Genomic DNA, 144,064 nt, shown 5'->3' on the forward strand with positions numbered 1-144,064 from the left:
ATCAGTACCAGTGCTGTAAAGTGGAACAACCATAAAGAATACAGAGATTAATTCTTGGATGTATTGAAGTATGAGACTCAAACCAGCAGTGAACTTAAGTGCCTCCTTTTGTCAGGAGTCATTCCAGTGGGCAATTATGGGTGCCAAAATTAATGGAATTATTCAAATGGTAAATTTAAAGCATCTGCTTTGGAAGACTCATGCTAGAAGACCAGCATGCTCCAGGGTAGCATCATTTCAGAGTAAAGAACTAAAGTTTTACTTTAGAAACCTTGGAGATAAAACTAGAAAGCAGCTTTTAGTTCAGGAATCTCATATCACAGTTACTACAGACAACATGATGATAAAAAACAACACAACACGTAGCTAATGTCCCATCTTAACACTGGCAAGGCATTTTACACCCTTTGCTTCATTGCTCCACTTTGACACTTGTTCTGATTTTCAGCCTCAGTGTTTTTATAACTTCTCTTCTCTGTGACCTAATAATATCCTGAGTTACAAAGACCCTGCAGATTCTCTGAATTTTGAAGAAATGTGCAAGAATAGCATGTCTGCATGGTTTACTGAGAAATGAAGAGCCTTTAATGGAAAGGATATAGCAATGTGAAAAAATCTGTAGGACTGAGGGATGACAAGTATCACTGAACTGGGTATTACAGTGCTGATGTATGAATATAGTGCAAAAAAAGGGTAAGGCTGGCTTCTGCAGTAAAATGATATTGACACAATTAGTTTGATGCTGTTTTTAGAGTTTGTAGAATATGACCTCTGGATTTTTCATCTTCAAAGGTTACTTCTAATTAGCATCCAGTGATAACATGTTGGAGATGCTTCTTTAAAAGATATCACAGCTCTAGCAGTGAGAACTGACACGGTATCTATCAAAGTCTCGTGGTGCCTGCAATTCTGACAAAAGGCACTCTAAAGGACTGGCACGTACCACCTTATTTGCATTTTTGCATTTCATTACGCTCATAATTGCATACCACCACAGCAATTCTTCCACACTATCTCAGAAAACATTATCAGCAATGTCTGAAATAAATGCTTAAATGTCAACAATTGATGAGCAAGAAAAGCTGACCTTTGAAGGATCTCATTCTTTTGATAATTGCCCTCCTATGACTCACTCCTTAACTTTTTGTCTGTGCTTGGTAACACCAAAGGAACACAGTTTCTGTGTGGACTGTTTTTGTGTATTGGAAATAGAGAGGAAGTCAAAGAGCTGTAAAAATACAATCAATTTATACCCACAGTCAGATGGGATTGACGGAACATTTGCGATGACAATTCTTAAAGTCCCTGAAACATTAAAGTAAGTGGACATTAACATGAGGCTACAATAGAATTTCTATGGAATTATATGTTACATTCGCATTAGAATTAAAGTTAATTTATCCATGATTAATGTTATGACAATGAACAAAACAACTTTCCTTCCGCAAACAAGTTAAGCATTTTATACGTTGTGATATGTGTTCGACGACTGTAAACAGCTGCTCCAAGACCAAAGAAAACTATTCACAGTCATCTTACATTTTCTGCAATACTGACCAGCCTTCCTTAGTTTGAATTGACATTTTACCCTAGTTTGTGTTTCTACCACCATTTCATGGCTCCATTTACCTTGATTTGCATAGCAATTTTGGTCCACATTTTTCAAAAAAAAAAAACACTGATCAATTTTAGCTTAAAATAAATTACACCACCACAGAAATTGCTCCCACTGTCCAAAAATGCTAATCAATTTTGAAAATCTACATCATGGCTTGCATCCCAGATTTTTTCCATCCAATCCACATCAAAAAGAAATGATAGAAAATTATGTTAACATGTTCGACTGCTTGTTTGCTTGTTTTAGCTGAGGCATTGGTTATGCTTCAATGGCAAACTAATCGCCTGTTTGGAATCTCATCCAGTTTGTGTTACTTTTTTTAATGGCAGTATGGAGATGCTGCAGATTTCAGCACGGTCCTTAGTGAAAGTTTCAGATTCTCTAACAGGAGAATTTTTTTCATCACTTTCAGAAGTATCAGTAATAGGAAAATTGAACTGTTAATTTTGACTGGTAGTACAGTCTTCTGTGGCACCATTTCATTTCTCTATATTCGATTTATTTTTTTTTTAATTCACTGAAAAATTACAACAGACCAACCTAAAACAACTCACTGAGAAGTACCTCTTTTCAGGCCTATAAAATACCATTCGTGTGAGGATTTCAGTATTTTGAATGAAACGTGATTTTAAGCCAGTATTTTAATCCATTTCAGCTCTTTGGTTGACTCGTATCTGAGGGGGTTCCTTTTCACACAGTTTCACACAGGTTCACACCTATTCCTAATTACTATCTGTTATGGCAACAAGGCTACCTGCACCTCTGTCCCCAGACTGCTTCTGTGTTCCGTCTGCACCTTTTGTGAATATATAGGGACCCTTTTTTTATCCTTAGGATATTACTATATAGTTCAGTACCTTGCAGAAACAGGTGAGCTACTTCAATTTTAATTAACCTTAGTGAATATATGCTAAAAGAGCTTCTGGTGCTGCAGCTAATACCCATTTCATGGCTGCATTACTTCTAAACGTAACACTGTACAGCTAAAGTAAACACCAAAGGAAAGATGAGCCCATGCATACACAAGTCTGGAAAGAAACGGAGTTACCTTTTGTTCTCTGCAATTAATGGTTCACCTTCATGGCCAGTACTGTAGTTAGGGCTATTGTTTGGTCAATCCCCAGTTTAAACTCATTCAACAGCAGTAAGATTTCTGGGTTCATACAGAGGTGTATGATGCCCTGCCTCTAAGGGGCAGGATTTAACCAAGGTGACCACTGGCTTGAACAGATTAGGCTTATAGACAGTTCACTTTCAGAGTTGTTTCTGAATGTTACGTGGCAGACAAAATGACCTTCAGAAATAACTGGAAAAGGCACTTAGGGGGAAAATAATAATAATATGCAATAAAATTTCATTTAAGACTCCAATTTTGCACAGTCCATTAGATGTGAGAGTGGATTATTCTTCCAAAACAAAGCATTTCATTGCTTTAAATCTGAGGAGCTTCCCTATTCACTGTATCACTTTGTTGGAACCACACATCTCTGCTGCAGTTGTGATAAATTGCACAATGACCGCATCTCTTTTAAGATGGCAGATGTGAAATAAGGATGCACAAGCACTCTGTTTCCTATTGCCCCTTCCTTTTTGAAACAGGCATAAAAGTAAGTGGGAGGGCAGTAGCAATGGACCTGGATCCTCCAAGTATATCCATCACTCTTATGCATTATGAAATACATGGCATATTATAGACCTTGATGGATTTCAGTACAACTGACCAGAATTTTCTAAAAAAATATTATATGTATGAATTTCCCCAGTTAAACACGTGAAACATCACTTTTACAAAGCACTTCAACATGACTTCCATTTCAAAATCTTCTAGACCTCATTAAGAGTGCATTCTTTGTTTCTGGCTATTGAAAGAGCTCAGCTAAAGCTGAGACACCTCATTATAAAATATTCTGCAACACAATTTAAAACAACTATAAAATAACTTCCTACATGGGTATGATTAACAACCAAAATTGAACTGTTTCTTGTTGCCAGTAACAACCTCCAGTAATGATTAAGACGGGCCATTATAAAATATAAGTATATATAGAAAACCTCCATATGAAAAAGTCAACATCTTATATGAAAAACAGTGCTGGAATTATTTAAAGCAATTTTTGAGTTTATGTTCTTTTTGTCTGAAGATGGAAAATGGATCTTTTTTTAGTTAAGGTGTGTTCACAATAAAAACATTTGTCACTGTTCTTCATTGAGAGATAAAATGCTGGAATTGCACAGTGCACTTATTGGACAATTCAACATGCCAGGGTCAGGCACTCTAAGACTTCACAGTAGCACAACAAGAACAGATACTGAAGATGCTCGAAATCCAGATTATGGCTTTCAGAAGACATGGAGTATTGTTCACCCAGGTTGAAAGCAAATGTATGTTTATATACTTTAATCTTCGCTCAGATGTGAGCTACTGTGTTAACAATTTTGTTACCCAGGCTGCCCTGGCTTGGGATTTAAATAAAAACAAATTACAGGTCTTAACAGTGATAGATGGACTTCTTTTACATTTGTGTAGAGTATTTTTGCCTTAAGATTAAAGGCTTATGCATTTATCTGCATAAACTAACCCCTGGAGTAGGGTACTGCTGACATTTTCCAAGAAAAATGAATATCCTAACTTATTCCAAAGAGAAGACTTGGTATTTGTATGGCCAGAGTGACCTTTGCAAGTGCCCTTTCAGATTAGGTGCACTACATGGAAAATTGTGCTCTTACAGTACTCCATAAATCATACCTACCAATTTTCTTTAAAGGGGTATGTAAATATCAGTGTACCAGGTGGGTAAACAACACTAACCTCGTACAAATGGCTTGAAAATTGAAGAAAAGCACCTTATTTTGCTGCTGAAATTGCTTTTGAAGCCCAGCATCGTGGCTTGGGTTGTAGAATGCATGAAATGATTTGTGCACTGGGAATAGAAAATGGGTTGATGATAACCACACTCGACACAGTTCCTATGTTTCTGAGTTCTTTCGATGATCAAAGATATCATTGCTGTATATTACTTTTCTTAGCAGATCCCAAATGCATGTGAATTTCAAGTGACATACACATTATCTGCATGTTTCCAAAACGGACAGACAGCTTTTTAGTTTGTATTTCTCATTTGAGCTGGTTAATGCTTCTAGTCCAGTTTCCGTCTCAGCCTCCTTACAATAGTTATGTAGCATTTCCATTCAATAAAAGCAAGGCAGAGAAGTTTATGTGCTAAAGAAGGGAAAAAAAAGAGAAGTTACAGCCTTTTAAAAGTCAAAAGTATTATTTGAATACATACTGACTATGAAAGTGGGAGGTCTGTAATTGTTGCTAAGTTCCAATAGGCTGCAGAAAAGACCCTGAAAGAAGAAGAGCTCTGGTTTTGGAGATATCAGTAGGGTAACATAAACAGTATGGGTAGCACAAACACTTTGGTGGAACCAAGAACCATCAAAGGTGGGAAATGAGAACATCAAGAACGTACATGTAGCACTTCCAGAAATTTCCTTTTGTTTTGGTTTAATTTTTACAATAGAGGCAGAGCGACTTCAGAAGTCCTGCATTCCCTCAGCTTCACTTACATTTAATGATGCTCAAACTCTCTGACATATCAATCTGGGCAGCAAAACCCAGACGAATTCTTGGATAGTTCTGAAATACAGACCTTAGTACTGCGAGTGGAACCACATTATAACCAGTAGAAGCTGGGAGCAGAAACAGGATCCACATTTCTTCCTCTTGCCTACATGATACTGGAATAAACAGGTGAAAATTGTAATCAGCCATTTAGAAAGATGAAGTGTGAATAAAGAATAAAAGGCATAATCCATTTTTAGCATATGTTTATGAAGGTGCCTTAGAGTTAAATTATATATCCACATCTCCAATGTCCTCCTTCAATACACTTAAATCAGCTCAGCTCAGAGTGCCTTTGGGCATAAGAAAAAAGACAGAAGAGCTTGCAGGAAAGTGAAGCATTTCTGAAAGCAGATTTATTTTTCACAAGAGGGAATAAACCCAGCAACAGAAAGATATCATCTACCTCCCAAAGAAAAACAACACTGGAGGGAGAAAAGAGCTGCAAATGCTGTAAAACCAAACTTGGAGCATTTCTGGTGAAATTGTTCTCATTGAGAAGGGAAAAACAATCATGAAGGAGATGATGGTAGTGTCTGAGGACATCCCCAGCTTGCATACCTGTGAAAAATGAGGTCCTCCCTCCCAAAGATACTTCCATACCGGCAGCAGATCACTCAGCCATGTTACCATCGGTCTACCTTACAACTTCTTCAAGAGGACAAGGTTGGACAACAGCAAAACCAACAGCAAAACCATGTTTAAAGCAAGATACAGACTTGAAAGACTTGTAACATTTCAAGTCACAAGAAGGCACACAAACACTCCGCAGATGCAAAATACCTTGTTGGGAACATGTCACATGTTTAGCAGCTGTTCTCATTTCCTTCCAGTCTGACTTGGTGGGCTCAGCAGCACACTGAACTTCCAAGAGCTTGCAGTTACCTTGGAAAAATCACAGTGCTGAATTTCTGCTCTCTATAGATTATCTAAAGGCATTTGCTTGGCAGTATTTTCTTATGATAAAAGAGTATGGTAGTATTTAATCTCCAGAACCTCTTGTTAATGGAAGTCTCAGTTCTTTTCTACCTTCTATGTTTTGTACTGGTACTGATTTAAGGACAGTAAAAATTAAATTCAATACAAAGACTCTCATAAGTATCTGGAAATCTGCATTGTTTCATCTGGCTCCAAAAGGCCTCATTACAGCAGGGAAGGGAATTACCCCTGACTTTAGGAGTCATGAGGAAACTGAGAAAACCTTTGCACAGTGGTGAGAGGAATAGTTTGTGGGTTGGTTCGGTTTGTTTTTTCCAGAAGTGCCTATAAGAGTTAGGTAGCATAGGAGCCCAATAAAAACCATGGTTATTTGTATGCTTGAGCAGCTTGGTTGCTTCTTGGTTGCTTGAAAATTCCCACCCCTCACAAACACACGAAGGGAGTGATGTTCAAAGGAGCTTGTGGATTTTACAGAGATGTATTCACTTACTGGTACATTTAGTTTTCCCTCAAGTTGTTGAGCTCAATGTGATTACTCATAGGTATAAAAAGTAAGCAAGTACATAACATTTGTAGGCTCATGGCTGAAAACAGCCTAGAACTGGGAGGCAGGCAGAACACAAATATTTTCCAAGGTCACTTTTTCATGTTAGCTGCATACTCTTGGGGAGGCTACAGAACATGTGTTATTATCTCCAGTGGGGACTGGAAATAAATATAATGTTATTATTAGTTAGCCTTTTAATGCATCTTTTGAGCTCTGAAGGAGCAGCATTGTGCCAAGCTTTATAAACTTGTTTCTTCAGCCTCCCTGACTCCCAGTATGTAACACTTTATTCATTATCCTAAGGTCTAATCTGGTTTCCAGATAACTCAGTGGTTCCAACAGACCATAAAGACGCAACCAAAGCCTCTGCTATGCATAGCTTTGAAAAAAATCACCAGCTAAAAAAGAATGCCCACTTGCAACAATGCCATCTGAAAATGTCTATTCTGCACGTGCCTCAGTAAGATCTGTCTCTTATTCTGTTTACTGAAACCTCAAAAAATCACATAACCTTGCATCTATATGAATGGAAAAAAAAAAAAAGAATTGAATTTGACAGGCACTGCTAACAATGAAAATGTTTTTAAAAGTGAGCTCTAGCTGTGTACCAATCACTGCCTAATCAGGGTTATGGTTTTCAAATTATATTGTGTCTTATTTCACCTCCTAACTATTATGTGAAATAAAAAGAGAAGTGCTTAGGCAAATCCTCGATCTGTTCACATATATTTTTAATATTAATATGTCAGAGCAGTGGCAATAATGATATTAGGCAAATGACGGAATTCTCCTCCCAGCTGGACATGTTAATTGAGAAGCCAAATTTTAGAGGCAAAGTTCATGTCTGTGCAGATGGCAGGACAATGCTGGATGGCAGGCCTAGGTCAGTGTCAATCCCAAACCGTACTTTAATGGCTCACTTCTCTGCTTTTTCAACGTCAGCTGGTCCCTGTGGGCTGTATAAGTTGAGGAAGTCTGTCTGTCTCTGTTTTTTTCCTGCCCTTGACTCTGGCTCACTAATTTCATGCAGAGAAGATGCCCCTGTGTGTGATAATAAAAAAAAAGAAGAAATTGGAATCAGAAGATCAAATGAAAGAGAAGGTTTCAATGCTTCCTTAAGAGGTGATGTAGCTGCTTAAAACCAATACCATCCTCTTCCTCTCGGAGGACTGCATCCAAACTTGCTCACATCAAGGGGAACACATTCCCTATTAAATCCAGTCACCCAACATTTCCTTGCTGCATTTTAAAATAATAACAATAATTATTTCTTTATAATTTTTTGAGGGGAGGGTTTCCTACAGTCTTTAATTGCATCTATAGCGAGATCACTTCATGTTTTGGCCTGGCTGGTCAGAGTTTAAGATGCTTTATTGTGCTGCAAGTACATAAAGGTATTTTACCCTTTGTTAAAAAGCCCTGAATATTGCTCATATTTATATAGCTTTTATATTATCTACTTTAATATGATGTGTGAATCAAAAGCTGAATGTATAGACCTATATATTTAGAGAGATTTATAGCTATACAGCATCACAAAAAGACTTTAATAGCTTCAGTTTCCTAAGTGATATAATTATTTATTATCTCTAATTAAAATGCAGAGCTTGGCTTTCTGCGTGAGACTAGATGAAAAGCCTTTTTAATGAAAAGAGCAACTATGAGCTCTAAATTTCTTTATGGAAGAGATAACTTATGTAATCACTGGTAACCTTTTTCAAGAATATTATCTCACTATTTATAAAACAATACCTTCTTTACTTTATAAATTCCCATTTACATATGAAAAAGAGCTTTATTTATTGATGCCTTTGACTGATGTGCATTCTTCTTTCAGGAATACCCTCTTGTTCTTTTTTTCCATCTTACATATGCCAGAGCACCTTCTTTGCCTTTGACGTTACCTGAAATGATATTTTAAAATAATTCTCTCCTTGAATAATCAATAAACACAACTTAGTTCATTCATCAAATAAAATCACATCATATTTCCTTGCTCTATAATGCTACATTTAAAATGTTTTCTAATCTTACAGTTAAAAGAATGCAAATTTTAACCACTAGGAGCAGCTATAAACAAAGGGAAAACCAAATTTGTTTTCTTTTGTTATTGTAAAAAAACCTTTCTTTAACACCACCCCAACATACATACATACACCAAAAGGCATTATTATTTAACTGCTCGGTGAATCAGTAGGATATAAGCAGCCAGGAATTGGAACTGCATGGCAGTAAACTTTGTCCACATCTATATTAAAAATGAGTCATGATCTCATATATTGTCATGACTTAATTGATATTTATAGTGTTAAATTACCCCTTATTCCTAAACAAGGAGAGGTTGCCACCAATTATGGAAAAAATGCTATAATATGATAAAGCTTCATATAATTACATTTTCTTCATATTTGTATGACTTCCAACACAACTGTGACCCAAACCTGATCCATCTGTAGCACTTTTAACATCATTTTCTGCTAAACATACAACAAAAAATGTGAACTTGTATTATATTAATAAAATATGAATATATCACAGTATAGATTGATGTGATCCATACCTTATGGATATTTCACAACTACACAAGCTTTGATTAAAAGCTCACTGTAGTCAAAGGTAAGACTTTCACTGCTTCTAATGGGCTTTCAATCAAGGTCTCGGCTATCTGTATTTTTTCATGAAACAGAAAAATTCATTATCTTTGGAATTGCCTGATATGAGTCAGGGCAGCAAATGAGTTCACTGATGATGCATTTGTGTAAATCTGGGCAAAAATTGACCTTGTATACTGACAGATAGGAAAAGAGGTAGGAAATGCATTTAACTGAACATCTCTGTTGCATTGTAATCATCTAGACTTGTGTTTCACTAATTAATGGCTGTGTAAAGCGAGAGCATTCAAATAGACATCATTTTAAAATCCATTTACTGTTTACAGTCTTTGCTTTGTAACTTTTATTGTTATTGATTATCTTTTAACTTACCTCCTCTCTCAAATTCCTCACCACGTCATTCCGTCTCTTAATTCAGAAAAGAAGCCACCAATTTGCCATAAGGACGCAGTGCACCGGCCAGTGCAGATTTCATGCAATAGTCTCCCAGTTGTCCAACAAACATTTTTTAGACTCCCTGTAAAGATTTTGGAAGCTTTTTCTGAGTGCAAAAACCCACATACAGGGCAAGGCACGTATGTTTTGAAGTATATAAGCACATAGTTGGTGACATTATCTAGCTAGCTGAACCAGGTTTAAGTTTACAACTAATCAAGTCAGGGAATGGAAAATAATAATCTATGTAAATCAGTTTAAACTTGGAAATTCCATCTGAACAATATTATACATAGGAAACAGTGTGTATTGATCAAATAAACATTTAATATTGTTTTACAGCCATCAGATGGGAACACAGTTTATATTAAGTTGCCCTTAATTTCATTCAGAACATTGTTAGCTAGACTTTATTCTGCTAATGAAAATATAACTATATCTTCAGGAAGGACAGCCAATATCCTGGAAAAGAGATCAAAAGAGCACAGAGCAATGCTGAAAGAACCATTCAAGTGAACAGAAAATAAATACCACTTAATTTATATTGTTACAATATTGTTACCATTTAATTTTGAAAGCATTATTTGTATCAGTAATATTTTCATCTTCATATTGTAAAGACCGTGTATGTGCATATTCAGAATTAATAGAGTGGAATTTTTCTGTATTCATTTTATATACATGAGAAAATATAGACCTGATACAGCTCCACATAAGTCAGTAAAATAAGATAAACTCCAGTGGACTGCAGATTGCTACTAACACCGGCTTTTAAAGTTGGGAACACATAATTGATTTGTGTACTTGGAAATGTATGTATTCAGTGCTTTTTTATCACATGGCATAAACTAAATACAAGCAGTGGCACTTCAGCAGTTCTTAATATTATAGCCAAACCTCATCCAATTTATCTAATTACCCTCTCTTATTAGCAGCAGTGAGGTTGAAAGCTATTCCTTATAACAATAAACTATCTTCGTAACTCTTTTCAGAGGCTACATTTAACAGGAGGATTTTGCATAGCACCATAATACTTAGACTTGCCAGTGCTGCTCTTTCCAGTGTAGACTGCCTCCACAGACATACACATAAAGCTACTGCATGCACACATTGCTAGCTATCATAGAAAATCAGCTGTGAGAAAGCAAGTGTTCATAACTTTGTTCAAATAAATTAAAAATATCTACTTAGTAAACTGTACTGATGTAGTCTGATATTGTATATTATACAACTCAGATTCTAGTTTCTTGTGATTAAAGACTAAAAAAAAATCACAGAATCATATGCTAGAGCAACTCAAGTTTGAGTAGCAGATGATGCAGATTTATAAAATCATACAGCATGGACTGAAAAAAGACCAAGCAATGCACGAAATCTGGGGAAAATCAAACCACTTATTCCACATGTAATTCAGATAAAATTACACAGGCTTAATATTTAAAATCATTTCTGTTACAGTTCCTCTTAGCCACTGTGTTGAACACTAATGCAGTATGTGCATTATTACAAGCGGGAAATCCCTGGCATCAAAGGATTAATTTTAATCTTTGTCTTGCTTTAGTAATAGGAAATAAATTTTACCTAGTCATTGTCCTAGTCAAGTCATATAAAGAAACCATATATGCTGACGAGCCTTTATTATCTCAGTCAAATAGATTAGCATTGATTTACTGTAGGTAAGAGCTGCTGAAGGGTCCGTTCTGCGTGTGCTCTTCAGCAGCATGATTATTTACTGTAAACCTACCCTCTGATTTTCTCCTTAGGCTGGTATTGCTATTATTAAAGCTAATTCACATGAAATTATGGTAGCTCTTCTGGTCTACAGTCCTTGGTCAGAGACCTAAGCAGGTGTTTGCTTAATAATTTGGTCAAAGATCAGTGAGTTAAAGGTTAGGCCATAAAGGGGAAGAATGGAGAGGTCAGAGCACTTGCAGGAGGGGTCTGAGACTTGATCTTCCAGAGTCTGGAATGGTCGAGCCTCAAGGTCAGCCATTAGTGATCTTGCTTTAACGGACTGTGAGATGTCAACCATAAATTCACCATGCCAGCACCTTTAACCCTATTAATACTTTGACTACTGGAAATAAAAGCAAGAATCCAGAAGGAACTAGTCCATGGAGAATTATTCACAAAGTGTCCATGAGATTAAGTTTATGTAGTAAAGCTTATAACTCTTAATAGAGCTTTCCAAAGAAAAATAACACACGATCTTCATTACTCCCTTTTACAGAAAATCATTGCATTCTATATCAAGATGGTAGATGAAGACATTTCACACGTGATGTCTAAATATATATATATATACATAGAACATAAGATTTTTCTCAGATAATATAAGTAGAAATTAATGAAAATAGAAACAAAACTGAAAAATCACCTGTTCTCCAAAACTGTACTAGGTCAGGTACACACAAAGCTGTATAATTGCCACCCATAATTAGACAGCACATACTGAGCAGGCATCTTCTTATCAGAAGCAAATGGTGTAGCAGCCATTTTCTTGTTCAAGACAATAACTATGTTTTGATGATTAGCTATTTTAGCAAGAAGCATGTGACCACCAAATGCCAACTTGGAATAAATGACATTTAGGAATTTCATCCTGGAAGGTGCATCTCACCTTCTGCTCTCCAGCGCCACTTCAACATTCAGTGTTGGCATTTCCTGAAATAGTGCTGAGTTGTACAGATTCAAATAATCTTAAGATCTAAGAACTCTTGCTTTTAGTTTCACATCAAAGATACATGAAACAGCTTAGTATTACCAAACACCACATCCTGCATCTCCAGAGCTTGGGAAACTCATCTTTTGCTGTGTCCACAATCTTCTGTGGAGGGACTGCTCAGCCATTGGAGAAAGCAAGGTATATGGCCAATAAAAGAAGTAACATCACAGACTAAGTTAGGAAAATATTTCCAGCTGTTATAACTAGGATGTCCATGGGACAATGAGACAAAGTGAACTCCTTCCCCAGGGTTTCCAGAGACACCTGACAAGGCACTCTTTCCACTGCAGGATGAGTAGGACATGAAGCTTACAGGGATCAAAGTATCATGAAACAAAGCAAAAGGGTAGGAAGGGTGAGACTTAAAGGAATCATCCGTTGAGGTAAATGAAGACATCACAGCAGAATAAAAAGAGATAACAACAGACAGTTGGGTGCAGAGTGCTAATTGGGAGTCTGAACTGAACCAGTGGCCCCAGCCCAGCATTAATGAAATATTCATAGACAGGCACACAGCACACTGTCAGGAAAGGACAGGTTGGTTTGCCTTTTAGGAAGGAGAATTTTTCTATATCGTTGTTTTGTTCCTTTGATTTCCCTACACTTACAACTCCGAATCTGTGGTAAGTAAAGGTATGCAATTGCTACAAAGTGTGTTTTGTCAATGAAAATTCCAAACGGAGTAACTTGGCTTTAAAAATTAATTACTTCATCCTTAAAGGCCAACTACACAGGAACTTGAGACGTCTGGAAACTTCACACAGACCTTTCTTTAACTTCTAGTCATGCTTTACTTGACTTCTAGCATACTTAGTTTCTGTATATTCCTATCTTATGAAACCTGCACAAAGATCTGAACAGAAAGAGATTTTCGTGTGTGGGCAGGAGGGAGCATGGTGTTTCAAGAGAAAACTAGCTCTCCTATTGATAAAAATTCACAGATATTTCAAACTGAGAAACTAATCCTGTCAAATCTTATAAGGTATAAAGTACCCACAATTCCCACAAAGATCAGCAGGTTCTGGGTTCCCTCCAGAGCCCCTCAGAACTGAGCCCTTCATCCAGAATACTTGGCTTCAGTTCATATCACTTGAACTCACATTGTTCAGTTGGGCTTAAATCTTCACATTAACTGTTTGCTCAATTGCACTGCATACCGTGCGTGCTGCTGTGTGCACCTGTTTGTTTTGATAGCAAGCACAATAGGATATTTTGCGGGTTGAAATCATCCACTGTAACAAAACAGTCTTTTTTTAATTAAAAACAATTCTGGAAATGAAAACACAATAAGAATATGTACAAAAAAAAATCCGTTTATAAAGATTGAAACATAAAATGTGTCAAAATATTTTTGGAACCTCGCAAGTATTTGGTGACACAAAGTCAGTTTTCAGAAAGAAGTTCTGTTTTAAATGGGCATAAGCTTCTGTCTTTTAAATACTCTCTAAAGGATATTCTAAGTAAATCTGTAAAGAATTCCATTTAAAAAATGAAGAGCAAGTATTTATTAAAGAGTTCTGTATACTTATTTTGCTTTATGTTCTGCTTGTTAATTAGGAAGAAAAAGCACAGTTAAAAAAGCTGATATCAGATTTCCAGTCTACTTCATCAGTACAGGTAGATATCCATTCACAGAGAGCCATGCCCCATAATGCTTTTGCATGTTTAACTTTCATTAATTCAATACAATTAATTTCATCAATTGTAAGAGGAACATCAAAAAAGCTTGTGTTTTAAGACAAGGACTGACCACGTTCATCTTGAAGATTATGTCTTGTACTTCAGGGGCTCCTCCCATACCACCTGTGAGTAAACAGTACCATGAGCCCCTAGTCTTGGAGAGAACTCCACAATATACCAGGTGAAAATACAAAGTACTGTGAGCTAATGATAATCAGAAATACTTTCTTGATATTGTTGCATATAGAGAGCTCTTGAAATAGAAAACACCTTTACAGCATTATCTTTTCCCCTCTACATTACAGGACAGACAAGCACAGTGATCTCAGAAATCTTTAAAACAACAGAAAATTTTCTAGTTCTCCTAATGGTCACCACTGAGGCAAAACTAATCCAAGCTTGGAAAAGGACAGCAGAAGATCTTTAACAGTGCAGGACAGCCACAGAGAGATATCAATAGCAGCTGTGTATCAATAGTTAGGTAAATTCCAGCTTTGCAGGGCAGAACTGTTGGTACAAAGGGAAGGTGCATTAGCCTTAAACCAGGAGAGATGTTGTTCCATGGATTTGTTGCTTTCCTTTGAATAAAGAATACTGATATTGTCTTCCAGAAGTCAGTTCACTGCCCAGCACAAAAGCTTTGACCTTTCGCCTCCTGTGCATGCAGAGAGAGGAGATGCTAACATGGTAAAATTCACTCCTGGGCAAGAGGCCAGAACATGGCCTATGTACCATTAAGCCTTTGAAATAGGGTTTAAGTGGGACTTAAGTGGTGCATGAGCCTTTCATTGGCTTTCTGCCCAGAAGTGAACTTCACCCACAGAGAATATTACATGTTGTCCATGCATTGCCTACTATATATGGGTGCAATGTAATTCTCCTTTATCACCCTGACAAAACTTCCATCATTGCTTAACCTGAGTTGTTCTAAATGGTCCAGAGAAAACTATGCCTGCTACACACAATAAAACCAAGCAGAGCATTGCTAACACAGGAGAAAGTATCTCTTCATGGTGAAGGAAGGTTAATTTTCTCAGGACTGATACGCCAACAGGGTGAACTGTATGAGTCTCTGTAACTGTATGAACTTCTGTTATTAGAAAGATGTGGTTTCTGGCACTTATTTCAATGAAGTAGTGTATAGATCTTCTACAAGGCATTATTTCCTGTCTACAATATATTATTTTTATTTTCACTTAAAACATACCAAGAATCTCCCTGCTAGTATGCTCATGTGGTATTCCTCACATTTAAACATAGCTGGAAGTATTCCCACGTATTTTATGCACATGATAGCCTTTCAGATGCAATAGAATTGCAAGGTAAATGAATTAAAACATAGTGTATGTCTTCACACGAGTGCCAAAGTTCTACTTGCACTGCTGAAGTGTGGGTTTTGCCCCTTTATAATTTTGTTTCTATGGGTTTTGTTTTGGCATTAGGGCTGTCTCTTTCCTAACTGTCTCATTTTCCCTTGAGAGTTGTTTAATAGGTTACTAAGTGGGTTAGAAAAGATAAGAAGCAAAAGTTTAATTACTTGCAAAAATATGCACAATACAAGAGAAATGCACACATTCTGGACATTTCGTAGCCTGATACTGTCTTTGCTGGAAAACAGTTGACAGAGAGGGAAGCAGAACTGGGAACAAAAACCTCAGATGTCCTGGAAGAAATAATAAATCATAATTTACTATTGTAAATTCTACTGGCAGCTCTTAAAAGTGACCACAAGTAGTCTCTCTGATATATAGTGAAGAGATCCAGAACTGCTGACAGGTTTGTATATACCAGACTGATTAACACTTTATATTACATTGACAATTATTAGGGGCTTTAAATTTGAGTTCTTACATTGCTCTTACTTCGAAGAAACCAGCTGTATTTTTTTTTTCTGGTACTTTCTGTAAACAACATGTAGAACCTGATGATTATCATTCATTTCTGTATAGTTAGCAGATGGCTTCTGGCAGCAATTCTTTAAAAGTTTCTTCATTTATAAAATATGAAGTGGCCAAACTAAGTTAAACCAATTAGTGACTTTCCTTTATCATTTTTCCAGGTGCTTTCTTCATTATGAGATATCAATCAACTGCAGGGCAGTAAACATGCTAGTTCTGGTATTTATGGAATGCTCAGATCATCAGTTGAATTACACGTAGTTCAAATCTAAAATATTAGCAGTTCAAAAATCCATTAAGGTCAGTATCAGATGAGTTGTTACACTACTCGTATTGGAATGTGTCACAGAGAACCAGCATGTGACACCTTGGAAGTGAAAGAAATATTTCCTGTTACTACAGTACTCAAAACAAACAGGTTGCATAAACCAGATTGCATTCATTGGACTCATTTTTCAGTAATAACATTTACATTAACAATGTTCATATTCTTTTCTTCAGCTATTTGGTATCTCCAGGTCCATAAGGTAGAGAAAATGTTTCAGGGTGAAAGTGTTGGTATGTAATACACCTGAAAACTATTCAGCCGTTTGTTAAAAATGGACAAACATTTCAGCTTGTTCCTACAAGTAGGACCTTTCATGATCAATTTTTGTTTCAGAAAACAGACACGTTACTTGAAATTACATGCATGACTCAAACTTTTGCCCACACAAACCTGGTACCAGTATGTCTCTATAAGCGTATCACATGCCTCTCTATAGGCTGAAAATCTCAAGTACCTTTCCAATTACACTACAGTTGGAACTCGGTTGTTGGATTTTATATCAAGTGGAAAAGCAAATAATCTGTGCTTCTAGGTATATTTTTGGAATTGAAGAATATTAGAAAAGAACAAAATTGCAATTCTGTAAGCGTATAAGGTCAGGTAAAGCTTCTACTCAAATGAGTAGCCTTCTGACAGGATCAGACCAACTACTCACCAGAAATAAGTTTTTGTTTTGGAAAAAGGCAGGTTAAAATGATAAATGTCAAATTGCAGTGGGTCTTTTGAAAAAGTCATCTCTCCTGACACTTCACCCTCATCCCTTGCTCTCCTCTCCACAGATGGCAACAAGGTGCACAGTAAAAGAAATTAAGATGATAGTGTGTAGACAGGAGCAAGGAGACTAGTTTTCATCTCTGCAGACAACAGAAATGACATCACGTCTCCTCAAACTGACACATTAATAAATTTAGTATCACCTGAACTTTTCTGGAAAAGAGAACCTTTTACACCAGCAAGTTATCTGGTGTCAGTAATAATAGGAATCTGTATCATATTCTGCACCATATATGATGGCAGAATTACCTTTTGGGCCCTAACAAGTTGACAGGGGTTCATTTTGCTTCCTCCTTTAATGACATCTTCTTTGCAGGTGAACTGCAGATGTAATGACTTCCTCTTTTGCTACTGAATACTCCTGAAATGTCATCATGACCCAAGACATCTCAATCTAGCTTAATGCAAACGGGAAGCAAAGGGTTTTTAAAGGTGAAACTGATCTTGCTAATGAAGAAGTATCACTCTTCATTTGGACAGGGAGCACAAAGCTTGTTAGATCGAGCTAGGTGAATGTCACAGGTTAGAGTTCAAACATAACACAGAATTGTGACTAAAGATGTTGTCTCCTATTTGTGTAGAGGTACACAGTCAAAACAAAGTAATATAAGTCTAAATTAAGTATTTTGGAATGATCCAGCAAGGTATAAAATAAACATTTCCTGGAGAGGGTTGCATTTTGAGGACCTTAATCATGAACAGTTCAGAAACATTTAAAAGGACAACAGTAAACACGTAAGATATGTTGAAACAGAAAAGAAAAAGAAGAAACAGAGAGAAATAAGCAGCAAGGAGAACACAAGGGATTTTAGCATAGCCCAGTCATTGCCCTAAGCTGGAGATTCACACAAAAGTATCTGATTTGTACGTTGAGCTGCAGCATTTCAGGTTGTAAAAATTAATTTGCCACTAAATCTGAGTTTGAACAGACCATACGTACATATATATACTTTAATGTACAAGAGAGCCAATTAAGAGCCTCAATTAATCCAAGGGCTTTTTTTCAGTATGAGTGAAAAGCACTTTGCCTCTCCAGACTTACATAAAGTTTCCTAAAATCATTGGATGTTCATGGGAAAAAAAATTACCCACAACTACCAAAGACATTCAAGCACCTTTGTCACCTGAAAGGAGATCAGCTCTTCCTGATCATCATCATGTTTGTGGGAGATGGCATCCCTCATGCTGAGAAGTAGCTGTGGAAGGCATTAACTTTCAAAGCCTTTGCTGACCTTATAGAAATAGCACTGACAACAAAATTTAGCTGATCTCATTGCGGATGGGTTTTTTTACATATTTAATTCATTTAATAACGCAATGTTTACAGACCAGGTCCTGGTGACACTCTTCTATTTCAAGCAATTCACTGTTTGCAGGGCTTCAGGATGTCTCAGATGGAGACGCTGTATGAATGGGCCCAGATTGAGGCTAAGCAGAAATTGTTCAATGATTCACCAGAAGAAAATAAAAAACAAAAGCCTACTGGCTTCAAGTGCTTGTCTGATTCAGGGAACATTTTAAAAACACCACATGAGTATTTTAAGTGCCAGAACTAAGATGGAGATTCAAAAATAATTATATGGAGATATCTGAAAGAATGCATCATTCGTGCAATCTTCGTATCTGCTTGAAAAAAAAAAACAAACAATATAAGGCACATTTCAGCTGCTCTAAGTTTTTCAGCAGTTTTTCATAGAAAAACCAGAAATGTGTTTGCAATATATTTTGTTTCAGCAACACTGACTTATAAGAGCTTTCGTTTATTCAGTATTGGTTCTTCCTAAGATTCTTACTGGAATTCACTGATCTGAAATATAAAACCAAATAGGAGAGCATCGATGAATGATAAAAGATGGCTATCTTTTAAAATTAACAATGTCTGTGGCTAAAAATGTTAAACTCAGTCCTTAGTTGAAATGCAAGATTTTACCAAAAGTAATTAAGTTAGTATCAAAAATATAAATTTCTTTATCAAATCTTAATATTAGAAGACTCAGATGAACAAAATGGAACAACTCGAGGTTATGATCCACAGCGCTGGGTCAATTTTGCAAGAACTATTCAGCAGAGTTCCCAAGAGGTCATCAGATTAAAAAAAAAAAAGAAAAAAAAAGACAGATGTGAAAGAAGAGTAGTTTCAAGAACTGAACTTATTTATGGACTCCAGAAAACTGCTGGTTAGCTGCTCTATGCCATCTAGATAAGAAATGGCTTAAAATATACCATAACTTCATACAAGCACTGTGGTTCCTCATTACGCATCTGGAAACAAAGAACAGCTTCTATGCAACAGTGAAAACTTCCAGGCCATATATCATGCAGTGGATTGACGTTAAGATTGTTTTCTGGAGAAGAGCCTTTATTCATTCTAAATCAATAGATGCTACAGAATGGATGATAAACTTACATGCCGAACTCTAAAGTTGCTATTCAACTTGCTCGATGAAAGAAAAGATTGAATACAAGATTTGATTATCTAACATCCAATGCAATATGTAAAATGCTTTACCTTTCTTTTCTTTCATATGAGAGGTACACGGAAATTGGCTAGTGAGTTTAATCCACTTACCTTGAAAGAAAAAGTAAAGTACTTGCAAATAAGTTTAAATGAATTTTAAAATAAAAAATAAAAAAATAAAAATAAATAAAAAAGAGTCATGGCCCCTGTGTTATTTTAGGAAAAACAAGCAATTACACTTAGTTCTAACAGGTGGAATAATGACTTTTTCACCTGTCAACTGGCAGCTTAGAATTCCCACACATGTAGACCATTTCTGTTTCATCTTTTCTTTGAATTTCAGTTGCTTTGCTTTTCAATGCCTGTGCTTTGCTGGTGTCTCCTTTGTGTCTGAAACTCTCACACTGAGTTCCGCCTCTTTGGTGCTGGGCTTTCTTTTCACTGTGACATTTCAACATAAACAGTCAATATTCATTACCTCAAAGGAGACTTCCCTCCTATTGCTGACCAATTAAATACCAGCTGAGTTAGGCAGACAAAGGTAAAGAAGCTGTACTACAGGGCTGGCTTGGAGTATACTTCTTCCCTTAAATGGGGAAAGAATGTATTCAAAATGAAGAATTGACAATATTGGGAAAATCCAAAGCAGAGCAGAACAGTTTCTTAAGAAGTTATGCTCCTGCTCTTTATCTTGCAAGGTCTGTTCCTAGTGTTATTCAGCCCATAGACAAGAATAGGAAAGATGCCTACATATCACAGGGACAAAGACAGATACCAGGTGTTCCTATACAACCTCAATAACTTTGATAAAATAACAAGCACATTGCAAAAATCTCCTGTTTCATAACAGGAGAAAAGGCTTTCCCCTTTTTCTTTTTTCCTTTTTTTTTCTCTGAGATGGGAGTAAGATCCATACGTATTTTGAATGCTGTTGCATTACATACAGTTCAGCAAAGGCTTCTTCCTTTTACACTAAGGTTCAAGAAAAATGCCCTCCTAAACAGATCATGGGCAAGGTGAAGATGTAACCAAGCCTACAACAGATGAGAACAGCCTGCTGACAGCCTGGAGGCTGATGAACCTCCTTCTCTGCCACAGAGTGGGAGGGGAAGGGCATCGATATCATTTACCATCTCCAAAATGCAGGCACGACCCTTAGGGGAAGAAATAGCTCTACCAATGGCAATGCAAATCAAGCATCAGTTTTACCTGGAATGTGGAAGAGCACTGAATCATAAAAAAAAATAAGATGAGAACAACTGCAAGGAACACTCTATACTGCACAGCAGCCTCAAGGCAGGATCAGATACCTGAACTACACCTGACATTTTTGTCCAGCCTCTTCTTGAAAACCTCCAGCAGCACAGCCTCTTTGTCCCAGTCCATGCCAGTGCTTAACTGCTTACAGCCTGCTATGTTCTTCTAATTGCCTAAAGTAGACCCTTTTTACTCTGATTTAACATTACATAAGCCCAAATCTACACATTCATCAATAGAATCCAAGAAGTTCAATGGTGTTTTAGCCCATTCATGTTTTTCAGAGTTTAAGTACAAAAGGTAGATTTCAAGTGTTGAGAATTCTCAGATAATTAAAAAAATAAAGCAATAATTTATAATCTGAAAGAATGCAGAAACTTATTTGTCTTAAGAAAGGTATTAGTAGAATAAGCAAGCAAAGAAAATAAAACAGGTTGGAACATGAGGGTACGCAGATCAGACACCAGTGTGATGTGAACAAGTCTGAAATCAAAAGACTCAATGATTGCTTAGTGCAAGATCAGGCTGAATTGTCACAGTTTGAAACAGCATGTTTAATGATCAGAAGTAGTTCTTATATTTTTACATGAACTCATAAGGATTTTTTTTCCTTCTTGTGAAATAGAATTTTCTATAGCACAAAAGGGCCCAATCCCACAGCCTACCCTCAGTGGGAGGTTTGCTTAACCAAGAAATGCAGTGTCAGGCCTTCTCAGAGGATAAAAACAATACAAAGAATTGGTGTAGATGCTTTATGTAAAGGTAACAGCTTGAATCCCTGAAAGCATCCAAATGATTTTTACTTAAATGGATGTGACACTGCCAAGAAAGAAACTTTATCCTCATGAGAGATCTTTATTAGCCAGGGTACTTAACCCTAAAGATGAGGAGAATTTAATAATCACGGGGTTGTTTTCTCCCTCTTTCTTTCATTTGTGCAGCCAGCAGCTAGAGGGCACAAAAGAATGCTTTTACCTTATGATCTATCATATAAAAGAGCCCTACTCACTGAATAAAGAAAAAATAAAATTCCTAATATCATAGACTACAACACATTTTGTTTAGATTCTTAGTCTCAGTTCTGTTTCTCAAGAAGCAGTAGCAACGCGGAGTTGATTGCATGACAGTGCAGGAAACTAAATATCTTTACTCCACTAAGTGTGTATTTAAACCCCAGAACACACCAGGTATTTCACATCACATACACTCTCTATGCACACGGTCATCATTACTTGCCTTAACTGTTTTGCAGAGCTCTTTGTTTAAAACTAATATAAACACATATTTAACCTCCTTCATTCTTACATCTTAAATATTAATGCTGACTGTGACTCTGCATTAATAACAGCTATTATTTTTGCATTAATAAGGAGCTTACAAGAATAAACATAGAAGTCATAGTGCAGTCTTCCTGTCAATTAAAAAGAGTCAGTTGTAGCTGCGGAGTACTTTATCTTATCATTTCACTCGGGACATTCCCAGGATCTGATCTGAACAGCTCCAGTGATAACAAACATGTAAGTACACAGAAAACCATCATGGCAAGAAAGTCAGAAGGGAGGTTATCAGTGAATTGCCAATTTTGGAATCCCTCACTTTGGAAGGAGCGTTATCACCATAAGTGAGGTCACTGGTGTGGACAGTGTGAGCATAGAGCTTGACATTTTTCCCACCAGAAATCCTAATAACCCCAGAAGAGAGGAATCCTAATAACCCAATCACATCTGTTGCTGCGCTGTAAAATGGGGCGGACCTTAATAGCAACGTGTGTATTTGTATGTGTATACGTACACACATGTAGTTAAAAAGTGAAGCAAAACAAAGACCCTTTCCCTTCACCCCTAATGAACTGCACCAACCCCTTAGGCAGAAATGACTTGGATCCGGATAGAGCGCCATTTGCCAAATTGTAAATTGCCTACATTTATTTTGGGAGTGCACTAAACAGAGTGCTAATTGCCTTGTTTAGCACTTTCCCTTCTTTCATTTGCACTGGTGTAAAATCTTAGTAAATTAACTCAGGATTTTATTATGTAGGTAGCATTTGAACAACTGAATCAGTGAGAAAGCAGCATCAAAGGACTGATAAAAGAGGAGTTGACTCTACCCAGAATGCCATTTATATGTCCCTTGAATTAAAAAGGATGAAATTAACTTTTAATCCTTTTGCTTTTCATATAGCTGATCTTAACATAACATGTATTACTCAGTCATTTTATTTGCATTTACTCATTTCAAAATGTTAATAACTGTGGTTGCAAGCTTACTGTATGGGAATGCAGAGTTGCTTGTATTCATATACATAAGTGTGTAGGATTCCTTAGTAATTTTTTTGAACTGCAGCCAAACATAGACTTGAGGCTTCTGTTTATTGTCAAAGAGAACACCCTGAAGAGCAATTCCCATCTAACTGTTCAGTGGGCTATGCAAAATTAGCTGGTGGTCTCATGCTTGTCCACAGCATTAAGGGTATCTTATTTTTACACAAAGTCCAAGGAGAAAATTGGAAAAAAAATAATCACCATATTTTCACCTCCATAATATTAATTTTTCCAACTGGGAAATTAGAAATGTCCTGGTTATTATGGAAAAAAATGCAATGATATTATATATATAAATGGATGTTTCAGAACAAAGTCTTGCATCAAAAAATGTTTGTTCACAATCCATTGGCAAGGGATTTCAGCATGGTAGCACCACTGTTTGTGAACAGAATTTCATTTAAAGAAAAAGCATACAGAAGACCACTGAGTCAGCACTTTGTAGATCTGAGCTCTGCTCTGAACGCACCTGCTGGAGAGTTCCTACCTTTAGACAATGGCTTTCAGCACTGATGAAATCTGGGGTGATCTACTTGCAGGACCTTAATATTCCTAAGTTCTGAGAAGCCAAAACTTCTGCCTTCATGTGCAGCCAAAAGCCTTTAAAAAAGACAGATAAAAACCTGTTTGTTGTAGTCGATAAAGACTGTGCATGCAAAAACAACTACACTTTGTACATTTACCATTTCAGTTTGCAGTCCTTTTAAATCACATCTATATATGAGAAGCATAGTATCATAAAAATATAAAAATCAATTTATTCATATTAGAATTAATTTGAGAAACTATTAAAAATCAGTAAAATATATTTTCTTCATTTCTGATAGATTTTTTTAAAAGCTAATTTAATGGTTATTTTCCTCCTCAGTACTTCTGACTGTAATGGGAATAGGAAATGCAAAGCAAATTAATATAAGAAGTCATCACGTCCTGAATCCTTAGCACCCTAACAGCCTTTGAGTAAATAACACATTATATGTTCATATGTAAGTATCCAGACTTCTGTCCCTTACAGAATCTTACAAAACAGAAAAAAAAAAAAGGGATTGCTTCATAAAGGCAAGTTTTTTACAATATTTTTTAGTTCATTTTCCAGACCAGGATGGTTTGGGTGGGCTCCAGGTAAGTATCTGAACTATTGAATGCTTCTCCCAAATGAATGGCCAAGGCATTTGAAATACCTCTATTATTATTTAACACCTGGCTGCACTGCTGTTCAGTGCTATGTGAATAAAATAAGTCATGACTTAGTGTGTGCTAGCAATGCTTTGCCAAAAGAACAAAAGTACTTGATAATGATTCTCTGTAAGTGGGTTTGTAATGAAGGTACAGAACTTACTCCTTATATTGCAAAGGTAAAGGAAGCCATGCCATGTTTCCGCAGCAGCATTTTTGAGGACCACATCTTTTTGCTACAAGAGTTACTGAGAGGGAAAGGAGCAGGTTCTAGATTTTTTTTTCACCTGTGCAAAAAATATAATGATTAATTAGGATGTGATATCCCTGTTACTGCTACTTTTATTACATTGCAAGTAATGCATAGCACTCATTCAAGCACAAGGACTCCATGATGTTCCATGCTATAAATATACGCACTGAAAATTTGATCTCTACATCTGGAAGTTTATAATCTGAAATGTTGAATTTAAAGGATTGAAGAACAGACAAAATGGTTAGCAGAAGAAAAGTAGCCACAGGTCGCATACAGCTCAAGGCACCTAAACACAGCCTTTCTTCAAACTGTTGCAAAAATCTAGCAAGATAAAGTTGGTTCTGTCAGTTCAGTGAAGAAGTTAACTGCTGGACCCAAAGAGAAGGCAAGCACATAAACTAGAGAAGGAAGATCTGGGACGTGGGTTGAATAATTCTGAAAAAAATAGTGCTCTGGAGCTTAAGGAGAGGATTTTTTTTTTTTTTAAACTGCTCTCCAGGTTTCACTGTTTGGCCTTGTAATGTCATGAATATGTTTTTAACAAATTAACCTAGTGCTGAAAAATAATTGGGACTAAACAACAGCTTTCAAGTTCTTTGTTCCTTACTATTTAGTCACAAAAAAAAAAAAAAAAAAAAGCAAAAATACACAAAGGGAAAATTGTCTACAAATGCATACAAAGATTTTTATATTCTACTATAGGCCCTTACATCAGGCAAAATGAATATGCTAAAGAATCTCCATTAAAAAGGTTAAAGCATAATTGGCTACCCTTAATGTCCCAAACAAATGCTGCCCAGTTCTACTTTATAACAGAAGACCATTAATGAAAATGTTATTTCAATACAAAATACAAAGAATACGTAGATCTACCAATAAAATGCCTTCACTACAATGATTTTTATTTCATGATATCAATAGGATTTTCTCAATGAACATCATAGTCTTCAAAAAGAAACAATCCAAGAAGGGTGGTTACATTAACAGTATAAAACCGACCTTGTCCAGATACTCTACAGGGATGAGTTTTCCTGTTCCTTCTTTGTTCAATAAGTCAATTTGCTTTGGTAATTTGCTTTGAATTTTGAGAAACCGTTGTAGAATTCGTGCTTCCTCCGTTGCCATTCCAAAGCACATACTCTAGCCAGAGTATAAGAAGAAATTTTAGTTTAGATTCTGCAGGAATTTGAGGTATTTCCTTTCATAAACAAGTTTTAGAAGTAGAAGTTACATTTTATATGTACATCTTGCTTACAAGCATCTCTAGCAAACACCACAACATACTTCTATTTCTTATATATACATGGACAAGCTTATGTATGCATATACAGAAAGTATATAATGGAGTAGGATCTGCACTGTGTCAGAGTTTTAGATGGTGTTTCCCTGTGCTTGTGAAGGACACGTGCTAGTTTTTAGGTATCAGTTATGTAGGTGTTTCTGATCAGACTTCTGTCTTCCATAATACAACAGCTTATGGAGGTTTTACATATGAACAGAATGACGTTTTTGTCTTAATCTTGCCTTCCTCACACAATTGTGTTTAAATTGCGTGAAAATCAATGTAATTTCTCTATACTTTGTTATTGTTGTTGTTGTTGTTGTTACAACAGTTAAAGGCTGATTAAGCCAGGGATGAACAATGAAGCGTTATGATGTAAAATCTTAAGAATCTGAGGCATAAGCACAACTGAGAACAAAACTTACACTGAAAACAAAAAGAAATACACCTACTACTGGTGGATCAACTTTTGACCGTAAAGGATACAGGAGCAATCCAGCAAGAAATAATTGTGTAGGGGCTGACATGCTATTGGGATCTCTAAGGAACATTGTTTTCCCCTTTGTCACAGAGTTGCTATTTGCCCCTGGATCAGCTTCATGCACATATTTTTACTTATCCAAATCATTGTGGTATCTAGAAAAAAAAAAGGCACATTTTTTATGTTATTAATACTGCCAATGTTGAATCAGCAGAGCTTTGAGATGACTCTGCCTGCATCTTTTCCTGCAAAGGAAGCACATAAAGAACACATCTTTAGCTTTGCAAACTCCAGTTGTTCTTAAACCAGACATAAGAATAACTTTTTCAAATGAAAGAAACCTCAGAAAGATTAAGGAACACAAAAATGGAATGCAAAATTTAGTGCATTCTCTCCCTGCCTCCTGTGTCCTTATAAGGTGGGTCATTTCCCTCAGGCTTGCTCTCAGATCAGCAACTCAGTGACTTTCTAAATTTTGACAAGTTCCACGCAGTCCCCTGGCTCCCTTGGAAGCCCTGTGCTCTCGCTGCCTGAGGCTTGTCTGCTCCTTGTCCCCTGGAGTATCTCGGCCTCAGCCCTTGTTGCAAACTCCCTTTTCCCTTGCCTCTTCTTCTGTGATCATGCTTGGTTGCTCTTGGGGAAGAAATCATCTCCCCATATTCCAGAGGGCTGTCGCAGAGAACAGCAGTCAGAAGAAGTTAAGCATCTCCCCAAAGGAACCTTGTAGACTGCGAAACGCATCAGAAGCTACAAATTAAACAGATATAATACAGTATCTCTGTGCTATTATTATGTATTATACCCCTAAAGAGGTACCATTTCAGTTTTCATGCCTGCAGAAGAGCAGCTCTCCATAGCAGACCTGCTGGAGGATCCTGCTTTGACCTGAGTCTGAGGGATGCTCATGCACGACCTCCGAGAAGCCTGGGTATGCCTCCCTGCTCTCATCAATGCAGATTCTGACATGTCGAGAGCAGCTATTAGATCAAGTCACCACACTGCCTTTGCACAATACTGCCTCTTTAAAACAGGATGATTTTTCACTTACAAAGCATTTCGCTCTAGAAATGCAGTGCATTAATTGAAAGAACTGGTGAGAGCGCTTAGCGTTATTTGCCGTATTTCACATCCATAAATGATAGCACAAATTTTAAATGATTTACTCAGCACTAGAAACAGATCAATGACACAAAGCCAGTGGCATTCATAGCTACTTATAGCCATTTCTGATCCTCCTGCAGCAACCAGCATTCCCCCCAGGCAAACAGTGGCAGCATTTGATGTCAGACGCAAACGTCAGCAGCACCAATGAGAAACAGTTAACAGAGGCTTGATATTTCATTTCAGTGGGAAGGGAAATTAAATCTGCAGTTTGTGACTCTTAGGATATTAAGTCTCTATTAGGAAAGGGTTAAATACAGATTATGTAAATAGGGATATTGTTATTTGTCCCATATGTAGCACAGCAGAGTGAAAACCGCTTTCTCCCCTGATTTTTTTTTTTTTTTTTAGTTTTTCTTTTCCACAAATTGAGAGATTAACCTGGACTCAATTGAAATGGCAGCCCATATCATACCTTCCCTTGATCTCACAGCATGGCTAATAACAGCTGGGGCCTACCAAGCAGCCTTCTTTATTTTTCCTTTATTGTTCCAGGCCACACAACCGTGAACCTTCAGCATGTTATGTACTTAAGCATGGTCAGGTTGATGTCATTATTTTCTTATTGTTGCGGAGCTCCCTGGGTGTTTGCCCATATTCATAGAGAGGGGCTTGTGTGCTCTTTGTAGGTTAACCTTTTAAAAAGGAGATGCTCGACCACTTGCAAATGTAGCCCAGGGCTGTGACATTGCACTAGGCCGATTGGTACGCTTCAAAACACATATTAGCACCACTTGCGCTATTTCATCTCTCTTTTTAATTTTAGCCCAGTCTTGTAAGATAAATCTTATCTGTGCCACAAGTAAATGCTTGATAGAGCACATTTTTAAAGCCTTTAGAAGGAGGGGGAAAAAGTGTGGTTTGTCTGGGTCACTGTGTGCTTTGTCTAAGTAAAGGCATAGCTATTTGTCAGTTTATCTGTCTGCTGTCCTTCTGTCTATCTCTCCAGTTACCTTGCAGCAAACAAGCCAGGAGCATTAGCACTGAATTGTGAGAGCTACAAGGAAAAAGTGCTTCTCTGCATGAACCATGGCCACACTTAGCTTTTACAATCCTATAAAAATTGGTCTACTTGCTATCAATTCATCCTAGAAAGCAAGCCACTGCTCTCAATTGCCTCCAGCTTTGATGTAAGCACCCTACAATACTCCTATTTAAACTACAGTGGATGGAAGACACCTATAAAAATATTAATTATCTCCAGTTGACACCAGATGCAGTTAACATACTGTATGCCAGCTCTGAAATACTAGAGTTTTTATTAGGAAAGCTAATGTTTATTGCAAGCATTAAAGTCTGAGTCATAAAAGGCTGAGCATAAGAAAGACGTTTCAGGTATTATTCCTTTCACGTACCAAACACAAGTTTGCTAAATCCTGCTTGCGGGGTTAATTATTTTGGAAGTCATATTGCAAATAGAAGCTCTCGAAGAACTTGGCAAGATCTTATCCCGCACTCAGTGGGCCAAATGTAAATGAGCAAGATGAATCTCCACTGGTTTCAGTGAATGTTGGCCTTGTAACTTCTAAGTGAAGCAGATAAAAACAGCAGCACAGATTACAGGCTTAATGTCTGAATTACTTGAGTAGCGTCAATTATGATAACGATAGCCCTGACACCAATGTATGCTTTGCTACTGTTTCCTTTGTAGACAGGTTGATCCTTTGCTTTTTTAAACCAAGAGGTCAGGAAGGTGAGCTGTACAGCTGGGCAGCCAGCAGCCTTATGTATCTGGGTCACTGTCAGTGCCCCAAAGGTGTATCTTAAGTTGCTTGTGTAATGGGAAGCGGAAGGCTGCCCGAGCTCTTGTGCTGAAGGACTGGGTTTATGGTTACCACCAGACTGGACACACAACTGCCCTGTCTGCAAAACCTGTGTCACACAGCTAAGAGACGAAACAAAATGATGCAGATATTATACAGGATGGAGGTGGACTATTCTGGCTTTCACTTACAATGACAACTGCAGAACCTCCATACGTCTTTACTGCATACAATCAGAATTATCCTCTTAAGGATTCTTTGAGGAATCACAAGGAAACACGAGCAACAATTGGACTTAAATTTATATTGTGTTTTTTCCTTCGTATCAGATTTCCAATTCCACGGTTCATCTCAGTATGCATGCACATGCCTAATCATAAGGATGGGTTTCGCATGTTACTGTAAGGTATGACTGGTTGCATGAACCACAGCAACGTTGTCTTACCCTTCAGACTTCAGTTTGTTGAGCCAAAGAGCCAGCCAGTTGTCTCTGTTCCCCAGACAGCACCAGAGCTTAAATATGAACCACTCCTATCACGTGCCAAATCTCCCTGCACAGCATGGCTTACACCAGAGCAGAGTTAGGAGAATCAACATGAAGGAAGTCTGAGCAGTCAGGAGCTTGAGCCTGATGGCAGCACCAGGCTAAATTGGAAGTGGAGACAGCCTTGTGTGCACATTTGTCGCTTCAGAACAGAACTTTCATTGTGCTTCCCCCTTTCCAACATCAGACTTAATTTTTATTGTAAAAAGTCCTTGATAGCCTACAAGACAATACTCAGCAATACACTAAGGGTTGGTTTCTATCTCTGATTTTTTCTTTTAATCTCAGTAATACATTGAGATTTTCCTCTGATGTTTTGTGTCTTTGCAATTTCTACTTTGCAGAGCAAGCTAACAACGTTCAAGCAAAATACTTATTTTCTCTTGAAACAAAAGCTAATACTTCCTTCTATAATGATGAATTTTGAGTAACTGTTTATTTCTATATAATGTGTTTGTAAGTGTATACAAATGTGCTTTTATGTACACATATACATACGTATGTGCTTCACTGAAATGTTAATGTGCAAAGCGTACTCTTACTTCAACTTGGTTTAAGTAAATTTATAATCAAAATAATAAACAATTAAAAATTGAATAAGATCAAGATCTTCCCCATATGATTTTCTGCAGTGTAGTAGTAGGGAATTACATGTGCTGGTTTTGAAGTACTGAAATGAACTATGAATTCATTATAACCTCATCAGTCTAATCCCTGATTACCTTAAGCAAGGTGGTATTCCATGAATTGTTCTTTGTACACTTAAAGGACCACAGTTACGTGAAGTTCAGTTATTAAAACCACTTTAATCTATTCCCAGATAAGCGTGGCTCAGTTATAAAGAACAGCATGTTGTATTAATGGAGGTTTTATTTTGACTGCAGCTCTTCACTGTGCTGCTACACCAAAGTCTAGCATTATGTTCCCTGGCATATTAAGTACATTAAAATTACTTCAAGCTATAGAAATATCAGTGACTCCATCTCAAATCTTTTCTCCTTATAAATGTTCTTATTCTTTGTGGGCCAAAAAAAAGATTTCTAATTTTACTGACAAATTTTCAGTGTCTCTTTTCAGACCTGCTAGTTTCATGAAAAACCAAGAAACAGAATGACATTGCCAGAAGATATTTCCTATGAACCACGGACTACCGTTTGTAAAATATGACTCAAACAGGATGTCCTTTCAGAAAGCAGTACTGTGTTTATGATTCCATAAGATCTTTACATATTTCAAATGATATTCAGAAATATGCTTATGGGTTTTTTTTAAGATCTTATTTTCTTATCTGAACTCTTTTAACAAAGGTATTACGCTAAGTATAAAAGCTGTCCAATTTTTTTCCAACCTTTTGCTTCTCTCTAAACCACAGTCATTTTGTTAGACATTGAAAATGTCTTGATTTAGTTGTCTTGCTATTTTGGGCCTGTCCTGCCCCCTGCAGTGGTAATAAGGATGGGGCTTCCTGCTGGGTCCTGAAGAATACCATTTCACGGCCGCCACATAGCTGGCGGCTTTTATTTATGGAGCCAAGAAAATGAATGGGTATTAGTGTCCAAACATTTCAACATGCTCCTGTGGCCATGCACAAAAGGGACTGATTTGCAGCAAATTTCCACTTATTTTTCAAAAGTATTTACCTTGCAGAAGCTTGGCTGATCGCTATAATGGCATAGCAGAGGGGAAAAACGACCATTTCAGAACCCAATTTTTATATATGTTTCTGAACCTTAAAAGTGCTATACTTCTTGTGAATAAAGATAATACTCTTGGTTGCTAGGCTTTTATGGATATGTGGCTAATGCCAGCCCTTTTTTTTCACGTGTATCTTTACAACAGATGAAATGCACATTACCTAGAAGCCGAAAGCTTACTCTGCAACGGGGATTGCACAGGTGAAGATTCTTGCGAGAGACGTTACTGGTGCCAGTGCTGAAGTTTAGGTTCTTTTAAACATGGTGAATGGCTCTCAGCATGACAGACCCCAGAGGTGCTTTCAACACCTGTACTTCTACCTGCCTGCTGGGGGCAGTGCTGTGTGCACTTTACACCTTCCCTGAATTACCCAAGAAATTTGAGGAAGACTTTCAACTGATGCTAGGCTGTTGCAGCTGCATGAAACCTACATCACAACGCTGCATTTGAAAATTGATGAGATTTGCACATGCCCTTAAAATGACTGAAATATGAGAGGACACTTAGAAATGGTGGCTAAAGGTTCTGTTCAGACAGCAATGTTCAGAAATGAAATTCAAACTCTTGTGCTTATACCTTCTTAAATAGTTCCAGATGAGCTTTTTTGGGCTGCAGACTTCAACTGCAATCAGCATGTGGCTGCTAGCTGATATGAGCACTTAGTTACATAAAATGAAGACTCTTCTTAGTTGTGCAGGTGTTTGCAGATACCATTTCTCAGGTGTAATTCCTGAACTTAAGGGGAAAGCTATCACAGATTAGTTCTAAGTTGATTAGTTCCATGTTGGAATCTATGTCTGTTGTCTTTTCTCTTGCAAAAATTATCTATCAATTATAGCAATGCTTCCAGTTTAACTCCTGATCTTAAATTAATCCTATTTTTTGTCTAAAATCAGTTTTCACAAACGAGGAAAAAAACAACACCACCATACAAAATAAGCATTCTGTTTCACCAAAGAGCTTGATTATCTTAGAGTTATTAAATCCATAAAGAAAAATCTGAAATCCTCAATATGCAGCAGTACACCTGGAGCTGCTTCGTGTTAAACGTTCTTCTTATTCCTTTGCTACCCATTCAGACTCATTCTACTTAGGCTCCATCTCCTGAATCTCATTCAGGCAATCCCAAAGAAACAGCACACAACATAGGCAAATCCTCTGCAAAGAATGTCTCTACCTCCTCCCGCTAACCTGCCTTCAGCTGCCAATAACAGCTTCAATGTATATATGAAAAACGAGATGAAGAAGTGGAATAGAGGGGCAGATAAATAATCTCATCTGTATCAACACCCTTCTAACTATGCAGGAGGCATATTAAGAGAAAGAGAGAAAAACATGGGGCTCTTTCCTTTTTTCACCCCCTACAGTTTTACAAGATCTGGTTCCTTTTCATACAGCATGGCAGAATGCACCCTACACCAGAACAGCTGTTAGGCAGGAATAAACAAAAGGCACAGTTCGAAGAATACTCACAAGTCTCCAAGGGAAGGATGGCCATTTCTGTCAGCCACAGCTTCTCCTGTTGAGGAATGGATGGAATAATGTTCATAGAGTGTTGAGGGTCTGCTGTGGGTACTGGACAAGTTGAATTTATTATTTATTTTAAGTTTCCACTCATTTCCTGGTCTCTCCTGTTGGCATAGAGGATACCTTATGAAAACTTCAGAACACCTTCAGAATCTACAACATACTTCAGAGCATAACATTTTAATTTTGAAGTAATCAAGGCCAATCAAACAGTAGGCATAAGAGTCCTGGTTTTGAACAAATTATAAATTAAAGCATTTTAAAAACAATATGCCATTCATCTCCCTTACTCATTACAGTGCAATTAAGACTGAAATCTTGTATTTTAATCTGGTTAAGAATAAACTGTCCTAAGAATCCTCACAGAAAATACAGTTTAAAAAAAAACAAAAACAACGTTTTTTTCTCCCCACTAAAACATTTCATTCTGTTGTAATGAAGCAGGCAAATTTCAACAAAAATGAATACCTCACACTCTCTTTTGTTCCCTTTTTTAATATATTTTGGTTTAGTCAATGACTGAGAAAGTCTGTCAAACCCTGCTCAAGGTCCCTTCTTCTATCATTAAAAGTGAATCATCCTGAAACCCCACTTATTAACAAAGTTTAATCTTGTCAGGTTAGGAAAAAAAAAAAAAAGGGAAAGAGAGAGAAAGATAGAAATTTTGCTTTTTTTTCCCCAGGGTTAGGAATTACTTTTATCTGACAATGGCTTTGCATGTTATGGCATTAATTTTGCGATAAATTATAGTGTAGGTAGGTGGAATTACTCACAGTGCTTGACCAAAGTGTCTGACCTAGCCAGACCTCTGATTGATGAATAGTTTTTCATTTTGTTCTACCAGTCCTATCAGACAAAATCGAAAAACTGAGTGAAAAATATCCTATTTCATGTAATAGCATTTTGTTATATATCATTACCACTTAATTCTGTCACCAGTGTCATGACTGTGTTAAGTAGGCCTTTCAGCTTAATCCTTTCACACCTCGATGTGACATTCATCTTGGACAACTGATGCACCAAAACTCTTGGTCCCAAGGAGTGAAATAATTGCTAGATTGCTGTGAAGTGACTTAGCCAACATCCTCCAAGGAGAGGTCTCTTACAAAGTTAAAAATGTGAATGGAGCATGATTCAAGCTACCTTTGTTCTAAATTCCTTATGTATCAGTCCCAATACAGCATTCTCAATATCCACTTTAGGAAAAGCCAAGCACAAGCACAAACAATTTTGGCTGCCCACCTGAATACCTACTGCGTACTGAAGTTCAAGCACTTCTTACTTTGTTGCTATTGTTACCCAAGATACTCAGATTTAATCTGATTCACGTGCATCTGTCTGTGACACTACACCTCTAGACAGCTTTATGACAGTGTCAGAAGTTTATTTGTTGTTTGAGCTTTCTCAGGACCTCTTTTCAACATAACTGCTAGATTCTGCTGAACTTCATGGTTGCATACCAGTTGTGTCTTGGCCTGAATCCCTACTCAAGTCCAAGAAAGACATCTGAAATCACGTGTGGGTTTGGAAGAAGCTCTTGAAAAATATTTTAGTAAGTTCAAATTCAACTTATTCCCAATATGTCATGACTCCTGTCACAGTGCGACAGCCAGAAATTTGGATACAACATCTGCACAGACATTTGTGTGTGTTTGGCTTCGAACTATCAATTTCTACCCTATAAAACTTTATGGCAACATCACAAGGCCTACATAGTTTGTTTTACAAACTGGGCAATCGTGAGAATGAAACAAGGTATGTAGGTCCTATGCAAAACACTTCACACTGACTAATATGAAACCTTGCTCCTCTGCAGGCATTTCTAATTGAGCAGAATTTTAGTCAGAACAGATGAAAGGCAAAATATTCAATGAGCTGTCTGCTTTGCAGATACAGTTTTGTTATTGCCAATCTTACTGCTTGCAATGTGGGAACAAGGCAGCAAATAATCAACTAACAGCACACACAGCTCTGGTAGCAGCAGTTTCAGTGGGTGGCAGAGCCGATGAAAAGTTAGAAAACAGGCTTGTGAAACTTTAAGTGTTTCATGTCACAGGGCTCAAAACTTATCAGGTTTTTATCTTTGTCAACATTTCCATGACTTTCAATCAGAATTCCATAATAAATGTATGGAATATTAATGTTTGGAAGGAAAATATATTTGCTGTACTATAATTTTGCACATGCATGGTACATAACATTTCTGTATAGATTCACAGTACTAGACCATACTGTTTTGCTCATTGTTCAGCTTATCCCTGGTGTATGGCCTACCCCCTCAGAGTCAATTCATCAAATTACCCCAGAGATATCTCTAATTCTATTTTCCCCTCAAAAGCAACTCCCTAAAGATGTGAATTTGTTTGTTCTCCAAACCAGTCAGCTTATAGAGTAGGAAAGGATCAGTTCAAATGACCTAATTACAGGACTAGGGCCCTAATTTACAAAAAGCTCACTAGAGCTACAACATGCCACAGCAGCATCTAACCACAGTTTTCACATTCTTTTGCTTTTCAACCGAAGACTATTGTTGCAGTGTCCCCGTCTTTGCCCCCTTCCTCACTGTTTTGGTGCCAGTATATTGGGCCATGTGCTATTTGGACTGGAATTTCTTTGATGAATGAGCTGCATATTCCTTAACAAACCAATGACGTATTTAATAGAAACAGGAAGTAGCTAGCAGGCAAAAGCTAGTATTGTAGAGACTTTGTCTTTTAATCAATCTCTTTGCAGAAGCAGCTACCGTTATTTTTTAAGAACCCATTTCCAATTTTATCCTAGTTATAATATTTTGTTTGCTTGGATTTTCTATTGTTGGTGGGTGGGGGTTTTGTTCATTTGTTTTGTTTTGTTTCTGTTGCTTTTCACACCTGGCTTCTGTCTGGAGTCTTCGGTCTGTGCTAAAGTCACATTGCAATAGTCAGTGGATACAGCGAATGCGCACCCGGAACATTCCACTGGTTCCACTGGCATCAGTCCACATGTGTGCAACTGTAAATGACATGAAAAAAAAAAATCTAGCCTCTGATATGAAAAGGGCTATTTATGCACTTTCACAAAGGACAAAAGTCTTATAACTTTGGGTCTATACAGAAATGAGACACAAATATGTTAGCGAAAAACCCCAAGTTTTCTAAATGTAGATGAGCACAGATTAAGAAAGCAGTAATTAATTTCCTTTGACCTCAAGCTGAAATTCCTTTCTAAAGCTGTCATAAAGAGAAAGAGGCCAGAGAGAAGAAGTGAAACTGTGTAACAATGCAATTAAACCCTTGTAATGAGGTCAGCCATTGGACTTGTTGCAACTGATATCATTATAGCAATGAAGAGGCATTATACGATGGCCTGATTTTATACAGGATTCATTCTTTTCCTTTAACTCTTTACCAGTCAAACATGTATTCTACAGCATTATAAAACAATTGTTGATAGCCACCAGAGGAGCAGACACATGCTTTCTGGTCTTACTATCACTATTTCATAAGTTCTGGCAATGAAAATATGAGAAAACTCAGCAACAGTGGCGTACAGAACAACTTCAATACAAACAACCCTTTACTCACATACAGTGTCATAACTGCTAATAGAAGCTTCCCCTCAGAAAGCAACTTCACACTCTCCAACAATGGGAACAGGTATCTTTCAGCATTAAACCAATCACATTAAAAAAAAAAAAGAGGTTAAACAAGACCTTAAGTTCCCAACGTTCTATTCTGCTTCAAACCATCTTTTCTGATTGTACAAAATATTGGCAGACTGTTACTCTGGCTGCTGCAACAGCAAACTTTGTTTTCTCCATGCCTGGTCAGCAACAAGTTCAGATATGTTTCAGTAGGTGCTGCTTGCTAAATATATAAATATGTATATATTTAAAAATACACTGACAAATGCTGATAGGTGACACTTAACTCATGTGAGAGTTGTCCTCTTGGAAAATATGAACAAACTTGTAGGAGTAACCTGAACCATAAGGAACCCTTAGAAGTCCCAATCTCACTTGAAACTTGTTTATCCACTGAATGCTCTGGGAAAAGACTTTGCTCCACTGGAATAGTAAGTGCTGGTTTCAGGTTGTCTGCAAGCATCTTAAGCTTTGATTTTCCAGTTAAGCATCAAAAATAAAAACAATTGTGAAACTCAGATTTGGGGTCTGATTCAAGGAGATTTATTTTGCATAAATCTTTCATTATATGAACAAAAAGATTTTGAAGCAGAAACTTAAGGACACGCATCTTTTGTGGAGGGGATGTCCTAAGTATAGGGCCTGCAGATGACCTGTCTTATTACTTCTCTGACTCACCTGGATCCCCTGCAACTGACCTCACATTACCTAGTTCCTCAGCAACTATTCAGCAGAGTGGTAAATGAGAAGTCGCAGTTCTTCCTTCAGCATGTCTTACACATGTGATTCCTTCTCCATGCTCCTAAGATGGGACTTGGGTCCTCATGTTAAAGAGATGGTTCAGGTTCATGAATACAGAATGGCTGGAGGAAGTTCATCTTCTCAAGACATTTCAATCATACCTTTTTCTCTATTTCCTCTTTTGTGCCCTCTTATTCAGAATGGTGCTTGCTTACTTGAGATGCCTTGCATAGGGAACACACATTCTGAACTCAGAAGAGAAAAAGTTAGAGAAACCTATTTGTTTATTGGAGCTGCCATCAGTTGTGCCATATTTAGTCCTTTAAAAAAACAATTGTAGTAAGCCCCAAAATGAATAAACGAGGGCATTTATGTAACGCATAGAGAACAGACCTTTGTTTGAAGAGTCTGTTTGCTGACTTCAGTGTGGCAAGGAGATTTCAGGCTTCAGCTTCCTCTTTCTTGAGGCTTTAGTTCTGGTCCCAGAAAACATCAAAACATATGAAAGCATAAAGGAATTTCAAACTGATGTCAAGTATTTCCAACTCTTCCCTTCACATTCCTCAAATTGCTTAGTTTATAGTTGAAACAAAAGTTTCAAGTACCTTTGCTTTTTCTCAAGAAGTTCACCATCCCCTGTGTGTACATCCTACCTTAAAAACTCTTCCTAAGATAATGGCTTACTCTTTGGAAATAAAGAAAGGGAAAAACTGTCCTGTACTTAGAGGACTGATTTACCACTTCACATCCCTTGCCTTTTACTCATGCACTGAGTGATCATGTGCAATTTACTCATGTTCCTCAGTTTCCCCTCAGCAAGTATAATACTGACCTCTGCAGAGAGCTGCAAGCTTTCTGTTAACCTCTGAGTTAAGTGCAAAGCCATAGCATTATTAAAGACATTTTAAACTGAGACAGCTGAGTGATGTCCTATAAATTGTCATTTCTCCTCAAATGCTCCACAATATAATATTTCCTCCAGAAATGCATTTATTATTTAACACTTTTCTGTGAAAGGTTTCTTTTACATTGCAAATACCCAGAGTTCTTTCATAGGTCTTAGACTATTGACCCTTTACCTTAAAACAAGCTATTAATGCTTAACGCTGTTATTAGTATTCAGGGAAGTAATGATTGGTACTAAAATGGAAATGTGCAGTAAAAACACCTTCTATTTTGTAAAATAATTATGTAGCCTAATAATTATTTCATACGATTGCTTTTGATTGATAGGGAAAGGGCACCAAGAAGTTTGGAATCATGATTCTTTAAGGTCTACATTCAAATTGCAGCCACCAGAACCATTGTTTCCAGCAGTTACATTTTATAAGAACTGCAACAGGATGATCCCTGATTCTGTTTGCATGAGAATTACATCAGCAAAGGTATTCTTTAGCTAATTAGGGTGTGGGGTTGTTTTTTTTTCCTTTTTCTTCTTTTTTTTTTTTTTTTTTTTGAACGACAAGGAATTATAATTCCATAAAGGCCAATACAACATTCTTGCAATTTCCCAGTAAGTCATTGGTACCTTAGAGGTCAAATATAGTTCAAGTCTGCAGAGAAGTGAGACTGCCTACTTCCACTCTGCTGTCATCCACCTGACCCTAACCTGGTAAAAGCATCCCTAGTGGTGCCAAAAAGGCCCTTCTATTTTCTGCGTAGTAGCTACACTGGTCTTTCACATTTAAGGCTGCCAGATAAATGTCAAATTGCAATGTTCTTATGATGTTTAATGGGAACCAGGCTGAGAGTGCTTGAACTTGCTTCACTTTCGAGAAGTTTTTGTCACTTTGGCTGAGATGGAAAAACAAGTCTTAGATCAATAATGTACATAAATGAAATAAATTCACCGAGCTGAGCTTTCTTAACTGATTTGCTGCACGCTGAGAAACTGGAAAACCTTCCTAACTGCATGAGTCCACAGTTAGTACAGAAATAGCTACAAGATTATTGTTCAGTGTTTTACAAAACACAGTCTAGCTGCTTTCTTATCTTGAGTGGGTAATATTAGAAACTTTCATAGTTGTTTTCATCGCAGATTTTCAGGCTCTGAGACAACTATTGCTGGGTGTCTCTATGTACAGAACTACTTCAAACTATTTCTGCTGAGCTTGTTTTGCTGCCTTTTTTTTCTTTTCTTTTCTTTTCTTTTTTTTTTTTTTTTTTTTTTTTTTTTTTGCAGTTTTGCTGCCTTCAAATACTGCATTAAAGTTGGAAATCATAAATTAAAGTAAGACCTATCTGTCTTCATAGATAATATAGCAATAGATTGCAAATGAAAGGAAAACTACAGCTGTGAATAAGTAACATACATATACACAGATTAATCATTTGTTTATAAACCATTTTAATGAAACGTTAACGTGAATATGGAAGAAGCACTGAGAAGACTTTCCCATCATCATGCTGTTAAAGACAGTGGTTGCTGACCTCTCTATCTTCACCATCAGATTCCTAAGCAGGGAGAGAAAAAAGCCAACACCCACCATCGCTAAGAACTCTGGTCATTCAATTAACCTGGGAGTTGTTCAGGTAGTGAAGTGATAAGTGCCACAATAAAACTTCAAGGCCTGTTTAACAGTTGTGGAGAGAAGAGATGCTTCTGCTGATCTCACCTGAGCTACTCAGCCATGAATGTTCTGGATGTAGTACAACTGCTCTCCTGTATCCCTGCTTCTGATCCTATTTGACTACCAAAAGACATCAGAGTGCCAATAAAAGCAGTAAAACACCAGCAGGATCAGCAGTAGGAGCAACAGCTGGCCAGATACAAGAAAGGAAATAAAAATGTACCATCTGAGGGTAATCAAGGGATTAGTTATGACTCATGAGCCACAACTCCTTTCTGGACAGACTCCTGCTTTGATCTAGCTGCATATGGTCCCTTGCTCTACTTCCGTACTAGAAAGAGCAAAAAAAGAAACAAAGGAAGTAAGCATTAAATAGAAGCAGCAGGTACGAGATATTCAGAGCTATTTATATATTAACTACTTTGGGACAATTAGCTGGAATTAGCATTACATATTTTAGGATATAATTAAAATTCACTTAAGTATTCACTTCTGTAGAAGAGGTTAAAAAATTAATAAAGAAGAACATCATTCATTTACCTGTGACTTTACCTAGGATGCTAGTAAGAGATGGAGTAAAGGATATTTCAAAGGTTTTACGAATATTTTGTCATATTTCTCTTAATAACATTGCAACATGTGTTGAAAAATGGTAAGAACTGACATTTCAAAGCTGAATTTGTCTTTTTAGCTTTAATTAGCTCTAATTATTTTGAATTTTAACTATGGGAGAAAAAACATTGATCATTAGCTGTTTAGAAATTCCTTGCAGATCTTGGGTGAATAAACTCCTAGAATACTCCTAGAATATAACAGTGAATAGAGCTCTCTAAAGTTCAACACAAAAATAATTTTCCGGATCTCAAATCCTTTCAATTTCTGTTATCAGAATCTTTTTATATGTTTGTGTTTTGTTTTGGATTTTTTTTTTAAGTGATATTACTCTTTTCAGGGTTCTCTTTCTTGTACATCCACGAATTGCACTTACCCCCTTGTACTGTTTGCTGTTCAATTACTATTATCATGACAATTTCAGTTCACCCTTTACAAACATAATCGGTGATTACATAATGACTCCACATTTACATGTGGGTAATGCAATGTAATCTCCATAAAACTACATAACTAACTCACCCTTATTGTCGTTTACAAATTGTCACTTTCAAATTCTATTTGCAGTTTTATATTTTCTACAAAATATTTCAGAGAAGTGAATAACTTTGAGCTAAATAAAGTTCTGTGTTGAACCACATTAAAAATTGTGATTTCTTATTTACAGGCAGATTTTGAGATCAGATAACAAATTTTAAATCTGCTTAGTAGAGGCTACATTGATTTTGGATTACACTACTTTTTTTTAAGAAGGCCATGCACTATCAAGTCATAACATTTTCACTCTTTCAGAGCAGTTACTTCTACATGATAGAGTTGATATCAATTCTGAACTGTTTAATGGCATTATCAGCTCTGACGGTATTAGGGTTTCAATTAGACCCAAAACTAGTTCACAAACGTGTAGGAGTCTTTTTCCAGTTCCATCACAGACATTTCAACTTCTCCTACAGGCTACACAATGATGCAAATGTAGATTCCAGTAACAACAGTATAGATATGTTCCATAGATGCCAAAATATTATATAGATAGCCCATAAATAGACAGTATATATTTAGCCTCTACTTCCACCATCCTGTGAATGTAATGCCAGAGGGAATAATTAAGGGCAAGATTGGATGACCTAGACAGTGGCTGACCCACCCGACAGGCTTTCAGACTGAATTCTCTGGTCTGCTAAAGAAAGCCTCACAAAGTGTCATTAAAGCAGCCATGGAAGACAAGAAGAGAGTTCCCTAGCGACTCTGTGATGATGTAAGTCTGTCAGAGATGGCTCAGCTATTTGCCATCACAAGGCATTTCCTGCCTCCAGTATAAGAGGACAGTCATAAAGTCATATACGGAAGGCAGAATGGAACTGAATGTAGTGACCTTGCTACCTTTGGTCTTTCAGCAACAAAAGTAGACTTTCCCCTTTCTAATCAAAACCATGTGAATGTGAATCTTTAAACCCTTGTGGTTTCTCACTTTGTTCTGTGGCTTTGACATAACAAGAAAATATGCCTTGATGGCCTTATTATCTAAGCAATAAATCTATCGTAAGCAACAGTCTGTCAGTCTTCTATTAAATCCAATTCATGCATCGATTGCCTATTTTCAAAATTGTCATCTGTCACAACCCAGCCCAAACAAGATAATTGCCATCTGTAAATTTATTTAGTCTCTCTGATCCGTGTGTTCCAGAGTCACTATGTTGAATTTATCCCAAAAATACTGCACAAAATAGGCAGTATTGGGTTTTGACCATTAGGTTCTGCGTGGAGATACAACTCAGTTCACACTGGCTACTGACTAGTCATCAGATACTAAAAACTTCTGTTTGCTGATTGATACACTGTGAATGGCATCTGCAAATCTACTGCAGAGATTAAAGTCCCTGTGTCAATTCATTAGTCACCTTCTCTTTATCATTGGGAAATGTAAAACAGTAAGTTTGCAGGAAATATATTCATTACTAAACCCCAGCTGGAGCCTTTTAAGATCAGGGATTAAAAAGCACATACACTCACTGTTTCCAATTAGGCACAAATGCCCTTCTCTTCTCTCTTCCTCAGCAATCACATGACTTCCTCTGCATGTGACTAAAATGACACATTTTGGCAAACTAATTGACAACTTTTTTTTTTTTGAGAAGATAACTGATAAATCCATCTGATTAATTTCTGTCATGAGTCAAGTCTAGTTACCATGCTCCCACAAAGACTCTTTTGCAGTACCCCTTTTTCCACAACACCTCTTACCCCGTTGTGGCGTGACCTTTGCCTGTGCTCCTCCTTTGCAATTCCCAGCTCAGAGACAGAATGTATGACACAGAGGGGAAGGTAATTAGGTCTAGAAAACATAAACAAAACCAGAAACATCACAAGCTCTGTTGTCACGCAATGAAAAATCAAAAGGGTTCCAAGATTTCTGCAGCAGTCTCCGAAAGGCATGTAAGACAGTACATCAAATCTCAGGCATGAACAGTATGAAATCTTTTTGTCATCACTTTTTTCACCACATTTTTATGACTGCGCTTCCTGTATTTTAAGTGCCTGTGTTCTTTTTCTAGTTCAAAGTCATGTGACTTATTTACATCCAATCCAGTTTGCTTTGAAGAAGGTCATATTTTAAGGCTGCTTAAGGAAACTGTCTGCCAAGTTCGGCCTCATGACTAAAGCTAAATTCCAACAGACGCTCCCTCGAGATCTCAGTAGAGTCAATGAGACTTCTGCAACTGATCATCAGGTTTTCAGTCCTTAGTATACTGCAATTATTCCTTTCTTACAGCAGGTTTTATAAAGTCTGATTTCAAATGCAAAATGTTACAAAAAGCAGATGTTAATTGATGTTTCTTGAACATCTGACCAAACCTTACTGAGAAAAAGGAACTGATGCACGATTTTATTCCTCTTACTTTCGTTAACAGTCTTCTGCGGCAACTTGTCTAGATGCTTTGTGACTAGTGCTGGTCTTTTCTCTTTTTTCCCACTGACATGCTCTTGCCAAGGATATCATTATGACATTCTGTAGTAACAAGCATTCTTCTGTTCAAATTTATATCAATTAGTTTGGGACAGTAATTCAATTGGACGGCCCACTGGATTTTGAAAGACTTGCAACGATGTCAAAGTGGCGACCTTTTTCCTCTAGTTTCAGCCAAAAGCCATTTTTTAACAAGGAGCTCTTGAAAAGAAATGCCACTTTGATAATTAGTTATTGATCACGGACAATGCGGCGACGAATACCATCGGATTAGCCAGACGCCAGTGGGTCGTGACATGGGAGTTTCCTTATCGCAATAATCTATGACAAAAATATAGAATAAAGGTCATTAAGGCTTCTCTTTGGGCAGCACAACCTAGATAATTTCACTTCCTTATTAAAAATAAGAATACTCAAATATTCTGAATTTTTTGTAACAAACCTGTTAAACTAACTTCTGTCTAAAGAAAACTGTGGAAGTTCCATCATTATGCAACTATAATTAAAATAATTTTGATAAATTAACCTTGCTTTGGCCAGCACCAGCAGCTCTATCTCACTATAACAACATCATCTTTCCTATCCTCAAATGACCATTAGTATGAATTTCGGATCTGAGCATAAACCAGAGTAACAATTATAGACTTACAAAATAATGGACTTTTTTTGTCTAATTTAGGAGGTATTTCAAGGCCTGTCTGAAATTTCTTCATATAAGTTATTTAATAGAGAAATACCCATCCATGAGTACATTAATATATAGATCATTTATACATCATCAATTCAGATTCAGCACAGGGCTTCTATTTGTTTATAGGCTTGCCTAGAAGAGTTTTATCATTTCAGTGTTTCATCAAAGCACATAAAAGCCATTATGGTCAGAAAAACAGAAGTCTGATACACTTAGTATATCAGAAGTCTGCAAGTCGAAAAACCAAACCCTAATTGTTTTGTTTCTCATCAGTCAGAATTATTTTCTTAAAAACTGATGACAAATGATACTTAAAGTAGCAGATACTTAAAGTAAGTAATTTGATGTTAGTCAATGTCCCCTAAATTGTTAATATTTTATCCACTTACTATTGAATTATTTCTGTTTGTTTCAGTACAGAAAATGAATACAGTGGACGCAGAGACAAGAAAGTTCTCTTAAACTCAGAATTTTTTCATGTTGCTTTAGAGTCATATTTATGGGGAATGCAAAAAGAACCTCATTTTATTAGACTGATCAACATGTCAGGAACAGAATAATAATCTTTTCTTGTATTCAATATGATTTTGTAAAGCTCATCGTTAATTCAATGTCACTTTATTGTTATTATTAAATTACTGAATTGCTAATAGTATAATTCATTACCAATTATCTTTTTGAAGACCTTCCAGAGATTCATTTTTATTCCATACTCTATAGGAAAACATTCTAAAAATGTATTTGAAGTAACAATTAGAGCAGCTACTCATTAGCGTCATAAAGGTAATCTGTCTGAACTTCTGTGATTTGAAAGTTCCTTCAGTTTGTTGCAGTGACTGCACAGAATCCAATCTTAAGCAGGAAACTGTGATTTCATTGAAGCTGAAGGGACTGTGGCCACCATGAAGGCAATATGACACAGAAGTTTTGCTATAGGTGGATAAGGAAAATCCTGCAAGGTAAATGTGTTTCACCTTTTGCTGCTACTGTTTTGCCATTAGAACTCAGAAATAAAACTCACTTTGAGTGGCTAGTTTTCTGTCTATCTACTGTGAACTGCTGTTTTATAGTTCAGGTTAAGAGCATTAAAAGATTAATTGCAACACCACTCTGAGCTGTAAAGAGAGAAATCTGAAGCACCCCAGCTGACAACATACGGATGGTTTCTGTTCTTCCCATTCTTCCTTAGATAAGTACAAAATACCCGTTATCACCTCCCTCAGATAGCCGATAGCAGCCTTTTTTCATCTATCCTCTTATTTAATCACTGTAATTTATGACTGAGAGTTCACACTGCATACTGTAAGACAGATCCGTAGTGTACACACACACACACAGAGGGTCCCTTCTTGAGAGCCCATGAAAACAGCAGACTATTCTGATGCAGTTTGCCTGCCTGGCACCCAACTCAGTCCATCTATTCTAGACTTCCCTACCTTTAATTACTGGATGCTGAATATTTCAGAAATATCTCTCTTTCCTGACACGCAGACAGGCAACAGAGGGACAGCAGATCTTACTTTTCTAATGGAGAAAGATCACAAATTCAGCAAGACGCTCATCGTTTGTGATCACCATCTATAATCTCCAGAACTCTTCTGAGCAAGACATTGGCACAGATCTGACTGTCTTTTAAATAAAGGGTAATATACATCTATTTAGCTGAGTGTACATCTTGCAATCTTGTCTCAGTTAATCAAAAGGCAATGGCAAGACTGTCCGTCAGACTGGTTGTTTGCATAGATACCATGGTGATGGGCATGTGATAAGATACGGTTTATTTTTACAACAAGGCAATAACTCTTACTTACATATTTCCCCCAGGGTGTTCTGAGGACTAATCTGTTAGTGTTTGCTCAAATCTGTAAAAGGCCATATAAGTGCTAAGTATTATTATTATTACCTTATTACGGTATTGACTTTTACCACATTGAACTGCGGTACTTTCCTCTACTTACGTGTAATATCACCATGAAGTGTTTATACTCCGTAATGTAAATGTTTCCTTTTGAAGGTGAGTTGAATCACTTATTGTTACATGTGACCCACAATATAATTTATTTACATGAGCCAGGAGACTCCAAAAATATATTCTAGGGACCTTTCCACTTAGACTCACACTATTACATTCTCAGTTTGTCCTGAATGTTGTTTGTTGACATGCATTTCCGAAAACCTGTTTGGCCAATTCATACAGCCCTCTAGGGCCCTGTGTTTTGCTGCACCAGTAGGCATGCTGTCATTACTTTGGCACTGAAATATAGCTGACTGTAAAAGCTGGGTTGCTATTCTGTTGCTGAATTCACCTGGTTGAGAATTGTCCTGAGAGCAAAGACTTAGCAACTGCACAAAAGTTCAGCCTGCGGTCCTGTGCACTGATTAACACTTAAACCAAGTGCCAGTCTTCTCTCCCACATCCATGAAAAAAACAAAAACAAAACAAAACAACAAAACCAAAGCACAAAGCCACCTGATCTGTCAGTTTTGCTCTTAGTATCCATATTCCAAGCTGACAGACATACACTCTCCTCCTCCCCAGCCCTTACATCTGGATCAACGGGGACAGGCTTTCCACCCCTCAGAAGATTCACTTACATTAAGTGGCGAGGTGGAAGCAGTGAATGAACAATAGACGGCTGTCAGGCTCGACAGCAGGGCATGGATGTATGAGCGTGGAGCTGACAGCGAGGGCCTCAGAGGGTAAACTGCTTTGCTGGAACTAATTAAACAGATGAAATTATTACATGAATATGCAGATGTTGTTTACATTTTACCATATGGTATTATTTCAGGTAATAACTCGCAGGAGGATCCCTTCCTCTCATCAAGAGGAAATGAGTTGAAAAGGAGGCTCCACGTGTCACCTTTCAGTTGCTAGGCAGACATTGATATGGCAGTCTTCTCTCCAAGTTGCAGGGAAACTCTTCCCCTTTTAGCTATATAAAACCAAGAGGATTTGCATTCTTCCTACTTTGCAGTGCTGCGAGAGGATGTCATTTTTTAAGCCTAAGTGTTGGGGTTGCAACATTTTTTTCATTATTCACAGAAGGCATGCACCTTTCCAAATGTTCATTCCCAGTGTCTGTTTTATAACCGAGATGCTGCTAATCCAACGGTCCATAGGCAAGAACTGACAGATCTGTCCAAATACGTAGAGGCTGAAGGTATGACATTTCTGCAAAGCCTGACATGTGGCTGTGCTGGTTAGCATTTACTGCTTTGCTAACCTGAAGTGTTGATAACAGAATCATTTCTTTTCAATAAGTTTCCATTCATCATGCTGAAAAGGTTGCTCCCTAGAATTATAGAGGCACAGCACTACCATCTCCAACACCACAAAAATTGCAAATTGTATTTAGGATGGGCAGCCAGCTAGAATATGACCTGACTAAACTGCTGTACAACCCAAAGATATGTACTGAGAACAATCAGCACTGCAACAGTCCTAAGAAGTGTTAACTACAGAGGGATGGCAGTGTCAGATCATAGTCAATGCAGTGCTGGCGCAGCTTGTTTAGGCAGCTACTCATCACTATATACATTCAGAAAGGATAAATGCAGAAGAGCAATTATGCTGTACGTTAATTATGAAAGCACATCCCAAATTTTGAACAAAAAAAAATACAGATGTAGCTGCTGAACAGAACTAATAACCTTAAGGATGAACAGATACTTTTGCAGCAAATTCTGCTTCTTAAGGATGAACATGCAACTGTCCTGTCATTTTGTTACTAAAATTATTCAAAACTTCAATCCTAAAACAATGTAATTTTAATATTTTTACAGGCTGATTCAGCACCTTGTTTCTACAATGACTATTTTCACATCCTCTGAGGGATTAATGGCACCAGTGTTTGATTAGATACACAAAAAAATTTTGTATTACTCCATTCTTGTATTACTCTAAATGTTCCTAGCTGGTACATGGACTAACTGTATTGATTTTTCCTTTAAGACTCAGATACTAGATATGTTTCTATAACTCATGGATAAAGAATAACGCCAAGTTACATCACCACTGCACTGACAGACTGGTTGTACATTGCCACTGATACATTTGGCTTCCAAATTTCTTTCTTAGGTACATCATCATTTTAATAGATCATTAGAGTCACTGGTGACCTATATCATTTAAGATGCAAAGACATGATGTCAGTGGTGCAAACTGTGGTCTTGATTCAAGCTATCACTCTGTGTTTTTGAAATAAGATAAACATTTTTTCTTCACCATGATAACCCCTGTAAAAATACCACTGAATAGCCAGAATAAATGCCTCTGGCCATTCTGAGAGTATGAATTTAAAAAAAAAAAAAAAAAAAAAAAAAAAAAAAAAAAAAAAAAAAAAAAAAGAGATAGACAGCTTTATATGGAATCAGTGCTAGAAGTTCAGAAAGGATTTCTTTGACTTTGTCTTCTAGCATTTAGCGATGTAACATATATATCAAAACAAACCAGAACAGATCACTTTATATACATTCCCTTTGGAGAGAAGGTGAGAAGACAAACACAGAACAGATGTTAGTCATGCTTAATGTACTACTGGAGGGTAGTAGATGCTAAAGTGATGATGGCAGTAGAAATGAATGGAGTCTTCTGCAACTGCTATTCCTGGCTGACAAAAATGCAGTGAGGAGTGAGTGCTTCATTCCTCTGCTCAGCAATGCACTACTTCACAGCCAAACACTGAAAGTAAGCACACTGGATTTTTGTCAGGAAACTAGCACAAAGAATAGTTACTGCTTATTACTGACTTGCTTCCACTTCTCCCTCCTCATTTGGTATTGTTAAAAGCTGGCTTTGATCACTCAAAAACACATTCCTATACAATAAATTGAATCAGTGAAGCAGTTGGAAAAAATTCTGTAAATTCCTACAGATTATCTTGTCAAAATGTTTGCCTTTCTTCTTTTATTCATTATATCACAATGTCATTATATGAAATATAGAATATTATGCAACGACATTTTGTTTCAGAAAACTACTATTTTTTTTTAACTAGAAAATAGTTAAAAATCTGGACTGCAGGATTTTTGCTCTTGCGGGAGTTCAATTTATCTCACCCCTTCCATACACCATTCCTTTCCTGCTAACAAAGTCACCAAAAAACTGCAGAATAGTTTTGATCTCTGGTTATGAAGCTCTGTGCATGCTCACAATGTACCTATATTTCCTGGTCCTACTAAAAAGAGCCTGGGGGCAAAAGGCAACAGCATGGAAATAAATTCAAGAACTTGAACAAGAGAAGAACTTGCTGCGAGTGATCAGAGATGTGGATGAGGGAACAAATGAAACAAGAAGTGCTACAACAGAAGCTGAGAATGTCCTGTTGTTGGCATCACAGGAGGTGGAGAGCGGCTGCACACAGATCACTGAGCAGGCACTGCCTGAGGCTGCTACTGCTGAGCAGAAATCATGATACAGATATTATTAATAACAGTATAATGGGACTCAGAGTTTTTTCGGTGGTGTTAAAAACAGCAAATGAGACAGCAGATGAGTCCTGGAGAACAAGGTTCTCCTTTATGCCTCGTCGTCATTTCCCATTTACCTCCAAGACAGGCTTTCTACAAGTCTTTATTACTTAATTACTGTATTCAGTGCTCTACATGTTGCATAATCTGAACATAGACTAAGTAAGTAATGTGTTAATGCAAGAACACATATACAGATATTTAAAATTTCTACAATTCACATTTTTCTTTCTCCTATTTACTTTAGCAATGAATCATGACCAGTTATTTATTGGATCTCTCATCCACACTCACTGATCTAAAACCTCTGTCCACCTTCTGGTTATCATGCTGCTCCTTTAATATCACTGTACTGCTCTCCTCAGCTCATTGTCTGGGTATTGCGAGGTCACGTGGACAAAACTGTCCGGAATATATCCTGAACATCATAGTTACAGAAATATTAGAAAGAAGATAAGCTTTACTTTTATTGGTTCTTATTCCCTCCCATCTTTTTCTTCCAAGAAATCATTCCACTTGGCAACCACAAACATGCAGACACAGCAAGGCATACAATTAAAGGCAGCATGTTCATCAAGCATCTGTGAAATTTAGCTGTGACTTCTTACCTCTACCAGAAAATACCAGTGAACAAAAGGCAGCACGATACCTATTTATTTTCTTAACACCTGACTCTTTTCCAGGATTTTGTACTTCAGTTTGTTGCTACCTGATGTTTAATCTTTCTCTGGTGCACCCAAAATAAAGTAAATTGAGTCATAGCAAATATGGATGTGGCCTGAGGTGTTTTGGATGAAGGCCCAAACCTAAAAGAATAAATAATTCAGAAAACTTTGCACTCTATTGTACACTACTGCGTGTTCTTTAAATGGAAAAGCCACAATTGTGTGACATCTCACTCGTCCAAACTTCATGATAATCTGTTTGTTTTAAAGAGGAAAAACTAATACCAGTCCTGGAATCATGCCACATTGATTTCCATTGTAGTATTTCACTTCAATAGACAAGATTTGCCAACTAGGATCAGCTTTGCCTTGGTTTTCCAATTTTTTGTTCCAAATGTTAGTTGTTGTTGCTATCCAGGGGGAAAGAAAGGTACTTTGAGTTCTGCGTGCTATGTAGAAACTTTTAGCAGGTTGTGCTAACTTCACAAAGCAAAATGGAATATCTGAAAAAGTTTTTTCATTGCCTAAAACATCATTCTCAAAATTTCAAAGTCTTTTTGCAATTACATTTTGTTTTTCCTTCAGGTGAAAGAATCTCAGATTCCTCCATTGAAAAGATATTTCTTGCACTATCTGAGGAGGAGAGAGGGTTTCAGATGTGAAGAGTCCAAAAATTGCAAATACAAGAAGAAAAAAAAAAAAAGATTTAGAAATATTTTCATTTAGAGAGAGGTTTAAGGACCAGTCTTTGTGTGAAAGCCCATAAATCATGGCTCCTAATATTTCAGTTACCCCATCCTGCAAAGAATTCCACACACAGTCCCTTGGAAACTCTCCAAGAAAGCTGCCAGGACAGCCTGGAGGAAACCCAGGGCTCTTCTTTTGCAGAGTTCAGTCTTGGAAGGAGCTAAAGGCTGGATGTCCGGGAAACTAAGTCAGTGTTACAGCAGGCATCTGTTCATCTGTCTTGGGCATAATCAGCTCCTCTGTGAAAGCTACCTTCCAAGAAAGAACTGGTGACAGAGTAAGAGAAATGTTTCGCAATTGCTTGTTGTTTTGTTCCCAAATAACTTGAATTAACAGTTGTGTCCCAACTTTTCTTTTTGGGGTAGAACATTGTTGAAAGGTGAAATAAAGATGTAGGAAGTGAAGTGATCTGCTTTTAGTATCCATTTTACCAGCTTCTGGCATCCTTCCTGCTGTTTAAACTGAAACTCTGCTTGTAAAGATTACTAAAAATTCTCCACTGAGACAAAAATCTGTACAGAATCACACGTCTGAATAGTTGCAGTGTCCATTTCACTGTGAAAAACTTTATTTTAGGAGTAATCTAGAGCACTCTAGAGAATCAAGAACAGCAGAAAGTTGTAATCTAAGCAAGGTAAGAGGGAAAGTCAGTCCAGTGATCATTGCTATATGACATGCTCTAGGGAAACATATCATGCAGCCCAGGCATCACTCAGGTAGTGGCACTAGAAGTCCCTCCATTCCATCCCCAGTATCTCCACAGTTCACCTCAAAGTTTTTTCATCTGAAATGTAGTTGTTGAGAAAAATAATCCACATACATACCAGTATACAATCAATGACTTCTTATGAGCTAATCCCTTCTTCTCTTCCTGAAGATTCATAGTCCATCAGTGGTCTATGCAAGGTTCAGCTTCCCAGACCTGCAGACAGTAAAACTCAGAATCACAGAATCACCAAGGTTGGAAAAGACCTTCAAGATCATCCAGTCCAACCACCCACTTATCACCAATAGCACTCACTACCTTTAGATTTGTTTTTCCAACCAGGTTACGCACTTTGTTTAATCTCATCAAAGATAGTCCTTTAACCAAAGTTGGTTGTCATACTTAGACATTTCTTACTTTGCTAGTATACAACTGTATAAACAAAAACAAAAACTGTATGTTTTTGAACACTGCAGCATGCAAGTAAGGCACATACTTTAAGAATGACTGAATGAAAAGCTCTGCAAACAGACACAGGCACTCTTCAGCTGCAGAAGCGATACTAGGAGAGCCCAGCAGCCTCACTGAACTGGCATTTGGTTTAGCAGTTGCCATTGTGTTGACTCTTCAGGGCACAAAACAAACTCTCAGACCCTTTTGTGCACAAAACCACAGTAAACATAAGCCTTTGGAGGTCGTGTCAAAAACATTTCCAGCGCAAAAATGTAAGAAAATCTTTGTACATGTACCTCTACATGCTACTGTGCAACAGAAATCTGTATGAAGACTTCTCTGCATGAAGGACTTGTAACTGCAAAATTCAAGCTTAAGCTTTATCACAGGCAGCCTCATTTCACTGAAAGCAACCACATACTTGTTTTTCACTGGTACCACTCTCTGCTCTGTGCCATACAAAGAGTATATCTTTGGAAATTCCTGAGTACTGATTACATAATACATATTGCAAAACTGGGACAGTTGCACAGCTCATCAGTCACTTGCACAGAAGACATTCTCCTTACCAGATTTTTCAAACAAGCTTCCAAAAGAAAAAGCATATTTTTTTTCACAGAAAGAAAGAAGTGCTGAAGAGATTGCGATCTTTATTATATTTCTACTCAAATACAATCACAAATGCTCTAAAAATATTTCTGTATTATATGTGGTAACTACTGTAACTCTTTCTGCTTTGTCAGCATCTACTCAATTTTAGATTACATTTTGACATTTCAGGAAAAAAGACATTCAGGCAAAATGGAACTGAGGAAAAAGTAATATGATTAGGACAATTTATATTTGTAACAGCTGTGAATGTGCTTGCTAATTCTTTGATAAGTTCTTGTTACCTTTCACTTCCCAAATGAATCTACACAAGTATAAAACATATTGGAGGCAGATGCTGCAGCAGATGAACGTGTTTGCCAACTGGTATTTTGTTTGGTTTGGGGATGTTTTTTGTGGTTGTTGTTTTTTGTTTTTTTTTTTTTTCATCCAGGTATTTTTAACCTATAACGTTACACACACCAAATAGTCCTTATTTCTAGCATACTTTATGCAACATTCTAGGACACAAATTAATACAACAACTCTCTTGATTTTTACCTTTCTTCTTCCATCTTCGTGTTAAGCCTCATCACACAGCCTTTACTCGGGTCAGTAATATCACTTACTCCAGTGGCACTAGAAAAAATAGCAATAAGGTTCAATAAGTAGAAATCATATCACACTTGAGCCAATCCAGTAAAGATTTGCTCTTGATCTTCCTAGCTCTAAAACATCATACTGGAATATAGTAAAACAAGAAAAACCTACTTTAAGACAACCAAATTTGAACCTGAGTAACTCACATACAGGAATTCAGCGCCTACACTGCTCCATTCATTCTTAGGGGTGACCAAATACCTGGAAACCTTTACGTTCACTTGTTACCTTAATTGTGTAGTTTTGTGGTTTGATACTCTCCTGTCACCCCAAGAACAGAATACTTTTCACTAGAAGTTAATTGAATATGGGTTTCAAGTTCTCTCTGATATTCACTTGTTTTACCCCTTAGAAGTCTGTAAGGGCATGAGTTAGTTGTTATTAAGCTGAAGAGTTAATTCACTTTTGTGGTCATCTTCTGACATTCAAAAGGAGTTGGTTGAGTGCGTAGTGAACACAGAAGAGGGCACCAACCTCATGCATCATTTTTACAGGTTGTTCTTATTTTTGAAATACATGAACGTACGCACATGTACATGCATGCATTTTTATGAGACCACGCATGTAAGCAAACAACAGTGTGATATAAAAAGACTGGAAACGTTTGGGAGCTCAAAAGCAATATCTTTCCCTCTAAGCTGCTTTATTACTGTCTTTTCCTCCCTCTTGGGCATGTGTTCAGCTGAGACTATGCCAAATTGGCAGTCATTTTCAAAATGCTTGGCAGGCCCATGATCCCTGGGAGTTTTCAGCTGACATCTTTCTCTCAACCAGTCTATGCAAGGGTCAGTGGGAGACCTGACTCTCAGGCCCTGGCTTGCTCTGGCTGTGTCATGAGTCAGGACCAATATAAATTAAAACCTTAAAGCCATACTGTGAAGGCATTCTTTACCCCCTGAGGTATTTTTTTTTCCCTGTGACAGATTGCCTTTCTACTAGTTTCCTATTTTTCTATTTGTGGATAATACATGTCCCTTTGAGGTGGAAAAAGGGAGAACCAGCTGGCTAAGAGAGAGTTAAACACCCACCAAATTTTTTCATATTTTTGGTAGATTTGTTGATGCTCAACAAGCAGTAGTGAAATAATAATAATACTAGGGGCTGCTTATCACTTACAAACAATAGTCCAATGACAATATTCACACTGACGGAAAAAATGGGAGCAGAAATTAATAGTGACAGTCCTGCAGGAAACAAGGAAGAAATTGGATACCAAGTTATAAAATACAGACTAACCCAATAGGCACATGCTGCTGTTATTATATTAATATTGTTAAAAATATCAAAGCACTTTAAAAATGGAATTGTACTGTAGGTAGATGGACAGTATTATTTCCACATTCTTTTAAATAGAAATTTTCACTTCTTGTTTGGCTTGAAGGCATGGATGTAATTTGTTGCTCAGAAATCACTAGCGGAATGCTGTGAAAAATAAGACTCGGGATTAAAGTCTTCCCATCTGAAGGACAGCATCAGGCTACACCGAGAGCTCTGTTATTAACAAAACCATCTGAGTCACTGCAGACATGGATTCCACTGATGTTGTTCAAAAGTGGGGTAGGCCATGTTTATTTAGTTAGTTAGAGAGCAGAGAGAGATTGTTTTTCCTCTGTGCAAAAATAAATGGAGAAAACCTAACAAAACTCACGTAAACAAAGAAATGCATATGAATCTCAAGAAATCTCACTTGCTGATGAACCTAATCCCACAGCACACAGGCACAATCCCTCTAACAAAAAAGTTGCTGGATGACTACATATAGATAAAGCGCACAAGATGAGCTCGAAAACACGAAGAAAAAGACCACAGTATGCTTACTGGCAACTAAGGGTGTGACTGCAGAAGCTGTTTTTTCTGCTGTGCTCATAGAGCACCCAGCATGGCGGAGGATGAGCCCTGACGTACAACAGAGTATGAATAACCACAGTGGACCTCAAAACAGTGGCACTGTTTTGTCTGAATTCAGGGGCTAGGCTTCAGATAATAGCAAGAGAGGGAACAGGGTGCCCAAGGGAGTGCGGAGGAACAGGACAGTCATACACGTAGCTCCTTCATCAGTCCCCACGTGGATGCAGTGAAAGGCTGCTGCCTGTTCTTCTCTCCCCTCTCAAATGTCTGTACCCTAGGCACGTGAAAGAGGCAATACAAACAAGGGCCTTCCCAGCTCAGCACAGAGCTGTGTGCCATCCTGATTCAACTGACCAAAAGAGTTCCTCAAAACCTACAAAGCAGCGTGCTCCATTGTCCCAAAGCCTGTTTTCACCCTTCTTTTTCATTTGATTACAAACAAAAATATCTGTTCTCTCAAAGTGACTTCAAGCAAAGTCACCAGCCTGTTTCTTTCAAGTGGGTTTCTTACTGCCAGTAATTCTGTTTTTAGTAACGATGTGTTTCCTCCCACTTCAGCTTTCTCTCAACACTCAGCGAGCCAGACTTCCATTTTCTACCAGACACCCAGCCTGGACTTAATAAGCAATGGGGGTAAAATATCCACTCTTTACATGTAGGGTATCCTGAGGTACATACAAGCATCGCTCTAAGATGTGATAAAGTAATCTAAAGCTGGGCCCAGCCTGCCAGTTCAGGTCTAAAGGGATTTGATGCAGTGTCAAAACCTTTGGCTCAGGAGGTCACCCTCTCTTCTTGCTTTTCTTATAACAAAGGCAGAGGGTTGTGGGGGGGAAGGGCTTCCTCTTCTTTTTTTTTTTATTTTTTTTCCTCTCTCTCTCTTTTTTTTTTTTTTTTTTTTTTTTTTTTTTTGTCTTGTGAATTCATCAACTGCTGTTTGTTGGGCAGCGGGTCTTTATTCAGCCTACTGAAACATTTTCATTAGATGGAGGCCTCTGAAGTGCGCTAGCGGCTGGGACCGCGCAAGTGCAAAATCTTAGGCCTCTCCAGAAGCCGGCTGATTGAAATCAGCACTGTGTCAGGGGCTGTCATATCTCAGAAAAGACATAAAACACACGGAAACATCAATAAGCAACAAGCCTCTGACAGCTCTGAGACATTCCAGCTGACAAGAAGAGAAAAGGGGTAAGGTTAGGGCTCATGGGGGATATTTAAAATGCCTAACAGCCAGCCGAAGTGTTGGCAGGCTTCAGGGAGGCCCAGAAAAGACAAGATAAAGTCTATCAGGTTATCACCTGGTTCGAGACGGATCCCTCGCAGCAAGGCCACGGGGATGAGACAATGATACAATGGCTTTTTTTTATTATTATTATTATATTATTATTTATTTTAGAACGTATCGGAAAACAGGCTGCATTTACACTGAGGTTACCCAGACAACGTTTGTGCGGGAGAAGATTAAAAAAAAAAAAAAAAAGACAAAAAAGGAGAAGAAATGTAAAAGAGAGAAGACAAAAAGAGAATCCTGTGAGTTAAAGAATTCTGCTTCCAGCTACCATGTACAGAAATCAAAAAGGATTAACAAGGTTTTTTTTTTTTTTTCATTTAATTTCCTGTACACCAGACGCTTTTGTTAAGAGATCAGAGATATTGCTATTTATTGAATTTTTAATATGATCTTTATTAAAAGGCAGCACACATGTTTGGTTTTCTATCTTTTTTTTTTTTCTTTTTTCTTTTTTAAACATATATGGGTATAAAAATCAAAGCACAGGAATGAACCATGGTTGTTTGATTTTGGTCTTTTCATATTACGGTGATTCAAACCTATTTAAATTTTAAAATAATAAAAACCCAGCCCACATGGAAATGGCTCCTCATCTTCCTTTCAACTCTGATCTATTCTGTAAAGTAAGCAATGGGCCCAGTGCATTATTTTGACCAATCAGATAATGAATTCTTCCCTTAGAGTTGGTTTAAGACCAAGAAATAATGTATATAGCCAAGTGAGAAGGGTTATCAGTAACATTTTTAGATTACAGCTACAGAACGTATTTTGCTGTGGAAGAACCAAGGTTGCTGGAGGAGAACCTGTAATGCTCACTCATTTACAGAACACACCAAACCATTCCTTCCAGTGACAACAGCAATAGCAATTCTGGCTTCCCCTTCCTTAAATGTTTGTTATGACAAAAATATGACAACTTCTTGAGGTTAGGCTAGTGCTAAAAATTAAGTAACATGATAACAAAAAAAAAAACATAACCTGATCAGAAGGCTTTACTCGCTTTTTTCTGCATCTCTATAGTTTTTGAACCCGTGACTATTTTCTGCAGTCATTTACAACACAGACCAAACTCAGAAATCGTGTAATATCCAACTTGATTCTTTGATATTCTGCTCATATTGGTGTAAATCCATAGGATCCAAATGAGTTTTATAGTATATGATTATTATTGTGATAGCATGAAGCCTGGAAGATTGAGGTTCAAATATTTTCCTCTGCTGGACTTAGCTGTGTATGACCTGTGAGCCACTTGGTCTTTTGACATAATCTGAAACTGGAGCTGATGGACCTCAGGAGTGAAGGCATCCACAAGCACTAGGACATCATGCTCAGTTTTCTTTTCTGGCAGGGCTTTCCCTTTCTGGCACACCAACAGGATTTCGTAGTGCCCATCATCCCATATTCCTCTGCGATAGACACTGTTGGGAAACTTCTCAGTAGCACTCTTAAAAATTTTGTTAACCACACGACAGAAATTCAGACAAACTAGAAGGAAATTACTTAAGCAACCACAAAGAGCCAGAAACTATCCTACACAAAGCTCTGGGGAAAGTCCAAAAACTAACCAGCAGATTGAGCATTTCTTCCTCTTATCTACAGGTTGCTGTTGCAAAGCATTATGAGCACAGACAATGGACTTCACCCCCCAAGATGTGAACTGAGAATAACTGTTCTTTTCTTTAGCACTTGCTTGTGAAAACAAATCAACTGTAAAATTTGAAATCACTGGATGAAGCATTGCACAATTTAGACAGAGAAAACACATACAGTCCTCTGTAAGGTCTCTAGCGATAAAACAAAAGGTCAGCATTGGTTTGAAGACCTTCTACTCCAGCATGGAGCAAGAGGCAAGGTCAGCAGAATAAATAATTAAAAAAAGACAGGCAGAGAGTACAGTAAAATGGATTTATGAAAAATATTCTACACTATCGTCACATCTGTGAAAGAAAATTAAAAGATATCAGCAGATCCTCCTTACAAAAGATACAGTTTTTCCTCAGTTTGTTGGAAGTACATATTCTGCTGGCTAGCATGGCACAAAGTTACAAACAGAAGAGGACGCTTATCACTCACATCCTTTTCATCAGCCTTTAAGATGAAAAGTACTCTTACAAAAGATGTCCAGAGCCTGAAGTGAGGACAACTCTTTTGACTGAACGCAGTATGTGTCAACCTGGACACCCTTTGACCCACCAGGTTATTTCTACTTCTGGCACTAAGAATTCCAGAGAGGAAACCTCATCTGTGCCTTCTCTTTTTAATGGAAAGCTGGACCTATACCTAACATCATAAGTAATTACTCACTGTATCAATAATTGTGAAGGATGGTATGTGGATCACAGATGGCCTGTGGGGAACAGCGGGCATAGATAGAATGGTCCAGGTGCTATTTGATGCTGGTAGGAGTTAGAGTCATCGCCTAGCTTGGCATGAAAGACTTTGTTAAGATTACAGGAGTGCAAAGGTGAGCTTTCATATGCTCTTGCACACAACCTCTTCTTTCTAAAAACCACCTGTACCTCAGCATCTTGCCAAAAATGTGAAGTGATATGGGCCACTGCATTTCTTTTTTTAATCCCCCTACAGATTTTTCTGACAAGTATTTCTCCGAGGGTAAATGGATTTAACTTCCCCGTGGAAACTAGTGTCTATAGTTCAAAATAAAACATGATGTCCATTTTCTCCCAGTACTTTAAGCAGGACCTTTGTTTCGGATACAGTGGTCAAAACAAGTTTCTCTCCTTTTACTGTAGAAAAGAATGCCAGGTTTACTTTTTTCTTCTTTTGTCCTTTCCTATTCTTCTGAACACATTTTTTGAAGAAAAAGGAAGATCAAACAAAAGTCTCCTTTTCCCTTGAGATAAAATAAATGGTACCAGGACTCCTTACTTCTTAAAAGAAGTCCAGAAGATGAACTTAAATACGCGAGGTTTTTGTTCCCCTGTCTAAAGACTCAGTCTGTGGAAGTTACACTGAAAAACTGCCAAAGAACCTTCTAAGACTGAAAAATCAGGTTCACTGATCACTTCCTTTTAAGTGTGTCTGGAAACCAGTGCTATTTTTGTGACTCAGACTGGAAACTGATTTCTTCTTAGTCTATTGATATTAGGCATTTAAAATCCCCTGGTATGATTTTGCCTGCTATGAGATACAGAGTTGCTTCTGACTGTAGGAATGAGAACCACTACTGAGCTGCTCAGAATCTCAAGTAGCTCAATTTGAGACTGCAGCATCACTGAACTCCAAGCTATTTCCAGGGAAGTATTTTTCATGAAAGTTTACAAAACGATGTACTGAAAAATTAACTTGGTAATTGAAAAGCTTACAAACAATAACACTAAAGAAGTGTGTTAAAATTTCAAATTTCCATGAGAAGGCAAGCTGAAGCATAACCACTGGTATCATAAGTGGGATATGCAGCATACTCAAAATAGTAATGCAGTTATGAAATGATTTCATTAGAATTCGCTAGCATGTTTCATTATTTATTAATTCAGGATAATAGACAGAAGGGCTTTTTCTCCATCTTTCCTTCAGTGCACTAGAAAGAACAGATTGACCACGTTGGTAATCAGTGTCTGGTATAAATGCCAAAATATAGTTAGGTCCCAGGGGAAAATGTACCATGGACATACCCAAGTTACTGCCTCCATTTTGGAGTGACTTGTCATGCACATCAGCAAAACTTCCAGGGATATTTCTATCACTTCTTACAGGAGTAGGAAATCTCTAGGACCTTTTGTCCCATAGAACGATATAAATTCTTTATCTTTTTAAGCACAGAGAGAGCCATTGTAAGGTATTGGAAGAGCATTCACGATTCCAGTGATGTATCCTGTCCCTCCATCACTCAGAAACAGATCTGTATTTTTAATGTGAAGTCAGTCTAGCTTTTCAAGTCATTCAGACTAGATAAAAATCCTATAAATTGTGATGAGAATAAGGAATGATAAGGGGTAACTTCCTGATAAGAGTATTAGCAACTCTTTAGTGAAGACTAAAGCAAAAATATATGGGCAGCAATTAGGAAAGAACCAAAAGCACATTATGGAAGCTTCCACAGATGAGTTCTATTTATGTGGTCATCTAGTCTACATTATCCAGTAAACACTTATATTGGAATTGACACAAGATGATTCATAAGGTTGGAAAAGACCTACAACATCATCTAGTCCAACGATCTCCTCATCACCATTGCCACCAATTTCCAGGAGGAATAGCTCCTCCTGCAAAAAGCTTAGCTCGGGACTTCACAGATCATTGCAACATTTTCTTGGCTTTGAGTGCAAACTCTGTCAGTCTTACTTGCAGCGCCATCTCTAGTGAGGTGAGCAGGATTTACTGTGCCTTAAAGTAATTACACACATCTCCAAAATCAGGAGAGTCCAGTAGCAATGAAAGTCCAATGAAGTGTCATGTTTACAGGTACGTGCGCTCATGCAGCAAAACAATGCTATCAGAATTGTGAAAGTATATTTTCCAGTGCACGTGCTGGGTATTAGTTTTCACAAAATCAGAGTATACCCTCCCTGAGCTGCCCTATGAAATCTGAGTGTATGTCATTATGTAGCACTTCTTGAAGAAACTTGCTAGGTTACAGCCAAAAAAAGCCACTCATCAAGTAGTGTGACTATCACAATTTGCGAGCTGCACTCACTGTCCTCTAGACTTTGATTTAAGGACATTATGAAACCATATAATTTTGATGTAGTCCTTTTATTCCCATGGTAATTTATGTCTGTGAGTAACCTTTTTATTTTGTCAGAGCCGTAACGCCAGGGTTGTTGCCTGAAGCTCTTGAGTTTGTTCTGATGAAATACTTTCCAAGTTTTTATCAGACAAATATGACCCATTATTTTATTTTATTTTTTTTTTTTTTTAAGAATTCCATGCAGGTTTTTCAAAAGAACTATTTTGCAGGATGCCTTTGGTGCTCTGGGTCCTCTGTTTGGAGAGAGATACCAGTGCATTCACACAGTGAGATCACAAGTTTGGGGACCAGTACAATTTATGCATCAACTGCAACCAAGGCCTGCAGATGATAGTTGGGAAACATCGTACTGGGAAGTAGCTGTAGTAAATGATAGCAACAAAAAGGAAATAAGAGGTGGAAAGGCTGGTAAACCAAAATTTATGGAAGGAGTCTTTATAATCTCCATCTCAGATGACTCCATCATCCAGCATATTTTAAAGCTCCTAATGCTCAGTCAGAGCAGAGAGCTCATGCAACAAACTGCAGACAGAAAACACAGAGCATGTATGAAATTAATTTGAAAATTAAGAACAAATGTACACTTTAAAATAATGTATAATTAGCCTTTTTTAATTCCCACTTCACTACCATTTAGTAAAAGGTGAAGTTCAATAAAATTAGCTGCTTTTATTCAACATTATTCAAATTAATTTGCATATTCAATTCCTTTAATAATTCCATGATACAGTAGGTTTCTTTTATCCAAATTTTAGAGCATATCTATGTAATAGTTATCTAAGACTGCAAGCACTGTTGCAAAATTCTGATAAATCCTGGAACAGAATATTATTAGAGGAAGAAAAGTCGTTTCATTATTGGCCATGAGAGTCTGATTATGCATCCCACAATGCAGTTAGGAGATAGAAATGCTTTTTCCTTTCAAAAAAAGGAGAGAGAAAAAGAAAGAGCCATAGGACCACTATACTAGATATCCCATTTCTCTAGCAAGAGTTTACTATCTCTAGAGAATCTGCTTCCAGTGTAATCTTTTGTTGCTCTTCATTATCTAAAACATCCAAGCCAAAAGCTCCTGTATCCTCTCCATCATTACAGAGGCATGAATATTTTCAATACTTCTCATACTTTAATTCCACTAATACAAAAAATCAGGCCTGTCTGTTCTATGTGAGAATACTTCATCACATCCTTTCATGGCAAGTACCACCAGTGCTATTTACCTGTTCTATACTCTGTTGTCATTACACTTAATCTCAACCAAGATTTCTATAGCAGGATCTTGTAATAAATTTCCCTTCCCGAAGGTAAAAAGCTGCGCCTACAAGCATTCAAGTAAATGACTCTTGATCCCAGTTGTGAACTGAGATATTTTGCTTCACAACATAAAGAGCCACTTCTAAGCCTAATAATTTTTCTGTGATCAGCACTAATGAAAATTTCACTTGTGCTCAATTGCAACAAAATAGAAATACGTGTTTACCATACATCTATCTGTGCATGATAACATAATGTTAATGCACACAGTTGGAGCACTAAATAAATGTCGTATCTAAAAGAAATCTGATGAGATTTACGTTGCAGTTTTTCCAGGATGTTCAGTCTTTATAAGTAAAGATTCTGGGGAAGTAAAAATTCCATTCACTGCACTGCAACCTCCCAAATTCTCATTAGGTCTGCTTACTGCATTGATGATAGTAGACCATGTAGATGAAAACAAAATTTGATTTTTTTTTTTTTTTTTCTTACAAGGAATTCTTAAGTTTCACATCATTCTGAGCCATCGTAACAGTCTGGGGGTTTTTGGTGCTTCCTCACATATAGCAATGATTCAAAAAGAGAGAAGATGGAAAATATCATTAAAAGCTTTTTTTCTTAATTCAAATTTAGTTTCTGAACTATTTCTTACCTATGATATTTTCATAAATAGACTTAGACAAATAACTGCAACAATCTGCACATTCCTAAGGATAGATCACAATGAATTTCTTCATTTGGAAAATGCCTAAAACTGATAAGGCTAATTTTTGCCTGTATTCCATCCAACAGCATATGCCCACCCTAACAATACCAGGCCATTATACAAACATAGTTTCATTATGCTGCCAAACTTGCCTCAAAGACTAATATTCAACTTTTCTAAGGTTTTCATAAGAACTTAATTTAATGTTTTCACATGCACAACATGTGTATGGTTACCAACTGATAACAAAACTAGTACCATTCATTAAGTATTGCTATAAATCTCTCCACTGAAATAGCAATAATATTGCCTCCCAGCAACCACAATAAATGTAATGCTTAATCTCTCTCTGTGATATTGTATAACTCTAGCCTGCAGCTAGACTTCCACTGTAGGTGGTACTGTAGAGGATAAGTCTGCAGTGACAGCACATGATGTGCTCCTCTTTTTCAGCAGACAGAAGTTCATGAGGTTTTCTTCCTTTCCAGAGAGAATCCAGGATTTAGAGAGGAATAACAAAGAAAACAGAATGAAAATTATTTAAGTGGAGCGCACAACTTTAGTGAGAACTCTAATGTTTTTAGATTTTTTCTCTAAGGGTGACTATTTATTCTGTGTCCCTTGAAACTTCACTATATCTTCACCTCGCTGGTTCTTTGGGGTCTTTGCTTTACCTTTTTCCAGCACAGTCAATGGTGTAACTACCACAGTGGTGTTCGTGAGAATTCACAAACATTTCTGCAGCGGTTGGATTTGGCCAAGGAAACAAAGACACAAACCTCCCCTTTTTTTTTTTTTTTCCCCTTCCATTGGGGTTTCCATTATCAGCTATCACAGAAATGATCAGAAGAATATTTACTATTTCTGGGAACCCTAATCCACAGAAAATGTCTTCCTTATTTAAATGCTTGTCCTTTGTCCATTACCACAGCTTCTATTTCTCACATGTTCTTATTTGACAGCATTAGGAAATTAAGGACAAGATTGCTCTGCAAGCAGGCATGAAAGCAGTCCTGCTTGGTTTGATGCATCCATGTGGATGCCAACATGCAGGGGTCCACACATAGGAGCTTCCAGCACCAACATTAAACAAGGCTTTGAAACTCCTCATCAGGATACCTTTATTCCCAAAGGAAAGGCCAGTCCTGTAGCACTCACCTCCCACAGGGATAAGGTGAGGGGGAAAACGGAGGAAGATGAGCGATTCTGAGCATCACTGCCAGGCAGCAGCCATCCCATGCAGGTGGCAGCACCACCAGGCATCCACATCAGTCCCACTTTGAGAAGCTGCCTCACTCCTCTCTGGCTTCCATTGGCTGAAGCTGGTGTGACAGCCAGCAGAGGACCTGGCTGAGGCCTCTGGCTGGCACTTCATGCCCTCTCTAAACAGGGGCTGTCACAGGTGCTCGCTCCCCCTCCCCAGCAGTCCTCTGTGTGTCAAGCTGTAATCCTGCCCTGCTGTTCCGCGTTTCTGAAAGCAAAGCTTCCTACCTTCTGCTTTGCTATTACCGTAGGTATGTAGCATAGGGCTAGATTTGACCTAAATTTGATTTACTCATTTTTCCAATGCTTTACAGGGTACTTAAGCCCTGGGTCAGCAAAGCACTTAATCACATGCTTAACCTTAAGCACATGCTTAAGTGCTTAATCAGGGCCTTGTTGCTATAAAAATCACAAAGCTATGACTCAATTTGAGCAACTGAGTTGGAAAACTGAGACCCCCATTCTCACTTATTTAACTTGACATAAATGTGGAAGACTAATTACTTATTTTAACCGTGTGTTTAAATACATTTTGGTTTGAGGCCTAATCTAGGAGTTTACATTACAATCTAGACAAATCTGAATACTGGGGTCCCTGTAGGATTAGCGGCTATTGAGAGAATCGTACACTGGATGTAGAAAACGATACATCTTTCTAAAGTCATTTTTTTTCCATATATTAATATTCTTCTAATTGTAGTGATTGATCTAACAGGAAAAAGGGACTGTCTTTAAAGGTACACAAACCAAGTAATTCACATGTAATACAAAGACACTACTTATAGCAAGATGCACCCATCTGCACTCTACAACTACATATGCAGTTTCAAGATTACTATTTTAAAATGTGTACTGCATCCTTATCTAACTTGTCCAGTAGGTGCAATTATTCGTAGAATTTGTTCTACACTTCTGCAGGAAATTTTCCTTTTGCTCAAACTGTACAGATTTGCCTCTGCTGTGATTTTCTTCTGACTAAACATCTTCTGAAACATTTTTTTTGATGCTTCCCAGAATTACTGGCACTCTGATTACAATATCCTGTTGGATGGATACCATGAAAGCTGCTAGCTTCAGCAACTATCTGAAGCGTGCAGAACGTCATATAAAGCAGTTTATCAGGAAAGGGAGGGGAGGAGACAACAGACTTTCACGTGAGCTGGGAATGCTTATCAACATATTTGCTTTTTCATATTACCTTCTTCATTTACAATATTTAACAGGCACATTATACCACATCCGTTTTATACCAGTATTAATTAGGAATGGTTGCGTTCAGAAAGTCTTGGATAGCACTGGTAAGAAACCTATATTTATTTTCATTCAGAAAATAAATAAAATGTATTTTAAAAAGCTTTAGGCACAACAACAGACAGCCAGGGCAACTATGTCTCAGCTTCTCCAATGAAATCATCAATTCCACATGAAAACAAGGAACTCATGAAATGAAATGCTATTTCTATATGGAATAACCATATTTGCTCTTCTTCCTATCTATAAAAGCAAATAAGATTACAGTATCCTAAATGCAGCCATTCACACTAGGAAATGTCCTCTCCTGACTTTCTCACACTAGTTTAACCATTTCCAGACTGCAGACAACTCTCCTTCTAAGTTTTGGTGAAATTCATTTCACTGCAGGAAGTTGATTACTTTGTCTCTCTAATCATATTTCAAGCAACTATATGAGAAATGAGGTCGCGCCCTTCCATTTACAGAGAAAGAAAAATCCCATGGTCACCACACAGCCCAGCACCATTCTTCCTCTCTTTGCCTTCGTGTTGCACTCGTTAACCGAGACTTCCCAGAAGAGACCACAACTTTCAGCTGTCCTGGAAACAGTGCATCTCAGCATCTCCAAGGCTTCCTAAGATAAATGCTTTATGGTCAGTAGAACCATATTCAGATGAAGTAGAAACATGAAGAGTGATACAGGAATACTATTGCCTGACGTGAACCACTTCTGGGAAATGGCAGGGGGAAGACCACCTACTGAGGAGTAGCCAAAGGCCCCTCTTGAATGTCTAGCCCAGAGACAAGTCCTCAGGTTTCTGGAAAGGAATGAAGCTGGGGGGCTTTTGTTGCCTACTCTGATATTTTTCATACACACGTTAATTTCATTTTAAAAACAACCCTGAAATTCATTGCAAACAAATTTTCATTCCTTTGGCTCTTACATTGCCACAACTCGTTCTGTGGAGTCACTTCTGATGCGTAATAGTGTTAAATAAAATCATATTGAATTCACCAGCCCCCAAATGAAATGTTTTCTATTATAGGATTGGTGCACAGTCTTTTTTCTATCCATTATATTCTCCAGGCAGCAATAGCAGGCTCTCAGTGAGGAGATGAACCCCAGCCACTTATTAGCTCATGGCTGGAAGCCATCAGCTCTGCGTTACACAAAATCCCTGATTCATCGTTGCCTCCCTCCATCCTCACACGTTTCAACTCACGCATCAGAGGTAAATACAAAGTAAAGCAGGGGGAAATAGGAACCAAACTTTCTACCTTCTTTACTTCATTTTACTGCCTTCTTTTCATTCTTTCAAAGCCTTAAAAAAGACCTATTTTCTTGTATTATTTTTTCCCTCAGAGATAATAGTACGGACTTCAAGAATATTTCTGCCAAAAAAGAAAACTCCTTGAACCTTGGCTTTCCGTCCTACTACACATAATGAGACAACTACTTAAACTGCATTTAAAAAGTGCTGAGTAGATGAACTCAATGCCTAATGATGTTACTCAGCTTGTCGGCTGCTGATTGACACTAAAAGTAATAAATTAGAACAGAAAATGATTTTACAAGATCTCTGGGATGACAGACAGGCTAAGTGTAATATCCTCCATTACAGTTGTCACTAGATTTTATACAGTTCAGATCTGAACAGCCTCGGCAGGAAAGTGGAACAATTTCATGAGATAGATCTTCAGATGATGTAGAGTAGAATAAATCCTCTGAAGTTAAAGAAGCTCTTCTGATTTATGCAGACAGAGATCTGGCTCTATATTTTCATATGTTTCTACTCAAGTATGTGAATTAAATCATTTGTTTTCCCATGCAAATCAGGACAGAGAAAAGCAGAAACCCTACAAGAGTGGAATGCTGATGGCTGATGTCTAGGTTGTTTTTTTCTACCCCCCTGTTCTCCCCCAGCTCCCTTCCTTCCTTTTTAAAGGACAGAAAATAATATTTAGAGCATGGCATCACTGATTTTGTTGGCTGCCTTCATTTCAGGGAATCCCACTGTAAATCCACAGAACCTTTCAAATCATTAGCATTCACTGTCAGAATCCTTTGTAATGTGTTAGGATGTGTAAAGGCAAGACAAAAGGCAAGCATGCGGATACTCCACAAAGCTCAAAAAAACATTATGCCATTATTTGGGGTTAATGAAATAAAAAGTGTGTATCCAGCTGTTTGCAAAGTCTGAACAACCACTAAGATTTTTATTTTTGCTATTGGCTTTGTAAACTTCTATTCATAAAACTTTTCTTAGAAGAAAACATGCAGTCTCTTCTTGTGCAGTTTATTCCAAGCTCAAGGATGACTGCAGATGATTTTAATTCTGTTTCATTCAATGAGCTCTTCTAATGCAATGATTTTCTCCATGGAGGACCTTAACCACAGCGGCCATTTGCAGCTGATGATTATTTTTTAATATTTTTTTTGCATAAATAATTTATAAAGACACCGCAGACATACTTTTACACTGAGAGAAAGGAAAAGGGGGAGGAGGGGCAGGACTGCATCTTAAACTCTATTTACAAATTTACCTTGGCAGGCCCTCTTGCTGCCAATAGGAAGCCATGTTGCATATTTAATTTGCTCTTTTGTTACGACGGGGCTTAGGTTAGTTAATTTCAATTTTCGATTTCAAAAGCTATCAAATATGGCTCAGATGAGAAATCAATTTTTCTCAGCTGCCTCTGTTTTTGTGATGGGGAGGTTTCCCATTGGCACGAGGACAGCCACGTGACACGGCAAGAGATTAGTTCACTAGACCCCGTGTTTCAGCCACCTCAATTACTGGCTGCCTCTTGTAATTTAGCCTTATAACACCTAATTTCAAGATAGAACTCATATTTAATTCATGAAAGCTTCCACAAGAGTAATTGTGAAATAAATTGCCATAGAAAATATCCATTTGTGACTCGTTTTAATTTTGTATGCTACTAGCACGCTATTTGTTCTACTTGTTTAACACTTTAGCACAAACATATTTTATATTGAACTTTATGGACTGCTAATAGGTTATTATTTTTCACTGTTTCCCCTTCACAGATGCACTACTGAATGTCCCCCTCCTGCACGCGGCTCTGGGTCTAGCAACATTGAAACAGATGTGCTAATGCACGGAAACTTGTAATCTCCTAATTATTGAATGGGATTGTTATGATCTGTTCATAACTTTAAAAGTAGCAGATAAAATCGCAAGTGATGGTTCGTAAATGGTAGTTAGATGACAAGGATCATTTAAAGGGCCAAGGAACAAATACAGTTTAATTTCTGTAATGTTTTAAACAAACCCATTCATTACACATATTGATGTTTCATGATAACAGTGGTATATGTATTTTTAATTCTTTAACCAAAATAAATGTTTCCACTGTATACACACCATTTTGTCCTTTTCCTCCCTGTTGCTATGACAACAAGGTGGGTGAGGCCTCCTCAACTGCCAAACTCAGCTGTCATCCCTTCACCCTAAAAGCCTTATAATTGCTTTTATTTGCATACGACAATTAGGCAGGATGGCTCACAGCAAGAAAACCAACCTTTCTCTCCCCCAGTGCACACAACGCCAGCCTGTAATTTATAAAAGATACACGCCATGTGGTGGAGCACTAAAATAGAGTGATGAGTCCTTTCATCTGATTGTAAGCTATTAACAAAAGAAAACATCCCTTTTCAGGCTGTAAAAAATGCCTATCTGGTGTGAACCTGGAAAAAAATAAAAGGGGAGCGGAGGAGAAAGAAAAAGTTTTGCTTCCTCAATGCAGACCCTTCATGTTCATTATCACGTTGAACTCAGCAAAAGTGTTTGAAAGAAAGAGTTACATTTCAGTGCTTTATGAACAATGGAGCATCAGAAAATTGATGACATAGTAAAAAGATCTAGATTTTTGTTCTTGGATTACGTCACACACAAAGATGCCAAAATGAAATGATAGTTCATAGCCAGCTCACTGAAATCACTGGGAGAAAAGCATGAGATGGGTCAGGATGTCAGACCAGCACAGCTGCATGAGAACCCAAAAGTGCAGTACTTTTAATAGCTCCTATTCATTGAAATTTCTCTGTTCAGCAAAGTACTGAAGCTCACTTGCTTGTATGCTTTGCTGATGATGGGCCTAAACGCCCGCACAGGTTTTTCACATGAAGAATCAGAGTTCAGGCAAATCTTTTCATGCAAGTTATTTAACGGCATGCTGCTGTTTTTAAACTTTCACAACTATAAAGTACCTTTCTCTAAGAAGACCAGTTAAGCATCTTCTCTACAACAACCTCTCCTCCTCTCTGCTCTCTTCTGAAAGCTCGACATTTATCACTTCTAGCACCTGGGCTGATAAGTTATTTCTAACCCTGAAAAATCCCAAAAATTCCACCTTTCTTTTGATACATTTTACATTTACAACCTGACTGGAAGGAACGAGCATGTTAAATTTAGAAGAATCACAAAAAGACAGTAGGGGGGGAAAAAAATGGGATACGATACAGGGAAAGTGAGGAAGCACTAGCTAAACAAAAGAGCAATCTGTTATCTTGCTAGACATCTAGCTTGATCTAAAACTAAGCCAGCTTCTATGTTACAACGATACCAAACACATATTCTTACACCTCTCTGACTCACTTGCCCCAAAAGGTTACTCCCTTTGAAACTGGAAACACTACATAAGGGTGTAAAGCAGAGCAGATCCACTCTGGCTCAAACATGGGGCTGAGCTGATTTCTCCCTGCAGCCACCTTCAGTGACCTGATATTACTGAGGCAGAACAGTTAGGAATGTAGCTTGTAGGTGTCTCCTTAAATTTTGCTTGCCTTGTTGATATAAACCTTGTTTTAACAATTTCAATCAGCGTGTAGAAAAGAGGAGAAAGGCATGAGGCGTGCGCTGGGAAGTTCTCTCACGTCCTCGCCTTCCTTGCTAGCTCTGGCAGAAGCTCACAAAGCACAGGACACTTCTTCCTGCATCACTTCCCACCTTTCATTTTTTACAGGGAGCGAGGAAAAGTTGTCAAACCACAAGTTTCTCAGTACAAAACTTGAACAGCTGCTAGTTTTTGGTTGCGTCCTGAACAGGCAGCACAACTTGGCTCTGTCACTGATCCATCAGGACAAGCCACAGCTCACACACTCTGCAATGGGGCTGCTCACACACAGTGATGATGGTACTCTGAACTTCCCAGAGAACAGGAAAGTTAAACAATCCTCAGTAAATCTACAGATGACAGCAAGCTGGGAGGAAGTGCCTGAAGGTAGAAAGGCCCTGCAGAGCTATGTAGGTAGGCTGGATCAATGGGCCGAGACAAACAGTGAGAGCTTCAACAAGACCAAATGCCAGACCCTGCAACTTCAGTCACAACAATCCCATACAGTGCTCGAGACTGAACCAGAGGACGTTCAGGTTAGATATCAGGAAAAATGTCTTCAGAGAGGAGGTTGTGAGGCACTGGAATAGGCTGCCCAGGGAAGTGGTAGAGTCACCATCCCTGGAGGCATTCAAGAAAGACATATAGCTCTCAGAAACATATTTAATTTGGTGTGGTTGTGGTGCCTTGATGGTTGGACTAGATCTTAGAGGTCTTTTCTAACCTTAATGATTTTGTCATTTGGCGGTAGGGACTGCTAGGCCTTTTGTCTCAAAACCTGAAGTCATCCTGTGATTTTCATAACTTTTTTACAGGATAAGATCTTGGCCATAAGAGAATATTGTGAGAGTGTATGTAGTGTAAGTAGCATGGGTCCCTGGGATCAGAGGGAGGTGATATTTCCTGCTCCATAAAAGACATGATTGTTTTCCATGATGAGGCTTGGTCTGAACAAATTGAGTTTCTTGTTCTGTATTCAGTGCATAGAACCTAAAAGTAGTAAGTTTTCGTAGAATACAGAGGTAGGACGACATAAATGAAACTTTGATAGGCTTTCTAGCTTTAGTGCCTTCTCTCCTCTTTTTCCAAATGAATGCACTTATTTAAGAAAAAAGCAAGGCATGAAAAGTTACATGATGAAGCTTCTTTAGGTTGTTCCTAACGTGCACTCTGACCATTTACATAGATTTTATGTCACTTTTGGCTGTTGCATTCAATAGAAACACTTAAAGTACTACCACTAACACAGCACTGTTCATCACATTCACATAAGAACTAAAGCTGAATATATGTGTCTGCCTGAGCTCAAATCTCGTTTATACCCGCTAAAACCCATAGCTTTGCTAGAGTTACTACATCTTTCCATAAATATGAATTAGATTAGAATTTGTTCCAAAGTGAAGAGGATATATAAAATTTGACTTACAGTCATACCTAAACTGTAATTTTTCCATGTTTCTTTTCCTATGTTGTGGGAATATTCAGAGATTTTGTACAAACTTGTACTTATCTTTTTCATAGTTCTCCATATAAAACAGGAAAGAGATTTGAATGTCAAGAACTGATCTGTGGTATGAAATAGTATCCTGTACTGACATTCCATTACCAAGGTGGCATCATAAAGGATTAAGGCATAAGGATAATTATTACTTTGTAGGTCTGTATTTACAGATATAGTTTTCTAACATTCATCTTAAAAATTAGGTTACTGTTTTTCCATCTGGCCCTGTTTTTGATAGCAACTAAAAGCAAACTGAACTAGTTGGATTTTTACTTGCTCTAAACACATTAGTATCCACAAGAAAGAAGAGAAAATGTTAAGTAATAGATAAAAGCTGTGACCACTAGTAACTGATACACAGAAAATGAAACAAAATTTTACTTTAAAAAAAAAAAAAAAAGCTAATATCTCCACACATATCCAGCCAACCTTTAGTAATGGAAGAAGAGGGAAATGAAAAGTTTTTCTCCCATCACAAGAACAGGTTAAGGTGACACTTTCCTCTGTGACAGGTTTGTAAGCTTTACTATTTTTTCTACTGATATAAACAGTAGAAAAGAGGATCATTTGGACTACGAAGAAAACATAAAGCTGCTTTTGAACTTTTAAACTAGACTTTTGTTAGGTATTTTTATTACATATGCTTAGTTTGTCAGCAGAAAGACCTGGATCAGTTTAAAGCAAGAAATTTGCTCCTATTCCCACAAACTACAGTGGCAGAAGGATCAAGCTCTCAGTGATGTTTTGATTACCACAATAAGAAAATGCCAGTATGTAATCTTTCATGCAGACATTGTACAACAGTTCACTGTACTTTAATCCATCTCCTTCTGCTTTTTTCTTTTTTCCAATAAGAGGAACTACGTACACTCAACATGAACTCTAGGATTCAAATGAAGCTTCATGTGTGCTAATATTAGAGAGACATTAATAATAAATTTGGAGGCAGACAAGTCTAAGATGATTTCTGACTTGGTTTTGTACCTCAGACACTAGAACTTGAACTGCAGAGTTTGACACTGACACTTTTTAGGGAACAAAGTCTCTCTCCTACCACCCCCCCACCCCCCAATTCAAATCTCATCTGAGAAGTGCTGAAATGAAGCTGTCACTCAGGCCTGCTCAGGGACCTGTCAGCAAAACATTGAGCCTTTTCATTTTGATGGGTCAGCCTGCAATCCCCTTGAAAGAGAAGTCCGTGCCACTGTGGTTTTTCTTTCTGTAGGAATTCTGAATTCTAATGAAACTCCAAATCGCTCAATAAAGGCAGGGGCATGGGGAAGTAATCCAACTCAGATCGGAGTGAAATTTGTATTTTATCTTTTTTTTTTCTTCCCCCCAGACCATCCATTCTAATAGCATTGCTTTTTGGTTTTTGGTTGGTTTTTTTTCCTATTTTCCTCCTACTCTCCCCCTCCCTTTATGTACGTATATACATTTTTTATTTTTATTTCTGATTTTTTTTTTTTGCAGGGCAGGCACAAATGGAATGAGGTGTCCTTTGTCTTGATGCTACACTGAGATTAGGTAGCAGCTCTCTGAAAATGAAAGGGCATGGCTCAAATTTTCTTGGGTAAATATCCATCCACCTATTGCAGTCTGCATCTCCACTGCTACAAATATCTCTAATGTATGACTATGCTGAGAGAAAGAGAAAATTTCACATTAGCATTTCTTCCCCAGAAGAAAGTCTTTCATTAACACTGTACAAAGCTTTCCCAAGGAAAAAAAGCAAAAACCCTACCTTCCGCACTTCTTTGCTCTCCACAGCTTTCCCTTCCACATTAGTTACTACCTATGACTGATATCAGGGTGGAGGTGAGAGGATGAAGAGAGAGAGAAAATAATTTATATAACATGTTGATGTATTCTCTTTAAAGTGGTTTTTGTTAATACACATTATGATTTTTAAAATATGCATGAATTCAGTAGCCCTTTTATGTTTGCTCCCATTAAATGTTGTTTATTTTAACAAGGAGATAATTGTATTTTGCTAACTGTTTAAATTTGGAATCATTAGAGAAGATGTAGGCAGCCTGAACAAACGGAAATTACGACATGGTCAATGCTATAGACCAGTGCTTGCTTTACGTTACATGAGTTGAAGAGTGGTCCTAATCATTTTATTTAGGCTTCTCTCTTTATGGTGCACAACAATTAAATTAAAAAAAAAAAAAAAAAAAAAAGGAAATTAAGCACAATCAGATTAAAAAGACAAATAATTTGGAAATAAAAATCAGAGCCCCTTCTGGCTGAGTATCACACACGAAAACATTATGTGGAAATATAAACTATGATCCATTTGAACAGTATTTTATGAAAATGGAAAATAAAAATACGGATAGAAATCTAACTAAAAACTTCAAATTTGAAGCACAATCAAACACAGTGATGTGAAGGCATCAATTAGATGGTGTAACACTGCTAATAGCACAGTGGTAAATGTTGCCTAACTCTTCATTGTCTGGTTAACCTGCAAGTATGCCCATCAGTAATGTTTCAACAATGCTACAGCAACCCTCCCACCCTATAATTATGTTTGTGTTATTCAATCTTGCAGAATCACCATCTTCAAGCTCTCACCCTCTCTCTGCAAGACATGACCCAAACAGCTCATCTTCCTCTGCTCTGCCTGTCCAAAGAGAATCCATTATAACACCAGGTGTTGAAAAAGCCAGATATTATTATGCAGTATGCAGCAAACCAATGCATGTATATTTGTGCACGGTGTGTGCGTGTGTATGTGTATGTATATATATATATATATATATATATATATATTCCAACTATTTTCTTGAGTATTGTGATAGAGCAGGGATGCCAGAAAAAGTATAGTATGTAATTTTCCTTGGTGATGACCTTCAGAGGTTCTCTTCTCCCCTTGATTGGCATATGTCTCCATGGGGAATCATTATAATAGACCCCTATTTCTCTACCCACACTGTCAGGGGCTGCTAAAACTATACTTCATTTACCCTACTCTACCTTGCTATTGCACCATAGGTAGCATGTATGATCACCCAGAGTTCTGACATTGTTACATCTGAACATCCTGAAAGGAATTAAAATAGCAATAGACACTTCTTCCTCCTTTATGTCAGCACATTAATAGTTTGTTCTTTTCTCCTGTGTGAAATCCACACCGTATTTTCACTCTTTTGCACGATAGGTAAAGGCAGGAACTTTAAGAAAGCAAAGGGTATGTACTTTTGCCTTCATTTCAAAGAATACATTTTAATTTAAAGATTATATCTCAAGCCTATGATAAACACTCACATGTTGTTCAAGATTGAACACCTGTTCAATCACCTACTGTGCAGGTATGTATATGTGTTAGTAAAGGACATACAACATACTTCAAAAAATGGCTAAACACTTGCAAAACTCTAATTCAGTAGGTGCTGGTCTTCTTAAAATGCAGGTGTCACAAAGTTAGCATTTGGCTTTATATTTGTCATACAATCCAAATACGAGATGTACACATTTAATAATGGGGAAAGTGGGACAACCATTTTACCTTTTCAGTTAAAGGTCTCAGAAAGCTAGAAATCACATAGAACATATAGAAATGTTGGTTTCCATTCACTGTCAAACACCTGATGATTTCCAATTGCAAAACTTTATAATGGAAATTTTCCTTCCAGTGTATCACCAGCTAGTTACACATATATAATGAATAATTTAAGAATCTACCTTGAAAACTAAACTTTGACTGAAATATCAAGTGTACAACAGTTTTACTTTCATAGTCTTTCTTTGCTTGCACTCTAAGAACAGAAAGAAAATGCATCCCTGTCATTTGACAGATTGCTCCATTGCTAAAGAAACTGCCCCTCTATGAAAGGAGCAAATACTCTGAGTGAGACTGAGCTGAACTAAAAGCTATTTTACTCAAAAATTAAACCAATTGTCAATCTTCCATTCACGGTTATAAGTTCAATTCACAGCTTTTGTAGCATCATGCGTGTCAGCCAAATTTCCCTTCCTCAGAAAAGCCTGTGTGGACAAACCACAGACCAGAGCATTGCTGCACCCTCAGGTGAAGCTGATCATTTTAGAATTATTATTACATTATTGTTATATATTATTGTTATATTTATTATATAAAAACCAACTTCACAGATTTAAGTTTTACCTCCTCCTTTGTTGAGGTCAAGACAAAAACAATTTGATTTCATAAAGTATTCCAGCCAGTCAGATTTATTCAAAGAAAACCATCAAGAACATTTTGGCAAAATGTGACCAACCACTGGCCAATACAACCAACCTTTATTCACGCTGAATAACAGGAACCCAAACGGGACCCCATGGAAAAGTTGCCATATGAGATTTGAAGGATCAGATTCCAAGAAGCAAAATATATATTCAACTGAGCTAAGTTCATCTTCGGGTTAATTAATGACATTCTAAGTTTATTCTAGAAATATTTCATTTTATTTCATCCTAGTACTATTCTATTTCCCATAAGAACCTTAATATTTTGGGTTATTTTTATTAAGAAATTTCAGTCTCACAGTAGCCTGTGATTAATTACTTTAATAGAGTTAAGACTTGATTTACACCAGTGGATACTTTTTGTGGGGAAAACACTAGAATATTTTGATGAAATTAAAACTGTCACTGCCTTGTGAGCTCTAACAAGCCTGAACAGAACCATTAAAGACAATTAAAGCTTTTTTCCTATTTCATTGTGGCATCTATAGGTTTTTATTTTTATTTTTATTTAATTTTTAAATCTTTTGTACTTTTGTCTTTTTTTTTTTTTTTAATTATTCTACAGAATCTCCTAATGCAAAAACCACAGAAATAAACCCAGGAAGCACTCCAGATAAATCCACAGTAGCATAAGAACTGTTCCTCCCCCCCAATCCCCTTATAATTGGTTATGATGTTCAATATAAGGGATAAATGAGTGTCCCTCTCCTGCTTGTTCACAGTATGCCACAAAACCCTGAAAGGGTTAATTGGCATTTTAAGAAAAGGTAATTGTAAAGCATATCTGCTGGGGTTATCCCCAGAATTGGGGGGGTGGTGCATAGGTCTCCCACCCACTGGAGCATCTCACATCTTGAAGAGCATGCTGAAGACAAAAGCAGTACTACTGCTGTTTCTTGATTTTCACTTTCAGCTCTAACTGCTAACCCCCAATGTGCTCTTTTGAGTTTACTGTATCAAGCTAGTACTTACAGCAGAGTATATGTACTGTGCCTTGACTGTAAAATTATACTGACATTGTAAGCATAAATAAAAATGTGTGTGCTTAAATCATACATGATTTCCTGCTGAATTTATCGGCTGCAGAAGAACAACACACCGACTGCAGTGGGTGTGCTAAAAAAACTGGATGGCAACTGGCTACAATTCTGTATTTCCTTAAGTAAGCCAAACATTTCATTGAGTAAAGTACGTCACCTGGCACACATAAGAAATGTTGTTCTAAGTGAAAAGGGAAGCTGAATCTGAGCGAGGTCATAGGTGGTCATTTTCTTACTGTATCAAACCCTTTACCAGTTGTTTGTAGACACTCATAACATCTTTATCCTCTGAAAGTATATACATTCCGCATTCACTCTTGTCAACTGGACATTTTTTGTGATGTTCTTCTAATGCACTCCAATAAGCAAGTAAAGAAGAGCAGACTATACAAATATTCAAGAGCTAAGGCCAATTTTGGGGTTTTATTCAAGTAGTATTTTTCTGGGCATGAGTTGATTCCTATATTACTCCTCTTTGGAGCTTGGCTTTCAGCATTCAGTTTGCAGATGGTAGAGTTCCCTTGCATATTTTTTAAATAACGTCATTCATCACAGCATACAAAAATGAGTGCTTTGCTACTTTAGCCCTAAATTCATAAGCCTGTACTACTAGCAAACTCTCTCCACTGATCCCACTTAGATTATACCCACACCACACAAACTGTAGAAAAGTTTACTGAGAGAAGAATGAGATCTTATACATTTTACAGTCACATCAAGGATAAAATTCACCACCTTGAAGAAAATATCACAGCTAGCCATAAAAAAGGTACTGCTCATTCCACAACATCATATGAACACAAAGGAAAAAGCAAAGGCATCCACCACCTTTTAAGTTAGATAGCAAGACCAGAAAATGCAATTAAGGTCCTTAAAAGGCATCAGAAGTTCACTATATGCAGCTGAAAGTTCTAAGTGCTTCTCATATTTGCTACTTAGTGAATTTTCTGTCTGTACAGGTTTGGGAGCAAAATACCTCTCCCAAGTAAGAGGCTGAGCCTAGCAACTCTCAGACAGAACCAGCATTTTCTTTATCCCATAATAAAGGCTAGTGACATGATTAAGGTCTCCCTACTTTTTTTTTTTTTTTTTCAGAATATTTGTCTCTCTTTTACCAGTCTGTCATCAGTATTTAAGACTAAGTTTCCCATACTGTAATTTTGGGATGTTCAGATACAAATTTGCTTCCTGCATCTCCAGTGCATATTTATCCCTATCTCTCTCTCTCTCTCTCTCTCTCTCTCTCTCTCTCTCTAATGGGGTCTTCACTTAAATGAGTCCCAGCAAAATTCTTGCCATTGTTGAGCACGTCTCCTAGATCCTTTCCTCTTTGCTTTCTGCATTCCCACTTCTTCGTGAAGATGCTTAATGCAGCATAATTGAAACAATTTTATTGTCTCCAGCCATCCATTGTACTGTTTCAGTGGCAGAAAATACTGGTCAATTTGACAACTTAATGTGACTTTAGTGGTCATTTGAACTCCTTTAAGCCACTGGGTGCTAAAATTACTTGTCATCTTCCTTCACCTGCAAGCTGAATATAACTGGTCCACAGGAAAATGAGGCGAAATATTTTCCACTGAAAATATTTGTAGAAAGACATAATTGCAAGTTTTACTAATTGATAGGGCATGGACTCTTCCTACAACAATTCTGAACCACTCGAGAGCAATACTCAGTACGCATACCTGGGGCTTTGCTGATGTCTTCAAACTTAAGATTTTCTTCTTCCCACTGGGCTGAATCGTTAAACACAAGATGGGTTACACAGCCATTTCAACTTCTCCTTTCCTATAGATTATTTTTTGTAATCTAATTTATCTATTAATTGGATGCCTAGTGTTCAACAAAGGCAGTTCATGTTGACATTTGAGCTTTGTACTTTGTATAACTCTGGTAATCACAGATATTCACAGCTAAGTTTTGAGCAACTACTCAAAGGAAGACAAAGCATTTCTTCACACCACTTCCCACTAAAAAGAAAAAAGATATGCATGAGTTTTTTCTATTTTGTTTTGTGTACTGTTTTAGGATCTAAATATTTCTGTATATCACCTACACACTGAAAAAACATGGGTTTTGATATTCCAAGATCTCTCCAGCTTCCTTCTTCAACTGTCACAAACAAGATAACATGCAAGCTGAAAAATTATACAATGGGCTTGATCCTATTCCCCTTGACATCAGTGACATTCCAATGAAATCAGATAGACCCCACCATAGTTTTACTTCATATGTATTTTTTAGGTTATACATTACCCTATGTAGATTATATTATACGTTCTTGTAACATCAGTAATGGTTTCCACTGGCTGTACAGCCACAGCTACCAGAGAGGCACTGTGGTTGCCTCCTGCCAGATGGTCATCATCACAAGTTTCAGATAAACCACTAGGAGCTTTATGGACTTTCAGAACAAATGCAAATGATGCCCGTGTCCGGACAATTGTCTTCTGCATTGAGCTATGTAGAACTACCACAAGTAATTCCTCAGCATAGTGTGAGCCATCATTCTGGTCTGTCCTGATGCCCCCTCTCTCCTTGATATCATGCACTTTAATTCCTATTCATTCATTAAAACCACTTAAATTGGCTGTGCTGAATTAACACAGGTTTCTGTGTCCACTCTAGGGTGGAGTCACTTTTCAAGTCAAATGAACTTGCTAATTTTAATGGGATCCACACAACAAAACACCTCATTTTGGAAATTACCAAGTTTTGGATCCTTAAATATAAATTTTGAGGACAGTTTGTAACATTATAATCTTATTATAGTGACAATACCTTCGTTGTTCATTTTTTCTGTTGTGGTTTGTTTGTTTTAAGAAAATGTGATTAGCACACTCTACTAATAGTGGCACCTATTTTTCCTTACAAATCCATCATAACTACCATTCTGTAAAAAAAACAAATAAAATACTGTATTGTCAGAAAATGTAAGCTAGCAACTCTTCCTAAAAAAAAAAAAACTATATATATATATATATATGCATCTAAATTTGTCTGTTAGCCTGGTTTCCTACAGATTTGTGTCCTTTAGCCCTTGCTCCTCATTTCTATCCTCACCATACGCTCTATACAGGAAGCATGAGGAAATACTGCAGCCCACCAGCTGTTCCCAAAGCCAGAGTAGAGGGGCCGAGTCCTGTCTGCCTTTCCCTCAGTGGGGGCACTAATTTGGATTTCTCTCCTCCTCAGATTTTCACGAAACTTAGAAGAACTTAATTATCACTGACATTTCTGCCCTTCTGTCAAATTCAGTTGAAAAAGGCAACAGTACTAGAAGAGGACTGACAGGTAGAGAAAACGAGCATGCAAGCCTCAGTTCTGTAGGTACATAGCCTAAAGAATAATATATTAAAAAAAAAAAAAAAACCCAAAGTCCAAAGCCTTACATTAGCAATACTGCTAGTTGAATGATCTGAGTTAATGCTTCATTTGTATACAAGTGTGTATTTAAAGATAATTAATATTAGCTGTGACTTTTGAGACTGGTATCAACACAGTCTCCCTTTGTAGTGCCTACAGTTTTGTAAATGCAAATAATTTTGAGTTCAGTTTTGCATTTTTAATTATTAGCAGGCAGAGTTCCTTTGGTATTTAACTGCCTCACCGTGACTCAGGGTAGGCATATGCATTCATGGCATTAATTGTGACTAGGATTTTCAGGTGCAAAATATCAAAGTAGATTTTACAAAAATTAACCCTCACGGTGAACCTGAAGAATCATACTTGAGATGCATGGACTTGGGTTTTTTGTTGTTGTTCTTGGTTTTTTTTTTCTTGTTTTGTTTTGTTTTTTTTTTTTTTTAAAGCTCTGGCCATATTATGTGAGTTGAACTATGGTAGCGTATGTAATATTAATATGAACTCAGGCTGCTGTGAACATTGCTGTATAGTATGAGTGGGGGAGACATACTGCAATATCGGGGAAAAAAAACAAAACATTATTTCGAGATAGGCATGCCAAAAGCAGTTCTCTGGAACAGAAGGTGGCCTAATTATTAAAAGAAATGGCTTCCATCTCTGTGATGGTCTGACTGTTTGTGGATAAAATCCTACAACTGTGAAGGGCCTCGTGCACTGCAAAAAAAAAAAAAAAAAAAAAGAAAAAAATCAAAGTGTTCAGCAGCCATACATCAGAGAGACTATACAAGAAGGGTATCGTATTTTTAGAGACCTCAGAATTCTTGAGCAAAGAAGTAGTTAGTACCAGGTCTACATCAAAAGAAAACAACATTCGGTGTCATCGCTGGCCTCCTCTGTGATGTTTTGCCCCCAGCTTCATAATATTCAAAAAGTCATGGTTAAAAAAGACAGACTGTCTCTTTAAAATTAGATCATCCCTTTTATTAATATGCAGAATGAGTTGTCAATTGACCAAGCAACAAATGTACATCCTCATACCCTCATTTTCACTTCTATCTATGAATATTTTAAAACCCTAATGTGTGCTTGGCCATTTGGGTTTTAAGCAAAGACTTATCACAGTGTAAAACCCCTCATTTTTATCCCTTAGCTGAGGGCTTCTTTTTCCCTTTTCCAGGGTGTCATTAAAAATCTGATGCCAAGAGCTGGGACTTGGCAGGGTTTGCGATATAATTTGCAATCTGCAGTGTTTGCTGGCTAGCCCCCACCTGCCCCCCTTTTTTTTTTTTTTTTTTTAAACCAGCCTGCCTGCTAGAGTCAATAGGGGGCATCCCTCATCTGTCTAAAAGAAAAATAGCAGCATACTAATTAGAATTCTATTTGCCAGAAGCCTCGGAGTTGCTGTGCTTATAGATTTCAAGCTTCTTTTGTTTGAATTAAATTGCCAACTTTTCCCCCCCTTCCTTCTTTGCACTAGGCATGAGAGAGCGGGTGCCTTATTTGATTGAAAGAGGGGAAGGGGGATGGGGAGGAGGAAAGCCTTAGCTATGGAAATGCTGAGGAAATGTCAGGGTTGTGTTTAAAAATGCCTGGTATGCTTTTCAGTGCCTGACTCCTGTCTTTCTATCAGGGTTGTTGAGGGGAGGAAAGGGGGCCTGGCACTGAGCGCAGGCTCTCTGCCCCTTCTCCCTGACACCGAAATTCTGGGGGAGAGCTGACATGCCTTTCCCCAGCTCAAAGCCAGATGGTTCAAGCTTGGATAAAACCTTGGGATGAGATCACAAAGCTTGTTCATAACAGAACACACAACATCTCTGTTTTTCTGTTAATACCTCCTTTTGTGCGTATTGTGTGGGGTGAGGGAGGGGCCAGTGCATATGTCATAAATCCAAAGGAAAATGTCATATTTAACATTAATTTGTTTTCATAACCCTGAAAAAGAATTCAGTCAGGCTTTCCCTATTAAAATCTCATAATTAACTGTCTAGAAGTTTTATTACAAATAATTTTTTAAGTTCATGAGTAACTGAGCAAAATACACCCTCAAAAGTTTCTTGCTACCATTAAGCAAATAATTTTGTAGTTGTTCGTTAAAATTTTGTTCATTTAAATTAAATTTTAAAAGACTACTTGGCAATCTTCAAGCATGGCCACATTTATGCAACTTCCTAAGTTTAGGTGACTACATAACATAATGGCTGAGCTCACTTTCCATCACCACAAATTATGCCCGTGCACAATACGCCCATTGACAGTCAAGTCTCATGCACTGATTCACAACCAGGGATAAGCAAATCATGGGGACAGAATAAAGAATTTGATGATCTTCATATTCCTTATAACTACGGAACGCTCGCAAAGGAACCAGATTATTTTTTTTAAATGCATTAATCAGTCAAATTCACTTGACATTTTCATGGATTTGCTTTCTCCTTAGAAATTCTTTGCAGAGTTCACCTAGCTATGATTGGCGCTCTGGGATGACAGTGCCTCTGCTCCCTCCCCAGAGAAGATAATACTCCTTATTTGACTTCTGCCATAAATGTTACCATGCAGCATGTTTAACATTTTTGTATGCATCAGCTTAAAGCTTGCTTTGCTTACTGTTAGCTCAGCACATTGCAATTTTGTTTCATAAACGCCCATGAAAGGGCAAGATTTTTGGACATGAGTACAAACGTGGGAAAAGGAAATTAAGATTAATTCCCTGTTTGCCATGTTTGCCTGATAGTACTTAAAAAATGAGTAATTTATAAAGCCCATTCTGCTCCCGACAAAATGTGACCCCTCGAATTTGGCATATAACACAGAGCCATGCCAGAATGTTTGACAAATATAGTTCCAATTTTTTTCTTTAAACTGTGAAACCTTAAAAACTTAATTATGTTCTAATTTAAGGAATTCCAGGCTCACATCTGAAATCTCAGTCCTCTCCTTTTAAAAAAAAAATCATCCATACGTTATCATAGTATATTTGATTTTGGCTTAGTAGATGCTGTGATTACTCTTCCGCAGTCCTTCAAAATAAATTTCCTGAAAATACAGAGCTAAAGTACCAGCTAACCACTGCATTTTTATGTGTTCATTAAAGATAAGATCTTGAAGGAAAGAGGAAAAATATGGACATTAGTAACTCTTACATACACTCCTTGGTGCTATTATATTTTAATTAGCACAGTTTGCAGGCTGTAACCTTTCCTAGGCCTACATGATGCATGAATATTTTATTTGCATTACTATAAAGTAAAAATAATTTGATTATCATTTGCACTATTTATCATTACATGTTTCAAGACATGCACATAGGCTCTGTTTATAGTGGATTTTAGCATTCTTAAATAGCATAGAGTGCTGACAAGCAAAGTATTGATGTTTACAGTATCATGCAAACCCTGAAGCCAACCATGTTCACATCTCTTTGAATTACTTTTGCAATTCGAAGCCTCCAAGAATCTGGTCCTCCTTTATCTCTTCTTGTTATAAAAAGTGGCAGGAGGCAGAGTGGCAGAATGACCCACAAGATGGCACCTGTCACCAGGGGGATTTCTTCTGCCTTCTGCAGGCCAAATTTTGTTTGAACTCACTATGGCCTCTGTCATATCCTCATTTTCCCTTCCACACTTGCCTCTCCTTCTTAATCCCCTCTGTGCAGGCTCAGGTTCTGTTTACCCAGCTTCCGAAACCTTTTTCTGCAAAAAAGCCAAAGTAAAACCTCCTTGAAAGAGGGGTTCAGGATTAAGAAGCAGACCCTGTGCAGGAGGAAGCCAGCTACACCACCTGCTGCCTTGAACTGGCTTTGCTTAAAGGCAGTTTTTCCTATACACAATTACCAGGCTCATTCTTATAGATGTGCATCTGAAATACATGATTACTTTAGGTCTCAGAGGTGAGGGAGTTGATTAGCTCTCTAATGAAGCCTTTTGTTATTACTTACAAAGTGTATCACATAGACAGAATGTACCGTAAGAAAGCTTTCTTACACTGGGCTAGATATATTTTAAGCGTGACCTACTAAGATCATCCACAGCAGTGAGGTAAAACAATCTCTATAAATACAGAATCACTGGAATTTTTAAAAAACTGATTAAAATCAGACAGAAAATCACAAACCACTGTAAGTCCATTAGGCCTAATGCCCCAAAGATGAAACTGATTATTCATCTGCTACATGAGGCGTTTCGTACTTTGTAGGAAACAGTCCAGGGGAACATTCACTCCTTGCCTAACGGAGCTGCGAACAGGTCTATGAAGTTGTTGATAATCATCCCTATCTCTGACAACACAAAGGGCCAAACCCAAACACTGTTGCAGAGAAACAAACTACAGAAAAGCCTAGAAAAGCTACAGGACATTCCATCATTTAATTCCATTAGCTGCAATAGAGAATTTCTGCTTCAGACACAAGGATTCAGTGGATTCCATGTGGACCCACATGAAGCCTAGCAAACCAGGCAGCCCTTCTCCTGCAGCATGCACCAGTTCCAGGCATCGCTGCTACTCTTCCTTCACACTTAGCTGTGTGGAATTCCATGCCCTCAGGCTTTCCACAGGTTCTTGCACCTGACCACAATACCACACAGTTTGTTTCTTCCATTCATTTCTTCATGGGCTGGAAAGGGAAAGCATCTTACACCTTGATCCTGACAGTCACCTTTCTTCATTGTGTCAGCTTCAAATACGTGCTCTTTAAAGCATAAACAAGATCTTTCAGCAGACACCAATAAGAGCAGAAAGGGAAAGTGCTTCTAAGAAATTTTCATTTTTCCTAATGAAAGATGGCACAAACCTCAAATCTTACTTATCAAAACTTAATTAAGAATCATAGTTTGGCTACATTTAGTTTAAAAAAATCTTGCCTACATATTATGTTATACACCAAGACAAAATGACTAAAAACAATGCAGGTATGTATAGACAGAAACTTGAGAAGTTAAAAATAGTTATTACTACTGTGAAAGCTTTAAAACATTAATATCACCACACTGATTAAGAATATTCCTTTCAACAACTGCCTACAGTTAATACAAACAGCAGACCGCATGGCTGTATCCCATATAAGATGATTTTAGTACAAACATACAGAAGTAATTCAGATCTTTCATGCAACACAATCAGGCCATAAACATACACTTTGCAGAAACCCTCTAAAGTGGGCTTATGAATCATGCCAATTTGTCTTGAGCTTTGGGAGGGGAGATTTTTTTTTTTACGCTTTTGATTTTTCATTTTGAAATGACTTACTTCAGTTTTTTCTGTTAGATTATGAAATCAAGCAAGACCAGCCCCAAATGAACCATTTTGATCAATCTGAAAGGCAGTTTTTTGAGAATTTCCCTCTGCCAAGAATTTGAAAATGTCACATTTCATTCCAGTATGAACAGAAGCCAGATTCTGAACTCTCCAAATCCTTTGCAAAATAAAATTTGTGTTTTTCACAACTCCAAAATTAATTTTCTTCAAAGACTGCAGGATGGCTTCAGATAGTGGTCAGCAATTACAGATAGCGTGTGGGTGGGTTTCAGTAGCATTACTACATTAAGGGCAAGGCCAAGAGTTGGAGCATCTTAAAGGAAGAGCGAGAGGCACCAACTCTTTGCTCCCGGCTCTCAATGAATCCCAAGCTCAGGCAAGCTGGGCTCCACTTCAAAGCAAGATAAGGATGCTGAAGCAAACACCACACAAACACCAGCATTTCCTAGTTCCACTGAGTTTCTATCAATGTTCCTAAACTTTAGAAAAATACAATCTGGTGTAACAGCCTTAAAAGACTGTTAACTACTGCTTCAAGAAACATTCTACAATTGAAACCTATGCAAGGATAGAAATCCAAGAGGTGACTGCCCAGACAAGTAAGCTTTCCCCCTAGACAAGTTCATTAAATTCTTGCCAATTTAAGCTACTCTTTAGTAATGTGGCCCCAGTTTCCTGCAAATATATATGCATACATAAAATATATTTGTATATATATTTTTAAATATATAAATATATTTATATATACACTTTTTTTCCTCCCTATATCTTCCTTTTGCCATGAGCTATTTAGGAAAACTCGTAATTTGCCAGGCTGTCTGTACTAAATCACAATTTGGTGGCATCAAGACATCGCACCTTCCCCCATGGCAACACACAAACTTCTCCCTCCCCAGACCTTCTCTTGAATGATCCTGGCGTAGGCAAGATGACTGGCTGGAAACAACCTCATAACTTCCACATAAGCACAGAGTTGGGCCCATGGAAACCTTTGCATTCCTTTGTTTTACTGGATGTAATCAACAGCCATCCAACCAACCCAACTACAGATACACTATTTGCTCCTCAAAGGGCCAAAGCCACCCCACCAGCCAGCTGGGCACAGGATGGGCTTCTTCATCCCTGCAGCATCATTGGTGCTTTTTTTTTTTTTTTTTTATAACTATTGTTTCACAGCATTTCCTGCATAAGCTCCATTACTTTTGCTGCTTTTAACTATCAACCTGCTCACTTGGGAGTCATATTTAAGGTCAGGCAGTACACATTAGTCCTGCCTGGAGTAAAAATTTCCTCCTTGCCCTGGAAATGACAACAACACACAAAGAACAGATTTAAAAGCAAAACTACAGGGCTCTCTTTTCTTACATTACACAAATCCAGTATGAAAACTCTAATCTATATGTCGTTATAGAAATTCTGTCTCCTGTACTATCCTTGGTTTTGTAATTATCTTAGGCCTTTTGCTCAGATATAATAAAAGAGCTTATGTTTTCTCAACACTCCAATGAAATAGCTCTGATATCATGCCTTGTCAGTTGCTTTTTTGTTTTCTTCAGAGCGATTAATCTCAAGATGCCACTCCCCCTACCATATATGATGCTCTCATTGGCACAGACAGGGAGGAAAATATATTTTGGTTTTCATTTAGTTAACCACCTCTTTCTCCAAACCAAGATCATAAAATCAAAGAAAACCAGCATGAGATAATCCTCCACCAATAAATTTATCAAGAGCAAATTTTCTGCAGGCTTGCTAAACTGTCATAAAGGGGAGGAGGTAGAGATCAAATATACTGTTGAGTAAGGAAACAGAGAGCACAAACTTTGTCCTCAGCTCGGGGACAATGATGCTCAAAGATTAACCCACCCTCTCAATTAACACCTCACATGAAAATCCCAGCAAGGTCATGGGATCCGTGCTGCAACTCGGTCAATCAGCACTGCCTGCCTCCATACAAACCAAGATCGAATGCAGAATTAACACTGGTCCCCCAAGCCCTCATGCACAGACTCACGTCAGATTAAGCCCTTGCATGGAGGAGATATGAAAAGCATTTCTAATTAGGGTCTGAGGTTACTGGTTAAAATGCAGTCGAGCAGTCTACCAACCATTCTTCTTACCCTCTCTTCTTTTTTTTTTTATTTTATAATTTTAATTAAACTCAGATACTATTTAATTCCTACCTGCATATATTTAGTACTACTTGAATGCAAGCCTGATAAAGAATACTCCTGATCCCCACTTAGCTGCCACAAGCACTTATTAAAAGGAGGGTGACTGTCTTCAAGATCTTCCTTGGGTCCCTTTGCAATAATTACTTTTTCTATCAAATGAAAAGCATAATATTTTTCTGTAAATAGATTTTTTTCCATGTGAAACCTTGACTTCTCTACTCTTGTGACACTGTAATTATAACTTCAGCATCGTGTTTAGTTATTATCATTCTGGTCCATGAAGAGGATTTTTCCATATATTCTCTGTTCCTCTTTTAACTTTGTTCACAGAATTCTTGAGACTAACACTTGAGGACATTTCGTAGCCCTTTTTCTCACAGAAGCATCACTGAACATCCAGTATTTGGGGGAACGGAGAGGACTTGGTAGTGGTCACATTTTATTTAATCATTTGTAATTCCAGAGCACTACACAACATCTCTGCTATTGTGTGATTAGCAATCTAGATTCCTCCATAACAATTTTTAATATCTACCATGACCCTGGAAATCCTCATGCTACACCTACAGCGTACTAAAATCTTGTCACTCCAAATTATAGCTCTGAATAATTCAGGAATTGTTACTTATTAAAGCATTGGGAAAACTTTGGGATTCTCATATCTACAGGCTCTCTATTATTATTCTGATTATGAAGACATTTTAATATATGCTGCTGCTATCCTTACACAGTACCACAATACCATTTGTGAGGAATCAATATATGATCTGGCTCCTGTATCACACAGCCATACCTCAGAGTATCAAATTATGCAGTAAAATGAAGATTCCTCTTTTTTTTTTCCCCCCCCATGGGAAATGAGGAATTATAAACTATTTACAGCAAATTTTAAAATTCCAAATTATACCTTAGCATAACAAAAATTTGCAAACAAACATTCTTAAGCAAAATAAAATTGCCTACGCATAGAACACCTCTTTTTTATTCCCATTACACACTCACTAACAAAAATAGGGACAAAATTAATGCAAGTCTAACTACTTTAATAACATATTAAACAAATTCTGCCTCTGCTAATCCCACATAAGCAGCTATAATAAGCCTTACTGACAAGGAGCATCTAATGAAGAGTTGAATTTTTCATAGAGATTTTATTAGGTTCATCATCCTCCTCAAAAGTCTAGGCCCCCAGCCATGCCAGCTCTAAAACCTGGAAAAGATTATCTTCAACTTACTGAGAATAAACATCTCATTTCTGCAAAGCATATCCCATTTGATGGCAAAATTTGCACGTATTCTAAACTTTGAAACCCTGCCACTGGATGTCATACTGGACTAGCTTTGAGCAAATGTAAAAATTAGTTTAGAAACTTCAATAATATTCCTGAAAAAATTCACCTGGGATTTTTAGCATATAAATAACGTGTTGTTTTATAACAGGAAGTAAACTGTAACATAGGAAACATCCAAAATATCACTTTGCCAAAGTATATTAATGAACTGCTTTCCCCAACTGTTGAAATAGCATCATTACTTTCTGGACAGGCAAACACTTGCACTCACATTGACAGTAATGCACCGACTGTGTTCAATCGATGGATTACCACAGCAGATACCCCACACTCTGAAAGGAAGTGCTTTAAATTCATTCAAAATTCAAAGCATTTTCTCTCCAAAACTTTGTAGAATATCAGATGGTCTTGGAGGAAAGTAGCCTTACAGCGCATCTCCCTAAACAAAGCCAGAAAAGTGGGGTCCAACCCTAAAGAAATACTACTGTGACCATTGCTCGTGCTGTCTGGTTAAAGCAGGTGATAAGGTTTTATTTACAGCTACATTCATAATATCTGGTGTGAAGCACATTATAAGGTTTGATTATTGCTACTCACTTCTAAAAGTATGTTACTTTCCAGATGGCTCAACTTGTGCAAAACTTACATTAGAGGGGACCCAGGTTGAGTAGGAAATCTGTCCGTTCAGGAGGAGGAATAACAGTTCTGCCATATGATACTTCAGACAGGTTGGTGAATTTAGAAAATATCTTCCCATCCCCTTAGCAGGTCTAACCCATTCCTTTTTCTCCTTTTTTTTAGAATTTTTCATTGTAGCTGCTGGTGTCAATTTTGTAAAGTCCTGCACTCAATGCTGGTTTCATGCAAAAGTAGGGAAAAAAGTTTTGCAAAAATACTTTTAAAAATAGGAAAAGTTGCATTTTGGTCCTTTACAACAGTGAAAGAAAGGCAGTGATTATCCTCAGCTCCAGAGAATTCTCTGTTCCTGAAAGGCATCAGGTGTAGTGCTAAACAAGACAGCATCTCCAAGAACTGGATTAAAGTTTGTGAAGACAGCTGCCCTGTGGTCCTTGCTTTACTGCTTGTTTTACTCACCTTTTAGGTGACTTTCACTGTAAGCACGCCCTGATCTGAAACAGCCTGAAGTGTTGGCTTACTGCAGAAAAATTATGACTCTGTTTTCAAATGATGGCAACAAACTTCATCCTGCAAAACTTCATTACAGACAATGAAGGAATAAACGGGCAATTAACCACCATAGAGACAAAAAATAGACTCCTGACAAAAGATTTTTCAATCTTAAATGCATCATTATTTTTAATAAAGTGTGTTGTGTCATTATTATTCCTCCAAATTACACCTGCCCCTTACAACACAAGGTACTAGCTCAGTTTAACACGTAAAAGCTCCACTTGCCCCTATGTACATTAGAAAAACTCCTGTTGTGGTCTACAGAAAAATAACTAACCTCTAAAAGAGCTAAAAAGTCCTCAGAACACATTGCTCTTTTCTGAAGTTTGTCTTTCCCATTCAGCTAACTATACTTCTCTTTTAATCTACTCAGGTAAAAATAGCCATTAAGTATCACCTAAGTATCACTTTTGGGGGATTTATGATCAGGATTAGCTTTGTGTCACCTCTTGGTACAAGGCTGAATTGACAGAAATTCATTTAACCACTGTTAGAATCCCATTTCTTCCCTACTTCTGTATTCATATACATTTTTCTTTCTAACATATATTGATCTTAGAAACCCAGAGCCACTTTTTAACACTTTATTAAACACAATATATACAAGGTAACATATTGAAAGTATAATAATGAGGCCAATAGTAATGTAATGAAGATAGTCAAAGGTCTATCAAATACGTAATTAATATTTTAATTATATATCTAATATATCTATGTCCCACTGCGAAAAATAACTGGGTCTAGTAATCTTCATGGTTGATGACAAGATTACTATTACTAATGGTCTAAGGAACAAGTGTTTATTTTTAACGTTATTAACAGTACTAATTATGATTAATATGATTATTTAGAGTCATTATGTGGTAGAAGAGTTTGATGATCCACTCAAGTGCCTAGAATTTAACATTCTCCATCTACCATCTATGGAAATTAATGACATAGCTTAGGTTTATTGTTATTGTACGCATCACCAGGAAAATTGCTTCTTAGGAGGAAAAAAGCAGAAGGGATCATCCAAGTGTGCTGCCCATTTCTTCATCACCCAATGAAATTTCATGCTTGCAAATCAGTAAGAGAGCCTGATAAGATGATGTTATGCACTGAAAATACAAAGCCATGACTTTTGCAGACAGAAGGACAGGTACCACAAACACTCATCCACACAGAAGCATTATTTTCATTACCTGGGTTTGGATCAGAGCCCTTGGGCCAGGTACTAAGTATACATAGATATTCACAAGAGCTTACTGAGGCATGACAGACAAAGGAGTATTTTGTAATGCTCTTTGCAGATGACAAGCTTGTACCACAAAAAAAAAAAAAATTAGTAACCTATAACCATGTAATTTATACTACTCAGAACATCTTTGCACATGTCCATGAACAAGGCAAGCTTTGCTTCCCTTCACTGTGTGTGCTCCTAAGCATCTCTGTGGGTATTACATGTGTGCTAACATGACAGATGTATCTGAGCAGGCAAGGTGCCACATGAGCTTAAAGATGCATTGCTTCTGTGCTTGTAGCCTCACAGGTAGGGAACCTTGGCTTGGTGGGGAGCTTTGGGCTTGTTACTGGCAGAGTGCCCACACAGGCATGAAGGCCACAGTAAGGGTAGGCACAGAACAACTATTTCCTAAAATCAGAGTCACAGCCTCAGCACAAAGCCATCACAGGGCTCACTGTCGCTAAGATCAGTATGCTGCCCACATATTCACAGCATGGCCTTGTGGGTCTCAACCAAACACTGCCTAGACGAGGAAAATGTACATATAATTTTCCCATCGATTTTGAAGCAAGTCAATACTTAACCCTTTGCAGGACTCTCAACCCTGCAAAATGGCTCCTCTGGATCCCATAGATTGCTTACGCATTAACTGCCAGTTCACTATAAACAATTGTCACCTCTTCAGCCAGATTCCTCGTGGTACGCTGAAGGAGAGGGCAGAATCATTAACTAGTTAAATCTGATAAATACAGACTCTCAGAAAAAGACAGAAGAAAATGGACCATTCTCATTTTGTAATGCGTTTCCATCAGTGACTGGCACACTATTAGGATCAGGATCAAAGGGGGTGGGATGCCGGCATCTTTGGATTTGGTCCTTTCACGTTGTCTGATTGATGGAACTGAAAGGCTTCTGCTTGTAAAGCAGTCACCCCAAACAGCTGTCTCTTGCTCCTGTCCTCCTCTCCATTGCAGTATATGCAGTTCAGATTTCATTTATCAGCCCCTTTCAATAGCAACACTCTTACAGTGGAAGTAAAGCCTTGCATTAAAGGGGGTGCTTAGCAATTTGCATGCATGCACCGTATTGCTAAGCGTTGTCTGGCATTACTTGCCAAAGGACATGCAGCAATGCGTATCTTCTATCTCTCCCATTTTTCTGGTTTCTCAAATTATCAGTGTTTTACTTCCCTTTCATGTTCAAAGCATAGCAAATTTATTTGATATATTCTGAATGCTGAAGCATGCCAATGACATCAATCAAGCTACAGAACACTAGGAAGGCTACTATAGAGTAATCAGAATTGGCCATAAGCTATAAATATATACTGTCTCACAATTCTTTGGCTGCTACACAAACTTTGATCATTAGCACTGATCAAAGATCATGAAGGATAAAATGGTATTATGATATAATGGCATGAATGCTGCAGCTGATACTAAGGGCTATATATGACCTATGCTTGACTATACCGTCTTTTTCTACACACCAGGAGCATTCATTAAAATAGCAGATTTATTTTACTGTACCTTAGAGGATATATAACAGGAAACTGTAGTAGAATCAGAATTGGCATAATATTCATAACCAACCTGACTGTTTTGCATTTGTATTCTCTGCAACATACTTGCTTATAACACTGCACAGGTAACTGTCTCATACAATGTCTAATTATGCCCGAGAGGTCACAAAACATAAATAATGACTTTTTATTGCTTTCTCACTTTTGGAATATTTCCTCTCTAATAGCAGGATATATCAAGCACTGCACAGGTAGATTTCTGAGTTCTAGGGTTTTATGCCAGTTAGGCTTCACATTCTTATCTAATCTTTATTCATATGAAAATGGTCTCCTAATGAACATACCTTTTATTCATTTGTAAAACGTGCCTCATACTCAATACAATTCTCTCAAATTAAAACTACGTCAGTGAATGCGGATTCATCTCCCTTGCCTGCCAGCTTACTTCTCTGCTCCATACTCTCAATTAAGTATTTCAATAACTTATCAGAACTCCAAAGTTTCCAGACAAAAAAAAAAAAAAAAAGTAGCATCTAACCTTATAGTTGTTAACTAAAATGAATGAAAATGCTTTGTACGAAAGAAATCAAGTGATATGGCCTTACGCATTAACTTATGCTTAATTTTCTTAGGAAACGCATCCAGGAAGAAAGAGATAGATAATATTTTTTTTTTTTTTTTTTTTTTTTTTAAAAAAAAAAAGTCCTCAGCTTTCTGCTTCTCCCAGACATCCTAGAACATCTTTCCTTTGAATTTAAAGAATTGGAAAATGCCCTATGACTTTGTGGTCACATGCATTTTGGAGCTATCAATAAAAATCTACACGGGTAATCTGTACAGGTAAAATGAGAAGTTCCAGGTGTGCAGAGACAAAATTACACCTTCACAACAAAAAAATCACACACTAATTTAGTGATTTACAAGACAAGAAGCCAAATTCCACTTTGCGTGAATGATTCTGAGGAAAGAAGTGGCTGAAGATCAGTAACTGCTTCAAAACCACTGGACAGCAGGAGCAGACTCTCACATGAGGTCTTCCTCAGTGAAGAACTCTGTGACAAAACACACTGAGAAAAGCAAAGGAGAATCCCATGGCCTTTGGTGTGCAAAGGTTTATTCAGCATTGTCACAACATTTCTACAAGTGTGACCCAAAAGGATTCACTGCCATTTCTGATTTACATCTGTGTAAAGGAGAACAGACTCTGGCCCCTGGAGAAACATCTAATTTTATTGTGCCTTTGATTCTTAAAGTGTTCTTCCTTTGTTCACATAGGGAACAAAAGATGAGGAATCTCTATGCTTTGTGGTTTCTTCTCTCCTATCCCTTACAATTTGTGAGTTAAGCTTTCAGATTTTCTTATCTCACCTAAAAACTAAATAAATCCTAAAGAAAAAAAAAAAAAAAAAAAAAATCAAAAGCACAATTTTACTTAAGGTCACTCTCAAGGTTATCCTGGCAGCAGCCTGATAAAACAAACAGCACAAACTAACATGAAAAACCTGAATTACAGTGCCCAATCCAGTTCCTACAAAAGTCAGTGAATATCTGCACTGGTTTCAGTGGGCATTCAATCAGGCTCAGGGATAATTTGGCACTCAAAACCACTTTACCTCCTTTTTTCTAATTTCCATTATCTCAATCTCACTAGCACAGTCCAATTTCAGGCTTACATTACATGCAAAGTCCCATTGTCTTGTCAAAGACGTAATAATCGCAATGCTGTTACAGTGCTTTGATTATATCCCTGTGCTTTATCTAGTCCAGTGGCTCCTGTACTGGAAGAGATTAGTATTTCCCACTGACTTGCTGGAATGACTTTTTTTTCCCCTTAAAAACTCTCCCATCCCCATCATAAGCCTAATGGTACATTCACAAAGAAAACAAAACCAAAAAAGTCGTGCTTGTGAGTGAATGACAGATACTTGAAAACATTTCCTTGTATACACTTCAAGTATACATAAGCTATGCAAAAGAATATTCGGATTCATGTGTGCCAGTGCAAAGGTCCATATAATTAACATACCCTTCTGAAGGATACTTTTTATGCAGTAATAAATAGAGATCACGTGTGTATCACTATATGCACACACCTATATTTGCCTAATCCACTTATGCCTGCCAGCTCCAAACTGACATCAGCCAGACAGCTCCAGAGAAAAAGTATAAAAAGTGCATGCAAAGTTACAAATATCACATCAACTTCTTCCCAAGATTTGTTCACTTTGTCTTTAGTCAGAGGAAGGGATTATCCTCAAGGATTAGAAAAAAGAAAAAAAAAAAAAAAAAAAAATCAAGACTTCCTCAATAAAGACATCATCTAAATCTTTATTGGATGCACAAATGGAAATGAGAACCAAGCGATACCGGCTGTGATAAAAGATTCCCACATATGAAGCCTGAGACAAGAAAAATCTGTGTTGACAAAAAGTTTTTTATATTGTTTTTCTGATCAAAAAGTCTATGATAGACCTGGAAGTACACTGGGAGCCTAATTGCATTAACTTTCCTCAAGCAATTATTCTTAAGGGAAGCTCCCATATATAGAAAATAACTCCTAGAGATTCGGTTTGAAAATTGTCTTCTCATCTGTCAAATAGGAAAAAAAATTGACTACATTTTAATAAACCTTTTTCCTTCTTTTTTAAACCAAATGCAAGACTTGTAAAAATGTTTCTAAGACAAAGCACATTTCTATTATTCTCTCTCTATCTCAGTCATCTCTGTTGTAGGCCACATTATGGGACAGTCTTTTCTGACAGCTCATCTTTTTCTTTCTCCATATTTATTCCATTTCATCTTAGATTTTTACCCTCTGCAGAGCAAACATCAATCCACAATGGATGTTATGCTCTACTGGTGTCTTTATACTCAATCCTGCAACATTTGTAGTTAGATATCAGCCTTACATTTCTCCCTTTGCTAACGAGGGATTAAAAAAGTTACTCCACTTATCCTTTCCAGTTCAAATCCTTAAGAGGCCCAAAAATGTTTCATATTCATCCTTTGATTACATTACATTGTCAACATCTGCCAACTGCACCCTTCACCATGATGTGGTTTTCCAATCAGCTTTTGCAGTAATACTAGCCCTTGATAAGTAAGCACATTAGAACTACCTTTCTTCTACCCTGTCTTAATAGTTAGCCTGTGCACGAAGTGCTTGGAATGGACTGTTGTAATCTAGCTCACCTGTGAAGGTTTCATATACTAATACAGTATTATTTTACTGAAAACAAAATACACTGGCCATAGCAGCAGAGATTTTTTTCATCTTTTGTTCCTCGAAGAAAAATTCTTGGCAGGATTTGGAACACACACACTAGTCAGCTTTTTCTTTTTTCTACAGTTAAAAAAAAATAAAAAAAAATTAAATAGCACTAATGCACTTCATTTATTTCAGATAGATCAAAGAAAGAAAGAAAATGCATAATCAAGTAAAGTTTTCCAGAGCACGTGATCACACACACACTTTGCTTTTCTAGAAAGGTTTTTAATGGAAAATACTCTAATTTAGTCTACAGATCTTGACTGAAAAGGAGAGCAAGCATACATGGAATAGAGCAACAGAGGTCATGCATGACCACTGGTTTACTGAACGTGCTTAACCCATGAACATACTTTGTTTCCAGCTCACAGTATAAAGGTGTTGATAGCTCTAGTGAATCCAGCTGTGGTGGTTCTGCCTCTGCCAGAGCTGATCCAAGAGAAAGTCAGAAGAGAAAACATCCATATCTGGATGGCTTTCAGTTGAAAGTCTACTATATTTATGGCAATGAAGATGGCTTTAAAGCAAGCAGAGGAATTTTGTGTTCATTAGCAAATATTCACTTTAATTCTCTGAAATTAATACCTAGTCAGCAACTCGTGGTAAGAGAGCTAGTATTGGCTTGAAAGCTTACTGAAACCTTGATATTTACCTAAAACATGAAAAACAGCCAAATATCTTTCTATTTATCTCAGATCAGTCTATATTACTAGATATTATAACTTCAAAATACTTTCATCCAGTCCTTAAGACACCTCTTTAAGGGCAAGGATGCTGAACAGTCAACAAAATTTTTCTGAAAATAGGCCTTGGCAAGGATGGAATAAAACAGGCAACATTTTGAGAAAATGTGCTGTATAGAAACAGATCTAAAGAGCCCTTAATCTGAATTTTCTGGATGATCTGTTTAAGAGTTCATGTGACCTAGATGCAGAAACACTGGTGAGGGAAGAAGGCCTGGCCTTTAAGACATTGAGTTGCTGCCTGAATCTAGACAGAAAAAGTAGCTGTAGAGTGACAACAGCTCACAGGCGACTTTACACAGAACAGGACATTACAGCAGAAACCTCAAATCATTTCATACTGCTCTATTTGCCAAGCCTAGGCCCTGCAGTGTAAGCTGAGCCAGTGGAACTGCCACTGTTTGCTCATCTCCACAGCAGCCATCCTATGGAGCCAGTGTACAACCGTGTCATGAGTCTGACAGATACGTTGTGCTCTACTGAATGAATGTGTCTGTGGTCTTCAAGGGGAAGAAGAATGCAAGACAGGAGCTAAGACAAACCTTTGTGAGAACCCTTTAGTCTGGATCTTCTCCCTCACTTTAACCATGAAATCTAAGACCAGGGCAAATTATGTTCAGATTTAGTTGCAAGCTTAACCAAATTTAATCTGTATGTTTGAGCAGAGAGTTCTGTTTCAACTTTATCTACATTACTAGTTCATTTGATTGAATTTACCTTCTCCAGTGAGTTACTGAATAGTCACTTGCATTTGCTTTAATGTGAATTTTAAGGAAAGTTGTTCATTATGCTAGCATACATTTATTTCACACAAAAGCATATATGAGTACAGTTTTGTACTGGATACTAACAACCAATAAATTGATGCTATTACCAAGATCTCTATGTATATGTTGGCAATTACATATGTTTCTCTTTTTTCCACTATATAAATTTCCTTTCCCTAATAAAGTGTGGAAGGTTTCCCAAAGAGTTTAATAACCCAGAATTACTGAAGTGTAGCTGTTAAAACAAGCTAAACTGGTTGAACTTCTGAGCTGTCAGGTTTAATTTGGAATGATGCAATCTGACCACTGTTTTCATGTGAATTGCTAAAATTAGGTCATTTCCACAGATATGCAATAAATACTAGAAAGATTGTCAAAGCTTAGGATTTCACCTTGCTCTGAATTTGCTTTCTTAAATGAAATTCAGTGAAAAAATAAACCATTAATTTATTAAAACAACCTAAGAAAATAGTTAAACTAAATAAACATACAAATAGCCCATGAAGAACAGTGTTTATATAATTTGAAAAAAAAGGCTGTTCAAAAGGTATTTGAACACAAAAGATATCTAGCTCAATCATTTTTTGAAGGCAGTAAAAGCAAATGCATATGGCATGAAAATCTGTTAAAACAGTACTTTACACCTTTGTTTGTACCTGCTCCAAATATATTTGTCTATAAATTAACTGCACATGGTGGTTTTAACATTGGCTTATTTTATCCATGTGTTCAAGAAATTTAATAGATAACTTGTATTCCATCAATTCCAGTTCTATTCAGTGAACAAAAAAAAGAGAAGGGTTATAAATATATCCATGTATTCTTTCTATTTTATATGCTATTTAATCCCAAGGTGTGAACTTGCATATTTAAAAAAAAAAAAAGTAGAAATGTAATCCTAAATCTCTACAACTTCTCTGAAGAGATGAATTCAAAATACCAACATATTCAGCATCATAAAATAACACGATTGTCATGAACAGTTAGTCTCATTAATCAGACAGAAGGCTGAGCCATAACATTAGCAGTCCACAGGGTTGGTCTTCTAGTCAGATCAACACTGTTTCATGATCTTCACCTTAACATCGATCATCTTTTATCCTGTGTAGCAATATCTGTTATAATCATTTGCTCTCCAGCAATAGCTAGTATCCACACCCCCACCTACATGTTATTACTCTATTTTTCCCAAGGAAATCCACAGATGTTGAAACAGAGTCCAGATGTTCCCGATACCAAATATGCACTAAACATAAAAATCCTGCTTACAGGTTCTGCCAGCTTAGGGCACCTATTAAAAAAAAAGGCAGCACCACTTACAATTTCCCAGGTTCTTTGCCAACCCTGTCAATACACAAATCCATCGAAAGAGAGATGGATGCTTATTACACGTGGGTTGGGTCATCTCAGTCTTCTAATTTTAGTGTATGTGAAATTTGCCATATGGATAGCTCAGAAGAGTGAAGCCCTTCACTTAGTAGCAACCGTGGTAAAACACAATGCTTTCCATTACTGTTTCTTTAATGTGAACCATTCCCTGTCTAAAATTTCTTAGAAATTAAAGGGTTAGATCAAGCTTTATTTACAAGTCCTCCAGACCACATATTTCTTTGTAAAGCCTAATCAAACTGCAGCTACAATCACCTAGCTTGGGGAAGGTTCATCATCTCTTTGTTTCTACCACTGCTCCTTTTCACAAGTTGGAGTTTCACACCTCGAACAGTTAGATTTATTCCACATCTCATTTCACATCATCCTTTCTATTCCATCTACCTGCTCTGGATCCAGACTGAAAGTTGACACTTGAACTCTGTATCCCTTTACCTGATACAATGCCAGAGTGTACATTTAAAGAGTTTACATATGGAAAACGTTAATGCCACAATCCTGCAAAAACTTGCCTAAATGCTTAAGTCTAGGCATGTAACTGATCTCATTAAATTCTAATTACTCAGCTCCACTGAATTCAGTTCACCCATGCTCATGACTAAAAATATAAGGATTGTGGACTTAAAGATCATTATCCTTAACCTGATTTGGTGGGTCCATGAGTAAAACAGATAAGCAAATCCATCCCGCTTGTGTTTGGAGTCCAGAATTTGTACAAGCTGGATGCCTTAAGAGTTGCAAACAGTGAAGAGCAGCCAAGTATCTCAGACTACAGCTGCTACATTCGAACCATAGCCCCAACTGTTCAATTTGGTTAGTTTTTTTACGAAAAAAATCATATACACAAAATGCAGTTCAGCATCTTGGTAATACGAACACTACAAGATTCATACTCCAAATGTGAACTCAGTAGCACTGCGGAGAGGGTGGAAATACTGTCTTTAGGACCTTCCTTTAATTCTCTTCAAAGCTTAATTATATTGCAGGACATATTTGGCTAAGGTGTGGCTATTCATCAATACTCCTCTATTAAGAGTACGATCAGAAATATTTCAGTCAATTTTTCATTTTAAGCTGGCTTTTACTTTCAAAATATAATTATATTCCCTCATTTAATTTTTGTTATAAAAAGAAATTATCTCTCTTAATTTTCTTTTTCTAAAAGAAAAGCTTCTTCTTTAAAAAAATCTATGTTGTAGTGGGCAAAATATTTAGAGCTTACGATCAGCAATTTCTCTAAAGTGGAAGATTTAAGGAAAAAAAGTGGCCCTAAAAGTAATTTCAGCAGCAAAGTAGATTAAATATCCACCATATTAGTCACAGAGTATTAGATGGAATTGGATTGACTGGGAAGAGGTCAAAGAGATGCTGAAGGTTTTAGCCCACCAGAGGAGCAATAAAATTCAACCATACTTAAGATCATTAGCTTTAAACCTATGATATGAAATCCAAACCTCCAATGCTCACAGAAGGAACCTCTAAGCACCATGTCAAACCAAAAGGAAACCCTTTAAGGTGTCTACATTTCATGGAAACCTTTAAGCAAAGTAGAAGAGTGGAGATAGAAAGAACCCGTATGTGCAAGAAAAACTAGGACACAAAGGCTGTGTTTTCTTTTCCCCTCTTATAAATTGGCTTTTTTTTTTTTTAAATACCAGCACATTCACTTTAACAAGTTCTAATGGAGTCTGAAGTTCTTCTCTTAGATAACAGAAAACCCACCCATCAATTCTCCAGTCTGATTCCTCACTCCCAGCACCCTGCTCAAATCCTCTCTTCTCTATTTTCTCATGATAACAAGACACACTTCCCCAAACAAAGAAGGGCTGCACTTGCTGAGTGAGCGTGGCACCAGAATGAGACAATCAAACAGAGATCTGAATTGTGTGACATGATAAAGGAAAAGACATATGCTGACAGCGAGGCAAGGAAGAAACCTAAAACTCAGAAGTCATCTAACACAGACAATCCAAATGAAAAAGGCAGAGGAGTAATTAAAAACCCTGAAGACAGTGATGGGTCTCAAGTTTTTGAACTGGTTCCTTATTTAATAGAAAAGATGGTTTCCACCTGAGAGAAGAGAGATAAAAGACAGACTTCTCTGTAACTAATAACCAACTGACATATCTCTGTTGGTTTTATACAATTTTTCCACTCATTTTGAAAATGACAAGAATAATTAAAGTTGTTAAATACATTGAGAGACTTGTCATTCAACTAAAATACCAGCTCTTATAAATTTTCCACAATAAGCACAGCAGACAGCACAATGCAGAAGAAATGAATCTCTTAGCAGGAAGATTTAGCCATTTGCTGATCCTATAAAAGAAAACTCATACTGGATCTTCTATTACCTGGGGCAAGATAATGAACTTTTCTTCATGCATTTGTAAATATAAAATGTATATAATTGATTAACTTCCGTAGCAGAGAAAAATGAAAGTCTCAAGAATTTTAGTGGCCATTCTGTCATATTTGGGTTTTTAATTTTAATGCAAGTCCTTTGCAGAAGCATGTTAGTATTTTGCACAGCTGTTTTGGCTTTATTGTCCTTCATAAAAGCTAGAGCAGAAACACCAACAAGGTGCTTTCGGGGGACAAACTCTGATGCAGAGAATTTAACTGCATGATACCATATGGCCCACTCTAGCAGGACCTAAGCAATACTTAAGCCCTGTATTCTACACAGAGAAAGTTTAACTCCAATAGAAAAGTAGCTTATTTTGTTGGAGCTACACCCTTTCAAAAAAAAAAAAAAAAAAAAAAAAAAAAAAAAAAGCGCCAGCCCATTGGAGTGCAACTTCAGCACTCACCTGATCTGTGTGTGGTGGTAAATGTGTTCACAATATGAACCAAAATACTTAAAGCCTCTTACTGAAGAAGAGCCCATGAAAACACATCCGGAAGTTCAGAAAGTACTGTATGAAATAATATGTACTTAAAAAAAAAAATCTTATTTAATATTTTATAACAGTGTCTCAAAGAAGCCATTGCTCTGTATCAGCAAAGCGTGAGCTTCAAATAAAACAGTGGAGTATGTTAGAGGGCAATTAATGTATATACTCGAAATAGTGTGCTTTAGTTATCTTCCTGTGCAGAACACAGATCCCTGTAAATATCACAGTCTGTTCATTTCAGCTACAGGAAATTTCTACATCTAACATACATCCAACACCCAGGGGCAAAAGCAGCACTGACACCGCGCAGGGTTCAGCAGCACTCAGCTCTAGGTGGCAGTGCAAGGCCACGAGGGGCAGCAGGTCCGGTTCCTTTCCCCCAGATGGTCTGAGTGGATGACAAATCCCCAAAGGGGGGTGGGGAGGAACGACACAAACTCATTCGCAGGAAAATGTACCTTATTTCGTAATATTCATCGTGTTCAAACTTCATTTGAATTATCCCTAGAGTACAATGCAGTCACTCAAGTAGTTGCTATATAGATAGAATGCACGTAGACATAAGGAGGAACGGGGGAGAGAAACCTATGAAGACTCGGCTCAGCCATTAACCTGCTGTCAAGAACACAGTCAGCATAAAGAGAGAATAACTTACCTGGCAAAGGCTTCAGTAAAAATTCTCTTCTAGGCTGAATCTTCTAGGACATTACAACTCTGAGCCTACTCAAGCAATGGGAGTCAGCACCACCTGAATTAGCACAACTAGTGCTATGGGATGTCAGCTGGGTTCTCATGGTAAAAATTATGGTGCTCTGATTACAAAAGGAATTTTAATTCTTCATTGCAACTAAGAAAAAAATTCAGAAGGCAAATTTACTTGCTAGCATTTTAACATCCTCAGTAGTTATAAGAAAAATTCTACTCTATTTAATAAATGATCACGTGGGAACCAGATCAGATTCTCCCCTTCCGCCAGGGTAGAGTCAAACCTCAAAGCAGTTTGGTCTTTGTTGTTGTTTGAACCTTGACAAGACTGCTGAGATTGTCAGAAACAAGTTATAGTTTACATGCAGAGAGTGCCTAACCAGTTAATACTGGGCAGAAATCTTCTGAACAAGGCAGATTATGGACAAAGTTAACAAATACGCTTCAGAAAGTGATATGTTTGCTACTGTACTTCATTAAAGCAAACTTTAATATTTACTTTCAATGGTGAATTTCATTGCTTCAGGATGTTTTGATGAGTAGTAGAATAAAACACGCACATACAAATATTAGTATGAGGACCCTCTTACAAAGAGCATCTCCAAGGAAGTTACATGAAAGAATACACTACTGTATCAAAGTAAATCCCACATTTCATAATTTAAATCAGAAATGGAAGAATGAAGCTCAGGGAATTATTTCTCAGGGATTAAAAAAAAAAAAAAAATAGTTGACATTTCATAGGTTTTTTTAGTTCCTAAAATTCTGTTTTCAATCTCTGAATGCTTATTTTTCTTTCTAAAGATGGTGTGGGGCCTGCAGGACCCACTTAAAGTTTCTTGCTATACTTGGCCAAGAAATACAAAGTGTTGGTGAAGTATAAACACAGAGCCCTTTTTCTTTGACCCATTCTGCAGTGTGATGGGATAGTGTTGTTAGTTTATGTGAGAGAAAATAGCATAGGCTTTCGGAAAAAAAAAAGAAAAAAGTGGAATTGGATTAAGGCCTTTGTGCAAGCCTCAATGCTGAGGGGAATTAGCAATAGTTGTAGGCACTTAAAGGAGCTCTCATGCTGAAGCTTATCCCAGATTTTACACAATAAACATTTGAATATCAACAGTGTTTTGCAACTTGCAGCACTAATGTATAAACTTCTTCCTTTTGAAACTCCCAAATCCCTCCAAACATTTGCAATACCCTCTACATAAACATGTAGGGCCTATAGTGGAAAACACCCAGATAGGGATGTGGTTTTTTTTAATGTATTTTTCATCTGCCAAATCTGAAGTCATCTAGTACCATTAGCTGGTCTAAGCACTTCAGAAGTTCAGTAATTTAACCATCCAACTTTTTCCCCTCAAGCCTTATTTTCCATTTAAAAGACAAAGACGTCAGTGGGACATGAGCTTGACTTGGGTATACTAATCTTACATATTTCATGTTACTATAAAGAGGCACTACAAAACCTTTGATCTGTTCCATTCTTTAAAATGCTGATCTATCCTTTTATCAGTATGTTCATAGCATTTGGGGGGGGAGGGGAGAGTTCACTACCAAGCTTAAACCATACCACATCACAAACACGTGGAGCAACCATTTAGCTCCTCTTTTTAAAGTCATCTGGTAGTAAGCAGGATTCAGAATAGATCAAGAAGAGGAAGCTGGGTTCCTTACTGCTAGAGTTGTGCTAACACCCATGGAGATAGTGTCATTAGCTTTAAGTAAAGTCTGGCATTTAATGACAGATTTTGAGTTTCTTAACACTAAGTGTAGCAAATTCACACTGACATAGTTGAGAAAAAGACCTGTGTCTTTTCTAGTCACTGATCAGCAAAATTTGCAGTTGACATGACATCTCTACTAGCTTTTGTAGACACAACTTAATTTCAGTAGCCTGTTTAAAAGATGATAGCAGATTCAGGAAGAAATTACTTCCATGCTCTTAGCAGGATCTCAAAGTAAATCTTCTCAATGCAGTATGAGATTATGAAACATTCTCCTCTCCTCATTCAGTTTTTAACTCTGTTAGGTAGGGGTGTATGTAATCAGGGTTTACAACTTTGCCCACTAAAATAGCTAACAAATAAGTAAGCCTACGGTGAGATAATAGAGTGGGAAAAACTTGAGATCATTTTTTTGTTGCTGTGTTTGTTTGTGCTTGAAAGGACTGTGATAAGAAACTCATTGCATTAAGAAAAAAAAAAAATGAAGACATTACTGCCCTGTCCAGTTCTGAAGCATGTTGAAGCAGTTTGCCTATTGAATTTGATACAATGATGTATAGATGAATAAAGTTATCTCTAGAATTGAATAGGACGGTGTCAGTGGGAGGGTAAAAAGGGAGGAACTTGGAATCTGAAAAGAATACTTTTCCCCCCCCCCTCCCTCTTTTTAAGAACTTGAAGGTCAGGGTCCAGCTGCCGTAAAAGGCTGGAGGACAAACAAAATGCTGGACAGGCCCAAATAAAGACAACTATAGACACATAGGCACACATATTGCAGAGGTTTCCTGCTTCAAGTAGCTATTATACTAACCTACACTTTAAGCAAAGAGCATTTTAGGTTTCAGATTGGTGAAAACCTAGGATGAGCAGAAGCACCAGTAAAAGTTGCATCTTTAAAGAAACTGATGAAACAGGCCAACAAAGGTAGGAAACATTTTTTTGGAAGAAGTTATATTGACTCTAGTTTACTTGAAGGTCTAATTATTTTGACAGAGATAAGCCAATAGCACTGTGTTTCACTTCTTCACCAACAGTGGCAATTCTAATCGATCTGGTGCCTAGCTCTGGTAAGGCCTGTATGATGCATAATGAGGAATTTAAAATTATGAAAATGAGGCCTTAAAATTGGAATCAGCATATTAAAAATACACACTGTAAGTGTATATAGGCTTATTCATCCACATTTAGGAACAGTTTAGAGTTAACATTCTGATATTCTATCATTCACATCATGGTATAGAAAATAAGGGGAGGAATCTTCAGAGCAGTAGTCAGAAGGGTAAATATCACTGAAAAGGGGGAAAAACTGCATTAAAACATCAAATTGATCTACATTTTGTCAATAAGCAGCATAGAGCACAAATATCTTGTAATTATTCTAAATTTAAATCTCTCCCCATAAGATGAAAGAATGATTAGTATCTCTTTAAAAAAAAAAAATACTAGTAAGCCTGTCCTGTTCAGCAAGGGGGAGGCAGCTGCATAGCTTTGTCTGAGTTTGCTGGGCTTTAAAACTAAAAAGAATACCAGAATTAGAACAGTCTCATGATCTCAAGTTTTTAAACACACAAATAAATTTAATAGCTTGAGGTGATTACTGTGAAGAATGCCATCATTTACTTTATTACTGTTTCCTAGTTCTAGCTTTATATAGGTCTGTACACACTGCTTCTAAACAGTGGCATAAAATTCTAAATGATTGTACCAAATAATTTAACAGCTTGCAATAGCATAGGTATTTGCAAAGTAGAAAACTTTTGAATTAAACTTTTGAATTAAAAAAAAAAAAAAAGCAGATTCTACTAATGCCACATAGTTAAGCAAGTTCTTTACAAGTTATCTTTTATACTAATTTTATATTTAATCACATACATTGGAAAAAATAAATAAGAAACTACCACAATCTTGTGTTAAAGTGTTTTCATCTTCTGACAGAAAGATGTGCTAAGAAACAAAAGCTGGAAATAGCATGAAAAGGAAAAGATGCAACAATTAAGTCTTTAAAACAGTTTCAAGGGTAATGCAAGTTGCAGATCATTAACTGAACGCATTGTCTAATGGGCACAAACAATAGACTTCATTTTGAAGTTTCTCTTTTGTCTGCAGTCAAACCTAGAGTTTTATCCAATCTATATAGATGAATCTAGGGATTAATCTGAAGGTTTAAATGGTTTAGCCAAAAGTTGGTCCAGCTTTATAGTAGTGACAGCTGATTTGTGTTGCTTTCCACTGAGATTTCTTTTTTGGATGACCCCCACCCCCATCCCCACGTATTGCATCTTGCAATTAGACTGCTGACAACTCTATTATGCTGACAGCAGAGATAGAGTTACACAAGGAATTATACTGCATGTTATGCTGTAGTGTTACTCACAGACATCTTAGGGATGGTACTTTTTCCTCATGTGCTCTTATCTGTGCTGCAGTGCATCTCAAATTGTGGTTATTCAAGGCAGAATTGGTGACATGCTGAATCTAATGCAACTCTTACCAACAACTTTCCAATATTATGAGCCTGTCAGAATGATGTCAAAGGAGGTTTAAGAAGCGCTTTCTGAAGTTGTTCTGAGTTAATAATTAATGGGTATCTTTCTTTGATAGTTCTTTTATATTTGGATGCAGCTGGCTGGAAATAACCACAAAGGGAACATGATTTTATTTGTCATTAATTTTGACTTTACTTAGCAAATGATCGCGTCCCATCATCAGAGCTTTACTAATCTGGCTGTACTATAATATGAAGATGAAACCTTTGATTAACAAAACAGATTAATCAGTTTCTAGGGTGTATCTATGCACATCTTACCCCCAAACGTCTCCTCCCAAGTAGTTTTCTAGTACATGCTTAGAAATGTGATAACTGTTAAAAGCTGCCAAGTAATCACAGTGAGGTTTTTGATCTAGGTACACATTCATCCTGTATAAGTGAGCGTTTTGCCAACTAAATCAGATGGTTTGTCTGTACATGAGATGCAGATTCAGCACTGCATACTAGGAAATGGACGCATTTTATTTTACACACAATATTATAACAAGTTAAAAAAAATCTTGTACTACCTTTCACTGTGACAATGCCCAACAATGTTAAATGCTGTTTAGATATAAGGCTAAATCCTGCCTTAAACACTTGCTACTTTTACTCTCCATTCCCAGAAATAAACATATATATGCTACAAAGGCATTCCAATTGATGCACAAATTCACATACTTCATTTCTTTACAAAGAAGTCTGCTTGAAGATTGAGCCCTTCCTGAGATTTCCGTACAGTTACAAACACACTGAACTCCATAAAAACTTTGATCAGATCTATTTTGTTTATTAAAATTACCCCATAGAAAATTAGAGAAAAGTAATTAGAATTGGCAAGAGAAAGAAATTAGTATTCTGGAGATTCAAAAATTTGTCTCTGAATGTTTATAAGTACAAATAACTGAGATTATTCCAGATTACTTCAAAATAGCTGTAAATTAAAAAGGAGCTCCTAACAGTCTGGGTGAAGAAAAAAAACCAGTATATGGTATGCATTTAAAGTCATTTGGGATGTTTTCTTATGGGAAAACAAATAGTTAAGATTCTTTATTATTACCCACAAATTAAGAATCAAAGCAAAATCTAGTCATTAACTAACAGACCTCTTATTCTCCTGGGTGATCTGCCCAGTGCAGATGAAATCCTATTGACGCAGAATATTTTACCAGTTAGATAATGAACAAGCAGCAAGTTTATTGCATTGATTTTTAGCACACATTTCTAAGTAGAACCCGTTACCTATTCTCTAGTTACTAGGTGATTTCCATCCTGCGAATCAAGTTTCAGGTTCATAAACAAGCGCAGCCTGCAAGCATTCCCAGTAAGAACAGAGAATTAAGTTAGATTTCACTGTTGCTGTCCACTTAGACACTGCAGTAGATTTCTTTAGATGTGATAAGTATTGCGGTCCCAAGTTTTTAGTGCAGAATGCAGATTCAGTTATAGTAGTGGTTATCACCTGTTAACAATTCTGAAACACTTCAATAGAACACAGCACCCCCACCACGACCATCAGCGTGCATCACAAACATTTCAGCGTTGGAACACTGTTTTGAACTATGAAGGATACCCTCAAGAGTTAAGAGAAGCTTGACCAGCACACCATAGTTCTCACTGATCATCCATAATTGAAAATACCTTCTCTTACTCTCTCCCTCCTTTCCCAAACCCCAGCTTAAAAATTATTTTAAGAAGCTGGCAAGCGTCAGCAGGGAAGCTGAAGGAACCAGGAGGTCTTCAGACTTTAACACCCTGTTTAGATAGATTAAGTCAGGGAAAGATGCTGCTACAGTCATTCTGAATATCTGATTACTATTTGAGCTGGATTTGATATTTGTCAGCAATGTGCAAGGAGGAAAAACTTGCCAAATTGTGCTAAGTGAGCTCTAACAGTTTTTATTGAACACTTCAACAAATCAGCACATACCTCTAAGCATTTGTACACATGCATGTATGCTTATCAGTAATATCTACAAAATGTACTGAAATGAATCCACGCATTAGTCCTATCCTCCGCATTTTCTGTCCCATTTAAAAAAAGGACAAAGGTAACAGAGCTGTAGCAGTATTTGTAATTATGCTCTAAAATTATCTGATTGAAATGGCATATTCTCCTGAGAAACTTCAAATCACATTCTAGAAAGCACTCCAGTATTCAACTATAGATAGAACAGGTTTCGAAAGGCAGTTCAATGCTGAAACCTATGCTATTTCAGTGCCCACTGTTGAGCAGCTCAGTAGCAATGCGTGCATGACTTGTTACTATCTCAGTTGTATTTTAAAGTTTGATATCAAGGGAATGCTTTAGCGTTCAGCTTAGAATAATGTTCAATTTCAATTACTCAATGTTACATTGTTCAACTAATAATTTTTTTAAAGAAATATTTCAGGAATAATTATAACTGCAGCCACTCCAAACAGCTGCAGAAAACAGCACACATTCAGAGTCTGCATTCATTTCATATTTTTCTGAACCAAATGATGTTTTGTGCAATTTACAAACAATTAAACTGGGGATAAGCATTTCAGATGAACGCACAGCTCAAAGTGCATAGTTAGATATAGGATTTTTCTAGTGTTTCCTCAAAGTATGTACATTTATATCCCCATCAGCAAAATATTTTTAATCATTTAAATAAAAACCATTTAAAAACAAATAGTGGTACCCTAGGCATAAAATTTTGATCTTCGCTTCCAGATGGAAAATAGTTGGTTTCTACTACAAAGAAATAACTTGAGAAGCAATTTTCTATTTAAAAAAAGCCAAGTCACATTTCCTGCTGTGTTAGCACTGTTTCACTGATGTGCTTAAACAGATCTTGAACATTTACCACTTCTTATGGGTACATATAACCAGGGCGATGACAAGATATCCATGTCATGGTAAATTGAGAAATAATTATTCTATTCTTTGATTTATTACATCAGTTGTGAAGCCTCTAACTGGAGCTGGGCATTGCAGCCTGCGCACATGTGAATACCTTTATTCGTGTTATTTGTCTCGTAATCTGTTCAAATGGGTTAATTACTCATGGGCGTAAAGATGAACAAAATTTGGACCTTGGCACTTCACTTTACCCTTAAATCTTTATTTGCCTCTGTCTACAAGTCTATACCTATATGATAAAGGAGCAAATTACACAGTTGCTCCAGTGTAATTGTTTTAGATGTTTTGAGCTTGAAATAAAAGCTATGTTAATAAGCCCACAGTTGAAAGCTTTGCTTTCTATAGCATTAGGATGCTTGTTTTCATCTGATGAAAATTATTAATACTAACACAGAAATTGTTTTGAAACCATTTATATGGAATATGTACCTACCTCTTTGGTTAAAATCAGTGATCCATTAAGGCTTTTCTTGCTTTTTTCCAAGCTGTGAGCATACTGCGTATTTAAGTGTGTGTAAGAGTGAAGGTGGGGGGTAGGTTTAGCTGAATAAGAGATTGCTTGATATCTTGAAGTCCTTTGAAGAGTTTTATAGGCTTATAAAGCCCAGTGTGAATGAATGACATTTTTCCCCCCTTTACTTTCACATATGGAAGTTTGTTAACCTGCGTTTCAATTAGTGAATATTATTAATTATACTAATTGCAGGTTTAATGAAAAACACATACTTTGAAAAAAAAAAAAAAAGTTAAGCTTAAGGCTGAAATTGTAGCTGTGGACTCTGATGCTATAATAAAGGCTAAGGCAACACTCCTGCTTGTGGAGTTTTATATACTTGTAAATATATTTAATAAAACAATAAAGCACTGGAGATTTTTTTTTTTTTTAAAGACAAACCCATAGGAATATATATCCCATAAATAATTTCAGAGAATCCTGATATTTCTGAACCAACAGTAAGAGCCGTTTGTTTTAAAACCAGTACAAGATGCACTCGAATCCTAACACAACACAAAGCTGCCCTCGTTTTTAAGCTATCTACACAAAAGAAACAAGAACTAATTGCAAGTTATCTGCTAGAACTTCTAATACTTTTTCTCCTGACAAAAGAGTGTTGTACTTTAAGCTGCAATTATACTGTGACACTAGCAACAAATCAGAAAACTTCGATCTAACACTCTCAAGGAATCCCCATCATTGTATTCCTCTTCACAAACTTTAAATTCCAAATAGGAAAGAAGGCTGAATTTGAGATCTCTCCATTTCTTTGTGACTATTTTATTTTAGCGTGCTGTTATTGTACTTCAGAATTAACTCCACAGAATTCTGTCTAACAGCACCGCATACCCCAGAAGGCTCCTTCAGAACGTTTTAAGAAATGTTGGAATTAGAAGCTTGTTGTTTTACATCTTCTACACAAAGACTGACAAAACACGCTACTCACTAGAAAGCAATTCTTTTAATCTAGCCTCAGTGTTAACTAAAGAGAGAAAGTAATGTAACTAAAGACCCGAATTTAAGAAGCTGACTGCGCACACGGGCTCACACAGCACCTCGTTCATTCTTTCACAATGCAGTTTGAAATAATCTAATATTCAGTATTGAATGTTGTAGAAATAAAGCTACTGTTGCTATTCCAAAGAATTACACCTGTTTTTTTTTTCCCCTCTGGTTTTCAAACCAGTGCTCCATCGACTGCAGGATTTTGTTAAGAATGTGTTTTAAAGCACTGAAAATGTTTCCATCACATTATTATTACACAAATTGAGACAAATGTTTGCATAATGAAGAATAATTTTATAGTCTATAGGAGTATGATTAGAACCATCTATTGGGAGGGGGGCTGAAAATGGAAAGATGCAACTAACATTTATAAATTGCCAGTGTAAAATTAATAATGTCAAACATCTTTTGAAATAGTATGCAGGGCAGTCAGCAATGGTTTTATCTCAACCATTTTTATAATATCGCTGTTGCATTTTCCACAATTAACTGGTAACTTAATCCATCAAAAGTACATAAAATTAAATCAACTATAAGGAGATGAAATTACTCTTCATACTTCTTTCTTTCCATGCCGAGAGAACTCCAAAATTACAGTAAATTAACTAGGTTATTGAAATCCACTTGTGATCTTGATTTTAGACTTAAAGAATACTTCAGCAAATACTTAAACAGGCAGTTATTGTTTATATAGTTAACAAAAAGCGTGTGCAGTTTTAGATAAACTCTATTCACTAATATTGATAAGTAAATAGCTGTTTGGAATACTTCACTGTAGCCAAAAACATTCACTATTGAATACATCATACACCTTATACTAAAATACAGGATCATATATTTACATCTTTGTTATTTGTCTTTTTCCTAATAAGAAAATATGAATATGTATATTTAATATCACAGCACAGAAAATAGCAGGTATAAATTACTTCAGTGAACATTCAGACAAAAACAACAAATACTTCCCTTTCAAAAAAAATTGGCCCTAATCCTGCAGTGAGACCACAGTCCTGCTAAGGGTCCCTTCTGAACGCAGTGTGCCTCAAACGAGGACCCTTCACTGCCTCGCAGCTTCTCTCTTTATTTGATCTACTATCAAATTAAAGAACTCTGCAGCTTGCAGAATTTTCAGATAACAGATTTTTCCTCTTATAACTTTATTTTTTTAAAATGAGTAATGATGTTGCTGTTGATACTGTTGCCTCAACGTCAGAATTAAATTGCATGAGAAGCTGTATCTGGTTCAGAGGTTGAAGTACTACTTTTCACTGTATATTAAGGCTCTATGGGAAGACACCTCTGAAACTGCCTTTACGAAGCAGTTTCAGGGCACGCTAAGGCTTCTTTTATTTTCTGTCCCCCTGCAGAAAATTTACTGTCTACTCAAACCAGGAAGATTTTCCCACATGTACAATAAACAAAAAAATCTGCACAGAGATCTCTCCACAAGCTTTGGCCCATGGTGTAACTCCCAGTGAAATCAGCAGCACAGAAATAGCTGCAGTCCAAAACACAAAGCATGATCCCTCCGGACAAGCAGCTGCTGCATGCATCACACAGGAGCCGTAGCATGTAATAGCTCCTGGGTCACCAAGGATGTCCACAGTAAAAGCAGTCAGCTGAAAAACAGCCAGTAGCAACTTATGGCATGGATCTGTCAAAGATGCATTTGCAGAGGGTCTTCATTGGGTCCCAGCAAACACCAGAGCTTCTGCACTAGGGTCTACAAAACCTGAAGCAAGCTTCAGGCAGTGCAAAGGACCCTCAACACCATTCCCAACATCACAGTAGAACAAAGCAGTCATGTCTTATTTCTAAGTCTAAGTTTATGTGCAGGAGGGATGCAGTGTACCAACTGCCCAGTAAACACAGAATGCCTCTAGCTTCCACTTCAGATCATTTAACAGCTTGCAAGCCCTTTGCATTAAGCTCTAGCTTTATAGCCATTCCTGTGGCATTCAGGCTTTACCGCTAGAATGAAAAGCGCTTCCAAACCCTTTAGCTCTAAAATTACTACAACAACTTAAACAGTGACAGAAGGGCTGGAACAGCTCTGAGTTCCACCTGCTCCAGAAGGAGCTCCATTTCCACCTTTGCAAGGAGCACTGCAGGAGGAAGCAGCCAGAGACGCTGCTCGCAGCTTGCTGAGACAGCAAAGCAGCCACAGACTGCTCTCAGGTTTGGTGGTTTGATTTTCCTAATCTTTCTTACACTAATAAAACAGGTTTGTAAGATAGCTTCAGGAACCAAAAAAAAAAATTCTTCTGTATCAGAAAGAAGAAACATATTAGCATTACATTACACCAAGGTTTAATCAAGCCCTGCTCTTCTGTTTTCAGGTATAATTCCTCCGAAATCAATAGGAATTTGCTCAGATAAGAAGCAAGGATCACTCACTGATAAGTCTGAAGTTAAAATATCCATTGCTTCATTATAGACCATTTCTAGGACTAGGTCTGATTATTCTTCTGCAACAAGGAAAAAGCTAGGCTCACACATTTCAAAACTAAGGGTGAGCTGGTAGGGCTACCAAATCTCCCTCAGCATCAGGGCACACTGAAAAAATGGTAACTCATTGCTAATACCCTTTAGAAGCCTCTTATTTTTGTCTACATGAGTTCATTAGGATTACTCAGGTGACTGATGCTACACAGTAAATGTCTCCACGATTGCACAAAATGCTGTCTTAACAAAAAATCAAAATAAAATAACTTGTTAAGCACATAAAAATGCAGCTGAATGATTCACAGGCAATTGTTTTACCTCCATATACCTGCACACTATGAAATAGTCTCTAATAACAAGACTGTGTGCAAGATGTCAGCCACAGTGACTGTAGTTCTGCAATATCACGAAGCCTAGCGCTACTTCCCCTGCCATCTCCTCCACTAATGCTGCACCAGCATAAATCTGATCTTGTTATTCTCAAGTCTTCAATGGAATCAAATGGCTTCTTTCTAGATTCAGGAGTGAAAGCAGCCTGCAAAAGACCTTTTTTTTTTTTTTTTAAAACATTTCCAAAGCCCAATCATCTCAGTGAATTTAATTTCAAGTCCAATCCACTCTCTTGTAGGATTACTGCAGCCCTTCTTTCTTGCCTCCCTTCCCCAGAAGAACATGAAGGCTACTCTACAAACATGTCTGATTGCAATCCCTCCTACAAACACCATGAATCCTTAACATCCAACAGCAAAACACTCCACATATTCTACTAGAAACACTGCACAAGAGCATATGGAACTGGGGGGGAGGGGGTGTCAAGTGGTCACACCCCCACATCAGACTCAGCTGAGTATGGCCCTGGAACAAGGCAGCTGCTCCCCCCAGCAGCACTGGGGCCAGACTCTTCCCTAGTGGCCGTGGCGACAACATACCCCAAACTCTCTATGGGTTGAAGTTTGTTGTCCTTTTCCAAAGGCAATGCTCAAAATCCACTAACCAACCTATTTTACAAAATAAAAATCACCAAGAACTTCAAGCTCTTTGCGTATTGAAATCCATGCACAGATATACACACATGTATTCTGTTGAATACATTTAGATCCAGGCAAAATACAAATATCCAACTGATTCATCACAGATTCTAACACATAAAGCTGTATGCATTTATGTGTACTTCTAGAAGCAAGCCCAACTACTTCAACAAGCCTCCTTTGAAGGGGGGAAAATATATGCGGAGAAATTACTTCGTGTTAAGCTTGAAAACTGTGCAATTTTTTTCCTTTCCATAATTCACTGATTGATTCCTGATTTGGGGTCCTTGTGGGAATTTTGTCTGATAGGCACTTCTGCAGCAGGTGAAGTGACAGCAAGTCTCGGGTGGATTTCTGGACAACAGAATAATATCATATCACGACGCCTGCGCAGTGCCCTCTCCATGCACAATAGCTCTGAGTGGCAGTGCATGGTAAGCAGATGAAGCAGTAAGAAGTATATGATCTGATGAGCTTGGCTAAGCTGGGGGCGTCTCCTCTACTCGGCTAAATTAAAAACCTCCCTGCAATTTCAGCCCTAATCACCCCCTCTGATGCTGTAATTGATGATGGTCAGTTAACTCCTTCGTTCCCAAGGCCATTTATCAGAACCTAGGGAACTGCACATTAGCCAGCTTGTCATCACGTATCAACTGGATTCAACATTCCTGGAGCATTTAGAGAGATATAAGATATGAATTACACGGGGAGTAAACATTTCGTGGCAGGCCTCTGGTTACATTAGAGCCACAATGCCTCGCTCCCAAGTGGTACAAGCTGCCTTTAAGCCTGGTTTGTGGAAAATCTCTCTTCGATGGCATTGAGACACACATTGGCTTCTCTGCCACTCTCCTCCCTGTGGCTGGCACAGGCAGCATGCCAGCAGCATTATTACACCCTTGCACCTCCCAGCTGGCAAAATAGCCCTTTGCAGCCTTTACCAGTTGGTGCAAGCTGCTCTAACTTGTGTTGAGAAACCAAACCAGAAAAGTTCTATTTGCATTTTCAGCTTGAGTCCAGACGCAGTCCCTGTATGCTCTATGCACAGGCTTGCTGCTAGCTCCTTCACACATGCTCCAAACTTAATAACAAAGGTATGACTCGTGCTGTTAAAACGATCCTAGAGCCAAACAATATCTTTCTATTCCACCTTCTATTTGTAATGGGTTTTTAGGGAATTGTCTGTACAGTGCATTGTTCCTCTCTTGCAGGATTCTTTAAGCCTAACTCATACAAAGAAAGAAAAAAATTCCATAAGGTGTGATATATGTTTATACTCTGCTGAATAAAAGGCTTTTCAGCACCGGGAAATCTATAGCATGAATTATTCTAACTGATTTATAATAGACAGCAATGCCTTAAGGACCCTATTCTGACTATTTGTGCTTTCATGACAGGGTCAATGTACTAGCTGCACCATATTCAGTAACTAGAGCATCCAAGGTGTACATCCATATATCTGTTTCAGAATGACAACCTATTACTGCACTTTAGAAGAGGGTAAGAGGCAATTCCCTTGCCTTGCCCCCTCCCTTTTTTTTTGTGGGGGGGGAGGAGGGGAGGGGGAGAAAGGCAGGGGAGTGAGGAGGGCAGTGTCAAAAGACTCAGATCTTCATAAAATTCATAGCTCCAGTATCAACACAGCCATCTTGCCTAGATTTTTAAATAGCTCCTTGCTATATCAGGATACCAGCAATTGCTGATGTTTAATTTTATTTTTATTTCTGTTGTGTTCTTCTGCTTTCTTTTTCTTGCATGGGGAATAGGCTGCAAAGTCTTGATAGCATGAAGCTATTTCGCTTCCAAATCACAGAACTGCCACTCCATAAACAGGAAACTGACTCAGGAGATATCTGGGTAACAAAAAAATGAGTCAGCTCAAAGGGGAACAGGGCAGAAACCTCTCTCTCATTTCAGTCTGAGTAGCAGACATTTCAAGTTGCCACAGTAAGATGCTTCGAGAGTATTGTACTCAGTAACAGCTGACTGCTGGCTGGCTGGCAAGAAAATTGAGTGAGCTGGTAGATCTTCCCACCAAAGGTACCATTCCTCATTATCTACCTGCACAGGAGGGCAGTAATCATTAAGTGCTTTGACAGTTGAAAGCATCAATTCTAGACAGCCATTCCTACCAGATAAGAAACTCATCTTGTTAAGAGTATGATATTCTCATATATCACAACATTTTCCAATGAACAGAGAAAAGAAAGTACTACTACTTTTATTTTTCTGGATCCATGAGAAAGGACAGAGTCATGGCTGGATTCAGACAATCTTTGATCAAGATCAGCTGTGGGGTTGAAAACTAAAGATATATTAAACAGCAAGAAAATAACTTTATTAACATACACCTCCCTTGCTGCTGTTATTCTTGAACTAGATCATTACCACCCCACCCACAAATAATCACATCCTCCTCCTCTCCTAATAGTGCTTGACTAATTCAGTACAATACTAAAGTTCTTATCAAATGAGTTCACAATAATTTGGTCCCTAGCATACAACAGAACAAGCCCTGAAGGTCTCCCAGTGCAAACAGGACACACGGCACTGAAAAGTGGTGTCTGCCAGTCAGTAAATGAATTTAATTAAGTAGTGAAGAGGCTGATCTCATATGGCTGGAACCATTGAGCATAGGTGTGTGTGGACATGCACACTCAATACATTAGCAGATCCAAGCCAAAATACAAAATAATCCATAAACTTTTCCAGTTGCAATTAAACTAAACAGAGATCCTTGCTTTGCCTACGCTGGTAGGACATCTTCTGGACTGGACTTCCCAGGAAATACAAAACTATGGTTGAAATAGAAAACACAGAAAGAAATATATGCATAAGGTTATGTGAGTTTTTAATTTTATATTTAATTCTACATTTCACACTGTTTTACAACAGTTTGAAGTCATCAAGACGGGAGAAAATTAAGCCTGGTAATGGAAAATAATTTCAAGTACACCCAAGAACAACATCTGAAGATTAGCATGTTCCCCTTAACAGGTCAGCCTTGATAGCTTTACTCACAGAGAAAGTGTTGCCTATAGTTAAAGGAAACATGCCAAGACATTGAGAAAACTATTTATTTACTAGATATCTGCATGCAAATATGCTTCTGTATCCAAATGACATGCAAACAAGCACCCAATCAACTGTGAAAGATTATGTATTCACTTTTTCTGTACTTGTATACAAAACTACTGACCAGCTCTCTGTATCTGCTCAGGTACTAATACCAGTGCAGGCCACTCCAAAAATATTTTCCCTTTTGCGGCCCCTCTAAGGCAACAGAGACTTCGGCCACAAACCAAATTAATTGGCCAGTGGGGATTTCCCTTAGAGGAGCAAAGCACTCTTCAGCTACATAGGACTGACATCTTACCCCATTCCCCTTTTGCAGTCTGTCACCAATAGACTCATTCCCATCACAGAAGGGACACACCAGCCATATGGCTGCAACGCTTTGTGTTACAGCTACTTGGGACCAACCACCTCGTAACAGGACAACTAGAAGTCACAATAAGCCAGTGCAGCCCACCATACACCTGAGGTTTTCCCTGCAGAGCTCTAGAAGATGGCAACTGGCTCCATGTTACCTTCGATTTAACCTTCTTCCCAGAAAGTGCTCGTGGAGAACACTAAATGAGGGACTCCAGTTAGTTTGCCAGCCTTGGCTGGTTTTCGATTCTTACTTTGTTTTTAAGATTCATTGCAAATGAGTAAAGCATTAGAACATTAACTTATATTGTATTGCAGAGCTTATTCCAGTAAACCTGTCAAAATTGGCATCATGAATAATAATACTTAGCACTTACATAGTGTTTTGTATTTTCAGAGCATCATAGACATTAACTTAATTAACAAGTGACAGTTTCACAAGCAGAAGCTCTCCCTGCAGCACTAGTCTGCATGTCTGAATTTCTCACAAAAATTCAAACTCTGCGTTAATCCACTTGTCTTTCATCCTTCTGAAAAGATTATCTTCCTTTTTATTCGACTCCCTTGGACACAGACACCCATGCTTTTAAAAACCAAGCTATTAAAAAAAAATTTAGGTGGAAGAACAGTGACTTAACATAAGCTAATTGGAAAATCCACATTACCCTACTTTTCAACCTAAATTACTCAAAAATCAGAGCTCTATCAAGTACATATCTAGACAGAATATGTTTCTAAATTGGTATAAAGTGTACTTAATATTGATTGCTGTGCAATTTCCCAAACTGCTCAGAAACAGAAAGACATAATTAGGTTTTATTTGAATTTTTTCCTTCGGGTTTAAAAAGAAAAATGGCAAAAAAAAAAAAAAAAAAAAACCAATCAATACATTAGTCTCTCTGCAGAAGAAAAGTAAGTGAAACTCCTGTCTCTAGAAATTTATACTGTGTATTCATTAGGGAGAATAGTCAGTTCTAGGAGCTATATTTCAGAGAAGATTTGTGAAATCTGTACTAAATTCCAGAGTTTAACCATGCTAGAGTAACATCTGCCTTGTTTTCTACTCATAATCCACCAAGCAGATTCAGGACCTGTAGGTCATAGCTGCTCCAGACAGAAGTCCCCTCTGCTTCGTCCACCTACTCAAGGAAGGGCAAAGTCTTTCTCACCCTGGCCTTCATCAAAGTGGTTCAGTTTTCAGACAAAAAGGCCAAATTTGAGGAACTGCACCAACAAACCTGACTTACAAAAGATCCACGAATGCTGTAGCTCATAGCCCACGCAGGCAGTACGCACATTCACTGCCCTCACATCGTATACCTCCACACCACAGAGTCACTGCAAACACCACCACGTCCCTCAGCACCAGCCTCAGAAAAATCAAAGGCAAACACAACTCAAGCATCTCTACAAGAGAGGGAAGAAACCCTCATTAACACACAACTCTGTCTTTAGCCAACTGAGTGGTGGTATTACAGCTTTGAAGCCTCCCAACCACCACACTGAGCAGTTTCCACAAGCAAAAACCGGTAACTCAAGGAGCAAAACACCCAGAACCAATGCTGGCTTTGGGAAAACTCTCAGCAACAACCCCAGTTCACCCTCCTCAGAGGGCCCAGCAGCAGCCCTGAAGCAATCAACCCCCTCCCCACACACAAACAGCAGGAACAAAGAATCACATTTTAGCAGCGCTTAGCTTACTTACAGATCTGTTGCCTTCTGATCAGCACATCTCTAGGACAGAGCCAAGTGTTGCAGAACCATCTCCTCCAAATCACTCATGAATTCTCATGATAAAGGCTAAGGCAAGGCTATGGCAGCTGAGCCCCATCAAGGTCCTGCTGAAGGCTCACAGCTGCTGGCACTGATGAGGGACCACCACAGCAACGCAGTCCTCCAGCAGCCGCACCTCAGCATCTTTTTTCCCCGCTCTTTTATGGCAGGCCAGCAGCTATGGCTTAAAGCCCAACAAAATGGCGGCTGCGAGGGCAGGCAGAGTTGCTGCTGGCTGGCCAATCTTGTTTAGAGGCGCTCCTCTCCCATTCAGTCACAGCATCCCTTGTCATTACCTGCTGCCTCCATTTTATTCAGTATCTGTGCAACTCTCAGCAGCTTTCCTTAAAATCCCAGTTCCTAAAGTCAAGTCAAGGAGTTTGTATTTTCCTGATCCCCATTTCAAAGGAAAGTTTGCAGCTGCTTGAAACCCCCAGTGGCTACACCAACCCAAATGTGTGGGTGCTACCAGAAAAAAAGAAAAAAAAAAGAAAGAAAACCACAAAGCATCAAAAGCACCTCTCCATGTTATGAGCAGCTGAGGACTGTTGCAAGCTGAGGGCTGTGGGTTCCTTCCCTCACAAAGTGCTTGGTCTGCACACCTGTGTCTCTGGAAAGCAGCTTCTTCATACAGCACAACTGCTATGAGGATTTGGTGATGACACGGATGTTAATTTACTGTGTTATAGTTACACTGGGAAGTGATGTTTCTTTCCAGTTACTTCTTGTGCAGATGAGGACACAGACCTGTGTGTGCTCCAAGTGTGACAAGCAGGAATTTAGCAGCAGGAAACAGAAGAAATCAGCATTTCTCCACCACAGCATCACTAACAGCCATATAGCCTGATTATCCCACCAAATCTGGCACTTAAAAAAAAAAAAAAACCAACCAAACTAACTTGTTCAGCCAGCACGAGTGATTCTGAAGTCACCTTAACTCTAATGCATTGGTGCACTGCGCGAACAGCAGTTCACAATTTTCCTTCCTCTAACAGCTCAAACACTGGCAGAGCTCCTATCAGAGCTTTTAATATCTGCTGTAAGCCTCTGTTTAGCAGGAAGATTACATCCCCCAGATTTCACAGTTCAAAAGTTCATACTGTACTGTTCTATTTATAGACTTGCCTGACATTGCTGCTTCTTCAGCAGAGATATTCTGGAAAAACAAATCAATCTGAAGTATTTTGGAACATGGCTTTAAAGAGTTTATGTTATGCAGATATGCACAAAATCACGAGGAGATTTTGCTTGCTGGCGTAGACTTTCCAGTTAAAATTTCTTCTGACCTCTCATTGGACTTGAACTTTTGAAAATAAAGTTAAAATCCAGAACTGAATAGTGAACACAAAATTCAGAGCATGCTTTGCTTCTAGTTTGCAATTTCGTCCAAAGGAACAGAATTATTGAAAGTACAGAACAAAAAAAAAAAAGACCATCCACAGGTTAAAAATTACGTTTGCTGGAACAGAATCATGCTGGTCATGAATAGAAAGACCCTTCCAGCCTGTGCATCCTTGATGATTTTTATGTTTAGCTTTCACTCCCCTTGTACATCTTTTCTCCTGGTCTTTCTGCAAGTAAATTCTTCATACTCTATCTTGGTGCAGAACTGCTTTAGAAACACAAAGTAGACGTTTTAAGTCATCTCCAGATATTCAGTTCTGGAGCGATAATGCTCAGGCCTCAGTCTAATCTCATTTACACAGATCAAAATCATTTCACTAGAGTAAGTGATGCAATGCTGCTGTAAATCTGCACTGCTTCTTTCTTGGGTCAGTTTTGTGTGTGATGTTTTAAACACAACTCTGTGCCAACTCATTTAAATGTATTCTTTAATCAAGCCTCTTTTTAAAAAATGAGGAGGCACTCATGTTTGTGGAGAGCTCTGGCCTGCCACTGCTTTCAGGTCAACATCCTTGTTTTACAGACTCCATCCAGCCTGACCCTTTCCTGATCTGAGGTTGGCAGCATCATATTGATTATTGTCTTCATTCCTCACTGCAAATGATCAAATACTTATTTTACAGCAGAACTGAAATAGGAAAAGGTGGTGAGACAGAAGGCTTCAGCAGCAAATTAAGGAGAGCTCTCAGATTCATATCCTCTGGAGCTGCAGAACAAGAACAAAACTGCACTGCCATCTTCATTGCCAGAACTGAATCTAGAAAGTCCTGACCCTGAGCACACATCTTTACCATCTACTTAGCAAAGCACTTAAATGCATTGACTATCTTTCAAGTAACATGTTATCTACTTAGAGAAATGATTTAGTTACTGATTCATCTGAATACTATAAACATCAGAGAGCATTTCGCAAAAATGTATTTCTCTGTAAGTGATGATTTTGGTACTGTGGTTAGTTTACTAAGTGAAGCGCAGGTCTGAGAGACTTTTATAACTGAATCCAGAGCGGTTTTGACTTGTACATTCAGGTCACAGCTAGCTGAAGTATCCTTTAGCATCTTGCTGCACACAGCATCATCGTCCAAGAAGCAGCTTCTCACCACCTCTTCTGTTCCATGTTTCCTTCATAGCACCATGGGCTAGAAAGGACAGAGAGTTGTACATGACTTTTTTGCACTTTACTTAAAAACAATGTTTTTAAGTACTCCTGAGGTCATGAGTATTGGCTTGAAGCATGTGCATTTAATCCATTCAGACACTAAAGAAAATAAAGCTCAAATTTAGGCATGCTCTGTCCAAATGGAACTGTAGCCTACAACCACAGCACCTAGATCTCAGGCGTATATCTTGCATCTTTACAAAAGAACACAGTTTTCTGCCTAATGCTATTCCATTCCCTTTTTCCAAGGGGAATGCACCTTCTGAAGGTATAATCTGTAAGCTCCTTAGCCAGTGTATCTTCTGACAAGCTTTGCCCCGCTAGTTCTTGCAAAGCAGCCCGCACACTCTCGGTTCGCACTCCTCTCAGCTGAGATGACAGAAGCAGGGCATTCTGAGTGCCACTTCTCGTGCTCAAACTGTGAGTAGCGAACTGCTTACACAAATCCTCCTCTTAAAACGGCTGGCCCAGCGTGACAGCTTTCGGTGTGGTAATGCAGAGCTGTACACCAGCAAGAGCCAGCCAGCCTGTAGTGGTGAGAGCGTTTTGATCGCAGACTGCGGTAAATATTTAATTATCGTGTGATTTCGTCTGTGCAAGCCTCAAAGTGTTTTTCAATACCAATACTTGCTCTAGTTATGTGTAACCATCTTTCAACTTTAAGAAATATATTCAGGAGTGATGATAAATATTTCATAAAACTGTAACTAAAACCTGTTTGAAGACATAAAGTGTCCTGCTGCTTATGTTGAGGTTAGAGGAAGTACTTCAAGAGTGTATTAATTTCAAATAATTTTTAAAAGTCTTATACTTGTTGGATATTTGCTTTGCCCGGCTTAAAATCAAGGCCACGATGAGACAGTCATTATACTGTAACATGAATTCACTGTCCTCCCTTCACACAACGTACATAGCATGATTCAAGGTTAAGCACGGAATATCAAAACACTGCTAGCATGGACAATTTTAATGGTAAAGGAACCTTGACTTCTACTGATTATATTAGTTCAACTAAAATTGACCTTCAATATATGAAGATTTCATTTTCATAAGTAAATGGTATGACTGATGCCTTTCACTAGACTTACAAAAAAGTAATCAGAATTGAAGCTCTCAAGGCCACAATTTTTTTTTTTCCAGTTCAAATTACAGATAACGGAAGGAAATAAATAGTTATGAGATGTTAAAAGCTAAACTAATTTTTTGTTTGTTTCTTAGTAAAAGACTGGTAATTACTATTGGGTTCCCTCTAGCTAGCATAACTAAATAACGTGTCACTTTCCAACATTATCACCAGAGTTGTTGCTTATGCATATTTATCTAGTTAATGGGATAGATTTATTACAAGTATTGAATAATTTGGACCCAGCCTACATTGATGTATTTTATGGCGTGTGGTCAACACAGCTATTACAGCATGGATCTGCAACTGCTCTATAAACTGGAGAATGCAGTCATTAAAATGAATGAGCACAAGTGTTTGTTATGCTGTTTTTAATTATATGTTTATCTCTTTTTCTATTATACTTCCATTTTATTTATACCACATGTGGTCACATATGGTCCATAGATGTTATATTAGGGAGTTTAAGCAAACCCTAGGCAATCATCTTTGTTTATTTAGAAGGGCATAACTTACCTAAGCAGAAATTACAGTTCTACGCATCTCACTTTACATTCATATTCCTGATTTTCAGTGAAGTCCAATATCCAAAGTTGAGAGTGTTCTAAAGGGAAAAGGAGCAAATATATTTATCCATCATATGGCACATTGGTTTTGAGAGGATTTGGTATCCCTGTTAGAATCTAGACTCAATAATACATCTATGTCCCTTCCAGCTCAGAATATTCTCTACTTTAGAGTTTATCACATGTAAAACATGGCTTTATTTTTTAAATTAGATGTTTACGTGATGAATTCCTGAAGAAGTTGACTTAACGTCAGAACAGAACCGAAAACTCTGGCAACAGAAATTCATAGAACTATTTGTTTAATAACAGTTTAAAAGGATAATTTAAGGCATAAATCAATGGTACTTTCAGTGCTCAGTTCTTTTTTTTCTTCTGCCATATGGATAAATATCATTCCCTTGTGTACTCATGAAAATAGTCTAAGAAGATAACACAGGTATTGTAGGACATCTCTGATGGAACATCTATACTGCCAGTGGACTGGTAGCCACTAGAAACCAGTCTGTAAAGTCAAAAGGAACCCAGGGGTAAGGCACTTACCTCTGAAGGCCATTGGCATCCATTTAGGTCTGTGATATATACCATGAAGGCCATTTGATTTGTTCTTAGTTGACTTATGGTCTTATTCTTCACAAAATTTTAACAGTGCGAATAGGACAGAAAGATTGAAAGGAGATTGAGAGCACTCTTTCAGTGAGTTGTACGGTCTTCACTATCTGTTAATGTTAATGCTAGAAAGCACAATCATCTAAAGCTTCGTGAAAATCAAAGACATTGTTTTAATCCATGTACTTTCTTTGGACAATTAGCAAAGATTTGCCAGAGAGTCGTGTCCAGACACAACCATCTCTGAAAATTTACATACATAAATACATTACTTTTCTCACTGTTATATTCCCAACTTCAGCTCAAGGCCTGTATCTTTCACATGACAGAATGTGAAAAAATTATGCATTTAGCTAAATCAGCTTAACCTGGGTCAAGCTACACCCATATTGGAGCTCTGCCATCATAAGTGAAAAAGAATTATAGATCTGATGTTACATGCTCTGATGAAGGAGAAGCAGCGACACTGGGCTGATCAGCAGTTTAACAGCGACACAACTGGCACCCTCTGAGGACTGAATCAGGTCTATTGAAATGATCAATTTAAGTTTTAAATTATAATTTTAATTATTTAAAATAGAACATTGGCAGAGCTAGGACAAAAATCCTTTGTGTCAAATAGTAATTACATCTGACTTTTTCACCAGAAACACTAAGTGCTGTAGTACTGTATTATAACTGCTTAAAAGTATAAGGTTCTTTCTTTTGCATAGTTCAGATTGTGCTCTGAACTAGATAGCTTTGTTACTAGGGCACACGGTGCTCCATTCCTGGAACCCTGCTTGAACTCTTTACTTAAATGAATACACTGGTTTTGCTCAGTCATTAGTAGGTAGTAACTCATATTGAAATGCACTGCGTTTAATTCAGTACAGTTGGCAGTCTCTGAAGGGAGACTCCAAAATGAGCCAGCATATAAAGAGGGGGGAATGTCTTCAGCTTAGAGCTGGGGTTACCATTAGCGCAAGGAGGGGATTTTCTCACTCCAGCAGTCTGCATCAGAGCTGGTATTTGGTTCCTGATACTCAGAGGCCTGTAATCTTGGTGAGGGAAGGAAAAAACAACAACAACATCCTCTAAAATGCTCACTTGGAGAACAGAAAATTGTAAATAAGCCATGTAAAAAAAAAAAAAAGAAACATACATGCTCATGCATCAATCATCTCTATTTCAGATGCAATGCCAAACAGAAAGGATGAATGAGGGCTCAGCTCAGTTAGGATGAGTGCAAAAATCAACAGCACTAAAGCTACTTTTCAGGTTAGCATAATCTTCTGTTTGCAAACACTGTCTGTTTTATCTGATTTTTTTTATTGGACAGCTGTGATCTTCTCCTTTCAAAACCTTGTCACTGCTGTTCAGCAGAAATGTAAGTGATATGATTAAGGAACATGGCATCTTGTATAATCGGTCGTAATCATTATCTAGGGGTTTCAGTAACATGACACATGCACAACAACAGCAGCATCTGCTATGGACTGACAGATATCTCAAGCTCGGGATGATGGAAGCACACTCAGGGATTTGTAAACTTGTCTTGGCTAATGCCACTATCCTGATGTGGAACCTGTTGTTGGCTATGCTGCTTAACGGCCAAAGATTAAAAGTGTTTTATAAAGTTCATCCTATCCATCATGAACCCACGGCTCTGGCTGGTGTGGGATATATCACCTTAGCAGACCTTTCCCACTTTCACTGATAGGGTGGTACTTTTGGAAGCAGCTGTAAAGAGCAGAACTCTATTTTTGTACCATTTCCTCACCATGCATCAGGTTGGTCTTTTACAAACACTCAGTATTGGATTAACTGTGTTTCCAAAGAAGTCTACAAAGTTGAATTGCATAGTATAGTATGTAAGTTATAAACACGAGGGGATGGATTCCATTCTGCAGGGCCACGTGACTGTAACTTGAGTGAGTCATCATGTCCATGCTGCTTGGAGTTCACTCTGATTATGTGCTGAAAACGGTTGGCCATAGCCCCAGAGATACCAGACATATTTTGGACGCTTCCTGAGGGAAATCTGAAGTCTGTTATCTTCCCCAACCTGTAGAGTCTAAAACAAAATCTCTTGCTTTCTGCATGTGTTTCCCAGCTACTGTGCTATTAAAGATCTGGGAGAAGTAGAGGTGTTTTCCATGCGTTCTTTTTGTTACAGCGTCACTGGAAGGCAAAAGGCAATGAGCCAAGAGAAGAACAAGCAAATGAGAATCAGGCCAGAAATGAGATGTAGACATTTTTTTATTATTATTATTATCTTGGCAAAATTTAGAACAGATGTAGTCTGCATTAATTTACTCTGAGGCCTGACTGATTGCCAAGGTTGTGGCTGGGGACATCACTTTTGCACAGCAAGTGTGGAAATCTGTCATCCCTTCCCATTGGCATAAGAGGATTGAGACCTGGGCATCATTCATTTACTATCATTTCAAAATTTGGCTTTCACTCATTTCTAGACAAGACATCATGTTCAGTCTGTTTCATTCAACTTTTTGGGAATATTACTGCAGCTGTATTTCTGGGAGTGTTACACAGCAATCAGTCAGTGTGTATCCTGAATTCAGGTTTGTTCTGCAATAAAGTATAGTTTGTTGAGCCAAACATAGTTTATAGTTTATAAAGGCAAGGTGCATTTAGAGAGGTCAGTACCTTTTATTTGTACTGTCATACACAGCTAATTGTTCCTATTTATTCTCATTTAACATTTTTAAGGTTTTCTGGATAAGGATGGTTCATAACATTTTGTATTATGATCTAGATTCTCTTACTGTCATCATGTTTGACCTTATTCCATAAATAATTTTCTCAGGTTAGGTTTTTAGATTATAGAAATGGGTTATGCTGATTTACACCATTTGAGAATCTAGACCATTGAGTTCAATGACTAATGGAGTCAGGTGCTCATCAATTTCAGTGACAATATCAGAATCTCATTCCTCTCGTATTTGAGGACAAAGGATAGAGATCTAATGAAAGCAGAGGCAGTTAGTTAACCATGCTTATGAAGGAGGCAAATATAAATGGACCTGCCTCTTTATGACTTCTACTACATCTTTGTGGAACAATAATAAACAAAACAAAAAAATCATTTTGCTTTATTCTCAAATACAAACATATTGGAAGATTGTTGTGTCAGTGCCAGGATGCAGGTATCAAAATTCATTCCTCTTTCTTGTTTTCTTGCAGGTCAAAGTTTGAGAGAAAAATACGCGTATAGATAAAACAGACACAGATCAGACGTAAAAATCCACCTGCTCCATGTATTAAAGTGATTCTGTCTGTGAAAATATAATGTCGGGAATTAGGTATCAGGAAAGTTATCTAGATAAATTTAAACAGAATTTTGAACGAAGACGCATTTGGGTAAACATAACAGGGTGAGATTAAACGTAATGTAAGAGTACAAAAAAGAATGTGACACAACAGGGCAAAGCTCAGAATCTCTGTTCTTAAAAACTGCAGTTTTACAGAAGACATTGCCACAGGTGAAGTTACTATAGCTGCTCCCGCTTTCTGCATAGATGTTAGCAGGTGTTGCTGCCTTCCCTTTGCCTCTGAGACAAACACCTGCTAATATTAGCTACCTGCTTGCAGTCCCCACCAGAAGGAGCTTAGCAGATGATATTTTCATTGGATTGTGCAATAATGTGAAGTCTTCTCTAATCTTATTTGGCACATTACCCGTTGGATTTATGGAAATCCTTGATGAACCTTGACCCAGAGGTGTAACAGTCACATAAACTCTGCATGTGTACGTTGTGCTGGTCATGAGGTGTGCCCTTGACTTTACTTACTGCCTAAGTCTTTGGCTAGTTCTGCAAGTAACCCTTAAATCCAAAGGGAATAAAGTATAAAAATCAGTCTTCTGAACACATAACACTTTGGCTGATTAGCATGGAGAAAAAAAGAATTAATGATGAGGAGAAAAAAAAAGATAGCCAGAAACTACAAACACCAGGGAGCCCATTTCAGTGTTACTTGAAAATAAAGCAACAATAGCAAGACTAGTCATCTCATTAAATAATAATTTGTTATTTCCCTTTAATGCTGCACGTGTTCTCTAACGGCTGTGACTTCTGAAGACAGTTGGACTATAATTTCCACATATTTATCAATAGGAAAGTTGTATAACTTTTAATGAGTCCTTGAACTGACCACCTGTGAACAAGAAATATTGTAAACCTTGTCTCTTGAAATATGAAAAGACTTGAAATACGATAAGTCTTCCTTTATGTGGCTGATCTGAAGTGGGTCTTGAAATCAGTGGCAGACAGCTCAGCCAGTGCTTCCTACAAAACTAAAACATGTCTGCCACTTATGTCCAATGGCAAGAAGATGATCTTATTTTCACATGTGGGAAACTGCAGGTAATTAAAGAAGGAAAAATGCCTCTGTTAATTAAAGATTTCTTCTTTCAGTATGAAGACAAACTGTTGTTTTTCCTTGTGATCAGAATCCAGTCACCAGGAGAACTTTCCAGCTTTTGAAAGGTTCTCATGGTCCTTCGTGTCTACATGATTTGTAACATGGATGTCTTGTGACTAGAGGTAGATGTGCTTAGAGCAAGATTCTGGACTCATGAATTTCATTTTTGTGTGAAACTGAGTTAGTATAGCTTGCTGCAAAATGTCAGAAATAAAGTCATTTGAAAAATGACATTTCATTTCAGTTGAAAGGCTTTGCAAGTTTTACCAGTTCCACAGTGCTAATGACTGGTTATAAAATTGAGTCTTCCTTCATTATATTCTTGTTTATATATCATCTGTTTGCTTATCCTATTTCATTTTTCCTTCACTGTTTTGTTCAAGTTTTAAGACTTTGATTTTAAGTCACTTATCTTCTGCAATGTGTTGCCAGAATTCTTTTCCACTCAGTGGAATGAAATAATGCTGTATCAATGTATCTGTATGAAAATTTTCAGAAATGACAAAAATGCATTTCCAACATGGAGTTCTTTGTATGTTGAAATAAAATACTATTTTAATATAAATTTTTAAAATTATGCTTTCAACACAAAAATTTTGTCTCAGCCTTTGTTGTGAAATTTTTTATGATGATGACTTCAGAAGTAAATATTTTCAAAGCACCATTTCTTCCAAACATTTGAGATCCTGCATTGTCTTTGCAAATCAAGAAGAAATACAGTTAAAAAAAGAAATTTAAATTCAAGGTTTACACACAATACTTTCATTTTTATTTCACAGATATGGATCACCTTCCAACTCCGAACATGCTGCAGGAACAAAAGGTATGCACTGGAACTCCAGTACTCACTTTAAGAAGAATATTGGATTTTGAATTCATTTCCCAGCATGAAGAGCTCTGCAAGAAGCTGAAGAATCCAGAAAGAATTAGAAAGCACAACCACAAGGAGTATTAACAGAAATACTGTATAATAAGCAAGGCAAATCATCCCTTCATTCCGATGACAATTAAATCACAGGTAACACGGCGCTTTCCTGCTTTCAGCAGCACTACAGAGATAACCTCCCTGCGATGAATATATTTTCAGCAATTTTTCCCATGTGCTGGTCTGAACCAGGCTTTTCTTTGATGCCAGACATAAATATCCTACTGCAACTCTTGTCTTGCTCTTGCATAAATAAACTGTCTACCAGCACTGGAAAGAGGCACTTGCTATTGTGTTTCTGTTGTGACAGTGTCAAAGAAAAAAACATACGAGGTGTTTTCCAAGGGGCCATCTTTATTCTGATGAACATCCATACAGAAAATGTAATTGCATCCTTTTAAAACATCATCTTGGTGCAGCAGAATATTCTGTGAATCTGCTGAGAGATTCACTGCACTAATAATGTCATCCTTTAGTTTTCATACAGTTTTAATGGAAATATGTGAAAAACAGGAGCAACACAGCATTTCCCTTTGTGGCATCAGTCTCAAATGAGCTAGGTCCCACACTTTTCCATTTCACATATTAGAATGAATATGCAGCAGGCGGAGCTGCCTTACATTTTCCACTCTTCATGTTAAATGTAATCTCCCAGGCTGAGTGCTGAATCACATCTCCCAACTATTCCCTGCTCCAATTGTGCCTTCACTTGTGATGCTTTTATTTACCATGTCAGCTTGTACCTTTCTTAGCAGTGTTGCTTTTCTTCCCCTTCAAACAAACATATCCTTTTCTCTATGGCAATCTTTGAAATGTGTGCTCAAGTCAGGGGTTAGACAAACCTTATCAGTATGCATGTGTGTGTGTGTGTGCACTTGTGTATGTAATTCAGGTATTTTCTCTTACTGAGCAGTACAGTTGCATTGGAAAGCTCGTAAAAGCCCGAGTGGAACAACAGCACAATGCATCAAAGGGGAGACTGAGATTCTTTTTTTTCTGTAATTTTAGTTGAATGAATCACAAAGTGGCAATTATATGGTACATTTTTCTTCTAAAAAATTGGCCTTGTTGTGCCTCTAGACAACAAAACAGCATGAAGGAACCATATAGGCACAGCTTGGTTCCAAATAACCATGTTTACCTAATATACACAAATATGCCAGGCCTCACTATATAAACATTGCTGTTCTGACTTATTTCTGGAAGTTTCTGAAACATGTAAAATCATGAGCAGAAAAGAACATTCACTATTTATTTTCACTGTAGGAAAAGGCAGTAAGTTTCAAGCACAAACATATTTGCAATGTGATAGGGAAAGATGACAGCAGTATCTGTGGAGCATTTCATCCCCACTCACACAGTGAAAATCTTGCAATGGAAAAAATCACTGGAGGTGTGCAGCTTGAATTTATAAATCACACACTTTGATTTATCTAGACTATATTTTCTGTGTTATTTAATTTGAATTGATTCCTACTGCGTTTTTCTTTCTGTCCTTTTATAAGATATTCAAGAGATACTCCGGGCAACATGAAACACTGTTAAGGGAACTACCACTCATCTCTTTTCTTATCTCTTGGGCTGCTTTTTTCAGCATTCAAAACTGGCGCCTGAGTTGTAAAGCTCCCTTGCAAGATTCCTATCAGATGAGGGCTGGTGACAGGCAGGTTTTCCTCCGGGAACCTAACGGAGTCTTTGAATTCATCAGAAATTGCAAATGATGCAAGATGACTCAAAAATATATTCCCAACAAGCACTCAAGAAATTCCCAGACCAGAAGCGTGCCTGAATTTAATAAATGGCATATTCAAAATGTAACAAAAAGATAATTTCAACCTGATTCCAGGGGAATCTTCAGCAGATGAGTCCCAGCCTGTGGCATTTGTGCCTGGCACTGCTGTTTCCACGCAATTGCGGTGGGGGTGCAGGGCTGAGATTGTGAGGTCTCCTACCTTCCTGCCAAACCTGGAAATGCTGCTGTCTGGGGCTATGAGAAGCACTCCCTTACCAATAGTCAAGTTTTAACTCGATTTCTCCTGTTAGTGGTTTGCACGAGGATTCTTACAAAGCACATTTGTGGCAGTCATTCCTCGCTCACAATCACGAGTCCAAGAGGTTTTTCCCACTTTATCCTTCATTCTGGAGGGAAAGAATAACGTATTTCATGAAAAGTTCAAAATGGGAGTGCAGTTCATATTTGAATTTGGTGCTCTCTTTTCCAAGTGGTGGAGCACTGTAACTCATTTCAAGTCCTGCATTTACTGCTATACCTGTAAAACACCCCCTCCCCTTTCTGCACTTAATTGCTTTTTCAAGAATTTGAAACAGCATCGCTTGGCTTTTTGGTTTGTTTTTATATGGTGGTTTAGGGTTGGTTTGTTTCAGGGACAGAGGAGGATCCGCTTAATTACTTTCTTATTCCTCTCCATTTGTCCATACTAGTAATCTTACATCTTCCTCCAGCCCGGAAAAATTAGATTCCAACTAAGTGACAGCCTCTTCTTTCCTCTGGCTACTTCCAAAAAAAGCCAGAAAATACTGAGTAGAACCAAATTATATACCTAAAAATGAAACATCAAGTTCTAAAAAAATCACTTTTTGAAAATGCCTTTAAAACGTCAAGAGAAGTGAGTTTTTGTAAGTACGTTTTACAATCTTTCTATAGAAAATATTTTAATGTGTACTCATTCAGTTTTTGTTCAAGATGATTCCTGCCAGAAGTTTTAAGGAAAAAAAAAAACCCACAGTTTTAAGAAGTCCAGAATATAATCAGGCTTAAATTGTCCACCGATAGATTAGCTGCAGAAATCAATATGCTTATTTAATATGGAGCAGGAAAAAGCAAGGGAAGATTTTTAAAAGAGCCTTTCCATGATGAAATAGTAAAGGATCTCATTGGTTATCTGTTCAGTTAGAAGAAACAAAGAGTGAAGAGAGATTCTTCAAGTCACTTAATTACAAAATTCTGTTTTCTTAAAAAAAAAACAAATCATTCTCTAGCATGGGTCCCTCCCTATCAATCAATATCCCTTTGTGGGCTCCTTTCTTCAGTGCTGAGGGAGGGATTTTGTGCTCCTCTGAAACCTGTTCTATCTGGGATCTAGTCCCATAGTAGGGAAATTCAAGCTGAAGACTTCACTTTTTGTTGTAGTTGTTGTTTGTGTTAATTGATTAATAAGAATAATCTGCTCCAGCTAGAATCGCTCTGGGTCCTTCCCATTTCTCAAGCCTATCCTTCTATTTCCTTTATGGAAATCATAAATGTTTGATCACATGGGTCCAACTGCTTCAAAGTTACTACCTCAAGCCACCATTTTTCCACCGATTTCATTTAATTTCTACTTTTTTTTTTTCCCAGAGTTCTGACGCTTATTCAAATTGAAGGCAAACAAACAAACAAATACATCTCTTTATTCCTTTCCTTAGTTCAAATACCTTGCAAGACAAAAACAAATAACCACTTTGATCTGGAGACAGTGTGGATTTTCCTTCTTTAAAACAAGCAGAGGATATTTGTGCAAGTGAGGGGTCAGGGTCAGGACAGGCAGAGCTTGTAACTGAAGTTGTCTGTCTTCAGGCCATGCAACTGGGCTGCAAGTTTCCCTAATGCCTTGGCACTGATCCATACCCTGACCTGGAGACACTGAGCTCAGGCAAAGAAGCCAATTAGGTTATAACCTGAAGTTGGTTCAAGCAGAGATCCTGCAGGTGAACTCTGGCTCCATTATCCACTAAGCTGCCCTGAACCGGCACGTGGTTTAAGCAGGAATGGGTTGTTTTTGTCAAAAATCATAATTTCCCTGGGAATCAGAATGGTATATAATAATGGGGGAAAAAATTACAATTGCACAACTCATTTTCTTTACAGTGGAAAAGCCATTTTATTGAAAGTCATTCTCTGTTGTTCTCCTTTATGTAGATTCTGTAGAAGTGTGCTTCTTAATACTTCATTCCATTAGCACATCTCCTGCTTTATTTCAAAGTGTACATTTAAATGAGAACAATACTCAGAAAAGAAAAAAACATTCTGGTGCATTTGCATTTGCTGAAAGGGACAAACCATGAATGAATGCTACAACAGCTTTTGTAATTTCCTCTGTATTCCCCAATTTTCTTAGCACATTTGGCAGGAAAAAAAAAAAAAAAAAATTGAGAACTAAGATATGAACACTGAACCTCGGCTTCTACACGCTGGCACAACTCCATACGGTCAGTGTAGATACTTTGATTCATATCAATTGAAGGTCCGTCTTAAAAGTTTGCAGAAGTAATGGGAATGGGAGAATTTCAGCAGTGCTCCACTGACAAAGGGAAGATGTGCTGTGGGGAGCTGCACACACAGGGAGCGCACAGCCATGCCTGCGTACATGTTAATTAAAGCAGTTTTTTATTTTGGTACTGGAAAGCTGGTTAAAACCATCTGTTTCAGAATATTCTATGAGCTAAGAAGAAAATGTGATCAAGATTAGATCTAGGTGATAAATAGTTGGGTTGTTTTTTTATTCTGTGGCTTAACCTAAAGATCTAAATAGTATTTGCGTCACAGTACTTAAGTACAGATGCAAAGGTTTATTGCAGTGTGACAAACAAAATGATCTTAGGTTAATCTGCAATGTTTTGTTTCAAACAAAACGCAGATTTAATTTATTTTGCATTTTTATTTCTGCATATTTTAACCCTTACAATATGGAATTGTGTAATATATTCCGAAACAAATGCTGAAGGAAAATTTCCCAGTTTTTTACTAAAACTAATTGTTGAATGTGACCCAGTCTGAGGCCTCTTACACATCAGGCAATCAACAGGCTGATGCCTCGGTGGAGCTTTCCAGCAAATTACCTGGCACAGCCATCGCAGGGTAGCTGTGCTGGAGCACATCCCTGGAGCTGAATTAGAGGTTGTAAATTGCCTCCACAAATCCCTTCCCTCACAGTCACTTATTGTCCCACATAAGTAGCTATCATTTTAATTGACAGAGTGTTGTGTGAGGGATGCAAAATCATGAAAAATATGAAGTGCATCATAGAGAGACAAAACACAGATCCATTGAAATTACACCTTGTCAGGAGGGAAAATATTCTGGTTGGCTGAACATGAATCAAAGAATTTGGAAGAGCAGAATGCTGGAATTACCTGGACTCAGAAAGTAAGTATAGAAAAGGATTTGGCTTGCTTATTTAGATTCCTATTTTTCTGTTCTTATTTTTCTTTTGTGTTGGCCACAAACAAAGGGAAAACTGAGGAAGATTTAAAATACAGGTAATAGCAACTTGTATCTGTAGGGTAGGTAGTCCAGCTACTGATAACAGCACAGAAGCATTTCCCTTAGAACTGGCTTGAGCCTAGCCAGAGTCCAAAGCAACAGCAATGGATTGGCTGCTCAAGGGCCCACATGCAGTGAATTTGTGGTCCGTGTCCCTCTTTCATAACAGTGTCTACATGATTCACAGGCTCTTCGTTGGCCCCAGAAACTAAGATGAATTTTGCTGTCGGAACACATCTGTCATGTTGGGGTGTTGACATCATGTGTGATGTTACTTAGCAGTTCTGGTACTGCACACTTGAAAGAATTTCAGTAGTACCTCTTCTCTAAAACAGATGCATTGCTATGAAGGAAATACATGCATACATGCCTAATCACAATTCTGTCATCTTACGATGCAAAGCCACACAGGAATATTCAATTCCTGTATCTTTCTTGCCTTTGTTCTCTGCTCCACATTTTGTATTGCCCTATGAAATGCATGCACCAGTAGAATGAAGATCAAGGTTTATTTTCTTCTTTAAAAAAGCAAAAACAGAACTGAAATATACCATGGCCGAGAAGCTGAAAAATGTGATAAATAAAAAATGATTATCCCTACTGAGTTCTGTTTCACTTTGCATTGTGTTCTCTTTTGCTGGAAAGGCAGAAATATCTTACAACACAGATATCAGTGCAAGTCATCAAAGCTATTTCTGTCTTAAGGAGTGAGGGTAGAAGAATCTATACCTTAGTTTTTCTACTGAAAAGAGAGATTAAAAATAGGTTTACATCCAGTATTGATTGATTTATTTATTTAATCCATCCACTGATAGCATGAAAGCTTCTGCTTTAGCACTTTACTGTTGATGCTTGACTGAACTACAGAGCTTACTTTTTTAATGCAACCCTGAAATCAGCTTCAACACTGAAGCAAAGGCCATGACACTAGAGATTTTCAAGCAGATGGAGTAAAAATATTGGTTTTATGTGTATCGGTGCAGTAGGTGTTGAAAATACAAAAAAAAAAAGAGGACCATTGATCAAAATAATAGATGGAAACATTTTTTAATCTGCACAAGTCTATACATGTTTGTATCTCCAATTGTAAACACACATACAAAGACCTACAGAAGTGTATCTCTTTCTCCTGAAGAATTTGACATTATATACATCTTGCAGCTTTTAGCTTGATTCCTTGGACTGTTCAGCCAGAATACCATTTTCCCTTCCCTTGTGGCAAGCTACAAACGTTAAGCCTTTTCTAACAGTTCTCTATTGCTGCTTTCTTTCTTTTACTTGATGCACAAGTTCTTAAATAGATTTTTATTTCCAAAAATCAACCATGCTTAAAGCACAACCAACTCAGCAAGCGTTTGTTTGAAGGGGAAAGACAGGTTTCTCTTGCTACCCCAACAGCACACGCGAGTGCATTGACCAACGGAAAAGTCAATCCTAGGGTGAGGACCAAGAAAACTCTAACTCCCCTTTTCTCTCCCCAGAGTTCAAACCTGAAGGCTGTTGACATCTCCTATGATTTAATCATTAGGATGAGGTGCTTTGCTGAGGAATGGCCTCATCGGAAGGTCAGACTTCAGGGTTCAAGGATAACATTTGCACTAACAGAATGGTGTATAAGAGATTTATTTTCTCAAGACATATTTATAAATATACTCTGCAAGTGCAGACCTTTATCAATATATTTTCTACACTTGCATTCAAAGCACATTTAAGGAAAACGTGTATTACAATATAAAGCACATGGAAAACAAATGATCTGGGAGTTCATAACAAAGAAGTCAGCAAAGTAAGTTCTGGAGAAACTCTGCAACCAACTGAATCAACTGGCTGGGTTGGTCTGTTTATTATGCTAAGTATGTTAATGTACCTCTGGACTGACAAATGCTCTGGAAGGCAAGGATTTTTCTGATGCAAAGTCCCCTAGTACACCTAGCTTTGCACGGAATATTCTGAGAAGTAAGAGTTAACTTTAATGAAAGGCCTATTTGTGCTTTAAAATGTCGTATATAGCTTGATTAATGGAAATAGATTAGAAATAAATATATTTAATATGGAGAACATACTTACCATTACATTATCAGAGCACAACTACATAGGATGTAGTCTAAACAAAAGTCAGCAGCTACTAATGAGGCTTGTTAGTGATGCTAATCTATGTAAATGTTATTAATTGAGAACATCTATCTTTTATCTCCAACATTTGGTAATCAGGCAATTAAAAAACAATGACATTCCCGGCGGTTGTTCTCCCAGTAAAAAAAAAAAAAGTGATCAAAGAGTCCTGAATAAGGAAAGGGAAAGTCCCTTATCAAGAGCTGGGCCTTGCCTTGGGCTACCAGGCCTCATTAAAGGCAGAAAAGCTCTGTTGATCACCAATTAACCTGATTTGTAGGAACTCTGATAAAGACCTCAAACAACATGAGTTTTCTTAACTATAATAAATGACACAGTTTATTGACAAAAATAAAAACGTTTGGTTTGAAAAAGAACATAAAGGAGCTATTCAAATTGGATAGCCCTACCACACACCAGTCCTGAAAGACGTGGGATAGGTTTAACTCCACCACATTGGTGGCATATCATCAATGCCGGATACAGTCAAACCTATTAACAGCCATATACACAACAACCAAATATATACATATTTGGTAGCTGTCACATAAAATTCTGTCATCTCTAGTCATAACAGACAGCAGATTGCATTAATTATGTATGTACTATGCTCATGAATGGAAATTCAGCGCTCTAGGGTGAACTCTGTATCTCAAAACACGAAAGTAAAAAAAAAAAAAGGATATTTTCTTGAGGCTTAATTGGTGGACATTTTGTGATTATACTTTTTTTGTTTTTAATCTTAGCAGTTGCTTTAAATTATCCCTAACGTAAATTTCCATAAGTCTTTTTAACCCGTTCTTTCCTTTCTGAAGAATTTAATTCTTCTTCTCATGTGTTGCTTATAGTGTCATGATTAGTAGGTAGAGCACTGCAGCGCGACCGTCAACTACAATTGTAATTATTGCCAGCAGTTCATTAATTCACATGGTGTTGGCCTGTCCCTGCTTCTCTCTCTGGAGAAGGAGAGAATAATAACTAAACGTAGAACTTGGGCCTAGAGTTGGGTGAAAAGGTATTGCAAATATGGTACCAAATTCAAACCTTATCTGTGTTTAAAGGTTAAACAGTGTTGTTCTATGACTACAGCTATTCCACCAAATCTGTATGCATTACGAATGTACCTGCTAGAGATATAATTGTTTGTGTACTGGGGATCTTGCCAACATCAGCATGTCCTCTAAAACTATAACCTGGGCTTACGTTGCCTTATGGGCAAAATCTTTAAGTGTGCTTTAAGTCTTCAGCAATAAAATGCATTTGAGACTGTGTAACTAGACCTGTCTTATTAGGTCTGCCAAGTAGCTGATGTCCATGATTTTATGGGCCAGATCTGACTTTGAAAAGAATCAGATTGGGTCATAAAGTGAAAAAATACCACTGTCACTTTTTCTGACATATCCATTTGACACATGCAGGACTGTATCTCAGATTTATATATCACAACATCAGCTCACTTTTCTTCCGTATGATGGAGGCCTCTGTCATTTCCACAAAAATATTTTCTGTTATAAAATATTTTTTTCTCCTCATATCTTCATCCTCTATCCATTCAGCACTAAAGTGATGAAAAAAATCAAGTGGAGAGGTCCAACACCATCAAATGAGCATTTTTAAAAAACTTTAATATACAAATTGATTATATGTCACATACTTAGCAGAGAACTCTGGGCATCAGGAAACACGTCTGAGAAGAAATAAAAAGGAGACAAAGCAGTGAAGGTAGTATGAAGTGTCAATACCCACTTTGAAGCTCGGCTTCCTTTTTATTAAGATGTTAATAAGAAAGCTCAGGTGCTTAATGTTGGAGTACATGAATATTTTGGTCTGTGATGACATTTATATGCTTTTGGTTTTGTTTTTTTTAATCTAACTCATCAATGCCCTTCTACCCAAAAAAAGAAAGCTATTGGTTAGTGATACCCTGAGTGAGCTTTTATCCTAATATTTAGAACTGAGCACATTTTACAGCAGAGATAATTATCTCAAACCAGTGATTTTGGTTGGTCTTTGATTTAACTGTACAAGCAGATGCCACCATAGAGATTCTATTATGCGCAAACAATTGTATTTCATTGGTAAGTGCCCTGCATGCCTACCTCATTATTAGAACCCAATTAATTTTTCTTTGTAATAAAATGGAAAGACTTAGAGTTAACAGCAAGCCTAAGCTAAAGAAATTTGGACCAACCGCAAAGAGTACCTGGAAGAAACATAAAGAAAGAAGAGCGGTAATTACGTGACACAGGCACACACACAGAAAAGAAATAACATGAATTGAAGTTTCAGAAACAGGCCCAGGGAGCACAGATCACAATCTGGCTAGATTGCAAAACTAGTACTGAGATGTCTTAATTATATGATTGATGTAGGCTTCAAAAGAAAGCTCAGTGTTCACAATGGCTACAAGGTTATGAATGTTATCTAACGTATAAAGACAACTGCCACCAAAGGCAAACACTACACGTGAAACCTGAGACCTTTCTCTTTCAGAGCCAATCAATAATGCCTTATTTTTAGTCTATATTATGTTTAAGAAAATGTGATGACATCCTTGATTGAAGATCACACGAATAATTATGCCAGTAATGACTCACTTTGTAGGATCTACAAGGATTGGATCTACAAGGACTGTCCTTTGAATTTCTGTGACTCTATATGCAAGGGAACTTGGTTCAATTACCTGATAGAAGTATGTAGACTATTTGTTTGAAACAAACCAAAAAAAAAAAAAAAAAAAAAAAAAAAAAAGCACTGCTTGGGGACATGATTAGCACATTCTAACACAACTCTGATTATTTTATTCCCATGATTTAGCTCATCAACGAATTATCTGTTTTCAAGACAGCATGGTTAGCTGACATCACGAGTTTCATTTCGCTTGGAATTCCTGTATTCCAAAGCTTGATTTTTTTCCAAATTGGACAAAAAAATCCCTTCAAATTTCAGTATTTTAGAAAATTTAATTCAAGCTTGTCAGTAGAGTCTCATTTTCAATTTTATTATTACAATTGTTATCGTGAGTAGAAAATAAGGAAAAGTAACATTTCTTCAGTAGAAACACTTTTATAACTTGGGGTTCAAAACTGAACAACAAAATCAATGCAAACCTTTTTTTCAGTCAAGCAAATTATATCCCAGAAGGAAAATTGTTTCATTTCAGAATCATACACTAAAGGTGGTATCTGAGCTTCCGGAAAAAAAAAAAAAAAAAATTCCAGAATATGACAAAATTTTTAGCATTTCTCTGGCTGTCAGTGTCACCAGTAAACTACTTTTCCAACTTTTGCTTAGTGTTGAGCAATTTGCTCAAGTGTTATATTCACATATAAAATGCACTCACCTTCACACACTCAAGTCTAAGGGACTACTATTTCCTTGCAAGCATCCAACATTTCAGACCAATTGGACATGATATAGATCTTTATCTACAATGGATGGAATGAAATAAGGTGAATAGTCTCTAAAAGCCATAAGCATATTATGGCACAGCACATTTATACAGCATAATGCTTTCTTCGGAGATGGGTTTGGGTAGTCCAAACTCTCTGATCTTTGCCAGTGTTGTAGGTGAAACAATCTACCCCATCACCTGATCTTTTTATTATTGAAGGGTAACATTTTCTGGGAGGTACCCAAATATAACGTTAGCACAGTTGGCCCATTTCTTCTTGAAAGTCATTTTATGAATACTGATTGACCAGGTCCGACGGTAATAGAGTGAGAGTTAATGCTACAAGCATTACACATAAGAGGCAAAAATAAAAGCTATACTGTGCAGACAGGAAGGGTGAAGGGTCCATTGAAAATCAGAGAGATTAGCAGCTCATCACATTATATGTGGGTTATCAGGAGACAGAGGTAATGAAAGTGAGACCTATATCCTTGATCAATAAGAGTTTGACTGCATTTTGAGTTCATTTTCCCCTGCCAAGAGTGAGACAGCAAGCTTACTATTGATCACAGTGTTAATCCATAACTAGTCTGGGCCCTAGCCTAGTGAAACAAGGAGGAAAAATAAGATAATAAGCAGGAACTCTTGATCTTTTATTATTGTGTGCTAGATAAAGAGAGTGCAAGGTTCAAGGTGAAATACTTTATGATTAACCCCTTCCTTGCTGCCTAGCACCAAGTGCACAAATCAAAGTAAATTACTCATGCCCCATTACATACATATATATATATGTATATAGATAGATAGACACCTTGAATTCTGTTTCCAAACATTGTGCTAGGATACCTGCATGGGTACACAGGCTACACCTGCATATCTCTTCAAAACCCAGAAGACAAAGACACTCACATGGCAATTGAGCGTGATACCAGGGCCACATCCTCAGCTGGCAGAGGCCTGGGACTTCTCCTCAAAATAAGCACAGAGGTTACTGTAACTGAGACATTATTTGACCCTAAGCCTCACCTTCAGCAATGAACTTTGGAAGCTGAACTCACTTGATAGTAGATGAGAAATAGTTTTCATTGCTTCTGTACCTACTTTAGCATCTAGCCTTTGTAAGCACACCTTGGCATTCTCTAACTGTAGGCTTTTTTTTTCCTCTGATGTCTTTAACTGACAGCATGTGCAATCAAGACAACTTAATCTTTCCTGTGGCAACAGCTGACTGATGTCAGAGACTGCCACTGTTTTAAGGTGAGCAGCTGACGGGAACTAGCAATGGCCAGTTGCCTTTTAATAGAATCTGGGAAAAGAAGGAAAACTAACACTGTTCTTGCAAAATTGTTTTGAAATGTGTATATTCCACAAATCATTGCTTCAGTAAAATTTTAAACCAACAGCATTTCCTTCAAGACTAAAATGAAGTTTGTCTCCTACCTTAAGTTTCTAAAAGCACTAGAAATGAGAGCTTATGTTCTTTCCACTTGGAGCTGAGAAGCACATCAAGAGCCCAGTAACCTCTCTCACTGTGAAGGTATAATTGAAATATTTGCATCTGCGTACTCATTCAGCCTTACTGCCTTTTTGTGTGAACCTGTCACATCTCAGCAGATATGGCTCAGTAGTGGCATTTCTAATGTGAGTTAAATTGACCCGCATCCCAGCACAGCAGTGGCACTGCCTGTACTGCTGCAGAGGCCTTTGGGATGAAGCTGAGAACCAAAAGTCTTGAAAATGCAGCATAGAAGGAATTGCTTCATTTTCTCTGAAAATAATTAACAAAGATCCCCTCTCTTCCTCGAATTTTTCAAGTAAAATCTCAAGATTGGCCAAACTGCATCAATGTACATCATCCTTAGTGAACTGAGAACACAAGAACAGCAGCACACATTGGCAATGACGGAGAAGTCTTGCACTCAGTGTGAATCTCACAATAGTGTCATTATTTGATACTTTGACTTTGCCAAATCACAATTGCGTTCAGCCTGCTAATGCCATTTTGCTATTCCAGGTCAGCAGTGCACTTCTCAGCTCTCTTAGGCCACAACTAACTCAGGTAGCCCGTAGGACTAATTTACAGCCTCTACAGAGCTACCTTACAGTTAGCTCATTTTATTAGTTGTTAAATTACCCCTATGCATCATTTACATGTTGCATGAGTTGGTCGAGATAATTAATGCTTATAAAACACTCTGAGGTTTTTGGATGAAATGTACAGTAGAATTACAACAAATTATTCTCATGATATTGATGATAAAAGAAAAAATTGACAACAGCTTTCACATGCTATAAAAAACACAAACCTGTGGCTGGAATGCTCTTCTCCAGCTGTGAGTGCCCTGTTTTCTCAGATACTCAAACAGAGAGAAGATTAATCTTCAAGTGGTAGATAGCCAGTGCATTTCTAGTGTTCAGCATGTTTTACACAAGACTGCAATGCAACTACCCACTGCAAA

At 37.6% G+C, this 144,064-nt stretch overlaps 1 long non-coding RNA gene across 1 annotated transcript; it reads right to left on the reverse strand.

The window, feature by feature from the left end:
- Window positions 1-39,867: 39,867 nt before the first annotated feature.
- LOC125698145 (uncharacterized) lies at window positions 39,868-120,718 on the reverse strand. Its single transcript, XR_007379087.1, has 5 exons — window positions 120,558-120,718; window positions 53,496-53,573; window positions 52,012-52,109; window positions 46,899-47,022; window positions 39,868-43,933 (listed from the first exon to the last, which is right to left on the reverse strand). It is a non-coding gene; the product is annotated as an uncharacterized LOC125698145 (long non-coding RNA).
- Window positions 120,719-144,064: the final 23,346 nt, after the last annotated feature.

Source organism: Lagopus muta, chromosome 10, assembly GCF_023343835.1.
Source record: "Lagopus muta isolate bLagMut1 chromosome 10, bLagMut1 primary, whole genome shotgun sequence".
Taxonomy (NCBI): domain Eukaryota; kingdom Metazoa; phylum Chordata; class Aves; order Galliformes; family Phasianidae; genus Lagopus; species Lagopus muta.